The sequence below is a fragment of the Aythya ferina genome (assembly GCF_964211825.1).
Source record: "Aythya ferina genome assembly, contig: HAP1_SCAFFOLD_193, whole genome shotgun sequence".
Classification (NCBI taxonomy): Eukaryota; Metazoa; Chordata; class Aves; order Anseriformes; family Anatidae; genus Aythya; species Aythya ferina.
In genome coordinates this window covers 21,156-165,334 of record NW_028181340.1, presented here as the reverse complement: position 1 = coordinate 165,334, position 144,179 = coordinate 21,156, and the positions used below count along the sequence as shown (strand labels likewise).

The window sequence follows — 144,179 nt, the reverse complement described above, 5'->3', positions numbered from 1 at the left end:
ATAATAATGATGATACAATGGTGATAATACGAAAGTAATAATAGTATGTACAAACAAGTGATGCACAATGCAATTGCTCACCACCCGCTGACCGATGCCCAGCCTAACCCCGAGCAGTCCGGCCCCCTCCCCCCGGCTAGCCACCCCTATATATTGTTTAGCATGACGTCAGATGGTATGGAATACCCCTTTGGCTAGTTTGGGTCACCTGTCCTGGGTCTGTCCCCTCCCAGCTCTTACTGCACCCCCCAGCCTGCCCGTTGGCAGGACAGAGCAAAGGCTGAGATGTCCTTGGCTTAGTATAAGCACTGCTCTGCAACAATTAAAGCATCGGGGTGTTATCAGCACTCTTCTCATTCTAAGCCAAAACACAGCATTCCACCAGCTACTAGGAAGAAAATTAATTCTGTGCTAACAGAAACCAGGACATCTATCCACCCCTTATTCCATACCATTTATGTCATGCTCAGGTTACACTCTTTTCCATACATTCTAATTAGTCACCTATAGTAATCATGGTAGTGATAACATACAGTATAATATACTATTTAACATGGTGCAATTCAGTTCATGGGCTATTCTCACCCAGTATTAAATCTCCTTGAGGTACACACCGGACCTCTCCGTTCTTTTGCATCACCCACCAAGTATATCCAGGTCCCTGAGCGAAAACAATTCCACGAATAGGTTTGCCTTTTCCTGAGGCAGGAGTAGCCCAGACTGTTTTACCCAGCATATTTTTTACATGCACTACAGGAACTTTATCCCCATCTACAGTACGTAACAGGTTTGATTGGGCAGGTCCAGCTCGGTTGGTAGATCCCCTAGTATTGACTAACCAGGTGGCCTTTGCCAAATGCGTATCCCAGTTTTTGAACGTCCCAGCGCCCATTGCTTTCAAGGTAGTCTTTAACAGGCCATTGTATCGTTCAACTTTCCCGGAGGCTGGTGCATGATAGGGGATGTGATACACCCATTCAATACCATGTTCTTTGGCCCAAGTGTCTATAAGGTTGTTTCGGAAGTGAGTCCCATTGTCTGATTCTATTCTTTCTGGGGTGCCATGTCGCCATAGGACTTGCTTTTCAAGGCCCAGGATGGTGTTCCGGGCGGTAGCATGAGGCACAGGATATGTTTCCAGCCATCCGGTGGTTGCTTCCACCATTGTAAGTACGTGGCGCTTGCCATTGCGAGTTTGAGGGAGTGTGATGTAATCAATCTGCCAGGCCTCTCCATATTTATATTTCAGCCATCGTCCTCCATACCAAAGAGGCTTTGACCGTTTGGCTTGCTTGATTGCAGCACGTTTCACAGTCATGAATAACCTGTGCTATAGCGTCCATGGTCAAGTCCACCCCTCGATCACGAGCCCATCTGTATGTTGCATCTCTACCTTGATGGCCTGAGGTGTCATGGGCCCATCGGGCTATAAATAATTCACCTTTATGCTGCCAATCCAGGTCCACCTGAGCTACTTCAATCTTAGCAGCCTGATCCACCTGCTGGTTGTTTTGATGTTCTTCAGTAGCCCGATTCTTGGGCACATGAGCATCTACGTGGCGTACTTTCACAGCCAGGTTCTCTACCCGAGCAGCAATATCTTGCCACAATGCAGCAGCCCAGATAGGTTTGCCCCTACGCTGCCAGTTGTTTTGCTTCCATTGCTGTAACCATCCCCACAGGGCATTTGCTACCATCCATGAATCGGTGTAGAGATAGAGAACTGGCCATTTTTCTCGTTCAGCAATGTCTAAAGCCAGCTGAATGGCTTTCACTTCTGCAAACTGACTCGATTCACCTTCTCCCTCAGCAGCTTCTGCAACTCGTCGCGTAGGACTCCATACAGCAGCCTTCCATCTCCGATGCTTCCCCACAATACGACAGGACCCATCAGTGAACAGGGCATATTTCTTTTCATTCTCTGGTAACTGGTTGTACAGTGGGGCTTCTTCAGCACGACCCACCTCCTCCTCTGATGATATCCCAAAGTATTTGCCTTCTGGCCAGTCCATGATCACTTCCAAGATTCCTGGGCGACTGGGGTTTCCTATTCGAGCCCGCTGAGTAATCAGTGCAACCCACTTGCTCCATGTAGCATCAGTTGCATGATGCGTAGAGGGGACCCTTCCCTTGAACATCCAGCCTAGTACCGGTAATCGGGGTGCTAGGAGGAGCTGCGCTTCAGTACCGACCACCTCCGAAGCAGATCGAACTCCTTCATATGCTGCCAATATCTCCTTTTCAGTTGGAGTATAGCGGGCCTCAGATCCTCTGTATCCCCGACTCCAAAACCCCAGAGGCCGACCTCGAGTTTCCCCAGGTTCTTTCTGCCAGAGGCTCCAGGTGGGGCCGTTCTCCCCGGCTGCAGTGTAGAGCACATTCTTTACATCTGGTCCTGTTCGAACTGGCCCAAGGGCTACTGCATGGACTATTTCCTGCTTGATTTGTTCAAAGGCTTGTCGTTGTTCAGGGCCCCATTCAAACTCATTCTTCTTACGAGTTACTTGGTAGAGTGGGTTTACAATCAGACTGTAATTTGGGATGTGCATTCTCCAAAACCCCACAACACCTAGGAAAGTCTGTGTTTCTTTTTTGTTAGTTGGTGGAGACATAGCTGTTATTTTGTTGATCACATCCATTGGGATTTGACGACGTCCATCTTGCCATTTTATTCCTAAAAACTGGATCTCTCGTGCAGGTCCTTTGACTTTATTTTGTTTTATGGCAAAACCGGCTTTCAGAAGGATTTGGACTATTTTCTTCCCTTTCTCGAAAACTTCCTCTGCTGTGTCACCCCACACAATAATGTCATCGATGTACTGCAGGTGTTCAGGAGCTTCCCCCTGCTCTAGCGCAGACTGGATCAGCCCATGGCAAATGGTAGGGCTGTGTTTCCACCCCTGGGGCAGCCTATTCCAAGTATATTGGACTCCCCTCCAAGTGAAGGCAAATTGTGGCCTGCACTCTGCTGCTAGAGGGATGGAGAAAAATGCATTAGCGATATCAATTGTGGCGTACCACTTGGCTGCCTTCGATTCAAGTTCATACTGAAGTTCCAGCATGTCCGGCACTGCAGCACTCAGTGGTGGCGTGACTTCGTTCAGGCCGCGATAGTCCACTGTTAGTCTCCACTCGCCATTAGACTTTCGCACTGGCCATATGGGACTATTGAAAGGTGAATGAGTCTTGCTGATCACTCCTTGGCTCTCCAATTGACGAATTAGCTTATGGATGGGAATCAGGGAGTCTCGGTTGGTGCGATATTGCCGCCGGTGCACAGTTGTGGTAGCAATTTGCACTTGCTGTTCTTCGACCCTCAGCAACCCCACAACAGAGGGGTCCTCTGAGAGACCAGGCAAGGTAGATAATTGTTTAATGCCCTCTGTCTCTAAGGCAGCAATACCAAAAGCCCACCGGAACCCTTTTGGGTCCTTGCAGTATCCTCTTCTAAGATAGTCTATGCCAAGGATACATGGAGCATCCGGGCCAGTCACAATGCGGTGCTTTTCCCACTCATTCCCAGTCAGACTCACTTCAGCCTCCAATACAGTCAACTGCTGAGATCCCCCTGTCACTCCACAAATATAGATGGGCTCTGGTCCTTTATAGCTCGATGGCATTATAGTACATTGTGCACCGGTGTCTACTAAAGCCTTATACTTCTGTGCGCGTGATGTGCCAGGCCATCGAATCCACACAGTCCAATAAACTCGATTGTCCCTTTCCTCCCCCTGGCTGGAGGCAGGGCCCCCCTAATCCTGGTCAGAATCTTCCTCGTTTCTGTGTTTGAAGGACTGTCTGCTGGAAGTTGGAGCAGCAAACTTTTCGGAGAATCCCTTTTTCCTGATTGTTTTCTTTTGCAACTCACGTACCCGTGCCTCTAGGGTCGCGGTAGATTTTCCATCCCACTTTCTCATGTCCTCTCCATGGTCTCGTAAGTAAAACCACAGGGTGGCACGGGGTGAGTACCCACCATATCGTCTTCCTTGTGTGGGTGAACGCCTACCCCTGACAGCTGAGACACTGCTTTGTACAGGTGCGAAGGAGAATAATCTCTCTTCAAGTTGGTGAACCTTTTCAGAAAGTTTCTCCCAAGTGTTCTCCTTTGGTCGGTGGGCACTGGTTGGTTCAGGTGGGGAGGACAATAGATTCTCTTCAAGTTGGTGAACCTTTTCAGAAAGTTTCTCCACAGCTGAGACGCAGGCCTGTAAGGAAGAGGAGAGACTTTCTTCGTACTGCCGGAGTTGTTTAGCCGCTTCACCCACTGTGGGTTCCTCATCCTCTTTCCAGGCCATTATTGCCAATGAGCTGGCATATGATGATGGTGCACTCCGTACAAACTTCCGCCACATGGGTCGTGTACACTTGACTTCATCTGGATCTGTGGATGTTTGTTTGAGGTCTGGATCCTCATAAATCACTTCCCGTACGGCTAATTCCCTCAGGTACTGGATTCCCTTCTCCATAGTGGTCCACTTGCCTGGTAGACATAAAATATCTTCCTTGAAGGGATACCTTTCCCTCACAGCTGAGAGGAGACGCCTCCAGAGGCTGGTGGGTCGTGCTCCATCTGCAATTGCTTTGTCAATGCCGGCGTCTCGAGCAAGGGATCCCAGCCGCTTGGCTTCCCTGCCGTCTAATTCCACACAATTGGCTCCAGAGTCCCAGCACCGGAGCAGCCAGGTGACAAGCTGCTCACCTATACAGCGACCAAAATCTTTTCGCACATCTCGTAGCTCGCGCTCGTTTAGGCTTCGGGTAGTTACTGTTGCTCTTTCGGCATCCTCATCTTCCTCCTCCTGAATCCTTGACGGCCCAGCGTCGTCATCATCTTCGTCATCTCTATACTTAGTTTTGGCAGAAGCCTTACCTGGATTGGCAGAAGACTCTCTGCGTTCTAAACGACTTGAATTTCTATACCATATTTTCACCTTCTCTACAGGGGTAGCTTGCACTGCTACTGCTCGTTTCTCTGACTTTGTTACAGGTTCTGCCACAGGGGTTGGAATGCCCTCTGCAGGGTCAACTTGCACTGCTACAGCTCGTTTCTCTGACACGGCCACAGGAGCTGGAGCGGCTACAGGAGCTGGAGCAGTTGCAGGAACCGGAGCTGTAGCGGCTACAGGAGCTGGAGTTGGAGCTGGAGCAGTTGCAGGAGCTGGGACTGGAGCAGCAGTAGGAGCTGGAGCTGGAGCGGCTTCAGGAGCTGGAGCTGGAGCGGCTTCAGGAGCTGGGACTGGAGCAGTTGCAGGAACTGGGACTGGAGTAGCGGCCGGAGCTGGAACTGGAGCGACTGCAGGAACTGGGACTGGAGCAGCTGCAGGAGCTGGAGCTGGAGCGGCTTCAGGAGCTGGAGCTGGAGCAGCTGCAGGAGCTGGAGCTGGAGCAGCTTCAGGAGCTGGGACTGGAGCAGTTGCAGGAGCTGGAGCTGGAGCGGCTGCAGGAGCTGGGACTGGAGCGGCTGCAGGAGCTGGGACTGGAGCGGCTGCAGGAGCTGGGACTGGAGCGGCTGCAGGAGCTGGGACTGGAGCGGCTGCAGGAGCTGGGACTGGAGCGGCTGCAGAATCCACCGTAGGGGTCACAGTGGCCGTTGGATCTGTCACAGGGTTTGGAGTGGCCGCAGGGTCTGTCACTAAGTTGACAGCAGTATCAATGGCAGCTCGATAGGCATGAGCCAGGCCCCAGCATGTTACAATGATTTGTGTTACTTTGGAACTGCCAGAATCATTACACCTTTTTTTCAAGCATTCTGCCAGTTTTTGAGGATTTTGCCATTGTTCAGGGGTGAATTTCCAACACACTGGGGGTGCCAACTGCTCTAGATGCCTGCCCATATCCACCCATACTCCCTGCCACCCACAACTATACTGCCTCCGGGCAGATCTCCGGATGAGCTTCATAAGTAGTTGTTTAACTTTAAGCAGAATCTGAAGTGCATTCATGAGGCAGAACAACAAGACTATGGTATTCTGAGTATTCCAGAAATATTCAATATCTTGGAGAGCTATTGTGACAAGCTCAGGGGATAAGAGGGTGGTGAAGGAGGAAGGCAGAGTGACCCAGGAGGATACAGGGGTGGTGAAGGAGAAAGGGAGAGTAAGCAAGTAAGGAAAAATATCCTCCCCTTTCCCCTCCACAGATTGACTCTCTAATGGAGAAAAACAATAGGTATAATTGCTAATAGTTCCCAAGATGCTGTTTCCAAAGTACAGAGTCCACGATGTTACTGAGTATAAATACCAAGTTAGAGTCATGACCAGATATCTTATCGTCTCATAAGCCATTGCTATAACACTTAGTACCATAATGGTCTGAAACCAGGGCCCGGAGAGGAGAAACAACACTACAGAGAGCAAATACGGAAAATAATGTACTATAATACTCAATTTGGAAAACAGGCGCAGCAGAGTTGTGATTAAAGCAATCAGCATCATGACAAGTGACTATTAAGCAGGTCTAATCCTTACACCAATTTTAGTTTAACACACTCTGATCAGATCTGCCGTTATCTCAACCTTTCGGGCCCCACGTTGGGCGCCAAAAAGACTGTCGTGGTTTAACCCGACCGGCAGCTAAACACCACGCAGCCGTTCGCTCACCCTCCCCCCTCCCTCTCTGGGACGGGGGAGAGAAATGGAAAGTGAAGCCCGTGAGTTGAGATAAAGACAGTTTAATAAGACAGGAAAAAAAAAATAACAAAATAATAATAACAATAATAATAATGATGATACAATGGTGATAATACGAAAGTAATAATAGTATGTACAAACAAGTGATGCACAATGCAATTGCTCACCACCCGCTGACCGATGCCCAGCCTAACCCCGAGCAGTCCGGCCCCCTCCCCCCGGCTAGCCACCCCTATATATTGTTTAGCATGACGTCAGATGGTATGGAATACCCCTTTGGCTAGTTTGGGTCACCTGTCCTGGGTCTGTCCCCTCCCAGCTCTTACTGCACCCCCCAGCCTGCCCGTTGGCAGGACAGAGCAAAGGCTGAGATGTCCTTGGCTTAGTATAAGCACTGCTCTGCAACAATTAAAGCATCGGGGTGTTATCAGCACTCTTCTCATTCTAAGCCAAAACACAGCATTCCACCAGCTACTAGGAAGAAAATTAATTCTGTGCTAACTGAAACCAGGACACATACTGACACGAATCAGATGAACATATTTCACAAATCTAATGGGGAGTGGAGACTTACAGTCTCTATCATGGACTGCATGAAGTCACTCCACCACTGAGTGCTGCCGTGCCGGACGTACTAGAACTGGATGCATATTTCCTTCCTTTTCTGTCCTATTAAACTATCTTTATCTCAACCCATGAGTTTTACCTTATTTTCCAGTTCTCTCCCCGATCCTTCTCTCATGGAGTGAGTAAATGGCTGTGTGGTGCTTAGCTGTCTGCTGGGTTAAACCACCACAGAGTCCCATGGTCTAAGTAGCCAAATCTCTGGCTGTGGCACCAGCACTGAAATAATTTGTTGATTTACCAGATTCGATTGGCCTTTTCAAATCTATTTCCTTTGACTGGAAGGATCAATGTGTCCTTTTTTTCAGCTGGGATAGAGTTAATTTTCCTCCTAGTTGCTGGTATGGTGCTGTGCTTTGGATTTAGGATGAGAATAATGCTGATAACACACTGATGTTTTAGTTGTTGCACAGAAGTGTTTACACTAAGTAAAGAACTTTTCAGCTTCTCATACTGGCTAGTCAGTAAGCAGGCTGGGGGTGGACCAGGAGCTGGGAGGGGACAGAACCAGGCCAGCTGACCCAAAACTGGCCAAAGGTATATTCCATACCATATGGAATACACATCAGAGTCCCTTACCACTGCTCCTAGGGCTCTGTAGTCATTGTTGATACTCCTCAGGCTGATCCTGGCTATATCACTGCTGCCCACATGAAACAACAGCAACAGATAATAGTCAGTGGGCTGTATGAGGTCTGGTAGTCTCTCAGTGAGCAGGTCAGGGTGGCAAATGGGTGTCTCTGTACCTCTCAGAAGAGAGTCGCATCTTCTTTTCTTGGTTACACTAGTTGCTATGCAGGGAGCAGATTTGGCTGGCTTAGTCAGCTTCAGTGTCTCTCCTGATGTGATGAGTCTTTCATCTTTAATCCACAAAGCAATGAAGCAGTTCTGCAAGGGCACCTCAGGCTTCAGGGGAAGTCTCTTTCTCCTGCTCGTTCTTGCCATTGCAAGCTTCCATTCTTCATTATTGACCTCCCTCCCTTCTGCATGTGCTGGTGAGGGAGTTTTTGGCTGTTTGGTTGTGGGTCTACTGCAAACTGCACTTGGAACAAGCTAACTCCTTGTCAGCCTCTTTGATGTTACACCACCTCCTGCAGCTCAGCCACCTGCTGCAGGAAGTCCTCCACACACAAAACAATAAAATTAGGTAAAGAACGCTGCAGCATCCTGGCAACAGAATATCCTTGGAGTCATTATGAGGAGGTGGGATTGTGTGCTCTCATGCATATCCATGAAGCAAAGTACGTGGAAAGACTACCAGCTAAAGGAATATCAGGGTGCTTATCAAATTATTTTTCTTATTCTTTCTGTAGCAGTACAGATCCTTCATGAGTTCCACTCCTGTTATTCAGGATCATCATTCAGGATCATCAATATCTTCCCTAAACACTTGTTGTAGTTTATACTGGCTGGCAGTTAAAATCCACACAGCCATTCTCTCAGCCTCCCCCCCCCCCCCCCCCCCCCCCCCCCCACCTCTGTAAGACAGGGGAGAAAATGGGGAAAAAAACGAAAGCTTCTGGGTTGAGATAAAGACAGTTTATTAGGCCAGAAATGACAAGAATGCACAGAGCCTCAGGGCCACTCACTGTGGGGTGCTTTTGCCATTCATACCCACTAAACTAAGTTGTGTTTTTGAAGTCAAACGTTTTTGAAGTAGAGTGTGTTTTTGCAGTAGATAACTAACCTTTTGTATGCAAAGGTGGTTGTGTAGTCATAACAAAGAGAAATGCTAAGTAGATAAGTGGACAGTAGAAGGCTTCACTGTTCCAGAATAAGGTAGAAGACTGAGAAAAACAGGATGAGCAGTGTGAGAACAGTAAAAAAACAAAGATCACAAGTTCTCTAAACATACGAAAGGAGGAAAAAAAAAAAGGAAAATGGAGAAATAACAGGGTTGGTCAAAAAAAAAAAGTACATATATGCTATAGAGGAGCATTGAGTAGCTTGTGAACCTGTAGTACTCAGCCAATGAGGAAACAGGGGAGGTGATCAGGCATTGGGTAATGGGGAATAAAAGGTTATGATATGTTTACTATAATGCACTCTTAATTGGCAGGACTCCCGCCAATGCAATCGCGAATAAAATAGCTTCACAGAAGATCCTGTCTGAAGAAAATTATTGAGATTTTTCTCACAATTTGGGGGCTCGTCTGGGATCTTGTCACCTACTATTGAGTTCTTGCCACCGAAGACAGGAAGGTGCACCCCACTGATTTCAGCGGTCCCATCGGGGGTGGTGGGTTGTCTTGGTATGGCCGGCAAAGGACCGAGACTAAATCTGAAGACAGGCTCTGCAAAGCACTGGGGAGAAGGGAGGTCAGCACGAACATACCACAGACACAGGACAGACACAGCACAGACACAGTAGTGGCACAGGGATTACTGCTGATAGCCCGGACTGGGAGGCCGTGCACGGACTGAGGTAAGGCAAACTTTACCATATATTGCCTCAGGGAGACTCTTGTGTGCAGTGTGAATGAGATGCACTTTTAGTCTGAAGAGAGCGTGGAGTCCAGATGCGCGGTTCCATAGTCCCGTGAGGATTTAACTCTGTCCTGGCTGAAACCAGGACATATATCCACCCCTTATTCCATACCATTTATGTAATGTTCAGGTTGCACCTTTTCCAATACATTCCAATTAATCACCATTTTCATCTATGGTATATAGAATGTCCACTGAGTTTGCATAGTCCGTGACTGACTTTGAGCTCCATCTGTCACAGTAGTCTTTCAGGGCAGAAAAGATGTTGTGTGATGCTGGATCATCACACGTTGAAGATCATTCTCATTCAATCACATCTCTGTGCTTGTCCAATTCTATCAAAATTCATTCATTATTAACCGCGTGGCTGTTACTGTGATGCCATTAGTAGGACACTGACATATAGCAGTCATGGTTGTGATAACATACAGTATTATATAATAATTAACATAATACAATTCAACTCATGGGTGTCCTGGTTTCAGCTAGGATAGAGTTAATTTTCCTCCTAGTAGCTGGTAGGATGCTATGCTTTGGATTAGGATGAGAAGACTGCTGATAATATGCTGATGTTTTGGTTGTTGTAGAGCAGTGCTTACACTAAGCCAAGGACTTTTTCAGCTTCTCACTCTGTCCTGCCAGCAGGCAGGCTAGGGGTGCAGCAGGAACTGGGAGGGGACAGACCCAGGACAGGTGACCCAAACTGGCCAAAGGGGTATTCCATACCATGTGACGTCATGCTAAACAATGCATAGGGGTGGCTAGCCAGTGTGGGGGGGTCAGCTGCTCGGGGATAGGTTGGGCATCGGTCAGCGGATGGTGAGGAATTGAGATAAAGACAGTTTATTGAGACAGTGTTTTGGGTGTGCCTGGGATGGAGTCACCTTTCCCTGCAGCAGCCCACACAGTGCTGTGCTCTGCACTCATAGCTGGAGCAGCACTGGTATCACTCCAGTGTTGTGTCTATTGCTGCATGGTGCTGGCACAGCATCAGGACTCTTTCCAAGCCCCCAAGAGCCAGCAGGCTGGGGGTGGGTAAGTTATGGGGAGGGGACATTGCTGGGGCTTCTAACCTAAACCAACTGAAGGGATATTCCATAACACCTGATGTCACACTCAGCAATAAAAAGGGGGGCTCTTGTGGGGGAGGGGGCTGTTCCTCCTGAACAACCACTACGCGTTTTGAGGTCCTGCTTCTCAGGACGTGGCCAAACATCGCTCGTTGATGGGAAGTAGAGAATATTTTTTTTTTCCTTCTCTCTGTGCTTCCGTGCAGACTTATTGTTTCTTTTGTTTCTTTTTTTCTCCCCATTCCCTTTCCCTTAAAATAAACCATGCTCATCTCAAACCTTAAGTTCTCTGTGTTGTATTTTCTCCCCCTTCCTCTTTGAGGAGAGGGGGAGTGAGAGAGTGGTTGTGGTGGAGCTCAGCTGCCCACCCGAGTAAAACCACCACAGACAGGAAAATAATAATAACAATAATAATAATAATAATAATAGTACTACTAATAATAATGTGTACAAAACAAGTAATGCACAATGCAATTGCTCACCACCCGCTGACAAATGCCCAGCCTATCCTTGAGCAGCCGCCCCCCCCCCCGGCTAGCCACCCCTATATATTGTTTAGCATGACATCAGATGGTATGGAATACCCCTTTGGCCAGTTTGGGTCAGCAGTCCTGGGTCTGTCCCCTCACAGCTCCTGCTACACCCCTAGCCTGCCCGCTGGCAGGACAGGGCAAGAAGCTGCAAAGTCCTTGGCTTAGTATAAGCACTGCTGTGCAACAGTTAAAACATCAGCATATTATCAGCACTCTTCTCATCTTAATCCAAAATATAGCATGCTACCATCTACTAGGAGGAAAATTAACTCTGTTCTAACTGAAACCAGGACAGGCCTCCATTCTCAGCTGCTTACCACGGGAGTAGATAAGGACCTCCTGAAGCCGTGGACAAATTATTTTAAGTGGTATTTTCTTGTGGTATGAATGAGAAGTGTAAGAGGCCTCTTTGTGTGATTGTGTGATTATGCTGTGTGAGTGAGACACAGCATCACTGCGAAGCAACATCCCTAGCGCTTAGTGGCTTGTTGACTGATGTAGATTCTATTAGGCATGCTACTTTACAATCATAATTCTGCATGTGATTTTCAGTCTGTTGCTTACTTATTATAATGTCTACGGTGCTTAGAAAAATCTACAGAAAGCGTTTCATTGGTTGAAAATAAAAAGGGGAAATTGTGGGAAATTGTGCTGTTTCACATGTCCCTGAATTAGAGATAATGAAGAAATAAGCGTTAGAGACCAAAACTTGAGCAAGGTCGAGATAAATTAACTCAGCTACAATGTTAAATATGAGCTTTGCTCAGTGGCCAATTGCTGGCTGGCTTGAGATGCATCTGAGGGTCTCTAACCAATTGTATGACCGATTCGTTTGCATGGAGAGCATGGGGTTACAGGAAAAATATATGTAGTGGAGAAAAAAGGGCAATAAAGGCCTTCTGTTTGAGAGCCATCAGGTTTCCCTGTCTTTCATCCCTTCAGTTCATGTTTTGGTGTTCAGTTTTCAGTTTTCGGTTTTGGTGCTAAGATGAAGGACTTATGTAATCTAGTTTTGACCATAAAGGATCATTTCTGAGCCTTTTGACTAAAATCAAGTGTGGTATAGTACTGATTGCTCTGTGTTCCAAAGATAAAGACCTCTGAAGTTAGTACTATACAAGAAAAATTAAAAAATAATTGTTTGAAGTATATGTACACATATGAGATATCTGGTCTTTTATTTTTTCTTATGAAAACTTCAGAAATGGCTCATCAAATATTAAAGTTCAGAGTACTCACTGGAAGTGTAGGATAGAAAATTTCCTTCCATACTGTACTTGGAACAATTATTAAAATAATCACATCCATGTAGAATACGGGTATGAAGAATATCAAGTGTTCTAGGAGTTTCATAAGTGCTCATAGGCTGTTAAACAAACTGCTTAAACTGTTGTAACCCATGATTTGAGTTGCATGTTAGAAGTCCTATAGCAGGAACCACTTGAACAAGAGGATGAGCCTCACAAGAAGCAGTGCAAGTGCAGCAGTGACCCAACCTGAGATGGCTTTGGCATCCGATAACTCCACGACTGTAGTGGTTTTACATGGCAAGGTTTTGGTAGTGTGGGGCTGCAGGGGTGACTTCTGTGACAAGAATTCAGTCAGATAAGGGCCAATTTCAGACAGCTCCAAAGGGACCCACCACTGCCTAGAACCGAGCCAATAAGCGACGTTGTTTGTACCTCGAGAGCAGATTTAAGAAAAGGGAAATAAAAATGCAGCACAAAAGTGGCTGGAAGAGTGAGGAGTGAGAAACAGCCTTGCAGACACCAAGGTCAGTGAAGAAGGAGAGGGAGGAGGTGCTCCAGGCGCTGAAGCTGATGTTCCTCTGTGGCCTGTGGAGAGGATCATGTAGTGGGTTTACGTGGCAAGGTTTTGGTAGCAGGAGGCCATAGGGGTGGCTTCTGTGAGAAGACTCCAGAAGCTGCCCCGTGTTAGGTAAGAGATCAAGAATTCATCCATTTGCAGAAACTTTCAGTTTATATAAATGTAAAATATACTCCAAACTGTCACATAGACAGTTATATACATATTGAATGAAAGGATAAGAGATCAACCCCTTTATTATTTTTTAAAAAACCTCGTGAAAACTGTTTAGATGAGATGTGGAAAACTCCATTATAACTGAAGATACCCTGGGGCAGAAATGAGAATCACTTTTACAAAGACAATACTTACAGAAAGTATATCAGGCTTACTTAACTACTTCATTACTCTTATTCAATCATTGAAGAATACAAATTTGAAGAAAAAATGCAAAACAAGCCAAGCAGACTGATTCAAGATTAACTCTCAAATCCAACCCTTCTAATGTTTCACCTACAGTAGAAATTATTAGAGCTGAAAAAACATCTCATGGGCCACCTCAGAACAAAGCCTCAGTATTATTTCAGTAGTACCCAAGTAATCATTGTGGTTTAATCCAGCAGGCAGATAAGCACCGCATAGCCGTTCACTCATTCCCCCCCAACAACAGTGGAATGGGGGAGAGAATCAGGAAACAAAGCAAAAGGTTGTGAGCTGAGATAAAGACAGTTTATTAGGATGTAAAATATTAATAATAAAAGAATACACAAAACAAGTGATGCACAATGCAACTGCTCACTACCTACTTAACAATGCCATGCCTGTCCCTATGCAATGACAGGCGCCCCCAGCCAACTCCCCCCCAGTTTTATTGTTCAGCATGATGTCATATAGTATGGAATATCCCTTTGGTCAGTTTGGGTCAGCTGTCCTGGTTCTGTACCCTCCTAGCTTCTTGTGCACCCCCAGCCTTCTAGCAGAGTGATATGAGAAGCAGAGAAGTCTTTGACTTAGTGTAAGCACTGTTCTGAAACAACCAAAACATCAGCATGTTATCAGTATTATTCTCATCCTAAATCTAAAACACAGCACTATGCCAGCTACTAGGAAGAAAATTAATTCTATCCCAGCCAAAACCAGGGCAGTAATAAATAAGACTACATCAGACTTCCTCAATAAGACCACAACTCATCAAAATCAACACTTTTAGAGTACACCACTGTTTTTACTCCAATTCCTAGTTAAGATTGAACTAGTGGCCAATGATATTGTATAAACTCACTTTAGGATAGAATAAATCTTGTAGTTAAAATATAATGAGAACAAAATATACATCTTGTTGTCTGTCCACTTTCTGCTATGTTGAAGCATCTCGTTAATTGAAACATCCTGTTATCTGTCGACCTTCAGTTATGCTGCAACTTGAGCTAACTTGAGCCAACTCGGTGTACTGGGTCTGGCTGGAATGTTAACTTTCCCGGCAGCAGCCCATTCAGTGCCGTACTCTGTACTTGTAGCTGGAACAGCAGTGTTATCACACCAGTGTTGTGTCTACTGCTGAGCAGCAGTGGCACAGCATTGGGCCTTTCTCTAACCCTCCTAGGGGGTGGGCAAAAAGTGAGGAGAGAAACATCACTAGGGCAGCTGACCTAAACCAATCAAAGGGATATTCCATACCATGTGGTGTCACACTCAGCAATAAAAGGTGGAAACAGGAAGAAGAGGGGAGGGGTGGGCTCTCGTTGAGAAGACGTCGGTCCTCCTCTCGAACACCGGCTGCGTGCGTTGAGGCCTTGCTTCAAGGACGTGGTCAATCATCGCTCATTTGTGGGAAGTAGAGAGTAATTTCTTTCCTCTGCACTTCCATATAGCTTTCATTTATTTTGTTTGTTTGTTTTCCTCCCTTTTCCCCTTTCCCTTTTATTTCCCCTTAGTTAAATTGTTTAGTTCATGGTAGTCTTTATTTAATTATTATAATTATTTCCCTTTAATTAAATTATCCTTATCTCAACCCGTGAGTTGTTCTTTGCTTTACTTCTCCCCCTCCTTATCTAAAGGAGGGGGAGTGAGAGAGCGGTTGTGGGGTTTAGCTGCCCAGCACGGTAAAACCACCACAGTCCTTTTTGGCGCCCAACGTGGGGCTCGAAGGGTTGAGATAACAATAGAATTGATTAAACGCATACAACTAACACACTTGCTTGCTAGTAACCATGTTCCTTGCCCTGTTAATAATAATGGCTTTGTTCATATGTCATGCAATTCGTGTCATATTCTCCTTTCTCCTATATATCCGATCCGACAAAGTGCTACAATCTGTGTTCACTTTTTTTAATTCGTTGTGCTGCCAAGCACTGACCTTGGTTTTACTCTGGAATTCAGGCTCTGCGCTGTTATCATTTGGGTCCCATGGAAACTATCTTTCAGAGAATATTCAGAACTACACTGCCTTCCTTTTCTCATCTGGACACGAGTTTATTAATAATATCAGGAATGGTACCTTTCCCTTCTTTCACAGTGGGCTAATTACAACAGTTTGGGAGTATTTTGAAGATCCATCTGTAACCCATGTATTGCTATTTCTAATTCTGAATAACAGGTTTCATTTTCTCTCTAAGATTAGTCGATTGTTTAGAAAACTTATTTGGGAATCTGTCCCGAAACAGTCTCGTGGTGAGTGGCATGGTGTGTGGGATGATGTTAGCAGATACCTGTCACGAGTGTCTCCTCCAATAGTTTTGAACTTCACCCCTGAGCAAGTGCTAAATCCTAAAAACTTGGTAGAATGTTTGAGAGTTGTATGTCCTGATCCTGATAATGCCGGAGAACAACAGCTTGCAGCATTGTGCTGGGTCCTGGTTTATTCCTATCAAACACTGTTTAACATCATCCAGCAACTTGAAGAGAGGGAGGAAGTCTCTGAATCTGATGACCAAGTAACACATGCTGTGGCTGACCCAGAGGACCAACCAACTATGGTATCAGTCGCCCCCATAGTCAAGTCAAAACAATGGAAACGGAGGTCAGCTCGTTTAGTAAGGGAAGAAGGCTCTCCTAAGAAGGAGGGAGAAGGGGAATTGGCAGGCACCTCTAAAGCAGAGCCATCACAAAAACAGCAGGAAGACGAGACAGAAATCATAAAGGAATCAGAAATCACTCGATCCTTATCCCTGAGTGAGATGCGAGAAATACGAAAGGATTATGGTCGACGCCCAGGTGAACACATCCTCACTTGGCTGCTCCGATGCTGGGATTCTGGGGCCAGTAGCCTACAATTAGAAGGCAATGAAGCCAAGCAGCTGGGATCCCTCTCTAGAGAAAGGGTAATCGACAAAGTAATCGGGAGAGGAGCACAGGCCCTCAGCCTCTGGAGACGACTCCTGGCAGCTATCAAAGAAAGATATCCCCATAAGGAAGATATTGTATATCACATAGGCAAGTGGACCACTGTGGATAAAGGTCTCCAACATCTGCGGGAATTAGCTGTGCGGGAGATGATTTATAGTGATTTGGACAATGCCCAGACACCTCAAGACCCCGATGAAGTCCAGTGCACAACATCCATGTGGCGTAAATTTGTGCGGAGTGCACCAGCAGCACATGCCAGTACCCTGGCAGCAATTCACTGGGACGAGGGGATGGGACCAACAATGTATGATGTCTCCTGCCAACTTCAAAAATATGAAGACAATCTCTCTGCTCCGCTACAGTCCTGTGTCTCAGCTGTGGAGAAATTGTCTAAAGGACTTGACAAGCTTGTGGAGAAAGTATATTCCCCCTCATCTAGACAGAGTGATACTTCAGCCACTAAGAATCAGCATTCGCCTGCTCAAGAGAGAGAGTACCCAAGACGTACACCACGTGGCACCTTGTGGTTTTATCTGCGTGACCATGGGGAAGATATGAGGAAATGGGATGGTGTACCTACTTCAACCCTAGCTGCTCGGGTACGTGAACTGAAAGGAAATACAGCAGCAAGAAGAGGGGCTCCTAAGAGAAATGCTGCTCCAGTGTCTCTTGGGCAGTACCCCAGAGGCAGTAGAAGAGCTGATGTTATTCTTGACCACGATGAAGGGACCTCTACCTCTCATTTGCCAGAATTTGTGCATTTGCAAGAATTAAGTGGCAGACGCTCCAGCCAGGACTAGAGGGGCCCTGCCTCTGGCCAGGTAGAGGAGAGGGATAACCGGATTTATTGGACTGTGTGGATCCGATGGCCTGGAACATCAGAACCACAGGAATACAAAGCTTTAGTGGACACTGGCGCACAATGTACCATAATGCCATCAGGCTACCAAGGGACAGAACTCACCTGTATCTCTGGAGTGACAGGGGGATCCCAACAACTATCTGTACTGGAAGCTGAAGTGAGTCTAACTGGGAATGAGTGGCAAAAGCATCCCATTGTGACTGGCCCAGAGGCTCCGTGCATCCTTGGCATAGACTATCTCAAGAGAGGGTACTTCAAGGATCCAAAAGGATACCGGTGGGCTTTTGGCATAGCTGCTTTGAGCACAGAGAAAATTAGGCAGCTGTCTACCCTGCCTGGCCTTTCAGAAGACCCTTCTGTTGTAGGATTGCTGAAGGTTGAAGAACAACAGGTACCAATTGCTACCACAACAGTGCACCGACGGCAATATCGCACCAACCGAGACTCCCTGATTCCCATCCATAAGCTAATTCGTCAATTGGAGAGCCAAGGAGTGATCAGCAAGACTCATTCACCTTTCAATAGTCCCATATGGCCAGTGCGAAAGTCTAATGGCGAGTGGAGACTAACAGTGGACTATCGTGGCCTGAACGAAGTCCCGCCACCACTGAGTGCTGCAGTGCCAGACATGCTAGAACTTCAGTACGAACTAGAGTCAAAGGCAGCCAAGTGGTACGCCACAATTGATATTGCTAACGCATTTTTCTCCATCCCTTTAGCAGCAGCATGCAGGCCGCAGTTTGCTTTCACTTGGAGGGGCATCCAATACACCTGGAATCGGCTGCCCCAGGGGTGGAAACACAGCCCTACCATTTGCCATGGGCTGATCCAGTCTGCACTGGAGCAAGGGGGAGCTCCTGAGCATCTTCAGTACATTGACGACATCCTCGTGTGGGGCAACACAGCAGAAGAAGTTTTTGAGAAAGGGAAGAAAATAATCCAAATTCTCCTGAAAGCTGGTTTTGCTATTAAAAAGAGCAAGGTCAAGGGGCCTACACAGGAAATCCAGTTCTTGGGGGTAAAATGGCAGGATGGACGTCGCCATATTCCAATGGATGTGATCAATAAAATAACAGCAATGTCTCCGCCAACTAGCAAAAAGGAAACGCAAGCTTTCCTAGGCCTTGTGGGATTCTGGAGAATGCATGTGCCAGGCTATAGTCAGCTTGTGAGTCCTCTATATCGAGTGACTCGAAAGAGAAACTATTTTGAGTGGGGCCCTGAGCAACAACAGGCATTTGAACAAATCAAACAAGAAATAGCTCGTGCAGTAGCCCTTGGGCCTGTCCGTACTGGACCAGCTGTGCAAAATATACTGTACACTGCAGCTGGGGAGCATGGGCTCACCTGGAGCCTTTGGCAGAAAACCCCAGAAGAAACTCGAGGTCGACCTCTGGGCTTCTGGAGTCGGGGCTATCGAGGATCAGAAGCCAATTACACCCCAACTGAAAAGGAAATACTCACAGCATATGAGGGTGTTTGAGCTGCTTCAGAAGTTGTGGGTACAGAGGCACAGCTCCTCTTGGCACCGCGGCTACCTGTGTTACATTGGATGTTCAAAGAGAAAATTCCCACTACACACCATGCAACTGATGCTACATGGAGTAAGTGGATAGCGTTAATTACACAGCGGGCTCGAATGGGAAAACCCAATCGCCCAGGAATCCTGGAAGAGATTATGGACTGGCCGGAAGGCAGAGATTTCGGAGTGCCAACAGAAGAGGTAACCCGTGCTGAAGAGGCACCACCATACAATGAGTTGCCAGAAGACAGAAAGCAGTATGCGTTGTTTACTGACGGATCCTGCCGTGTGATAGGGAGCCATCGGAAATGGAAAGCTGCTGTGTGGAATCCCATACGACGAGTTGTGGAAGCCATGGAAGGGGAAGGTGAGTCGAGTCAGTATGCAGAAGTAAAAGCCATACAACTAGCCCTAGATATCGCCGAAAGAGAAAATTGGCCAGTATTGTATCTTTATACTGACTCATGGATGGTGGCAAATGCTCTGTGGGGGTGGCTGCAGCAATGGAAAGAGAGCAACTGGCAGCGCAGAGGTAAGCCTATCTGGGCTGCTACCCTGTGGCAAGATATTGCTGCCCGGGTAGAAAACCTGGATGTTAAAGTACGTCATGTAGATGCCCACATGCCCAAGAGTCGCACTACTGAAGAACATCAGAACAACAAAGAAGTGGATCGAGCTTCGAAAATTGAAGTGGCTCAGGTGGACCTAGACTGGGAACGTAAGGGTGAGCTGTTTGTAGCTCGATGGGCCCATGAAACATCAGGACATCTGGGGAGAGATGCCACTTACAGATGGGCTCGTGATCGAGGGGTGGACTTGACCATTGAGGCCATCACACAGGTTACCCATGAGTGTGAGACCTGTGCTGCAATCAAGAAAGCCATGAAGGTAAAATCTCCCTGGAACAGGGGGAGATGGTTAGGGTTTCAATATGGTGAGGCCTGGCAAATTGACTATATCGGACCACTCCCAAAAACTCGCCAAGGCAAACGGTACATACTCACCATGGTAGAAGCAACTACTGGGTGGCTGGAAACATACCCTGTAAACCATGCCACAGCCCGAAACACTATCTTGGGCCTGGAAAGACAAGTATTGTGGCGTCATGGTACACCAGAGAGAATTGAGTCTGACAATGGGAGTCATTTCCGAAACAATCTTGTTACCTCCTGGGCAAAGAGGCATGGTATTGAGTGGGTGTACCACATCCCTTACCACCCACAAGCCTCTGGGAAGGTTGAGAGGTACAATGGACTGTTAAAGACTATGTTACGAGCATTAGGTGCTGGGACGTGGAAACAATGGGACACAAATCTACCAGAAGCCACTTGGCTAGTTAACAATAGGGGGTCTGACAGCCGTGCTGGTCCTGCCGAAACAAAACCCCTACACACTGTGAAAGGAGCTAAGGTTCCCGTAGTGCATATAGGAAGGTGGATGGGGAAGGCAGTGTGGGTTGCTCCTGCCTCGGGAAAAGGCAAACCCACTCGTGGGATTGTCTTCGCCCAAGGACCAGGGTATACCTGGTGGGTCATGCAAAAGAATGGGGATATCAAGTGTGTGCCTCAAGGAGATTTGACATTGAGAGAAAACTAATCTATAATCTAAGTTATATGTTGTAGGAAGATGCTGTAGGATCAACGACAGGTCAACTTTGCAAGGAGCCGGGCAGTGCAACAAGGACTTGAACTAAGCTGGTGCTGGTGTCCAGATATCCAACTCCGCCTGCCTTGAGTGGCCAATTTGGCAGATGAAGACCTAATCATCAACAGTTCTTATGAACATTTTCCAAGAAAGACCTATGGAATGAAAAGACACATCTGCCTATTAATCCTGTCCTGTTAAATCCTTGTCCTGTTAAAGGACAAGGGATAATGATGAGAATGATTGTATGCTAAAGTATGGGGATCTGAGTGTGACACAAATGTTATGGAATAAGGGGTGGAGGTTGTACTGGGTCTGGCTGGAATGTTAACTTTCCCGGCAGCAGCCCATTCAGTGCCGTACTCTGTACTTGTAGCTGGAACAGCAGTGTTATCACACCAGTGTTGTGTCTACTGCTGAGCAGCAGTGGCACAGCATTGGGCCTTTCTCTAACCCTCCTAGGGGGTGGGCAAAAAAGTGAGGAGAGAAACATCACTAGGGCAGCTGACCTAAACCAATCAAAGGGATATTCCATACCATGTGGTGTCACACTCAGCAATAAAAGGTGGAAACAGGAAGAAGAGGGGAGGGGTGGGCTCTCGTTGAGAAGACGTCGGTCCTCCTCTCGAACACCGGCTGCGTGCGTTGAGGCCTTGCTTCAAGGACGTGGTCAATCATCGCTCATTTGTGGGAAGTAGAGAGTAATTTCTTTCCTCTGCACTTCCATATAGCTTTCATTTATTTTGTTTGTTTGTTTTCCTCCCTTTTCCCCTTTCCCTTTTATTTCCCCTTAGTTAAATTGTTTAGTTCATGGTAGTCTTTATTTAATTATTATAATTATTTCCCTTTAATTAAATTATCCTTATCTCAACCCGTGAGTTGTTCTTTGCTTTACTTCTCCCCCTCCTTATCTAAAGGAGGGGGAGTGAGAGAGCGGTTGTGGGGTTTAGCTGCCCAGCACGGTAAAACCACCACACTCGGTATTCCTGCGGCTTGGAAAACAACTGATTCAGCCAACTAGGCATTCTTTAGCAAAAGGTGAAAAGTACACCATGAGGAAGACCTACGATCTTCCTCCCAAAGACCACTGCCCACGTCCCGAAGACCCCTGCCCACAATTCTTGGGAGGCTTTGCGCAAGCGCAAGGACTGATAAGCTAATTAGCATACGAAGCGAGAGTAGGCGGGTTTAGGTAATGAATATGTATAGGCATTAATTGAATATTCATTGTTTTGCTGTATAAATATGAGCTGGTTTGTTACTTTGAACATGCATGTTAGGTGGAAGGATCCCCCGTGCATCCAGTGCTAACAATAAAGGATACTTCGTCACTTAGAAATTTCAGCTTCGATCTTTGAATCACCATGCAGCTACACTTATTCAACTCCTTGCACAGAAGTACCTTCATATAGACTGTGCATGAAGCTGTTTGAAGCACCATCATTAAAGAATTAAACCCCCAGGTAACCCCCCTTGCTATAGGAATTAATACATCAACAGAGCCAGGCCATTTGAACAATGGGTTTCCCACAAATACATTGTGTTTGTCCTAGAAATTTAAGAAATAGAACAATCACGCATTTAAATTATGAGAACTCAACCCCTGTAGTGGGTTTATGTGGCAAGGTTTTGGTAGCAGGGGGTCATAGGGGTAGCTTCTGTGAGAAGGATCTAGAAGCTGCCCCATGTTAGGTAAAGGCCCCACTGCTGACCAGAGCCAAGCCAAGAAGCAATGCTGTTTGCACCTCTGTGAGAGCATATTTAAGACAGGAGAAAAAAAAAGCTGTCTCACAGCAGCTGGGAGAGTGAGAGGAGTGAGGAACAGCCTTGCAGGTGCCAAGGTCAGTGAAGAAGGAGGAGGAAAGGCGCTCCAGGTGCTGGAGCAGAAGTCCCCTGTGGCCTGTGGTGAGGACCATGGTGAAGCAGGATGTCCCCCTGCAGCCCATGGAGTACCATGGTGGAGCAGGGTTCCACGCTGCAGCCTGTGGAGGAGACCATGTTGGGCAGGTGGACCTGCACCGATGGAGGCTGCCGCCTGTGGAGGACCCCCGCCAGAGCAGATTCTGGGCCAGACCTGTAGCCCGTGGAAAGTAGACCACGCAGGAACAGGTGACCTGGCAGGAGCTGCTGCCTGTGGGGGACCCAGGTTGGAACAGTTTGCTGTTCTAGAGTCTCTGTTTCTCAGCAGGAGAAACCACCACCAAAGATGTGTGCAAGCAAGCAAGGGATTGTCCTTCTGACCTACCTGCTCAATCCTTTTCAACAACAGGGGTGTTGATATTTATTAGAACCTTGGTTTCTTAACAGCACTGAGGAGAATGCTCCTGCCAGTTTTAATCCTGTAGTGATTTACGATAGAGCTGGCAGGAGGAACTGCGCAAACAGTGTTATTAACATGTACATACACACAACATTAACCACCAAGTTCCCTACTAGTACGTTCAAAACTGATACTATTTCACTATTCTCGGTCTTATTAATATAATAGCACATTAGTTCCCTAGAATACAGAATCTCCTAAGAAAAAAATAGGTATTTTATAATCATCATCAGCTGAAGTATATGATAAGCAAATACTGCTGAAGAGAAAACCAGGCCAGAATTCACAGAAGTGCAAATTCCAACTACCCAAACTGACACAGCTGAATGGAACTATTTTTCAAGTAGCAGCTAACCCAGTATTTCACAAAAAAAAAAGTTTTGGTTTTAATACCTGTTTAAATCAATCTAGAATCTTTAATTAAAAAGACAAACAAACGAAAAACACATAGCTACTTCTGGAACCAAAGGGACAGTCCTGGACAAAGAGTATGAGAGTGCATGACTATGTGAATACACATTGTTGCCATTGCCAAAAGGCTTTCACAGAATCACAGAATTTTTCTAGGTTGGAAGAGACCTCAAGGTCATCGAGTCCAACCTCAGACATGTCTCTTCACTTCCTGCTCTCAGTCAGAATAAAGTTAATTCACAGTTCAGAGGAGGAAAAAAAAAGACTGCCTTTTAAGGTTATGCCATTTAACATCATTAACATACTACAGACAAGAACTATAAACTGTTGATGTGCATATCAATATATACAGCTTATCCATTCTACTTAACAGATACAATACATTATAACAGACACTAAATAAAACGACCTTGGTTTCTTTCCAAACAGTTGGTGAATCAAATAACATAGTTTCTCAAACACTTTTTATATGTTAGAAATTTGTCAAAAATAGCACCCACAGTAGACTTGTATAAAGTTTTCTGTGCATTCCAGCGGTTACACAAGTATTAAAGTGCTTGTGAATGTCTTTTAAGAAATAAAATTGTTTAAGAAATAGAAATTGTTTAAAGTGCTTTGATGCTGCTTTACCATTCACTCTCAGTGAGGCAAATTTACATTCATTGTAAATATCTTTCTACCAAAGACTTCGAGCTGGTACTAATATTATTTAGTTTTTAGCTGAAAAATTTGAAACGTGGAAAGACTACAAAATTATTTGTCACAGGGAGGCAGTCAGAGAAAATACAATTTAACAGCAACAATCTTATGATGCAACCAGGAGTACGGATTCCAAAGCTTTCCTCAACTAAAACTATTAAACTTTTTTCCCCTCAAAGCAATCTGGAGAAAGATGAGCCAGCACAAAACTTCGGTCCTTCACAAACCACTATATCTATTAATAAATTACACAAATCCTACGTTCAACTACCTTCCTCCACTCCCCAACCCTTTCTGCAAATCTCTCACCTCCCATAACTATTGACAAGAATATACATCTCAGATGAAGCTCTAGGAAAAAAAAAAAAAAAGTTTCCGATTGTTCTGGAATTACCTAGGGCAATATGGGGCCCTGAGAAACAACAAGCCTTTGAAATTAAACAGAAGATAATTCAAGCAGTAGCCATTGGGCCAGTCCAAACAGGACCAGATGTAAAGAATGTGCTCTACACTACAGCCGGGGAGAATGGCCCCACCTGGAGCCTCTGGCAGAAAGAACCTGGGGAAACTTGAGGTCAACCCCTGGGGTTTTGGAGTCGGGGATACAGAGGATCTGAGGCCCGCTACACTCCAACTGAAAAAGAGATATTGACAGCGTATGAGGGAGTTTGATCAGCTTCAGAAGTGGTCGGTACTGAAGCGTAGCTCTGCCTGGCACCCCGACTGCTGGTACTGGGCTGGATGTTCAAAGGAAGGGTCCCCTCTACACATCATGCAACTGATGCTACATGGAGCAAGTGGGTTGCACTGATTACTCAGCGGGCTCAAATAGGAAACCCCAGTCGCCCAGGAATCTTGGAAGTGATTATGGACTGGCCAGAAGGCAAAAATTTTGGGCTAACAATGGAGGAGGAGGTGGCCCATGCTGAAGAAGCCCCACTGTACAACAAACTATCAGAAAATGAGAAGCAATATGCCCTGTTCACTGATGGGTCCTGTTGTATCATGGGAAAGCATCGGAGGTGGAAGGCTGCTGTATGGAGTCCTACATGACGAGCTGCAGAAGCTGCTGAGGGAGAAGGTGAATTGAGTCAGTTTGCAGAAGTGATAATATTCCATCTGGATTTACATATTGCTGAATGAGAAAAGTGGCCATTTCTCTATCTCTATTCTGATTCATGGATGGTAGGAAATGCCCTTTCGGGGTGGTTACAGCAATGGAAGCAGAACAACTGGCAGTGCAGGGGTAAACCCACCTGGGCTGCTGCATTGTGGCAAGATATTGCTGCCGGGTAGAGAACCTGGTTGTAAAGGTACGCCACGTAGATTCTCATGCAGCCAAGAATCAGGCTACTGAAGAACATGAAAGCAACCAGCAGGTCGATCAGGCTGCTAAGATTGAAGTGGCTCAGGTGGACTTGGACTGGCAACATAAGAGTGAATTATTTATAGCTCACTGGGCGCATGACATCTCAGGCCATCAAGGCAGGGATGCCAAATACAGGTGGGCTTGTGATCAAGAGGTGGACCTGACCATGGACACTATAGCATAGGTTATCCATGACTGTGAAACAGGTGCTGTAATCAAATGAAACCAAGCGGTTAATGCCCCTCTGTTATGGAGCGCAATGGCTGAAATATAAATATGGGGAGGCCTGGCAGATTGATTCCATCACACTCCCTCAAACCCGCATCAGCAAGTGCCACGTACTTACCATGGTGGAAGCAACCACCGGGTGTCTGGAAACATATCCTGTGCCCCATGCCACCACCCAGAACACTATCCTGGGCCTTGAAAAGCAAGTCTCATGGAGACATGGCACCCCAGAAAGAATTGAGTCAGACAATGGGACTCATTTCCAAAACAACCTTATGGACACTTGGGCCAAAGAACATGGTATTGAGTGGGTGTATCACATCTCCTATCATGCACCAGCCTCCGGGAATATCGAGCAGTACAATGGACTGTTAAAGACTATACGGAAGGCAATGGTGTGGTGGTTCCACTCGAGTGGGCAGCCGAGCTCCACCACAACCGCTCTCTCACTCCCCCTCTTCAAAGAGTAATGGGGAGAAAATACGATGAAAAGGGCTCAAAGGTTGAGATAAGGACAAGGAGATAACAGAGAAATTATTGTGATGGGCAAAACAGATTCGGCATAGGGAGACAGTGAGATTTACAAGCCAGTCAGTCTCACCTCTGTTATAAATGAAGTCTGAATGCAAACTGAATTTTGTAATATTTATAAAACAAATATTTCTAAAAGGTATAAAAGCTATAAAAGGTATAAAAGGCAAGTAAACAGCGCTGGGTGTGTGGGGAGTCTATGCTCCACCAACACACACACAAGAACATGAACATTATAAATATATGTATAAAGAACATTGCTTTACATAATAACCCGAGTATGCCTACACATACATACAATCAGGATAGGTAACAAACAATCCTTTAAATTCCATAACTTAACAGTCTCTATTTTCCATTCCTTTTGAACAATATGTCTTGCTTTAAGTTGTCAAGCAACTCGGTCTTCAGCCCTTATGTATCCCGTTCTTCCCAGATTGAAGAAAAACATATCCATCTCCTTTTCAAGGCCAATAGGCCTGGGTCAAAAGGCACGTTCAGGTCAACAGGGGGCGTAACAGCAAAAGCCTTCGATGGCTGTAGCAGCAGAGGGGCCCATGGCGTAGCAGTCGGATCAGTAAAGGAGCCCACAGCTCCCTCACTATCTGGCAAACCACACGTTTCTGACTGTGGTCCCACATGGCTCTTTAAGGCCTCAGAGACTGCTCGCCAGGTGCCGAGCAATCCCACTGCAACCTTGTCGTTTCTAGTTGCAGAGTCCCACACCTTGACCTTAGTTTAGTCCCATATTTCAGACTCATAAACTGTCCAATTGTTAATAAGGAGAATAAGCTGTAAGGTTACTAGGACAGTCTTTGTTCCTAAGGACGTATGATTCCCCATAATGCGCAACTGCTTACCAGTGAGAGGCAGTTGTGTGCACAGGTCCGCTTCTCTCAGCTCGAGCTTCTCTCCAGCTCCAGTTTGCCTATTTCCAGCGACTTTCTGTACAAGCTTCTCTGAGCGGTTTGCTGAGTTTGGCCGAACCTATCTTCATGAGGCAAAGTGCTTGTTCCCATCCTGGTCTCCATTCTGACAGCCTGTTCCTCTTCACTTCTTTTTCCTGCTTCTTTATTGATGTAACTTCATCGTGCTGCCTTCTTTTTTTTTTTTCTTCTGCTTTCTTGAGGGTAGGCTCCCCTCTTATACCCTTCTCTCCACAACAGTTCTTTTCAAAACAACTTTTCATTGGTCAAACAACTTTGAATGTAACAACAACAGCAAACACCCAGAAACTTCCATGCCTTAATGGCTGGAGAACAAGAGAACCAGCTGGAGAACAAGAAACCCGAGACTGCATGGAGTCTCCTGAATCACCTTTCTTTGTTCCCTCTAAACTCTTTTATATTCCTGATGGCCTCGCCGTTAAGAGTCTAATGTTATCTCAACCACAGGGCTTTCCAACCCCCATGGCCACATTCCCAAATCTCCTCATTCTTTATTAATATCAACCATTTTCTCGACATGAATTACCACTCCATATATAACACCTCTGTCCCTGGAAAGGTATTGGAGCAGCTTGTTCTGGATGCCGTCTACAAGCAATTGGAAGAGAAGAAAGTTATGAGGAGTAGTCAGCATGGATTCACCAAGGGGAAGTCGTGCTCAACCAACCTTGTTGCCTTCTATGATGGCATCACCAGCTGGGTAGATGGGGGGAGAGCAGTGGATGTCATCTACCTTGACTTTAGCAAGGCTTTCGATACTGTCTCCCATGACATCCTGATAGCAAAGCTGAGAAAGTGTGGGATAGATGAGTGGACGGCAAGGTGGGTTGAGAACTGGCTGACTGGTCGAGCTCAGAGGGTGGTGATCAGAGGAGCAGAGTCTGGCTGGAGGCCTGTGACTAGTGGTGATCCCCAGGGGTCGCTGCTTGGTCTGGTCTTGTTCAACATCTTCATTGACGACCTTGATGAGGGAATAGTGTCTGCCCTCAGCAAGTACAATGATGACACAAAGCTGGGAGGAGTGGCTGACACGCCAGAAGGCTGTGCTGCCATTCAGCGAGACCTGGACCAGCTGGAGAGATTGTGGTGGTTTTACCGTGCTGGGCAGCTAAACCCCACAACTGCTCTCTCACTCCCCCTCCTTTAGATGAGGAGGGGGAGAAGTAAAGCAAAGAACAACTCACGGGTTGAGATAAGGATAATTTAATTAAAGGGAAATAATTATAATAATTAAATAAAGACTACCATGAACTAAACAATTTAACTAAGGGGAAGTAAAAGGGAAAAGGGGAAAAAGGGAGGAAAACAAACAAACAAAATAAATGAAAGCTATATGGAAGTGCAGAGGAAAGAAATTACTCTCTACTTCCCACAAATGAGCGATGATTGACCACGTCCTTGAAGCAAGGCCTCAACGCACGCAGCCGGTGTTCGAGAGGAGGACCGACGTCTTCTCAACGAGAGCCCACCCCTCCCCTCTTCTTCCTGTTTCCACCTTTTATTGCTGAGTGTGACACCACATGGTATGGAATATCCCTTTGATTGGTTTAGGTCAGCTGCCCTAGTGATGTTTCTCTCCTCACTTTTTGCCCACCCCCTAGGAGGGTTAGAGAAAGGCCCAATGCTGTGCCACTGCTGCTCAGCAGTAGACACAACACTGGTGTGATAACACTGCTGTTCCAGCTACAAGTACAGAGTACGGCACTGAATGGGCTGCTGCTGGGAAAGTTAACATTCCAGCCAGACCCAGTACAGAGATGGGCAGGAAGAAACCAAATGAGATTTAATAAGAGCAAGTGTAGAGTCCTGCACCCGAGAAGGAACAACCACATGTATCAGTACAGGCTGGGGGATGACCTGCTGGATGGGAGCTCTGAGAAGAAGGACCTGGGGGTCCTGGTGGACAACAGGTTGACCATGAGCCAGCAGTGTGCGTTTGTGGCCAAAAGGGCTAATGGGATCCTGGCGCGCATTAAAAGGAGTGTGGCCAGCAGGTCAAGGGAGGTGATTCTCCCCCTCTACTCTGCCTGGTCAGGCCTCACCTGGAGTACTGTGTCCAGTTTTGGGCTCCCCGGTACAAGAAAGACAGGGATCTCCTGGAAAGAGTCCATCGGAGGGCCACAAAGATGATACAGGGCCTGGAGCATCTTCCTTATGAGGAAAGGCTGAGAGACCTGGGTCTGTTCAGCCTGGAGAAGAGAAGACTGAGAGAGGATCTCCTCAGTGTATATAAATATCTGAGGGGTGGGGACAGAAGGATGTAGCCAACTGTTGGGAATTGGCATACAGGACATGTGCCCATGGAACAATTGTTCAATTTGAGCTTGCTTTAAGCAACCAGGGGTAGGCCTTAGAAATCTCAGGGCCTGCTGTAGCTGAGCAAACCAAGCTGCCAGAGTAACTGTGAGAAGCTCCCATGGCAATGACTCCCACATCGCCCAATTAAGGAACTCAGAAAATATTGTTACCAGCAGCTGGCCTCAAGGACTAGGTCTACGTGACCGCTAATCACAAAGGGGGTTGTTTTCCTGACTGCTAATCAAAAGGGGGGTTCTTTTCTTGCAGGTGGGGTTGTTTTCTTATAGTTGTTTGTCTGAGTGCTCTTGACCAATAATCTTGTGTAAAACACTGTCCACCCCTGTAAAGTTCACTATAAAAGTTAGGCTATTCGGGCAATAAAATGGAGCAGCATGATCTGACTCAACTGGTGTCTGTCGTGCTTTCGGCCGTGCTTCGCAACAGCCAACCTCTTCTCAGTGGTTTGTGGGGATAGGACAAGGGGCAATGGCTGCAAGTTAGAACACAGGAAGTTCCGCAGCAACATGCGAAAGAACTTCTTCACGGTGAGGGTGACGGAGCATTGGAACAGGCTGCCCAGGGAGGTTGTGGAGTCTCCTTCTCTGGAGATATTCAAGGCCTGTCTGGACGCCTACCTGGGCAGCCTGCCCTGAGGAACCTGCTTTGGTGGGGGGGTTGGACCCGATGATCTTTCGAGGACCCTTCCAACCCCTACAGTTCTGTGATTCTGTGATTCTGTGATTTATTGCTTATTGCTAACAAGCTAGAGAAGTGAGAAACAAAGGAAAGAAACCTAAAGCACCTTCCCCCCCCATCCACCCTCTTCCACCTCCTCCCCCCGAGCGGCGCAGGGGAACAGGAGAATGGGGGTTATGGTCAGTCTATAGAGCTTCTTCTCCTCCGCTCCTTCTCGGTCACTCTCGTCCCCTGTGCTGCAGGGTCCCACCCACAGGATGCAGTCCTTGATGAACTGAATCGGCGTGGGCTTCCCACAGGCAGCAGCTCCTCCAGAACTGCTCCAGATATGGGTCCGTACCACGGGGTCCATCCCTCAGGAGAAAACTGCTCCAACCTGGCTCCCCTACGGGCAGCAGCTCCTGCCAGGTCACCTGCTCCTGCGTGGTCTCCTCTCCACAGGCTACGGGTCCAGACTGGAATCTGCTCCGGCAGGGGTCTTCCACAGGCGGCAGCCTCCGTCGGTGCAGGTCCACCGTGGTCTCCTCCACGGGCTGCAGTATGGAACCCTGCTCTACCATGGTACTCCATGGGCTGCAGGGGACAGCCTGCTTCACCATGGTCCTCACCACAGGCCGCAGAGGACTTCTGCTCTGGCGCCTGGAGCACCTCTCCCCCTCCTTCTTCACTAACCTTGGCACCTGCACTTCCTCACTCCTCTCACTCTCCCAGCTGCTGTATAGCGCAGCGTTTTTTTCCCCTGTCTTAAATATGCTCTCACAGAGGTGCAAAACAACATCGCTTATTGGCTCGGCTCTGGTCAGCAGTGGGGCCCTTCCCAAACATGGGACAGCTTCTAGATCCATCCCACAGAAGCCATCCCTATGGCCCCCTGCTACCAAAACCTTGCCACGTAAACCCACTACAAATGGGTGCTGAGACATTCAAATATTGGGATACACATTTGGCAAAGGCCACCTGGTTAGTCAATACTAGGGGATCTGCCAACTGAGTTGGACCTGCCCAATCAAACCTGTTACGTACTCTAGAAGGGGACTAAGTCCCTGTAGTGTATGTAAGAAACATGCTGGGGAAGACAGCCTGGGCTATTTCTGCCTCAGGCAAAGGCAAACCCATTCGTGGGATTGCTTTTGCTCAGGGACCTGGATGCACTTCCAAAAGAAATGGGAGGTCCGATGTGTACCTCAAGGGGATTTAATATTGGCTGAGAATAGGAGAATAGCCCAGGAGTTGAATTATATAAAATTAATTATTATCAAATACTGTATGTCATCACTACCGTGATTGCTGTATGTCAATGTCCTATTAGTGGTATCACTGTAACAGCCACGCAGATAACGATGAATGAGTTTTGATAGAATTGGACAAGCACAGTGGTATGACGGATTGTCAGAAGTTGAAGCCTGTTCTGGTTCCAACATCACACACCATCTTTTCTGTCCTAAACAACTGCTGGGACAGATGGAGCTCGAAGTCAGTCACAGAGTACAGAAACTCAGTGGACATTTTATATACATATATATGAAAAGTGGTGATTAATTGGAATGCATTAGGAAGTGTGGAACCTAAGCATGACATATATGGTATGGAATAAATGGTGGATATATGCCCTCGTTTCAGCTAGGACAGAGTTAATTTTCCTCCTAGTAGCTGGTAGGATGCTATGCTTTGGATTAGGATGAGAATAGTGTTGATACCACGCTGATGTTTTAATTGTTGCAGAACAGTGCTTACGCTAAGCCAAGCGCTTTTCAGCTTCTCACTCTGTCTTGCTAGTGGGCAGGCTAGGGGTGCAGGTGGATCTGGGAGAGAGAGGGGACAGACCCAGGACAGCTGACCCAAACTGGCCAAAGGGGTATTCCATACTATCTGACATCATGCTGAACAATTAATTTAGTTTGGATGGCCGGGGTGGGACCAGAAACTCTGTGGAAAACTACAACTCCCAGCAGACAGCGCATGGCCAGGAAGGAGGCTGAGGGATGGAGCTTTTTGTAAGATGATGATGGTACTAGCTTTCACTCTGTTCTGAGTGGCGTGTGTGGTAGGCAAGCACGCACTCACACACCCTTCGCCATCTCTACATTGTAGCTCTTGCTGTAGGCTGAGGCCACGGAGTTATGTTGAGAGGAAAGCTCAGGTCTCTGTGTCTTGATGCCAGACGGTTACTGGCAGGCGCGAGCAGAGCTATGTCGCTCGGGTTAGCCCCCAGCCGCCACTCCCTTCCCTTCGGTAGGAGGAGACTGAGTCTGCTTTGGGCGGGAGCTGCTCGACTCTTCCTTGCTCGGCAGTGGCTGCGGCTTAGGTCTCCATGTCGGACAATCAGAGTTGGAATTCCTCAGGCTCTGAAGGGGACCCCGAGACTGAACTTGGGCTGCCTGTTGAGCTCTGCGGGGTGCTCAGCAAGGTAAGGCGCTTCTCCCATTCACCGCAGCCTATGTCTAGCGGCCTCTTGGCTCCCCTCTCTACATCGGGTTCCCGCCCTCCCATCCCCCATTAGAGGTCAGCTGGATGAGGGTTGTCAGCCCCATCCACTTCTCTCCTGCTGCTCTGAAGGATCAGGCCGGGGCTCCCATCTCCACCAACGAAGAGGCCTGGTGGGTACTCGAGCACGGGCGCTCCGGCGGGAGGTGCTTTCACGGTCGAGGCAGCTGCCACCTGACCGCGGGGAGCCTGCCGTAGAGCCACTTCGGTGCCAACCGCCCACGCCCCCTCCCTCTCCCTCAGGTGGGGGTATCGGCATGTATTTGTCCCCGCTGGGCCGGGGGGCTCACTTACCTTCTCCCCGCCTTTGCCCAGGGTCTGGCGTCCTTACCCACCCCTGAAAGGTGGCGTGATGAAGCCCTTCCTAGTGCAGAGCCGTGGGAGCGGCTTCAGCCCCCTTCTTACTACTGCCTGTTGTGTTTTCTGTAGATCATGATCCGTGAGGGCACGGCTAGGGGTGTGCAGGGAGGGTGTCTCCTCCGTTCATCAGGTTCCTAGCCGGGTACGGGGAGCTGCTGGGGCCAGGGTTCCTAGCTTCGCTCCCAGGGAGCCCCTGAAAGATGGTGGTGTGTGCGCACGTCGCTTCCCAGAAGTCGATATGGGAGTGGCACAGCTTTTAGTCCAAGTACCAAAACAGTGCGAAAAAACACCCCTGCAACAAGCGGTATGGGAAGTGGGGAGGAGAGGAAGGAGAACAGCACTAAAGTTTGTTTCCTTTTTTTTTTTTTTTTTAAATAACATTTATTTTGTTCGTTTATTACTGGAAATAAGGGGACTTGAAAAGTATGCATTGGGTAATACTGGGAAATTATATTTATAGGACAATTTTAAAGTTGTATATTTGATTACAATTGCTCATTATATTTATAATGAGCATTATATTTTATAATCATTATATTTGATTCTGTTTGAAAGCAGAAATACTTTACAGAAACTATCTTCAGAATAATATTACAATATCTCTAGAATTAAAGCACTATATTTTTGAATTTCTTTCTTGTCCTATGTGATAAGGCCAGACATCAGACAGTGTAGAATGCACAGGTCATGGGATACTGAGATCATAAACTGGCCCTGGATGCTAAGAAAACAGTCATAATGAGGCCAATTTTCTGCTTTTTGTGAGGGACTCTGTGAACTCCTCTTACCAGTCTGAAAATGTTTCTAAGCCTGGAGATAGGAATGGTTAGGAGCAAAGGAGGGCCTTGGCTCTTATCTGTGAGATCTTGTCATCTAGTGGATGGGGGAGGGAGAAGATGACACAGACATGAGATGGTACAGCAGTTAAAATGTGATGTTTTGATTTAGTAGTGTAGTTTGATTTTGTTCTTTGTGAAGCTTTCCTTTGATTAGATGATTCTAATAATTAGAAAATGTGCAATGTAATTGATTTTTATGTTGGTGAAATAAGTACTTTAAGAGTGGGTGCTGTTTCTTACTGGAGTAGCAGGTGAAACCATGTCTTCTTATGAAATTCTGTAGCATGGATATGTGCAAACTTCATATTTTTCTAGTTGATTATGCTGAGCATGGCTGATGCTGCCTTTGCTCTAAGAATACAGGGGATGTAATCTGAATAGTCAAATATGGTAGAACTTGTTGCAATGAATGTACGTGATGGATAACTTTACATTTTGCTAGTTGATGCCTCAATAATACGATGATTAAAATTCAATGGTAGCATACCAAACTTGTACTAAGCAAATAGTTTTAAAAACTTACTGTGTTTAATAATACTGTAAATCATTAAAAATAGGCTGCAGTTCTCTGTATGCTTAGTAATGTTTCAGCTCTTTCGTCCTTTCAGTAAAGAGATTTGAAGGAAATGGAGTAATTTGGTAAGAGGTGTATTAGAAGTACATTTTACTGGTTTCTAAATGTTTCAAAACTTTATACTTTTCACCACTATATTTCCTACTCACAATTTTAAGGTGGATACAAACAATGAACTTTGACATGGAAATGTCTGTCTTGATGCACAAGAATCCAGATGCTTTAATCAATGGTCTTTTGTCTGCTAAAACCTTTTTTTCTACCCAGTATACTTTAATGAGCCTTTAAATTTGTGTCATGTTGTGGTTTAACAGGGCAGGCAGCTAAGCACCACACAGATGTTCACCCACTCCCTCCACAGTGGGATAGGGGAAAGAATTGGGAAAAAAGGTAAAACTCGTGGGTTGAAATAAAGACAGTTTAATAGGACAGAAAAGGAAGGGAAAATAATAATGACAATAAAAATATACAAAGCAAGTGATGCACAATACAATTGCTTGCCAATCCCCAAGCAGCAGCAGCCCTGATGTCTGTGTCCCTGTCCCCCTGCCAACTCCCCATGTTTTTTATTTATTTTTTTTTTCCTAGGAAGAAAATTAACTCTATCCCAGCTGAAACCAGGACAGTATCTACCACTTATTCCATAACATTTACATCACGCTCAGGTCCTACACTTTCCAATACATCCCAATTAATCAACATTACCTTTCCTGTCTTCTGATATATACACACAGATATAATTCCCTTAGTCTATGGGCCATCCTTCTAAAATGTATGAGTTTTAGTCCATGACTTTGGGCTCCGTGTGTCATAACAATCCTTTGGGGATTGTCCCTTCAGACACCTGCTGTGTTGTAGTCTTATTCACAGAGACTGCAAGGTGTACCTGCTGTGGCACAAACTTCTCCATGACCACAGATTCTTTGAGGTGTACTTGCTCTGGAGTGGGCTTATCGGTGCCCACAGATGCTTTGGGGGGAGTATGTTGTAGTTTAACCCGTCCGGAAGCTAAATGCCACACAGCCGTTCTCTCACCCTCCCCCCTTCCTCTCTGGGATGGGGGAGAGAATCAGGAAAATGAAGCCTGTGAGTTGAGATAAAGATGGTTTATTAGAACAGAAAAGAAAAATAATAATGATAATAGTACTACTAATAATAACGTGTACAAAACAAGTGATGCACAATGCAATTGCTCACCACCCGCTGACCGATGCCCAGCCTATCCCCAAGCAGCCGGCCCCCCCACCCTGGCTACCCACCCCTATGCATTGTTTAGCATGACATCAGATGATATGGAATACCCCTTTGGCCAGTTTGGGTCAGCTGTCCTGTGTCTGTCCCCTCCCAGCTCCTGCTGCACTCCCAGCCTGCCCACTGGCAGGACAGAGCAAGAAACTGAAAAGTCCTTGGCTTGGTGTAAGCACTGCTTTGCAACAATTAAAACATCAGCATGTCATAGCCCTACCAGCTACTAGGAGGAAAATTAACTCTATCCTAGCTGAAACCAGGACATCTATCCACCCCTTATTCCATACCATTTATGTCAAGCTCAGGTTATACCCTTTCCAATACATTCCAATTAATCATCATTTTCATCAGTGGTACATAGAATGTCCACTGAGTTTGCATAGTCCGTGACTGACCTCGGGATCATCTGTCACAGCAGTCTTTCAGGGCAGAAGAGATGGTGTGTGGTGCTGGATCATCACACGTTGAAGCCTGTTCTCGTTCTATCACATCTCTGTGCTTGTCCAATTCTATCAAAACTCATTCATCATTATCTGTGTGGCTGTTACAGTGATACTATTAATAGAACATTGACATATAGCAATCATGATAGTGCTGACATACAGTATTAGATAATAATTAACATAATACAATTCAACTCATGGGCTATTCTCACCCAGTATTAAATCCCCTTGAGGTACACACCGGACCTCTCCATTCTTTTGCATTACCCACCAAGTGCATCCAGGTCCCTGAGCAAAAGCAATCCCACAAATAGGTTTGCCTTTTCCTGAGGCAGGAGTAGCCCACACTGTCTTCCCCAGCATGTTTCTTACATGCACTACAGGAACTTTATCCCTTTCTACAGTAGGTAACAGGATTGATTGGGCAGGTGCGGCTCAGTTGGCAGATCCCCTAGTATTGACTAACCAGGTGGCCTTTGCCAAATGTGTATCCCAATTTTTGAATGTCCCAGCACCCATTGCATTTGGTGTAGTCTTTAACAGTCCGTTGTATCGTTCAACTTTCCCGGAGTCTGGTGCATGATAGGGGATGTGATACACCCACTCAATACCATGTTCTTTGGCCCAAGTGTCCATAAGGTTGTTTTGGAAATGAGTCCCATTGTCTGACTCAATTCTTTCTGGGGTGCCATGTCTCCATGAGACTTGCTTTTCAAGGCCCAGGATAGTGTTCTGGGTGGTGGCATGGGGCACAGGATATGTTTCCAGACACCCGGTGGTTGCTTCCACCATGGTAAGTACGTGGCACTTGCTGATGCGGGTTTGAGGGAGTGTGATGGAATCAATCTGCCAGGCCTCTCCATATTTATATTTCAGCCATCGTCCTCCATACCAAAGAGGCTTTAACCACTGGGCTTCCTTGATTACAGCACATGTTTCACAGTCATGAATACCCTATGCTATAGTGTCCATGCTCAGGTCCACCCCTCCATCACGAGCTCATTTGTATGAAGTGATAAGCAACACAACAGTGAACACAGACACTAATGTGCTATATAACTCAATTTAGAAAACAGGCACAGCAGACTTGAGTTCAGAAAAATCATCATTTTGATTAGTAAATATTAAACTGATGTAATGCTTATGAGAATCTTGTTTTAACACACTCTAGTCAGATCTGTCGTTATCTCAACCCTTAGTGCCCCATGTGGTTTAAGGACTGTTGTGGTTTAACCCAGCCAGCAACTAAACACCACGCAGCTATTCACTCACCCTCCCCCCTCCCTCTCTGGGATGGGGGACAGAAAGGAGAAAACTGAAGCATGTGGGTTGAGATAGAAACAGTTTATTAGGACAGAAAATAAAATAATAATAATAATAATATGTACAAAACAAGTGATGCACAATACAATTGCTCACCACCCACTGACAGATGCCCAGCCTATCCTCGAGCAGCTGGCCCCCCAGTCCCGGCTAGCCACCCCTATATATTGTTTAGCATGATTTCGGATGGTTTGGAATACCCCTTTGGCCAGTTTGGGTCATGTTGAAGAATTTTTGAAACAGCAAGGAGGCCATGACTTGCTGCAGCTGAGCAAACCAAGCTACCAGGATGACTACGAGGAGTTGCCATGACGATGTTCCCTTATTGCCCAACTGAAACGCTATCCGCCCCTGCTAAATTTGCTATAAGAGTCAGGCTATTCGGGTAATAGAGAGAGCATGATCTAACCATATTGGTGTATGTCATGACTTCGGCCGTCCTTCCTGCAACAAATGGCGCCTGAACACTGTGAAACGCAGAGAGACGCGGAGGGATGCGGAACACTGATGAGATGAGACGTGGGACATCGGAGATTGAGCCAGAGTTCAAAACTTCTACAGGAGATCAGAGGCATCAGTGAAGACGGGAGACAAGTTGGCACACAGTAGAGGGGTGGGGATCGCGACCCTGCAGCTCGTCCAGGGTAACCATGGAGGAGGAAGCAGCTATCCAGCTTCTCTAGTATTCTCTCTAAGAGAGGTGTATCTTGCAATGTAAAGAAGATAAAGGACTTGGTGCATTGGGCCCAGAAGGAGGGTTTTCTGAAGGAAATCCCTCTAATGTTTAGCCCAGAAGAGTGGCGGGAGGTAGGAGATTGCTTATGGGGTAAAGCCATCTCAAGTGGAAAGCTGGATAAAGAAGAAAGTGGGACGTGGGGGACAGTGATTAATGCGCTGTGTGGTATGAAAGCCGAGCAGCAGGTGGTGATGGCGATGGCGCAAGCTCTCGCAGTACCGCCTGGGACCGACAGAATGCCTGGTGCAAAACCTAAGACCTCAGGAATGTGGCCGGTACAATTCTTATCGTCGGCTCCCACACCCACCCCAGTTCGGGGTATGACCTCTTCAATAAAGGAATCAGCAGCAGAAATAACTATGGGACTGTTGGAGCAGAGTGCTGATGGGGAGTGGGGGTTGCCCTCCCCACCCCCCGCACCGGAAAATCTTGACAAAGCTGCGCTGCCAGCATCCGCGCTGCTGCCAGGCAGCAATAAATTCACTTAGGATGCTTTGCCAATGAGAGGTGCAGCAGCAGCTTCTGAGAATCGACCTTCAGTGGAGGATCTGTTCCAAGAATTATTAGAAAAGTTGGAGTACTTAAAAATTATGGATTCGGAGGAGCGTCCTCTCTCGTCTGCCCCCCTGGAGCCGCGTCCCTCATTATCCGTGGCTACAACAACATCACCACCAATGAGGGACAGGTGATCCGGTGTGATACGCGATGCCATCATAGAAGGACAGTGGAACACTGCATCTTTAGCCTGTCCTATTATTGTCGACCCTGCTCAAGGCACCAGGTCGTAGCAGCCACATGATTGGAAGCTTTTACAATGAGCTCAAAAATGGTTACCGACTACAGTTTGCAATCTGAGGCAGCTCGACAGATAGTTCAGTGGATTTTCCAGGCAGACCTAATGTGTCCACTTTGCCAAAACTTGGCGCGCTTATTGTTAACTCCTTCGCAATTGTTATTTTTTGAAAGGGAATGGTTGCAGTTTCCACAGGGGGAAGCGGGTCGACTGCGGCATCCGGGGGACCCTCTGTATGGGGTTACTGCAGAGATGTTAACAGGGACGGGTCCTTATCTCAATACCCAGATTCAGTTGCAGTTCCTTGTGATTATTCACCAAACAGCTGCACAGCTCGCACTGAGGGCTCTTCTTAGTCTCCCAGGGGTAAAGAAAGCACCTCCATTCGCATCAGTACAACAGGCCGCTGAGGAACCATATGCTAAATTTATCGATCGGTTGTGGGCAGCAATTGCTGATCATCCTGATCTAACAGTGGAGTCTAAAAGCAGTATGTTTAAAATGCTTGTGTTTGATAATGCAAACCCAAACACTCAAAACATCTTAGTTACACTGCTGAGAACCACACTGGTAGAGGATACGTTGGAAAGGGTAGAGAGAGCTGATCAGTCCAGGCAAGCAGCTGTGGTGACACAGGCTGTAAAGGACTGCCAGAGATTTGCTTTTATGGTACCCTCCATTAACAAACAGGCCCTGGCAAAGCGCTATGAATGGCTAGTGCTTCCACAGGGTATGAAGAATTCCTCTACATTATGTCAATTATATGTGGCCTGGGCATTAGAACCAATTCGGACGGCATGGTGTGATGTAATTATTTACCATTATATGGATGACATTCTGTTTTGTAGGCCAGAATGCTTCCAGGATTGAGATTTAAAGTTTATTCAGAATACGCTGGAAGCAAAAGGGTTGAAGATAGCCCCAAAGAAAGTTCAACGGAAACTGCCATGGCTATACTTAGGATGGAAAATATCAGACTCTACCATTCGTCCACAGAAAGCTGATATATCTACGGTGTTACATAATTTGACAGATGTACAAACATTCCTGGGTAATATTCAGTGGGTTCAGCACATTGTAGGGATTACTAATGACGACTTAGCTATATTATTACCTTTATTGTGAGGAAGAAGTGCAGAGCAGGAGGTTAAATTAACCAATGAGCAACGGCAGGCTCCTTCACAAATAGTTTCTAAGGTTGCAGCTGGCGCTGCTTGCAGACATATAACAGAAGTTGCACTCTCCTTACTAGTTAGCAATCGTGTCTCATCCATTTGCGGTGCTTGGTCAGTGGCAAAAAGAAAAGGGGGAGAGTAAGGGGAGACAAAGACAGAAACAGTATCAGGAAGATGCCACTGACGTTAACAGCACTGGTAATAGGAATAGCATAAGTGAAACAGGAGATAGCAAGAGCAGAATGATAGGACAGGATTTTTGAGTCCTAGAGTGGATTTTCCTGCCGATTCAGCCAAAAACGAGTGTTCAAACATCGGCGGAAGCTATCACGGAGTTAGTACGTAAGGGTTGCTCTCGGAGTATTGAGATCAGCGGGCAGGAACCAAGAGACATTAGTCTGCCGATGGCTCGGAATCATTTGGAATGGTGTTTACAGCAGTCCATACTGCTACAAGAAGCTGTGTTAGGTTACCCACGATTGGTACATTCCCGAACTCCAAAGGGGCCTCTCTAGCACGTTATAAGATCATATAAATGGCAGGTAGTACCACGACTCTCATCCCGACCAGTGGTGGGCTGTACTGTGTACACTGATGCAGGTGCAGCAAGTGGGAAGTTGCTGATGGTGATTCTAATACTGCCATCAGGGCTTGCGCTCATGACAAAGTTCGAGCCGCGACGAAATCTGTGGGTGACATGGGCTAATCAGACTGGTATATCAGAATTTTGTCTGTCCGTGGCATCGTCCACGGATCCATTCAGGACTTGCCTCATAGGTATATTTGTGTATGACCCTTCTGAGTTTGGCCAGTATGCTACCAACAATTGCTGCAGTGCCTCATCTGTAGCTGCGTGTTCAGCGAAATTGATAAATTCGCTTAATGTCTCGTTGCCCTGGGATCCACAAGAGTTACAGTTACTTGGGTCTCAGAGGATCTGGAACACATCACAGAACTGGACTCAAACATGTTTTGTGTTCGGAAATTTACAGCAAAAACTGAATCATTTCAAAAAACACAATCTAATAGGGTGGGGTGGACAAATGTGACTTCAGAAGGCCCATACAGGTACAGAAATACAAATAACACCTGTGGTTGCAATGACACTGCTAGGCAGGGTTTGGGGGCCTATGGCGCGGAGACAAGGGGTAACAACTATAGCATTTGGAATAATTGTACAGCTATGGCACTACCTCCTGATGTTTTTCTTATTTGCAGGGATAGGGTCTGGCAAGGTATAATGCAAATGCTATCGGAGGTCCACGTTACTTAGGTAAACTTACTATATTTGCTCCTAGCTTGTCACAGTTGCGTAAGATCACTAGACATAAACGGGCATCGCTCACACCAGATTGCAATGATAATGTGGAGTTGCTTGGGGTTGCGGCTAGAGCGGCATTAGCACTTTTCATGCCAGGAGCAGCAGCTGCGGACGCGCTTAATAATTTAGAAAAATTGACATGCTGGGCCGAGAAGCAAGCTAATGCCACGACAGAAATACTTGAGATGTTACTAGATCAAAATAATCTGTGACATGCACTTTTACAGAATCGAGATGCTATTGACTTTTTGCTTTTGGCTCAAGGACATGGGTGTGAGGACTTTGAGGGTATGTGCTATATGAACCTTTCTGAACACAGTGAGTCAATTCACAAATCCATTACTTTCTTGAAGGAGCACATGGGAAAGATTCAACACAATATTAGTCCTTTCGATCAATGGCTCACTGACTTGTTTGGGACGATGCCTGGATGGTTACAGGGATTAATCAAAGAGGGATTAAGGCTTCTGTTTATTGTGGTGTTAATTATCACTGCATGTTGTATTGTGATAAATGTGGTTAAAAAGTTACTTGCAAAACTGTTACATCAGGCTTGGTTTGCTCAAAAAGAAAAAGGGGGAATGGTTGAGGAATTTTTGAAACAGCAAGGAGGCCATGACTTGCTGCAGCTGAGCAAACCAAGCTACCAGGACGACTATGAGGAGTTGCCATAATGATGTTCCCTTATCGCCCTGTTGAGGAATTAAAAATATTGTTGCAAGCAGCTGGCACTTCCTTCAAGGACGGGATCTACGTGACTGCTAACCACAAGGGGGTTGTTTTCTTGCAGGTGGGATTGTTTTCTTGTTGTTGTTTGTCTGAGTGCTTTTGACCAATAATCTTTTGTGAGACGCTATCTGCCCCTGCTAGATTGCTATAAGAATCAGTCTATTCGTGTAATAAGGAGAGCATGATCTAACCGTATTGGTTTATGTCATGACTTCGGCTGTTCTTTTGACGACACAGCTATACTATTTTTTTCTTTCTTGTATTGAAAAAAATATTGGCATCTCAAAAACAATAAAAAATATGTCAGAGCTTCAGGGGTAGTTTTGTACTGCTGAATTAAGTGAACACAATGTTTGTCTTCACTAGGTTTGTATATACTATAGTGTATAACACTGTTGTATTGCAAGCTGCAATTATCTTCATAGCAGTACAAAGCATTGTTTTGTTAATAACTGTGAATCAGTGATGCTTAGATAGATAACAGCCTCATACTTATGTCACATTTATGGTAGTGACGTTACTGTCTGAGAGAGAACTAAAGAAAGGTGATTATTATTTTCTGTGGGCCTGTATTGGTTGTCTAATCATAGAATCACAGAATTGTTTAGGGCGTGTTATAAATTCGCTCAGTCCCAAAGTAGGATTAAATAAAAAATAGGATTTATTAAAGGAATAGAGGTAAGCAAACAGCGCTGGGTGCACCGGGAGTCTCCGCTCCACCAGGACGCACACCAGCCACATCAAGTAGCTGATTTTTATACTCCTAGGCTGATACATATTCGTTACTACTTCTAAAAAAAATAGGTTATTATAATTAGCTTCCGGGGTCCAGTCCCTCCTACTGGAGCATGTACATCAGTCTCCAGTGGTCCCTCTGGGGGTCTCTTTCATGCTGAAGGCTCGTAGTCTTCCTCCAAGTTTTTTTCTTGTCCTTCCCCTTTGTACTCCTTGGCAGCATGTCAAGCTTACACAGCGCCCCCTGCAAGTTTTGTCTCCTAGCCGCCCTTCAGCTTCTTTTTTTTCTCTCCTTAATCTCTTGGCCACCTGGCCAGATATCAGAGGCTTGCATAGTATCCCATAACAGTCACTAGTTGTTATCAGTTGCTCTGAAACCCCCAGACATCAAAGACTTCATACAAACACAAATAGCTTTCTTATTGACACTTCACCAGTAATTAAAACATTCCTCACCAGCCATTCACAGGGACAGTCACACCTATAGCAGTGTTATAGCACTTGCAGGGCAAGCAGGTGATCAGGCCCAGTCAGCATGGGTTTATGAAAGGCAGATCCTGCTTGACGAACCTGATCTCCTTCCATGACAAAGTGACGCGCTGGGTGGACGAGGGAAAGGCTGTGGATGTGGTCTACCTTGACTTCAGCAAGGCTTTTGACACCGTCTCCCACAGCATTCTCCTCAAGAAACTGGCTGCTCTTGGCTTGGACTGGTGCACGCTTCTTTGGGTTAGAAACTGGCTGGATAGCCGGGCCCAAAGAGTCGTGGTGAATGGAGCCAAGTCCAGTTGGAGGCCAGTCACTAGTGGCGTCCCCCAGGGCTCGGTGCTGGGGCCAGTCTTCTTTAATATCTTCATCAATGATCTGGACGAGGGCATTGAGTGCACCCTCAGTAAGTTCGCAGATGACACCAAGTTAGGTGCATGTGTCGATCTGCTTGAGAGTAGGAAAGCTCTGCAGGAGGATCTGGATAGGCTGGACCAATGGGCTGAGGTCAACTGCATGAAGTTCAACAAGGCCAAGTGCCGGTTCCTGCACCTGGGGCGTAATAACCCCAAGCAGAGCTACAGGCTGGGAGAGGAATGGTTGGAGAGCTGCCAGGCAGAGAAGGACCTGGGAGTGATGGTGGATAGTCGGCTGAATATGAGCTAGCAGTGTGTGTTCAGGTGGCCAAGAAGGCCAACAGCATCCTGGCTTGTATCAGGAACAGTGTGACCAGCAGGGCTAGGGAGGTGATTGTCCCCCTGTACTCGGCTCTGGTGAGGCCGCACCTCGAGTACTGTGTTCAGTTTTGGGCCCCTCGCTACAAGAAGGACATGGAGGTGCTTGAGCGGGTCCAGAGAAGGGCGACGAAGCTGGTGAGGGGCCTGGAGAACAAGTCCTACGAGGAGCGGCTGAGGGAGCTGGGCTTGTTCAGCCTGGAGAAGAGGAGGCTCAGGGGCGACCTTATCGCTCTTTATAGGTACCTCAAGGGAGGCTGTAGTGAGGTGGGGGTTGGTCTGTTCTCCCACGTGCCTTGTGACAGGACGAGGGGGAATGGGCTTAAGTTGAGCCAGGGGAGTTTTAGGTTAGATGTTAGGAAGAACTTCTTTACTGAAAGGGTTGTGAGGCATTGGAACAGGCTGCCCAGGGAAGTGGTGGAGTCACCATCCCTGGAAGTCTTCAAAAGACGTTTAGATGTAGAGCTTAGGGATATGGTTTAGTGGGGACTGCTAGCGTTAGGTCAGAGGTTGGACTCGATGATCTTGAGGTCTCTTCCAACCTAGAAATTCTGTGATTCTGTGATTCTGTTAAGTCAATCTCGAAGAAGACAAAAAAAAAGGCTGTAACTGTTAGAAATAGGAGTTCAGAATAACAAAAGCAAACAGGTTCATAGATTTGAGGAATATTTTCTGACACAAATTCCTTTGCAAGGTACAAGAACTATATACATTAACCATTCTGTTATTCTTAGACTTGTGGTTATACAAGGGTATGTAAGACAAAAGGTCACATTCATCATACCATGCGGCCCTAGCACTGTTCCATACTGACACGAATCAGATGAACATATATAACAGGTGGAAGGGACCTCTGGAGGTCATTTGGTAAAACCCCCCTGCTCAAGCAGGGACACCTAGAGCAGGTTGCCCAGGACGATGTCCAGGTGGCTTTTGAAGGAGCGAGACTCCACAACCTCTCTGGGCAACCTATTCCAGTGCTTTGCCACCCACACGGTAAAGAAGTGCTTCCTGATGTTTAGACAGAACCTCTTGTGTTCCAGTTTGTGCCCATTGCTTCTTGTCCTGGCACTGGGCACCACTGAAAAGAGCCTGTCTCTGTCTTCATTGCACCTTCCCCTCAGGTTTTTGTAGACATTTATTAAGATCCTCCCTGAGCCTACTCTCTTCTGGGCTGAACAGTCTCAACTCTCTCAGACTCTCCTCATAGGAGAGGCGCTCCAGTCCCTTGTTAATCCTGGTGGCCCTTTGTTGGACTCTTTCTAGTATGTCCATGTCCCTCTTGTACTGGGGGCCCCAGAACTGGACACAGCACTCCAGGTGCAGCCTCACCAATTCTGAGTAGAGCAGAAGGATCACTTCCCTCGACCTGCTGGCAATACTTTGCCTAATGCAGCCAAGAATACTGTTAGCCTTCTTGGCAGCAAGGGCACATTGCTGACTCATGTTCAACTTGGTGCCCACCAGGACCCCCAGGTCCTTTTCCACAGAGCTGCTTTTCAGCTGGCTGGACCCAGCATGTACCAGGTGTACTGGGTCTGGCTGGGATGTTAACTTTCCCTGCAGCAGCCCATACAGTGCTGTGCTCTGCACTTATAGCTAGAAAAGCACTGGTATCACACCAGTGTTGTGTCTGCTGCTGAGCAGTGCTGGCACAGCATCAGGACTCTCTCTAACCCTCCTAGGGGGTGGGCAAAAAAGTGAGAAAGGAACTTCACCAGGGCAGCTGACCTAAACCAACCAAAGGGATATTCTATACCATATGATGTCACACTTAGAAATAAAAGGTGGAAAAAGGAAGAAGAGGGGAGGGGTGGACTCTCGTTGCGAAAATGTCTGTCCTTCTGAACAACAGCTACGTGCATTGAGGCCCTGCTTCAAGGATGTGGTCAAGCATCGCTCATTTGGGGGAAGTATGAGATTTTTGTCAGCTTACCTTTCCAGCCTGTCAGGGTCCCTCTGGATGGCTGTGCAGTCCTCTGGTGAGTCAGCCACTCCCCCCAGTTTCATGTCATCCATGGATTTATTGAGGGTGCACTTTGCCCCATCATCCAGATCGTTAATGAAGATGTTAAACAAGACTGGACCCAGTATTGACCCCTGGGGTACTCTCCTAGTTCCTGGTATTCAACTAGACTTAGCACCACTGATCACTACCCTCTGTGTCGGTGCCTTGAGACAGTTTTTGATCCACCTCACTATCTTCTCATCCAGCCCATACATCAACAGCTTCTCTATGAGGATCTTATGGGAGACAGTGTCAAAGACCTTCCTGAAGTCCAACAAGACAATATCCACTGCTCCCCCCTCATCCAACAGGCTGGTGATTTCATTGTAGAAGCTTATCAGGTTGGTCAGGCATGATATCCCCTCAGTGAATCCATGCTGACTGCTCCTGGTGATTTTCTTGTCCTTCATGGGCCTGGAAATGGTCGCGAGGTGTTCTGTTAAAGGGTAAGGAAGTTTGGCAGGACCTAAACCCCCTTGCGTTCCAGCTTGTCCTCAGATATCAGAGGGGCTGGGGGTGGCTGGTGTTAGGTTCTGAGTGATGCCCAATTCAGCATTAAAGTCTGGTCTCATTCAATTTATATTATTTCCATGATCACAGATGCACAAATAGCGCAATACACCTTCAGTTGATTAATGACTAATCACTAGATTAATGACTGGTGTAGTTTATTGAAGAAACAGGAGTACAGGTTCTTTTGGATTGCCAGTGATAAATACACTGTCTGCAAAGCACGTGCAAATACCAAGAATATGACTAACACAACCAACTACAAAAAAGTTAACTTATGAAACAACTATATAGAGAATGTTAGGTTTCCCAGGGAAGCACTCAGTATAATCGAGGGTTTGAATCTCACCGAACAGGCATCCCTATGGGAGATTCAGTGTGTACCAAGGTTCAACCTTCATTCCCCAAGGTCAGCAATGTCCTCCCGACTTGTCTGCAATGGTATCTTCCTTAAACTTTTTCCTCTCCTGATCCATTACTATTTTCTAATTTTTAGGTGGAGCTGGAGTGACCCTAGTCATACGTATCTTCATTATGATTGATATAAAATTTTCTGGCTTTTGCTTTAAAGGTATAGGCTCAGAGAAATTCAGAGCGCATGCTCAGTGAGGGGTGGTCGCACCTTGGAGGCGGGTAGCCTTTGGGATGAAGGTATATTTTGGCTTTATAATGCGATTATAATGAGAAAAGTTTACTCAGAGGACATGATTTTATTATCAGTTCTGCTCAGAGCTGGCCATGCAATCTGTCAGTTCCATAGTACCATCAAGTTCTCCATCCGTGCAGCGATATCACAGAGTGTGGCTGCGGTGTCTTCACTCTGCTCCACCCTCTGTGCTATTTCTCTCAGAGTCAGCACACCAAGCTTCCCTGGTGTTGCCAAAATCTAAGGTTGCAGGTTGAGTTGCTGAGGGAACTATCATGGAACAGATTCCTTGCATATCTGCCGCAACTCACCCTGGAAGTTTCCTCAACGCTGAACCTTCTCTTAAGATGTTGACATACCTTTAGTCTCAATGAGTCACCTCCAGCAATTATTCCACACCAGGATTAGCTGCTCCATCACCTTCCTAGGGATCGAGGTGAGTCTGATGGGCCTGTAGATCCCTGTGTCTTCCTTCTTGCCCTAGGAGGGACATTTGCTTTCCTCCAGTCTTTGAGCACTTCTCTCAGTTTCCATGATCAAGCAAAACATATAGAAAGTTTCCTTGCAATCACATTTGCCAGCTCCCTCAGCACTTGTGGGTACATCCTATCAGGGTCCATGGACTTGCAAATGTCCAGTTTGCTTAAGTATTCTGTGACCTGGTCCTCTTCTACTTGCTCTAGCCATTCAGCCTGGTCTCTCGAACCTGGTATTCCTGAAGGGTTTTGTTCCATGGTGCCTTCAAATCATGTATGCATGCTGCTTCAGGCTGCTGGGGCTTGGAAGCAGGGGAGGGAAGCAGCCTAAGTTCTCCTTTTATTTGCTCTTGGTAAAATGCATATTAGAGAACTTGACTTTCACGTTCAGTGAATTCTAAACCAGGTCCTAGAGTGTTCTGTCTTTAAAAATAAATAAATAAACATTTAAAAAATAGGGAAACATCTGACACATATGCCATTTAGTGTGCAACTAATAAACTTGTTAAGAATAATTGGCTAGAAAACAAAGACAAGAGTATTCTAATGTGAACTGTCTGTGAACTATCCTCATTATAATAGTAAAAAACACGTCCCTAGGCTGAGAGACCCCTTCTCCTCTGAGGATGCACAAAATGATTCTGTCATGTCAGCAGTATGCTAACTATGTAACCAATTAGAAGTTAGAGGACTGTACTAACATGTAAATGTAGTGATAAGAGATTGTATAAAGTGTGGTGCGAAAAATCTTTAGGTGTGCCAGCTTACCAGGAAACCACATGCTACCCAGATTGTGCAATTCTGAAATAACCAATATCTCAACCTAGTGTGCAAATTGGTGTATTGCACAACAGATAATGAATCTGAACTTGTTACAGGCAACAATATCTGTTGGAGGGACAGCACACCAGGGCACAGGCAATCCTGGAATGCACTAATGATGACTTCTTTCTCCAAGTGACAGAGGAGCCAACGAGGAGAGGTCCTGTGCTGGCCCTCATTCTCACCAACAAGGAGGGGCTGGTGGGGAATGTGAAGCTCAAGGGCAGTGCTGGCTGCAGTAACCATGAAATGGTGCAGTTTGTGATCCTGAGAGCACCGAGGAGGGAGAATAGCAAGCTCACTACCCTGGACTTCAGGAGAGCAGACTTTGGCCTCCTCAGGGATCTGCTTGTGTCCCAGTTTCGTCTAGGATAGAGTTAATTTTCCTCCTAGTAGCTTGTAGGGTGCTATGTTTTGGATTAGGATGAGAAGATAACTTCCTGGAAGCTATCCAGGAAGCTACCCTGAACTGGTGGAAGGGGATGGGGAGCAGAATGTGGCCCTCACTATCCCTGAGGAAATGGTTGGCGACCTGCTACGGCACTTGGATGTGCACAAGTTGATGGGGCCGGATGGGATCCACCTGAGGATACTGAGAAAACTGGCGGAGGAGCTGGCCAAGCCGCTTACCATCATTTATCAACAGTCCTGGCTATCGGGGCAGGTCCCAGTCGACTGATGGCTAGCAAACGTGATGCCCATCTACAAGAAGGGCCGGAGGGTAGACCCAGGAAACTATAGGCCTGTCAGTTTGATCTCAGTGCCAGGGAAGCTCATGGAGCAGATTATCTTGAGTGTCATCACGCGGCACTTGCAGGGCAACCAGATGATCAGGCCCAGTCAGCATGGCTTTATGAAAGGCAGGTCCTGCTTGACGAACCTGATCTCCTTCCATGACAAAGTGATGCGCTTGTTGGATGAGGGAAAGGCTGTGGATGTGGTCTACCTTGACTTCAGCAAGGCTTTTGACACCGCTTCCCACAGCATTCTCCTCAAGAAACTGCTCATGGCTTGGACTGGCGTACACTTCGTTGGATTAAAAACTGGCTGGATAGCCGGGCCCACTAGTGGCATTCCCCAGGGCTCGGTACTGGGGCCAGTCCTCTTTAATAACTTTATCGATGATCTGGATGAGGGGATCAAGTGCACCCTCAGTAAGTTGTTGTTGTTGTTATTATTATTATTTTCCTTTCTTTTCTGTCCTAATAAACTGTCTTTATCTCAACCCACAGGCTTTCATTTCTTTCTGATTCTCTCCCCAGTCTGAGAGAGGGAGGGGGGAGGGTGAGCCAGCAGCTGTGTGGTGCTTAGCTGCTGGCCAGGTTAAACCACAACAGCTTGGTAGAGTCTCAAGGGGCAAAGCCCTGGAGGGCCCATGCAGCAAGGCCAAGTGCAAGGTCCTGCACCTGGGCCAGGGCAATCCCAAGCACAAATAGAAGCTGGGTGGAGAATGGATTGAGACTAGCTCTGAGGAGAAGGACTTGGGGATGTTGGTTGATAAGAAGCTCAACATGAGCCAGCAACGTGTGCTTGCAGCCCAGAAAGCCAACCATATCGGGCTGCATCAAAAGAAGCATGACCATCAGATCGAGGGAGGTGATTTTCCCCCTCTGCTCTCATGAAACCCTACCTGGAGTACTGTATCAGCTCTGGGATCCCCAACACAAGAAGGTCATGGACCTCTTAATTGTTCAGGACACTGGTAGGGAGGGTCCCTTGGGAGCCAGGGCTGATGGGCAGCAGGGTCCAGGAAGGCTGGATGTTCCTCAAGAAGGAAGTTTTAAAGGCACAGGAGCAGGTTGTCCCCATGTACTGTAAGATGAGCCAGCAGGGAAGAAGACCCATGTGACTGAACAGGGAACTTTTGCTGAGTGTCTGGGAGAAAAAGAGTGTCTGGTGGAAGAAGGGACAGGCAACCTGGGGAGAGTACAAGGAAGTTGCCAGCACATGCAGAGAAAAAAATCAGGAAGGCTAAAGCCCAGTATGAGCTCAACCTGGCCACTATGGTTAAGGATTACAAAAAATGTTTTTATAAATATATTAACAGCAAGAGGAGGGCCAAGGAGAAGCTCCATCCTTTGCTGGACTCAGGGGGGAACATGACTATTGAGGATAAGGAAAAGCAGAAGAACCACCCCCCCTCCAGTTCAGGTGGAAGAAGTTAGAGACCTGCTGCTCCACCTGGACTGTCACAAGTCCTTGGGGCCAGAGGGGATCCACCCGAGGGTGCTGAGGGAGCTGGCGGATGTGATTGCTGGGCCACTTTCCATCATCTATCATCCATCATCTGTCTTCCTTCAGAGGGGGGAGATTGTTGGGTGTAAATTGGAACAACAGAGTACCATCTATGTCCTTTTGCAGTTTAGACATTTTAATACTACCCACAGTAATCGTCATGATTTCATTATTGAGTGCACCCTCAGTAAGTTTGCAGACAATACCAGGTTTGGGGGAAAGGTCAATCTGCCAGAGGGTAGGAAGGTCCTGCAGAGGGACCTGGACAGGTTGGATCAATGGGCAGAGGCCAATGGGATGAGGTTCAACATGGCTAAGTGCTGGGTCCTGCACTTTGGTCACAACAACCCCATGCAATGCTACAGGCTTGGGGCAGAGTGGCTTGAAAGCTGTGCAGAGGAAAAGGCTCTGGGGGGTGCCGATTGATGCTCGCTTGAACATGAGCCAGCAGCGTGCCCAGGTGGCCAAGAAGGCCAATGGCATCCTGGCTTGTATCAGGAATAGTGTAGCCAGCAGGACCAGGGCAGTGATCGTTCCCCTGTACTCTGCTGTGGTGAGGCCGCACCTTGAGTACTGTGTTCATTTTTGGGTCCCTCACTACAAAAAGGACATCAAGGCCTTGGAGCGTGTCCAGAGAAGGGTTACAAAGCTGGTGAAGGGCCTGGAACAAAAGTCTTATGAGGAGCGTCTGAGGGAAATGGGGTTGTTTAGTCTGGAGGAGGTCTAGGGGAGACCTTATTGCTCTGTACAATAAGTAGTCAGGCATTGGAAGGGGTTGCCCATGGAAGTGGTGGTGTCACTATCCCTGGGGGTGTTCAAGGCGAGGTTGGACGTGGTGCTTAGGGACATGGTTTAGTGGGTGACATTGGTAGTAGGGTGATGGTTGGACCAGATGATCTTGGAGGTCTTTTCCAACCTTAATGATTCTATGAAGCTGTCTGTTCTATTAGAGTGAGTCCAGATGAGGGCCATGAGGTTGGAACACCTCTCCTATGAAGACAGGCTGAAGGAGTTGGGGTTGTTCAGCCTAGAGGAGAGAAGGTTTTGGGGAGACCTTATAGCAGTCTTCCAGCACCTAAAGGGGGTGTACAAAAAAGCAAGAGAGGGACTCTTTATCAGAGAGGTAATGATAGGACGAGGTGTAATGGCTTTCAACTTGAAGAGTGTAGATTTAGATTAGATATAAGGAAAAAGTTCTTTACTATGAGGGTGGTGAGACACTGGAACAAGTTGTCCAGAGAAGCTGTTAATGCCCCATCCCTGGCAGTTTTCAAGGCCAGGTTTGATGGGGCTTTGAGCAACTTGGTCTAGTGGGAGGTATCCCTACCCATGGCAGGGAGGTTGGAACTAGATGATCTTTAAGGTGTCTTCCAACACAAACCATTCTATGATTCCATGATTATAAGTGTGGAATCAGGAATACCTCAGTCTTTTAGGATCAGTTTTGGCAAGGCTTTCTAACTGGAATGACCATGTAATTGCTTTTAACTCCTCCCAAAGTGCTTCAGAGACAGAGAGAGATATGAAGAATACTTTCACAGCATGAAAAACTTTGATAGCTAATTCCTCTGTATGTCTTTTTGTGAGGTTTCTGGAAGAAACTTTGTTGTGGTTTAACCCCAGTAAAAAGCTAAGCACCACATAGCTGCCCCCCCCCCCCCCCCCCCACACACACACACACACCAGCAGAGGATGGAAGGAAGAGAATTTTAAGTGCAAAAGATAGAAATGGGTTGAGATAGCTTGAGTGAAGCAAAGTAAAGTGAAGCAAAGTAAGCAAAGTAAAAGAAGGAATTCATTCACTACTTCCTATCAGAAGGCAGATGTTCAGCCATTTCCAGGAAAGCAGGGCTCCATCACACGTAATGGTTTCTTGGGAAGACAAAGTCATTACTCCAAACATCCCTCCTTCCTTCTTCTTTCCCCCCATCTTTTATTGATGAGCATGATGTCATATGGTATGGAATATCCCTTTGGTCCGCTTGGGACTTAACATTGCAATGAACTCCTCACCTCACCCCTGCTCCAGCCTGGGCTTGTCCATTGGTCACAGTCCCTTAGAGGTGTACTAGTTCTGGCCTGGCCTTATTCATGAACCACATTCTACCTTCTGTGTTGTGGACATATCCACAACCACTTCAGTGTGTACCTGCTCTGACATGACCTTTTCCATCAGCCCCAGTCCCTTCAGGAGTTCCTTTCCAACACCTGCTGTGTCATGGACATAGCTATGAGCACTTTGAGGTATTCCCACAAGGCCTTATCCATGATCACTGCAAGATGTGACTGCTGTGGCACGCTTCTCCACAACCTCTCTGGGACACTTGTGCCAGTGCTCAGTCAACCACACAGTAAAAATGTGCTTTCTGATGTTCAGATGGAGCCTCTTGTGTTCTGGGTTGTGCCCATTGACTCTTGTCCTGGCTCTGGGCACCACTGAGAAGAGCCTGGCTCCATCTTCTTTGTGGAAATCCTTTGAAGATAATTCTCACTCAGCATTGTGGAATCTTGCCTGACCCAAAGGATTAGACTTGTTTTTAGGTTTTCTTTTGCAGAGTGTTGAATGTGTGATTCACAGTGCTTTAGCTGTCTGCAAGATGAACATATCACATACTGTGGTGGTTTTTCCTCGCTGGGCAGCTGAACTCCACCACAACCACTCTCTCACTTCCTCTCCTCCTCAGAAGAGGGGGGAGAGGAAAGTATGCCTGAAAGAAAAAAAAAAAAAGAAAGAAAAAAGGCTTATGGGTTGAGATTATGGGTTGAGATAAAGATAATTTAATTAAAGGGAAAAGAAAGAGAAAAACAAAACAACACAACCAAAAAAAAAACAACAAAACAAAACAAAAAAACACAAGCAAAGGCCACGCGGAAGCACAGAAAGAGAAAAACTATTCTCTACTTCCCATCAATGACTGATGTTCAGCCACATCCCTGACGCAGGGCCTCAATACGCATAGTAGTTGTTTGGGAGGACAGACATCTTCATAACAAGAGTCCCTCCTTCTCCATCCCGTTTCCCAGTTTCCCACTGTAGTGGTTTTACCTGGGCGGCAGCTAAGCACCACTCAGCCATTCACTCACCCTCTCACTGTGGTGGTTTTACTCAGGAGGGCAGCTGAGCTCCACCACAGCTGCTGTCTCCCTCCCTCCCTCAAAGTAAAAGGGGGAGAAAAATACAATGAAAAGGGTTCAAGGGTTGAGATAAGGGCAGGGAAATCACTCAGCAATTATCATCACGGGCAGAACAGACTCAGAGTAGGGAGACAGTAAGATTTATTGCTTGTTACTAACAATCTAGAGAAGTGAGAAACAGAGGCAAGATCCTGGCAGATAACTGACAGAGATAGATAACTGGCAGAGAAGATAACTGACAGACTAGAACAGTGAGGAACTAAAATCAAACTCAAAACTTCCTCCTCCCCATCCACCCATCCTCTACATCCTGCCCTGAGCAGCGTAGGGGAATAGGGGCTGTGGTCAGTCCATAGAACTTCATCTCTGCCACTCCTTCACGGTCACCCTCTTCCCCTACTCCAATGTGGGGTCCCTCCCATAGGATGCAGTCCTTCACAAACTGATCCTGCGTGGGCTTGCCAGAGGCAGCAGCTCTTCAAGAACTGCTCCAGATATGGGTCCATACCACAGGGTCCATCCATAAGGAGAAAGCTGCTCCAATCAGGGTCCCCCACTGGCAGCAGCTCCTGCCAGGTCACCTGCTCCTGTTGCGTGGTCCCCTCTCAATGGGCTACAGGTCCGGCCCAGAATCTGTTCCTGTGGGTGTTCTTCGCAAGACACAGCCTCCTTCAGGGCAGATCCACCTGCTCCACCGTGGTCTCCTCCACGGGCTGCAGCGTGGAAACCTGCTCCACTCCGGTACACCATGGGCTGCAGGGGGACAACCTGCTTCACCATGGTCCTCTCCACAGACTGCAGGGGAACTTCTGCTTCAGTGCCTGGAGCACCTCCTCCCCTTCCTTCTTTACTGACCTTGGTGTCTGCAAGGCTGCTTCTCACTCCTCATTCTCCCAGCTGCTGTTTTTCAGTTTTATTTTTATTTTTTTCTCTTAAATCTGCTCTCACAGAGGCACAAACAACATCACTTATTAGTTCGGCTCTTGCCAGTGGCTGGCCCCTTATCTAACATGGGGTAACTTCTGGATTCTTTTCACAGAAGCTACCTGCAGCCCCCTGCTACCAAAGCCTTGCCACATAAACCCACTACATACACCCCCCCCCCCCCCCCCCCCGTGGGATGGATGAAAGAACTGAAAAATAAAATAAAATGAAAGCTTGTGGGTTGAGATAAGAGACAGTTTATTAGGACAGAAAAGAAAGGAAAATAATTAAATAATTATAATACTACTACTAATAATAATGTGTACTAAACAAGTGACGCACGATGAAATTGCTCACCACCCGCTGACCAATGCCCAGCCTATCCCCAAGCAGCCGGCCCCCCTGCCCTGGCCAGCCCCCCCATATTAATTGTTCAGCATGATGTCATATGGTATGGAATACCCCTTTGGCCAGTTTGGGTCAGCTGTCCTGGGTCTGTCCCCTCCCAGCTCCTGCTGCACCCCTAGCCTGCCCGCTTGCAGGACAGTGTGAGAAGCTGGAAAGTCCTTGGCTTAGTGTCAGCACTGCTCTGCAACAATTAAAACATCAGTGTGATATCAACACTCTTCTCATCCTAATCCAAAACACAGAACCATACCTGCTACTAGGAGGAAAATTAACTTTATCCTAGCTGAAACCGGGACAACCACCTTCTGTTGCTGAGCGTGATGTCATATGGTATGGAATATCCCCTTGGCTTGTTTAGGTCAGCTGCCCTGGTGATGTCCCCTCCCTACCTCTTGCCCACCCCCAGCCTGATGGCTTTTGGGGGCACGGTTTGAAGGGAGCCCTGTTGCTGTGCCAGTCTATTGCGTTTTATTTATTTCTCATCAATAAACAAAACATGGGTATTGTTATAAGTTAGACCACACAATTTACTGGTCTATTGAAATTATTTTATTAATCAAATAAGCAGACACAAGCAAAACAGCGCTGGGCGGCTGGGGAGTCTCCGCTCCACCATGGCACGCAGCTTCCCCTTTCCAATGTCGCTGTTTTATAGCATTGAAGTTCCGGCTTGTCGAGACTTGTTGAGACCTGTCGAGACCTGTCGACTTGTCGACTTGTCGAGACCTGTCCTGAGACTGCGCAGTCTGTTGTTGGGGGTCGTTATTCTTCCTCCGGTGATCATGCGTTGTGCTTGTGTTCAGGTGGGGGCAAAACAGGATGTCTTGCGGTGGGTGGGTGGTATCTTACAAAATCTTTGTTTTAACAAGGATGTTCACCCAACCCCCCTTCCCCATTTGTCCCCATGTTACAATGCCGTGAGTTGTGAAACCTTATCTCCTCAGTAGATTCTTTAAAGTCTCAAGGACAATGAACAAACCCCTACTAATTTATCACAGGTATATTACCAATGCTGTTCCAACTACAAGTGCAGAGCACAGCACTGTATGGGCTCCTGCAGGGAAAGTTACACATACCAGTACCGGTACACAGACCAGTTCTTATATTTCCAAAGATATTATTAAAATATTATAAATTAGTTTTTGTGGCCCTTCAGATTGCGTAATTTTTCTTAACCTTAAAGCTTGTTAACGTCCTGCAGTAACTTCTACATTTAATATTTATTGTATGTAGCAGAAAATTAAAAAATATATTCAGGTATACTTTTGTTATGTTTCTTTAAGAATTGTTTTCAATATAAAGGTAAACAGTTGTGCTTTGTGTTGGAGGTTTCTAAGGGACTAACTTTGAACTGGCGGTGTCATGGCACAGAGGAGATTAGATTTTTTGTTTTGTTTTGTTTTCCCCTTATACTTTTCTTACCATCTTCATCATAATGCTAGTAAAAGGTTTTTAGTATTATATCTGAAGTATGTGAACTGAAAGTTAGATGCATTCAAGTGGTTATATGGGGAAGGATTGAATGTACCTCCCAATTATCTGACATTCTTGTAGATGGTTGTCCTGGTTTCAGTTAGAACAGAATTAATTTTCTTCCTAGTAGCTGGTGGAATGCTGTGTTTTGGATGAGGATGAGAAGAGTGCTGATAACACCCCGATGTTTTAATTGTTGCAGAGCAGTGCTTATACCAAGCCAAGGACATCTCAGCCTTTTGCTCTGTCCTGCCAACAGGCAGGCTGGGGGTGCAGTAAGAGCTGGGAGGGGACAGACCCAGGACAGGTGACCCAAACTAGCCAAAGGGGTATTCCATACCATCTGACGTCATGCTAAACAATATATAGGGGTGGCTAGCCGGGGGGAGGGGGCCGGACTGCTCGGGGTTAGGCTGGGCATCAGTCAGCGGGTGGTGAGCAATTGTATTGTGCATCACTTGTTTGTACATATTATTATTATTTTCCTATTATCACCATTGTATCATTATTATTATTATTGTTATTATTATTTTTGTTATTATTATTTTCCTGTCTTATTAAACTGTCTTTATCTCAACTCACGGGCTTCACTTTCCATTTCTCTCCCCCGTCCCAGAGAGGGAGGGGGGAGGGTGAGTGAACGGCTGCGTGGTGTTTAGCTGCCGGCCGGGTTAAACCACGACAATGGTAAAAGTAGTTGGAGGCAGAGGGTGCCACAGCTTCCTTTAGTTCCGTGTCTTCCTTGTTGCTTTGCTATGGTTTGATTTTATGGTTCTATCTTGGTACTTTTTGCTATGATGTATGCATTCCTTCCATGTAAAATCAATTCTAATAGCAGTTAACCTTAATCACTTTCTTGCTTTGAAATTAAAAATAATAATTATTATTATTGTATTGGTGTACTTTCCTAGCTGTGTGAACTAGTTGCTAAAGGATTAACTTGGAAGTGTGAAGTTTTTGTCAATGTTTGCGTGGAACTTTTTCATGATAATTTTGTTTAATAAGAATGTATTAAACAGTTTGGTTTTGTATTTGAAAAGTCTGGCATTTTTCATTATGAAACTGTATGTTACTTCATTATTTGAGACCACTACAGAACATGAAATTTACAATCTAGGTTGAATTCAAGGCAATATAGAAGAATTTTTTCTATAATGACAGTATTTTAGAGTGTCAAAATATTCTGGAAAAAAAAAAAAAAAGAGTTGATCATTTTGCTAATTCTAGCTCTTCTTTCACTCTTTTCTTTCACAGCCACATGACTTTGATGAATGCAGATTTGATATCAGCGTAAATGGTAGTGTTTGGTACCTCCGAGCTCAGGACCCAGGCCACAGACAACAGTGGGTAGATGCAATAGAACAACACAAGGTATGTTTTTTTTTTCTGATTTCCTTTCACACTCATTAGATTTGGTGGTTGTAGAGAGTTGTAAGCTTCACTGTACAGTCATTAAATACTCAAAGTATATATGACAGATAAAAGTTGTGAGATTGAAGCACTGTGATAAATATGTTCTAAAGGAATTAATTTGCTTATCCTTCATTGCTAAAATTGTAGAGAACTGGGAGCTAAAAACTGTAAACCTTTCTTGAGTTCTCTAGCATGAAAAAGAAAAGGCTTGCATTAGTGGCTTTGTGTAATGGCTTTATCCATCCTTTCTCACTGACTGTTGATATTAAACTTGTTAGTCTTTGATTCCATTCTCCTAGGTTATTGTTCTGTTTTTAGAACAAGAATCATCATTTAGAAGAACAAAATCATCATTTAGGAGTTGGACTAAAATCATCATTTAGAGGTTGGACTAAAATCATCATTTAGAGGTTGGACTCGATGATCTTGAGGTCTCTTCCAACCTAGAAATTCTGTGATTCTGTGATCTGTTCCATTATTTGGCTGCTTTTACTGCATCTGATTACTGGCTCGTCTCCTTGTCTTCTAAGATTGATTAGTATTTTGGCTCAGTTTTCTTGATCTATGCTTTATCTCTTCCAATTGATACCAGTAGATAGTTAACTCTGTTATGTGTAAAAAAGATAAAAAATATGTACTTTGAGGAAAGGTCAAGATGACCCAGGCCTTGGAGATGTCTAAAGGATGATTAACTGAGATACTGCTAACCAGGAAGATCATTACATTGACATTCTTGAGGGAAACATCCTGACTATGCCTTTGAATATGTCACCAATCAACTTAATGTGAATAGTTAGTTGTATTGGGTTTATGTGGTAAGGTTTTGGTAGCGGGGGGCTGCAGGGGTGGTCTCTGTGAGAAGAATCCAGAAGCTGCCCCATGTTAGATAAGGGCCTTGCTGCTGGCTAGAGCCGAGACAATAAGTGATGTTGTTTGTGCCTCTGTGAGAGCAGATCTAAGAAAGGGAAAAAATTGCTGCACATCAGCAGCTGGGAGAGTGAGGAGTGAGGAACAGCCTTGCAGACACCAAGGTCAGTGAAGAAGGAGGGGGAGGAGGTGCTCCAGGCGCCGGAGCAGAAGTTCCCCTGCAGCCTGTGGAGAGGACCATGGTGAAGCAGGTTGTCCCCCTACAGACTAATTCTTGTGGTTACTTGAAGGGATGAAAGATATGGACTCCTGATGGCTCTTGAACAGGAGACATTTATTGCTATTTTTCTCCACTACATATACTTGCCCCATATGCTGTCCACATGCCTGAATCGGTCATACAATTGGTTAGAGACCCTCAGACACATGTCTCAAGCCAGCCAGCAATTGGACACTGCACAAAGCTCATATTTAACACTGCAGCCAAGTTATTTATCTTGACCTTGCTCAAGTTTTTGTTTCTACCACTTACTTCCTCATTATATCTAGTTCAGGGACGTGTGAAACAGCGCAAGGCTACTTGCGAATTCCTTCCCCTCAGTTACTTGTAGCTTCCAGTCTTTGTAACAGATGCTTGCTGCTAGAGCATTTGTGATGATAAGGTGAATCATACAATCATAGAACAGCTTTGGTTAGAAGGGACCTTAAAGAACATCTAGTTCCAAACCCCCCTGCCATAGGCAGGGACACCACCCACTAGCTCAGGTTGCTCAGGGCCTCATCTAACCTGATCTTGAACACCTCCAGGGATGAGGCATCCACTACTTCTCTGGAAAACCTGTTCCAGTTCGCCACCCTCCAAGAGAAGAATTTCTTCCTGACATCTAATCTAACATCTCCCCTCTTTTAGTTTAAAACCATTCCTGTCACTGTCTAACTGAGCAAAAAGTTGCTCTCCGTCTTTTTTATAAGCCCCCCTTAAGTACTGAAAATCTGCAATAAGGTCACAGAATTGTTATAAATGAAGTCTCAACTCAATCTGAATTTAATAATCTTTATAAAAGAATATTTATAAAAGGTTTAAAAGGCAAGTAAACAGTGCTGGGTGTGCGGGGAGTCTACACTCCACTAACACGCACACACGAACATCAAACATTCTAAATATACAGAACATTGCTTTTACATGCTAAACCCAAGTATGCCTATACAATCAGAAAAGGTAACAAACAATCCTTTAAGTTCCATGACTTACTAAACTCGAGTACGCCTATACATTTGTAGAATCAGAAAAGGTAAACAATCCTTTAAGTTCCATGACTTAACAGTCTCCGTTTTCCATTCCTTTTCAACAAGGCTCCCCTCTTATACCCTTCTCCCCACAGCAGTCCTTTTCAAAAACAACTTTTCATTTGTCAAACAACTTTGAATGTAACAACAACAGCAAACACCCAGAAACTTCCATGCCTTAATGGCTGGAGAACAAGCAACCCAAGACTGCATGGAGTCTCCTGAATCACCCTTCTTTGTTCCCTCTAAACTCTTTTACATTCCTGATGGCCTCATCGTTAAGAGTCTGATGTTGTCATCAACCACGGGGCTTTCCAACCCCCATGGCCACACTCCCACATCTCCCCCTTCTTTATTAATATCAACCATTTTCTCAACACGAATTACCACTCCATATATAACAGAATCATAGAATATCCAAATTGGAAGGGACCCACAAGGATCATCATGTCAAACTCCTGGCACCACACAGGTCTATCAAAAAAAAAAATCAGATCAAGTGTCTGAGAGCATTGTCCAAATGCTTCTGGAAATGCAGGCTCGTTGCAGTGACCACTTCCCTGGGGAGCCTGTTCCAGTGCATGACCACCCTCTCAGTGAAGAACCTTTTCCTGATATCCAGTCTGAACCTCCCCTGTCGCATTTTCAAGCCGTTCCCTCATGTCCTATTGCTGGTAACCAAAGAGAAGAGATTAGTCCCTGCCTCTCTGCTCCCCCTTGTGAGGAAGTTGTAGATTGCAATGTGGTCTCCCTTCAGTCTTCAGGCTGAACAGACCAAGTGACTTCAGCCACTTCTCATATGTCTTCCCCTCTAGACCCTTTACCATCTTTGTTGCTCCCCATTGGACACTCTCTAACAGTTTAATATCTTTCTCGGCACACAGTACTCAAGGTGAGGCTGCACCAGCACAGAGCAGAGCAGGATAATCACTTCGGTTGGCTGGCTAGCAGTGCCGTTCTTAATGCACCTCAGGATACAGTTGGCCCTCCTTGCCATGACGGCACACTGCTGGATCATGTTGTAGTGGTTTTCCATGGCAAGGTTTTGGTAGCGGGGTGGACCATAGGGGTGGCTTCTGTGAGAATAATCCAGAAGCTGCCCCATGATAGATAAGGGGCCTTCTGCTGCCCAGAGCCGAGCCAATAAGTGATGTTGTTTACACCTCTGTGAGAGCAGATTTAAGAAAGGGAGAAAAATGCTGCACAACAACAGCTGGGAGAGCAAGGAGTGAGAAACAGCCTTCCAGACACCAAGGTCAGTGAAGAAGGAGGGGGAGGAGGTGTTCCAGGCACTGGAACTTAAGTTCCCCTGCGGCCTCTGGAGAAGACCATGGTGTGGTGGTTTTACTTGGGTGGGCAGCCAAGCTCCACCACAGCCACTCTCTCACTCCCACTTCTCAAAGGGGAAGGGGGAGAAAATGTGACACAAAGGGCTCAAGGTTTGAGATAAGGATGATTTAATTAAAGGGAAAAGGAAGAGGGGAAAAAAATAAAGTTTGTCTTTTTGAAGGCCTCGTGGAAGTACAGAGAGAAAAGCAATTCCTCTCTATTTCCCATCAAACAGTGATGTTCGGCCATGTCCTGGGAAGCAGGGCCTCAATACACGTAGCGGTTGTTTGGGAGGACAGATGTTTCCATGAAGAGAGCACACCCTTCCTTCCCCTTTCCTACCTTTTATTGCTGAGCATGACATCTTTGATTGGTTTAGGTCAACTTCCCTGGTGATGACCCCTCACCGACTCTTGCCCACATCCAGTCTTCTGGAGTCCTGATGCTGTGCCAGTATTGTGCAGCAACAGACAAAACACTGGGGTGATACCAATGCTGTTCCACCTACAAGTGCAGAGCACAGCACTCTATGCGCTACTGCAGGGAAAGTTAACTCCATCCCAGCCAAACCCAGCACACGTGGTGGAGCACGTTGTCCTCCTGCAGCCCATGGTGTAACATGGCAGAGCAGATTTCCATGCTTCAGCCCATGGAGAAGACCACCGTGGGGCAGGTTGACCTGCACTGAAGGAGGCTGCAGCCTGTGGTGGACCCCTGCTGGAGGAGATTCCAGGCTGGACCTGTAGCCCGTGGAGAGGGGACCCCACAGGAGCAGTTGACCTGGCAGGAGCTGCTGCCCATGGGGGACCCCAGTTGGAGCAGTGTGCTCCTGATGGATGGACCCTGTGGTCGGACCCATATTTGGAGCAGTTCTTGAACAGCTGCTGCCTGTGGGAAGCCCACGCAGGATCAATTTGGGAACGACTGCATCCCGTGGGAGGGACCCCACATTGGAACAGTAGAAGAGAGTGATTGAAAAGGAGCGGTGGAGATGAAGTGCTATACAATGAGTGCAACCCCATTCCCTGTTCCCCTGCGCTGCTCAGGGGGAGGAGGTGGAAGAGGGTAGATGGGGGGAAGGTGTTTTTGGTTTCTTTCCTTTGTTTCTCACTTGTCTACCTTGTTAGTGAGAAAAATCTCAGTTTTCTTCAGACGGGATCTTCTGTGAAGCTATTTAATTCACAACTGCAATGTCAGACATCCTGCCAATTAGGAGCACATTTTAGTAAACATATCATAACCTTTTATTCCCTACTAACCGACACCTGATCACCTCCCCTGTTTCCTCATTGGCTGAGTACTACAGGTTCACAAGCTACTTGACGCTCCTCTATACCATATATGTACAATTTTTTTGATCCACCTTTTAATTACTCCTGTTTCCTTTTTTTTTTCCCTCCTTTCACATGTTTAGAGAACTTGTGATCTTTGTTTTTTTTTTTTTTTTTTTTTTTTCTGTTGTCACACTGCTCATCCTGTTTTTCTCAGTCTTCTGCCTTATTCTGGAACAGTGAAGCCTCCTACTGTCCACTTATCTACTTAGCATTTCTCTTTGTTATGACTACACAACTACCTTTGAATACAGAAGGTTAGTTTTCTACTGCAAAAACACACTCTATTTCCAAAAGATGTTAGACTGCAAAAACACAACTTATTTTCTCACAGTAATAGGCAATAAATTTTACTAATCTCCCTATGCCGAGTCTGTTTTGCCCATGACAATAATTGTTGAGTTATCTCTCTGTCCTTATTTCAACCCTTGAGCCCTTTTCATCATATTTTCCTTAGCTGATGTCATTGCAGGAACTCTCTCAATTATTTTTCAATGGTCTTGTGAATCTGGAGAGGTCTCAGTTGACTAGAAGCTGGCAAATGTACCAATTTTCAAGAAGGGAAGAAAGAAGATCCTGACAATTACAGGACTGTCAGTCTCCCTTCAGTGCCTGGTAAAATTATGAAGAAGATTATTCTGGGAGTTACTGAAAAACACCTGAAGGACAACGCAGTCATTGGTCAGAGACAACATGGGTTCACAAGGCAAAAGTCATGTTTAACAAACTTTATTTCCTTCTATGACAAGATCACCCAGATAGCTGACCAAAGAAAGCTAGTCGATGTAATCTTTCTGGATTTCAGTAAAGCTTTTGATACTGTCTCTCACAGTATCCTTCTGGACAAAATGACCAGAATGCAGTTAGATAAAAGCATGATAAGATGGGTGAACAATTGGCTGGTGGGTTGGGCCCAGAGAGCCCAATGGGGTTACATCAGGCTGGCAACCCGTCACTGGTAGGGTTCCCCAGGTCACTCCGGAGCCTACTCTTCTGTAGGCTAAACAGCCCCAGCTCTGTCAGCCTTTCTTCATAGGAGAGGTGCTCCAGCCCCTTGATCATCTTTGTAGCCCTCCACTGGACCCGTTCTAACAGGTCCACATCTTTCTTGTGCTGGGGGCCCCAGACTTCAATGCAGTACTCCAAGTGGGGCCTTACAAGGGCAGAGTAGAGGGGGACAACCACCTCCCTTGACCCTGCAGCCGCTCCAGCTCCTGCAGCTGTTCCAGTTCCAGATCCTGCAGCTGCTCCAGCTCCTGCAGCCACTCCAGTTGCAGCTCCTGCAGCTGCTCCATCTCCTGTAACTGGGTCAAATAAACGAGCTGTAGCAGTGCAAATTGCCCCTGTAGACAAGTGAAAAAATGGTATAGAGATTCAGGTCGTTTAGAACGCAGAGGCTTCTGCTAGGCCTAAGTATAGAGAAGACGATGCTGGGCCATCAGGGATTCAGGAGGAGGAAGATGAGCATGTTGAAAAAGCAACAGTAATCACCCGAAAACCCGAAACCTATACCAACGTGAGCTATGAGATGTGCGAAAAGATTTTGTTCGCTTCATAGGTGAGCAGCTTGTCACCTGCCTGCTCCGATGCTGGGACTCTGGAGCCAATTGTGTGGAATTAGAGGGCAGGGAAGCCAGGCGACTGGGATCCCTTGTTAGAGACGCAGGCATTGACAAACCAATTGGAGATGGAGCACAATTTCACAGCCTCTGGAGGAGTCTCCTCTCAGCTGTGAGGGAAAGGTATCCCTTCAAGGAAGAACATGTAAGTCTACCAGGCAAGTGGACCACTATGGAGAAGGGAATCCAGTACCTGAGGGAATTAGCCGTACGGGAAGTGATTTATGAGGACCCAGACCATGGACAAACATCCACAGATCCAGATGAAGTCAGGTGTACGCGACCCATGTGGCGGAAGTTTGTATGGAGTGCACCATCATCGCGTGCCAGCTCATTGGCAATAATGGCCTGGAAAGAGGATGAGGAACCCACAGTGGATGAAGTGGCTAAACAACTCCGGCAGTACGAAGAAAGTCTCTCTTCTTCCTTACAGGCCTGCGTCTCAGCTGTGGAGAAACTTTCTGAAGAGTTCCACCAACTTAAAGAGAATTTATCTTGATCCCCACCTGAACCAACCAGTGTCCATCAACTAAAAGAGAATACTTTGGAGAAACTTTCTGAAAAGTTCCACCAACTTGAAGAGAGATTATTCTCCTCCGCACCTGTACAAACCAGTGTCTCAGCTATCAGGGGTAAGCGTTCGTCCGCACAAGGAAGACGATATGGTAGGTACTCACCCCATGCCACCCTGTGGTTTTACCTACGAGACCATGGAGAGGACATGAGAAAATGGGATGGAAAATCTACTGCGACCCTAGAGGCACAGGTACGTGAGTTGCAAAAGAAAACAATCAGGAAGAAGGGGTTATTTGAGAAGCTTGCTGCTCCAACTTCCAGCAGGCAGTCCTTCAAACACAGAAACAAAGAAGATTCTGACCAGGACTAGAGGGGCCCTGCCTCCAGCCAGGGGGAGGAAAGGGACAATCGAGTTTATTGGACTCTGTGGATTCGATGGCCTGGCACGTCAGACGCACAAAAGTATAAGGCTTCAGTAGACACCGGTGCACAATGTACTCTAATGCCATCAAGCTATAAAGGGCCAGAACCCATCTGTATTTATGGGGTGATGGGGGGATCCCAGCAGTTAATTGTATTGGAGGCTGAAGTGAGTCTAACTGGGAATGAGTGGCAAAAGAACCGTACTGTGACTGGCTCAGATGCTCCGTGCATCCTTGTCATAGACTACCTCAAGAAAGGGTACTTCAAGGATCCGAAAAGAAGAGCATATTTCAAGGACCCAAAAGGATTTCGGTGGGCTTTTGGCATAGCTGCCTTAGAGACAGAGGACATTAAACACTTGTCTACCTTGATTGGTCTCTCAGAGGACCCCTCTGTTGTGGGGTTGTTGTGGGTTGAAGAACAGCAAGTGCCGATCGCTACCACAACTCAGCACCGGCAGCAATATTGCACCAACAGAGACTCCCTGATTCCCATCCATAAGCTAATTCGTCAATTGGAGAGCCAAGGAGTGATCAGCAAGACTCATTCACCTTTCAATAGTCCCATATGGCCAGTGCGAAAGTCTAATGGCGAGTGGAGACTAACAGTGGACTATCGTGGCCTGAACGAAGTCACGCCACCACTGAGTGCTGCAGTGCCAGACATGCTGGAACTCCAGTACGAACTGGAATCAAAGGCAGCCAAGTGATACACCACAGCTGATATCGCTAATGCATTTTTCTCCATCCCTCTAGCAGCAGAGTGCAGGCCACAGTTTGCTTTCACTTGGAGGGGAGTCCAATATACTTGGAATCAGCTGCCCCATGGGTGGAAACACAGCCCTACCATTTGCCATGGACTGATCCAGTCTGCTCTGGAGCAGGGGGAAGCTCCTGAACAAATGCAGTATATCGATGACATCATCGTTTGGGATGACACAGCAGAGGAAGTTTTCGAGAAAGGGAAGAAAATAGTCCAAATCCTTCAGAAGGCCGTTTTTACCATAAAACAAAATAAAGTCAAAGGACCTGCACGAGAGATCCAGTTTTTAGGAATAAAATGGCAGGATAGACGCGTCAAATCCCAATGGATGTGATCAACAAAATAACAGCTATGTCTCCACCAACTAGCAAAAAAGAATCACAAACTTTCCTAGGTGTTGTGGGGTTTTGGAGAACGCATATTCCAAATTACAGTGTGATTGTAAACCTGCTTTACCAAGTAACCCGTAAGAAGAATGAATTTGAATGGGGCCCTGAGTAACGACAAGCCTTTGAACAAATCAAGCAGGAAATAGTCCATGCAGTAGCCCTTGGGCCAGTTCGAACAGGACCAGATGTAAAGAATGTGCTCTACACCGCAGCCTGTTGTGGTATAACCCCGCTGGCAGGCAGCTAAATACCTCACAGCCGTTCGCTCACCCTCCCCCCTCCCGCTCTGGGATGGGGGAGAGAAATGGGAAAGTGAAGCCTGTGAGTTGAGATAAAGACAGTTTATTAAGACAGAGAAAATAATAACAATAGTACTATTGCTTTTTTCGTCAGGGAGCCAATCTGTGGAGGGGAAAGGGGAAGATATTTTTTCCTACTTGTTCACTCTCTCTTTCTCCTTTACCGCCCTCTTATCCTCCGAGCTTGTTACGATAGTTCTCGAAGATGTTGAATATCCTTGGGATACTCAGACCAGCATGTTCTTGTTGTTATGTCTGCTGAATGCACTTCAAGTTTTGTTTAAGGTTAAACAACTACTTAGGAATGCCATCCAGAGATCTGTCCTGAGGCAGGATAGTTGTGAATGGCAGGGAGTGTGGGAGGATATGGGCAGGTTTCTAGAGCAGTGGGTACCTCCAGTGCTTTGGAAATTCACCTCTGAACAACTGCAAAATCCTAAAAACCTGGTAGAATGCTTGAAAAAGGGGTGTCATCACTCTGGCAATTCCAAAGAGACACAAACGACTACAACTTGCTGGAAATTGGCCTATGCTTACTGGGCCACAATCAATACCACTCCAACCCCTGTGTTGGACCCTGCATCCATTACAACCCCTGTGACAGGCCCTGCAGTCATTCCAACCTGTGTGACAGGCCCCAAGGCTGGGCCAGGGAAACAGACTGTACCAATGTCAGTTGCATCCATAACCAAGATGAAACAGTGGATGACAAGGTCAGGTCTCTTAGAAAGCAGAGGAACTCCTACTCAGACTGGGGAGAAAGAAGACGAGGCAGGCTACTCTGAAGTGGCTGGGCCATTAGAGGAACAGGAATATGAAGAAGAAGGTATCATAAAAGCATCAGCAACTACCCGAGGCCTATCCTAGTGTGAGCTACAATAGTTTTTGCAAAAAGATTTCAGTTGTCATCCAGGTGAGCACCTTGTCACCTGACTGCTCTGGTGCTGGGATAGCAGGTCCAATAGCCTGGAATTACTGGGCAGGGAAGCCAGACAGCTGGGATCCTTTGCTAGGGAAGGGGACATTGACAAAGCAGATGGAAAAGGTGCACAAATCTTTACCCTCTGGAGGCATATCTGTATCTGAGACTAGGTGTTATATCTAAACATTTGAAGTGTTAAGTTAATTCATCACTTTAGCATTCTGTTTTTGTTAGACTCATTCTTGGTCCACAGGCTAATATGAAAATTATAGAATTGAGTAGTGCTAGTCTTTGTGAACCAATTCTTGTTTTCCTTTAACTTTTAAAAAATGTTAGTACATCTATTGTGTATTGGGTATATTGGGTATTTGACTGAAGATCTTAAAAATGTTTCCTAATGTATGAACTTTTTTCTCCTTGTTATGCAGAACATATATATAGTTTGCTTATATAGTTATTCTTTCAGAACTTTCATTGATACTTGCTAGTATGTTAATCTTTTGGAAAAAAAAAAAAAAAGAAATTGCTATCTGACAGAATTACTGCTTGGTTAGTTTGTGCTTAATCTTTACTTTGCCAATTTGATGTATGATTGGAAATGGGAGTAAGGCTATCCTGCAAGATGGCAGGATTCTGTGTGCATAAAGAGCTTCTAAACCAGACCAGGCTTCATTTCTAAACAAATTTTGACATAAACAGAAGAACTATTTCTATGAAACTTCTACCCTGGCCAACTTCAGTAATCTGAAGTTATGTCAGGAACATGACAAAAAGATGAATGTCCTAAGTAGTCCCTTATTTCATATAACCATTTTTGTTCAATTCTAATGGGTGCAGTGAGCCTTTCTTGGTATTTGGGGAGTTTTGAGGGAAGTGGGTGTTAAGATTGATAAAAACAAAGGCTATAGCAAAAAGAAAATGGGAAGAATATGGAATAGGATTTGAAAGCCAAGTAAAATGTGTTAGATTTTAAGATATAAAAGATATATGGGGTTTAATATATAAAATAAGCACTGTGTTTGTGTCGTGGTTTAACCCGGCTGGCAGCTAAATACCACGCAGCCGTTCGCTCACCCTCCCCCCTCCCTCTCTGGGACGGGGGAGAGAAATGGAAAGTGAAGCCCGTGAGTTGAGATAAAGACAGTTTAATAAGACAGGAAAATAATAATAACAAAATAATAATAACAATAGTAACAATAATGTTACAATGGTGATAATAGGAAAGTAATAATAATATGTACAAACAAGTGATGCACAATGCAATTGCTCACCACCCGCTGACCGATGCCCAGCCTAACCCCGAGCAGTCCGGCCCCCTCCCCCCGGCTAGCCACCCCTATATATTGTTTAGCATGACGTCAGATGGTATGGAATACCCCTTTGGCTAGTTTGGGTCACCTGTCCTGGGTCTGTCCCCTCCCAGCTCTTACTGCACCCCCAGCCTGCCTGTTGGCAGGACAGAGCAAAAGGCTGAGATGTCCTTGGCTTGGTATAAGCACTGCTCTGCAACAATTAAAACATCGGGGTGTTATCAGCACTCTTTTCATCCTCATCCAAAACACAGCATTCCACCAGCTACTAGGAAGAAAATTAATTCTGTTCTAACTGAAACCAGGACAGTTTGAAATAAAACTCACTCCTCATCCCCACACACACACACCTTTTCTAAATTACTGTTGTAAAATGGCAATTTAAACTGAATAATATGTTTTCCTTTAGGTATAGGGTCAATTTTTCTTAAATTCTCTGTCAGACATAATATGGACTTTCCCATCTTTGACAATTCCAACTTTCTTCATCCTCCAGTGCTTGCTACCTACTGCATACTCTGGGGCATGTCAAGCAATTAATAGGGATTTCTATTCTGATGACTAGGTAAATGTCTGAGGAGTGAGTAAAGGAAAAAAAATCTGTTCCTGTGTGTGGCAATGACAAGGTAACTGTTAACTAAAGTAGATAAATGACAGATTTAAAAATTTTTGTGTTTTTTTTTTTTTTTCTTTCCCCAGAAGCATTTGCTTTGATAGTTTATCTGCTTATTGATAAACATGCTGATCCCTATGCATATCAATGGATTTGGTCTGTGTTGCTGTAAAGCTTTTTGTAGTCTATTTCTTCCTGATGGGTATATGACTGCATAAATAATAATGTCGTCTTCACCTGAATTGAAGGAGGCCACTGTACTTTATATTCTAGGGTTTTCTGATGTAAAAATGTTTCTTCTGAATGAGCAAAATGTAGGCTTCTCAACTCCAAGCCTGAAACTGGCTCAGACTTGCAACATTTATCATTGTAGGGGGAGAAATATATCTAAATTTCTTTACCTGTTTTTGCAGTTGCAAAGAAAGGTCATGTTAAAACCATTTTTAGCTTTTTTTGCTTTCTAAATAGCCTCCTGCACTGAGCTTGGGAAGGCTGTAGTCAGGGCAATCATTATCCATCTGCTGTGACCTGGACTGGGAAAACCCTGTCTCTGCTTTCCTGCTGACTAACCACTTCGCTTTTGAAACCTTAAATTTCCATTGTTAGAGCCTGTAGAACAATTGATAAAGCAGACCTGCAGACACATGTTAATTGTATTTTTAACTTCAGTCTACAGAAATGCATCCTGAAGTACCCTACTTGTTGTGGCTGCATTCTTCTTACTATCTGTAGCCATCCCTAGGTAGTTCACCCTTGGCTCACATTAGCAGTGCCCTTTCTTTCTTCAAGTATATATTGAAATGTTTGCAGTGAGTTTAAAAATCACCCTTGGAACATGGGTGTTCAACAGACCTCTTCTGCTTAGTCTCCACAAAGTCCAGCTTTTCCAGTACCTTCCAGCTCTTCTGCTGTGTTTTTGTTTTTATTTACTTGTTTTCTATTACACTCTTGTTTTTATAAGATACTGTGTTGTGATCTCTTAAATGTTTTAGTAGGATTTTTTTTTCACAAATACTGCAGAGAATGTGATTAGAGTTATAGTGAGAGAGGGAGTTAGGAGAATCTTATCAAGTAGAGAGAGAGTGCTGACCATTAAACTAGTGGATGCTACTTAGTGTCTTTGCTATCTATTGTGCATTGTGCAAACTAATTAAAGCAAGAAGCCTTGGGCCCTTTACCAAGGTCAGTCTCTTGATAAGAATGTGACCCTATCTTAAAGAAACTGGCAGAAACTGCGGATGGACAAGAGCCAAGGAGCAACTGAGTCTGCACAAAGACAAGAGGTCAACTAGTGGTGACAAGGAAGAGTCATCAGTCTTCATCCCCACGACCCCCAATGACCACCACCAGAATACACTGCGCAAGTGCAGATGGGAGGAGTTTATGGAAATGACTTTGGAACTAATTTTAATACGAAGCAGGGATGCGTTATGAATATGTATAGGCATATTGTGAGACTTGCAACTTGCCGAGGCGATCTGCTCTGGGGCAGACGCATTCTGCAGCTGAGCGGAGGATCGGGACAGGCAGGGCTTTTCTTCCAGTATCGAGGCCGCTCGAGGCAGCCAAGGGAGCCGCAAGGACCCAGCAGCCCTCACAAGGGAGGCTGACGAGGTGTAGGCGGAGCTAGCAATGCCCCTCTACCCTGATGTTCAAAAGCAGATGGGCAAACAGGGTGTGGTGTGACAGAAGGGCGGGGCGCGGCAGTTTGCGCAGCAGTGCATGCGGGCAGGGCACGCTCAGGCAGGGAAGAGCGTTCCCCCCCTCCCATAAGAACAACTCATCTAATGGCTATCTACCACTAGCTAGGCCACAATGGTCTACATTAGGCAGAGAGCTCTCTCTAGAAAGTCTGTAACCACACAGACTGCCCACTCCAAAATGCGGCAGTTCAGGTCTCCAGATGCAGGGAGTATCTGAGCCTGTTGCTGCCATCTGAGGGAGGCAGAGATACTCTGTGTGTGAGGTGCGAGCAAGTGGATGAACTGGTCCAGCCTGGTGGCAGAGCTCAAGGAGGAGGTGGAGAGGTTGAGGGCCATCAGGGAGTGTGAGCGGGAGATAGACTGTTTGAGCAACTCCCTGCAAGGCCTGAAGGAGAGGTACCGGGGTGAGACACCCCAAATGGGGCTGGACCCCCTGCCCTGTCGCTCTCGGGCAGAGGGAGGGGACCTAGGAGATGAGGAGGAATGGACACAGGTCCCTGCTCGACCTCACAGACAACGCCCCCCCCAGCCAGCCCTTACACAACAGATTTGAGGCCCTGGAGCTTGAGAGACCAGTGGGTAAGGATGAGGTGAAAAGTCTACTCGTGGAGGATGCCTAGGGTGAGGAAGTTGACTCCACGTCTCAAGACTGCCTCCACCAAGAAAGAAAGAAGGGTAATCGTTGTAGGCGACTCCCTTCTCAGGGGAACAGAGAGCCCTATTTTTTGGCCTGACCCTACCTGTGGGGAAGTCTGCTGCTTCCCTGGGGTCAGGGTCAGGGATGTTGCCAGAAAGCTTCCCAACCTGGTTTGCCCCTCTGATTACTATCAGATAGTCCAGGCTGGCAGTGATGATATTGAAGAGAGAAGCCTGAAGGCTATCAAACAGGACTTTAGGGGACTGTGACGATTAGTGGATGGAGCGGGAGTACAGGTGGTGTTTTCATCTATCCCTACGGTGGCAGGGAGGGGTACAGAGAGGACACGGAAAGCCCACCTGATAAACACATGGCTCAGAGGCTGGTGCCAACACAGAAAGTTTGTTTTTTTTTTTTGACCATGGGGCGCTTTACTTGGCACCCGGCCTAATGGCTGCAGATGGGTCCCACCTATCTCTAAGGGGAAAATGGATCCTAGACCAGGAGCTGGCGGGGCTCATTGAGAGGGCTTTAAACTAGGTAAGAAGGTTGATGGGGCTGAAATAAGGTTTGTTGGAGGTGTGCTGGGGGAGCAATGGCAAGGCAATGAAGAAGAGAAGGCAATGGCCAATGAATGAGAAGGCAATGGCCCAACTGAAGTGCATCTACACTAATGCACGCAGCATGGGTAACAAACGGTAGGAGCTGGAAGACATCATGTGGCAGGCTACGACTTGGTTGCCATCATGGAAATGTGTTAGGACCACTCTCATGACTGGAGTGCTGCAACGTCTGGCTATAGGCTCTTCAGAAGGGACAGGCAGTACGGAAGGGGTGGTGGTGTGGCTCTATATCAGAGAGAGTTTTGATGTCATGGAACTTGAGTCTGGGAATGATAAGGTTGAGTCCCTATGGGTTAGGATCAGTGGGAAGGCCAACAAGGCAAGCATCCTGGCGGGGGTCTGTTATAGACTGCCGAACCAGGATGAGGAGATGGATGAGAAGTTCTACAGGCAGCTGGCAGAAGTTGTGAAATCGTCAGCGCTTGTTCTCGTGGGGGACTTCAACTTCCCAGACATATCCTGGAAGCACAACACAGCCCAGAGAAAGCAGTCTAGGAGGTTTCTGGAGAGCGTGGAAGATAGCTTCCTGACGCAGCTGGTTAGTGAGCCTACCAGGGGTGGTGCCCCGCTAGACCTTCTCTTCACAAACAGAGAAGGACTGGTGGGAGATGTGGTGGTCAGGAGCGGTCTTGGGCAGAGTAACCACAAAATGGTAGAGTTCTCCATTCTTGGCGAAGTCAGGAAGGGGACCAGTAAAACCGCTGTATTGGACTTCCGGAGGGCTGACTTTGAGCTGTTCAGGACACTGGTTGGCAGAGTCCCTTGGGAGGTGGTTCTGAAGGGCAGAGGAGTCCAGGAAGGCTGGGCACTCTTCAAGAAGGAAATCTTAATGGCGCAGAAGCGGTCTGTCCCCACGTGCCCAAAGATGAGCCGGCGTGGAAGAAGACTGGCCTGGCTGAACAGAGAGTTGTGGCTTGAGCTTAGGAGAAAAAAGAGGGTTTATGACCTTTGGAAAAGAGGGCGGGCCACTCAGGAGTACTATAAGGATGTTGTAAGTCTGTGCAGGGACAAAATTAAAAAAGCCAAATTTCATCTGGAGCTCAATCTGGCTACTGCCATTGAAGATAACAAAAAATGTTTTTAAAAATGCATCAACACAAAAAGGAGGACTACGGAGAATCTCCATCCTTTACTGGATGTGGGGGAAACTAAGTGACAAGAGATGAGGAAAAGGCTGAGGTGCTTAATGCCTTCTTTGCCTCAGTCTTCATCAGCAAGACCAGTTGTTCTTTGCATACCCAGTCCCCTGAGCTGGTGGAAGGGGATGGGGAGCAGAATGTGACCTTCATAATCCACGAGGAAATGGTTGGCAACCTGCTACAGCACTTGGATGTACACAATTTGATGGGGCTGGATGGGATCCACCCGAGGATACTGAGAAAACTGGCGGAGGAGCTGGCCAAGCCACTTTCCATCATTTATCGGCAGTCCTGGCTGTCAGGGGAGGTCCAGGCGACTGACGGCTAGCAAAAGTGACGCCCATCTACAAGAAGGGCCAGAGGGTAGACCTGGGGGAACTATAGGCCTGTTAGTTTGACCTCAGTGCCAGGGAAGCTCATGGAGCAGATTATCTTGAGTGTCATCACTCAGCACTTGCAGGGCAACCAGGCGATCAGGCCGAGTCAGCGTGGGTTAATGAAAGGCAGGTCCTGCTTGAAGAACCTGATCTCCTTCTATGACAAAGTGACGCACTTAGTGGATGAGGGAAAGGCTGTGGATGTGGTCTACCTTGACTTCAGCAAGGCTTTTGACACCGTTTCCCACAGCATTCTCCTCAAGAAACTAGCTGCTTATGGCTTGGACTGGCGTACACTTTGTTGGGTTAAAAATTGGCTGGATAGCCAGTGATTGGAAAGCTGCCTTGCGGAGAAGGACCTGGGAGTATTGGTTGATAGTCGGCTGAATATGAGCCAGCAGTGTGCTCAGGTGGCCAAGAAGGCCAACAGCATCCTGGCTTGCATAAGAAGCAGCGTGGCCAGCAGGTCTAGGGAAGTGATCGTCCCCCTGTACCCTGCTCTAGTGAGGCCACACCTCGAGTACTGTGTTCAGTTTTGGGCCCCTCGCTACAAGAAGGACATCGAGGTGCTTGAGCGGGTCCAGAGAAGGGCGACGAAGCTGGTGAGAGGCCTGGAGAACAAGTCCTACGAGGAGCGGTTGAGGGAGCTGGGCTTGTTCAGCCTGGAGAAGAGGAGGCTCAGGGGCGACCTTATCGCTCTCTATAGGTACCTCAAGGGAGGCTGTAGCGAGGTGGGGGTTGGTCTGTTCTCCCATGTGCCTTGTGACAGGACGAGGGGGAATGGGCTTAAGTTGAGCCAGGGGAGTTTTAGGTTAGATGTTAGGAAGAACTTCTTCACTGAAAGGGTTGTTAGGCATTGGAACAGGCTGCCCAGGGAAGTGGTGGAGTCACCATCCCTGGAAGTCTTCAAAAGACGTTTAGATGTAGAGCTTAGGGATATGGTTTAGTGGGGATTGTTAGCGTTAGGTCAGAGGTTGGACTCGATGATCTTGAGGTCTCTTCCAACCTAGAAATTCTGTGATTCTGTGAAATAAAATTAGATCAATACTTATTTATCAGAAGAAATGTAAAATAAATGTTTCTTTAAAACTGATGCAGAGACAGCAGGCACATGCATACAGCTTAAGATAAACAGTGAAACCATGCATTATGTAAATCCCTACCATTCTACTACCATTTTGTGTGGTTAGTTTTTTTTTTGGTGTTTATTGTTGATGTTTTTGTTTGTTTGTTTTAGACTGAATCTGGCTATGGATCAGAGTCAAGTTTACGACGTCATGGCTCCGTGGTGTCTCTTGTTTCTGGAGCAAGTGGATACTCTGCAACATCTACTTCTTCGTTCAAGGTTAGTAAATAACATTTTCTTAGCATTGGTGTGAAAATAAGACGCTTATGCAACTGGAAAGAAGATAAGCTATGTGAAGACTCATTCACACAATTAAAGGAAAAAGTACTAAATCTTTGGTTTACTATAAGCAATAATTCAGCATGTGAGGATGAATAGATCATATAGGAAGCTTTCATGTGCCTCTGTGCACTTATCCCTTTCAGACTACAGTGTCATCTTCTAATAACGAGAAAATCAGACTTGTGAGAGGATTTACTAACCTTTCTTAGTGTACTCCTGAGAATATCAGGGCTTCTAAATGAAAAGGAATGTTGAGCCTGTGACCTAAAACATTTGATTAATCCTGATTGACAAATTATGGCTTTCCTTGTTTCATGCATATAAATATTTAACATTTGAACTTGGGTGGGTTGTACTTCTGGGAGAGCACAAAAGGACCAACACAAAAAAGGGGAGTAAAGATTAGAACCAAGATCTTAAACTAGCACTGACTATTTTCAGGCAAATAGGCACAAACCTGTTAGTATGCAAGATCGCATTTTTAATAAGCTTTTGTTGAATTCTTTAAAGTAGCACATACAGTCAAGAAGAAAAACTGAGACCAGCGGACAAAATGAGTAAGGAATACTTATATATGGTTTCCTATAACCATATTCTTCTAATATTAACATTACTTCATAGCTACTGATATCTGAAATGTCCTTAGTGTACCTGAAAAATTTCTTCTTCATACCTGAAGAAATCATTTATTTTTTTATTTAGGCATTGAACTGTTGTTGAGTATGTAAAAGCATTTGAGGCTTTTTTCTCTTGCATTTTCAGAAGGGACATAGCTTACGTGAGAAGCTTGCTGAAATGGAAACCTTTAGAGACATCTTGTGTAGACAAGTCGATACTTTACAGAAATACTTTCATGCTTGTGCAGATGCAGTTTCTAAAGATGAACTCCAGAGAGATAAAGGTAAAACTGTAATTGAAAACTCCTAACTTAATAGAATCTAAATTTTTACACAGTAAGCAATCGCCCTTGAAATAGTTACTATAGCATTTGATGCCATATAAAGGAAATATGTATCTTAAGCATAGTATAGTGATTAATCATAGATATTTCTGCATAAACAGTGTTAACTATTGTCACTTCGGAAATTGGATTCCCATAAAAATCTGGTTAACTTTGGCAGCTACAGGTTAGTATCAACCTTACTAGAATAAATGGTCTTTTAAGAACTTGATGTTATAGAACAGTAATCATTTACTCCCATAAGATGAAGTCAAATTAGTTTACTGCTGGAAAACAAACAAACAGAAGTTTAATGACTTGATTTATTATAGGAAAAAAAAATAAAAAAAGTTGCTAAATCAGTGTATTGGGTTTATGTGGCAAGGATTTGTTAGGGGGGGCCTGCAGGGGTGGCCTCTGTGAGGAGTCCAGAAGCTGCCCCATGTTAGATAAGGGCCAGTTTCAGCCGGCTCCAAAGGGACCCACTGCTGCCCAGAACTGAGCCAATAAGTGATGTTGGTTGCACTTCTCTGAGAGCAGATTTTAAAAAGGGAAAAAGCTGCTGCACAACAGCAGCTGGGAGAGCGAGGAGTGAGAAACAGCCTTGCAGAAACCAAGGTCAGTGAAGAAGGAGGGGGGGGGAGGAGGTACTCTAGGCTCCGGAGCAGATGTTCCCCTGCAGCCTGTGGAGAGGACCATGGTGAAGCAGGCCGTCTCCCTGCAAGGCATGGTGTACCATGGTGGAGCAGATTTCCACACTGCAGCTTGTGGAGGAAACCACAGTGAAGCAGGTGGATCTGACCCGAAGGAGGCTGCAGCCTATGGAGAGCCCCCGCCAGAGCAGACTCCAGGCCAGACCTGTAGCCCGTGGAGAGGAGACCATGCAGGAGCAGGTGACCTGGCAGGAACTGCTGCCCATGGGGGACCCATGTTGGAACAGTGTGCTCCTGACAGATGGACCCCCATGGTACAGATCCATGTTGGAGCAGTTCTTGAACAGCTGCTGCCTGTGGGAAGCCCATGCAGGATCAGTTTGGGAAGAACTGCATCCCATGGGAGGGACCCCATGTTGGAGCAGGGGCAGTGGGTGACAGTGAAGGACCAGAGTAGATGAAGCATTATGGACTGACTGCAACCACCATTCCGTGTTCCCCTGTGCCGCTCGGGAAGAGGAGGTGGAAGAGGGTGGATGGGTGGAATGTGGTTTTAGTTTTGTTTGTTTGTTTTTGTTTCTTTTTTTTGTTGTTGTTGTTGTTTTGTTTTTTAGTTTCTCACTGCTCTAGCTTGTTAGTAATAGTTAACAAATTACATTAATCTCCCTATGCCGAGTCTGTTTTGCCTGTGACGATAATTGTTGAGTGATCTCCCTGTCCTTAGCTCAACCCTTGAACCCTTTTCATCATATTGTCTCCCCCTTTCCCTTTGACGAGGGGGAGTGAGAGAGTGGTTGTGGTGGAGCTCAGCTGCCCAGCTGAGTAAAGTCACCACAGCCATGAAGATGACCTTAAATCTTTCTTGCTTAATAAAGAATTGGAAAAAAATTCTCACTCCCATAACATAATCTCTCTCTCTCTCAAATTTAGTGGTGGAAGATGATGAAGATGATTTCCCTACGATACGTTCTGATGGGGATTTTTTACATAGCAGTAACAGCAGTAAGGAAAAATGTAGGTGTGTCTAAACTTCTTCAATGAAAATTCATGTGTGATATAAAATTCATGTCTGATATAAGACTGATATTTATGCTCTTTTCTAAGCAGAAAACTACAAGAATATTTATTTAAATGTGTGACAGGAAGCTCTCATTCATGCTCAGATTATCATACGTTGATTGCTTTTCACGATTCTCTGAGTTGTACTTAATTTAATTCACACAAATATTTAATGCAAACTTGTCAAGATGGAATTTCCTATTCTGTTTCCAAAGCTGTTTCCACTACAAACTTCTGTTGAAATGGCTGTATCATATTGCGAACTGAAATTTGTGATAGGTAATTGTATTTTTTTCTTGCACGTGTTATCTGTTTTAGGAGTATGGTGGAACACAATGCTTTTCCAGTTAGGTGTGCCCCAGTATTGTTTTTTCCAAGTTCTATGGCTACTTAATGGTTAAGTCAACATTATGTTGCTGATTTTCACTTATCATAATTTTAGCGCTTTTTTTTTTTTTTAAACCATTTTTTTCAATGGTACGATGATTTTTATTCTTACCTTAAATGATCTGGTTATAGTCATTGTACTTGCTGCATCCATGCAGTAAATATAAAGAACTCGTGCAAGTCCTGCTATTTGAGAAATCTTGATGCTTTTTCTATATGCATTTAAAATCTATTTGCATTCTTTGTAGACTGGTTCACAAAACTTGGAAGTTGTACTGGCCTCCAGTTTCAAATCTGATGGAATCTCAAAAAGAAGTACTTACAAAAAGTGTTTTATTAAATGTAAATACTTCAATTAAGGACCAGAAAATATATGGGAAAAATAATCCTTTTCTGTGTCTCCCATTTTCTTATAATGGCCTCTAGTCCCCATATCTGGCATCTTTCCTTGCTGTATTTAATTGTTCTTTCTAGATGTTATAAATTCCAAGTCAATTTAGCTTTATAAGGTTTATTTATGGGGTCAATAAAAGGCAAGTAAACAGCGCTGGGTGCGCGGGGAGTCTGGGCTCCTCCAACACACACACACATTACATCAGGCGGCTGATTTTTATACTCCTAGGCTAATACATATTCATTGATACTTCTAGAAAAGTCAGGGTTATTATAATTAGTTCCCGGAATCCGAACCCTCCCACTGGCACATGCATATCAGTCTCCGGTGGTCCCTCTGTGGGTCTCTCGTGCTGAAGGCTTGTAGTCTTCCTCCCAGGCTTTGTCCTTGTCCTTCTCTTTTGTCCATCTTGGCCAGATGTCAGAGACTTGTGCAGCGTCCCATGCAAGTTTTGTCTTTAGTTGTCCTTCAGCTTCCCCTTTCTCTTTAATCTCTTGGCTGGATATCAGAGACTCAAGGTTTACCCTTCAAGCCCTCTATTGACATGAATTGCTGGAACATTCCTTACAATTCCTCATCTTCTTTTTAATATTCTCAATTAGTATCTCTTCTTCAACTTTTGCCAGTAACAACTGGATTTCATCAGTCGGTTCTTGGGGGGTCCATTTCTTAAGCATCATTATTGACACATCACCTTTCTTCTCTACCGAAGTTATCACAAATTGGGTACTATTTATTATTCGGAATATCAATAATGTAAAGCAAGGTATCATACAAGGTATAAACAATAACATCATTACACCACATAAAAGTAAAAATAACATCCTTTTAACCCATGGTCCACTGGGCAGCCATGAAAACAAATCCCAATCCATACCCTTCCAAGTTTCCACATGGGCTAATTTCCTAATTTCCTTTGTTGTCTGTTTAACCACTTTTCCATTATCATCAATTTGTAAACAACAATTAGAAATATTCAGTTTTCCACACACTCCCCCTTCTTCTGCTAGTAAATAGTCTAAGACCATTCTATGTTGAAAGATAGCATTCCTCATCTGGATGGACTGATCAGCCAAAAGATCCAAAGCCGTCACTGTTTGATTGGTTACAATTTTGAGGACAGCTTGCAACCTAATTATTCAATTCAAATTATAAATAGGTTCTTGGGCCCCCGATACTACCTCATTCGGGTTCCAGGTAACTGGTCCATAATACTGTATGATTCCTTCAGGAGGCCATTCATTATCTCCACATTTTTGGGCACTACTCCCTGTTGCAGGAAGAACGGCTGAAAACACGACAGACACCAGTATGGTCAGATCATGCTCTCTCTTTATTACCTGAATAGCTTGACTTTTATAGCAAACTTAACAGGGGCGGATAGTGTCTTGCACAAGATTACTGGTTGAAAGCACTCAGACAAACAACAAATGCAAGAAAACAACCCCACCTGCAAGAAAACAACCCCCTTGTGATTAGCAGTCACGTAGACCTTGCCCTTGAAGCCAGCTGCTGGCAACAATATTTTTCTAAATTCCTCAATCGGGCGATGTGGGAACACTGTCATGGGAACTTCTCATAGTCATCCTGGTAGCTTGGTTTGCTCAGCTGCAGCAAGCCATGGGATCTTTGCTGTTTCAAAAATCCCTCAACAAATGACCATATAATTTTATTCCTAAATGATTTCCTTGTATTTGTTACAATAAAAGAACAAGGGTCTTATGTACCCCCACATAGCATATTCCCGACCAGTTTTCGGGTAGCCTCTTGTAGGCATGTTTGCCACACATCCAATAATATCCCTTTAGGGCCCACTTCCCTTTTAGAAAAGGACCATCCCATCCTTCTTTATTCTTTGGAGCGTGAAAATACAGTGTTCTTATCACTGAGTGGTCCTGTTATAATGTCTGCCCCATTTGTACTCGTATATGCATACCTCCAAGCTCCCGCATTGGATTCCCATTTACAATTACAATCAAGTTTTCCTTGGCGACCTGTCATATTATGAGCTGACCAGAAATGCTTAAAGAACACTCGTCTCCCATTCTCATCTTGCCACCTCCAGCGGTAGACCCTTACCACATGCTGCTCCCTAGTGGTATTATTACGCTGACAGCTCAAGATCTGACCGTCAAATTGCCCCCCCCCCGCTTGTGCTCTTGCCACGGTTTCACATCCAGATCCAAAAAATTCCCTATATGAGCATTTCATCCAAGTCCCGTTTCTCAGCTGGACTTTTATGGCATTCCATTTCCCACTACATGCTGTACAGTTTATAGGTCCACATTCAGGAACAGTACAATCATATCTGGGAGACAGAGTCCAATTACAAATGCTTTTTCCTACCGCTACCGTTCTTGTTCTGTTTAAACAGTATATACCCCGATCCAATGAATGCAATTGCCATGGGCCTCCTTCCTCTTTCCAAAATTGTGTCCCATTATGAACTTCACTCAAATTACTAACCCACCACTTGGGTTCGACCAGGCCAGCTACCCAGGGCCAACTTTCAGTTCCCCTCGGTCCTCCACAAACCCAGCAGTTACTAAGGTTAAAGGCCTTGGCCACTTCCTCCCCCAAAATGAAAAAATTATTCCTCCATTCTTGCTCATGGCTCAATTGCCCCTGTAAAAATACCAGGAAGTATAGCATTTCTTATCCTTCTGTGCTGTCCAATCTTGAGGGTGTGGGAAATGCCTTCAATTAAGGGGTTGGGCCCACTTTCAGGGTCAATTTGGGCTTGTGTTACCGTTCAGCCTTTCGGGGTGATCCAGCTCCTGGAAAATTAATCACAATTTTGTATGGGTTTAAAAACAGGTTCTTATGTTATTTTCTCGGGACAACCTGACCTTAGTGCGGGAGAAGTCTGGTCGAGGCCCTCTTACTCGGTGGTCAATACCCATAGGGGTTGCCTCCCTCGGTAGACCATACACACCACAGTGTATGGTCTTGCCTTCTCCCTTTCCTCCCTTCAGGCTTGTCCCCTTTATCTGGTGCCCTTGATTCATGTAGAGCCTCGTTGCCAGAATATTAGTCCCTCTTTAGCCTTAGTTTCAGTTCCCCAGGAGTGGACTCAACCCTCCAAGTAGGGTATTATTATAACCCTCCAATAGAGTATTGCCAAAACTGTTATGAGGAAGGAAGAGGAAAGGCAATGGGAAGGAGCTTTCAGCATTCTTCCAGAATGAATCATAGAAGTAGATATTTCAATGATATAAAGTGCTTGCTCTGATAAGGATTAATTGTACTGCTGATGTCAGAGATTAAGTAGTTTAACAGCAGCTACTGCTTTTAAAGAAAATAAAAGATGTATTTATAAATACATTAGCAACAAAAAGAGGACTAAGGAAAGTCTCCGTCCTTTATTGCATGTTGGGGGAAACATAGTGACAATAAATGAGGAAAAGGCTGAGGTACTTAATGCCTTCTTTGTCTCAGTCTTTAGCAGCAAGACCAGTTGTTCTCCAGGTATCCAGGCACCTGAGCTCATAGATAGGGACAGGGAGCAGAATGAAGCCATCATAATCTACAAGAAAATGGTTAGCAACCTGCTAAACCACTTAGATGTATGCAAGTCTATGGGGCCAGATGGGATCCAGACGAGGATACTGAGGGAGTTGGCAGAAGTGTCAAGCCACTTTCCACCATTTATCAGCAGTCCTGGTGTAATATATGGCTCAGTCTTCAAAATAGGACTATAATCAAAGTTTACAATTTATTAAAGGAATAGAGGTAAGCAAACAGCGCTGGGTGTGCCATCAGTCTCTGGTGGTCCCTCTGGGGGTCTCTCATGCTGAAGGCTCATAGTCTTCCTCCCTCTTGTCCTTCTCCTTTGTCCAACTTGGCTGTATGTCAGAGACTTGTGCAGCGTCCCCTGCAAGCTTTGTCTTTTAGTTGTTCTTCAGCTCTTCCCGTCTCCTTAATCTCCTGGCCAGATATCAGAGACTTGCATAGTGTCCCATGCAATAGTCATAATAGTTAGCAGTTATTCTGAACCCCCTCAGATATCAGAAACTTCAAGGAAAAGCCTACAAATACATTTCCCTTCAAGCTCTCTATTGACACGAATTGCTAAAACATTCCTTTGCAAGATACAGGAACTATATACATTAACCACTCTGTTTTTCTTAGACTTGTGGTTATACAAGGGTATGTAAGACAGAAGGTCACATTCATCATACCATGCGGCCATAGCATTATTCCATACTGACACAAATCAGATGAACATATCTCACACTGGCTATCAGGGGAAGTCCCAGTCAACTGGCAACTAGCAAGTGTGATGCCCATCTACAAGAAGGGCTGGAAGGAGGATTCAGGGATCTACAGGCCTGTCAGTCTGACTTTGGTGCTGGGGAAGCTCATGGAGCAGATTATCTTGAGTACCATCATGCAGCAGTTACAGGGCAACCAGGTAATCAGGCCCAGTCAGCATGGGTTTATCAAAGGCAGGTCCTGCTTGACTAACCTGATGTCCTTCTACGACAAGGTGACTTTCAGTGAATGAGGGAAAAGCTGTGGATGTGTTCTACCTAGACTTCAGTAAGGCTTTTGACACTATTTCCCACAGCATTCTCCTCAAGAAACTGGCTGCTCGTGGCTTGGATTGGTGTACACTTTGTTAGGTTAAAAGCTGGCTGGGTGGCCCGGCTCAAAAAGTTGTGAATGGAGATAATCCAGTTGGAGGTTGGTCACTAGTGGTGTCCCCCAGGGCTCAGTACTGGGGCCAGTTCTCTTCTGTATCTTTTTCAATGATCTAGACAAGGAGATCAAGTGCACCCTCAGTAAGTTTGCAGGCGACACCAAGTTAGGCACAAGCATTGATCTGCTTGAGCATAGGTAGGCTCTGCAGAGGGATCTAGATAGGCTGTACCGATGGGCTGAAGCCAACTGTATGAGGCTGAACAAGGCTAAGTGCCGGGTCCTGCACTTAGGGCACAACAACCCCATGCAATGCTACACACTGGGGGAAGAGTGGCTGGAAAGCTGCCAGGTAGAAAGGGACCTGGGGGTATTGGTCGATAGCTGGCTGAAAATGAGCCAACAGTGTGTGAGACCACAGCTTGAATACTGTGTTCAGTTTTGGGCCCCTCACTACAAGAAGGATATTGAGGTGCTGGACCATGTCCAAAGAAGGACAACAGGTGAAGGGTCTAGAGAACAAGTCTTATGAGGAGCGGCTGAGGGAGCTGGGGGAGACCTTATTGTACTCTAACAATTACCTTAAAGGAGCCTATAGGGAGGTGGGGATCGGTCTCTTCTCCCAAGCACCAAGCACTAAGACTAGAGGGAATGGCCTCAGGTTGCTCTAGGGGAGGTTTAGGTTGGATAATAGGAAAAAATTATTCGCTGAAAGGGTTATTCGGCATTGGAATAAGCTGCCCAGGGAAGTGGTTGAGTCACCATCCTTGGAGGTCTTCAAAAAATGTGTAGATGTAGTGCTTAGTGACATTGTTTAGTGGTGGACTTGGCAATGCTAGGTTAAAGGTTGGACTGGATGATCTTAGAGGTCTTTTCCAACCTAAATTGTTCTATGATTCTATATAACTGAAATTTTAAATAAATCTTTTGTGCATCTTGTCAGCAAAGATAAGCAAGCTTGCAACATTCCCTTATAAGCAAGTTTAACAGTTCCACTAATCCCATTTTTATATAAAAATCTACATGTTTGAAGACTAAATCATTAGAACAAATTTCAAAAAAATGAAAATGCTTTTTTTTTTAAAAAAAAAAAAAAAAAGTTGAGTATTTAATTTCACTGAATGATTCAATTTGAAAGAGCAGTCTTTGTCAAACAGTTCTTGGTGGATGAGGTAGGAGCTTCAGCTTAATTTACTTTTAGGACATTTCTTTGTATCTACATTCTTCTGGTGTATCTGCTATATATACACATTCAATATGTGAAATGTCATTAGGGAAGTTTGTATTTTTAGTACATCTGGTCATCTTAAAACACTTAAATGAAAAGTGACTTCCTTCATTTTCTTCATTCCTCATGCCTCCTCATTCTTCATCTTCCTTATAAGCCCCCTTTAGGTATTGAAAGGTTGCAATAAGGTCCCCCAGGAGCCTTCTCTTCTTCAGGCTGAACAACCTCAACTCACTCAGTGTGTCTTCATAGGAGAGGTGTTCCAGACCTCTGAGCATCCTCGTGACCCTCCTCTGGACCTGCTCTAACAGGTCCATGTCCTTTTTGTGTTGGGGGCCCCAGAGCTGGATGCAGTACTCCAGGTGGGGTCTCATGAGATTGGAGTAGAGGTGGGAGAATCACCTCCCTAGACCTGCTAGCTATACTTTTGATGCAGTCCAGGTTATAATTGGCTTTCTGGGCTACAAGTGCACACTGCCAGCTTATATTCAGTTTTTCATCCACTAATACCCCCATAGCCTTCTCTTTATGGCTGTCCTTGATCTGCTCATTGTCCAGCTTGTATTCAGGTTTGGGATTCCCCCAGCCCAGGTGCAGAACCTTGAATTTGGCCTTTTTGAACCTCGTGAGGTTTGCATTGGCTCACCTCTCAAGCCTGTCACAGTCCCCCTGGATGGCATTCTTTCTATATTCCTCTTGTAAAAAGTTCTGTACCAAGTCTTTAGGAACTTCTCTGCTAAGAGATTGCTATATATTACAGGTACCTGTACATGAACTCATTGTAGGTCAAGGTCAGTACACAAAATAATTTATGCAACCCTTTGCTTTTTGTAGAACTACTTTCTGTCTAAATGCCCTTAGTAGGTGATTGCTGCGAAGCTTGACTAGAATAAATAAATAAAACTAGAATCTATGTCCTAAAGTGGAATCATATGTCTTAAGTCATGCAGAGAAGTAGGTATCTCATGGTTGAGACAGCCATGCCCATGTATTGGGCAGAAACATTGATTTATCAGGTTTCAGGGTCCCTTCCTGATTTTTTTTATGCAGTCTTGGGAACTCTAGAACTATCTGTAGCTGAGAAATGGTTGTCTGTCTATTCTAAACATGGGACTGTTGTGCAGTCACTGATCGAGGAAATGGGAAGCATGAGTTCAACCTCTTATTTAGTCTACTGTGATAAGGAGTGTTGAGCCTGACACATGGAAACAAACTTTACAACTCGAGGAGAGTTATAAAGCAGGTATGTTTATTGCAGCGCTGGGTGCAAGGAGGATCACTCCTCCTAACTTGCCCAACAAAGGTTATTACCAGGGTGCTTATATTGATGGGATATACACATATTCATTTCACTGAAGAATCATTAACATAGGTTCCTATAGGTTCCTTTAGCATGTGCGCTAGAGTTCTCTGGGTGGTCATCCAGTGTACTCTGTTGGTCTTTTGATGAAGGCCAGAAGTCTTCCTTGCTGTTAAACTTTTGGCCCTTCCTCTCATTTACAGACTTCAGCAGGCCAAGCCAGTTTCTATTATCTGTGTGTATGGAGTCTTTTCTTCCCTTATCTTGCGGATATAAAGTCTTTTCTTCACTTATCTTTTAGGGTCTTTGTGTTGATATTCCCTACCTCAGGTAAGTACCCTACCTATTCCTGTCCTTGTGATTGATTTACAGTATAAATCTGTGTTACCTAAAACTTGCAAAATCAGCATTGAGTGACTTCTCTAGATCTGCTATAGTTCTACAGTTAATCCTTTAGCATCTATTTCTTACTTCAAGCCTACTGTTCAAACTTCTAGTGCTCAAACCACTAGATTTAAGATTTTTTTTAAGGGGACCATTTTCATATTGTCTTTTAAAATTTCCATTCTGCATCTTCCTTGGGTAGGAGGAGAAAGTTAGCATGACTGTAGAGATTTGTGTACTGCACTGAAGATGATGTTTTGAATCGGGAGTTTTTTTCTTTTCTGTGCTTCTTAGGATTTTCAAGTGAAGAGTCAGAGTACTATGGAGGCATTTAAATTTACTGCTTGCTTTCCAATTAGAAAATCTGATAACTGAGGCAATGAGCATTTATATAAAGAACCAAAGGAGGCACTGGCTAATGCATATTTATGTATTGGGATCTTATATTCTAAGAATGTAGAATCTTGATCAGGAAGTAATCAGATCCATCTTCTCAGGAAAATGAGTGGATTTGGGCTTAAATGATGTAAGAGTAAGATGAATGGATGAAACTTACTTAACAAACCTCTTTGAAGTTGGAAGGTATTTCTGTACTGGAACTGTAAAGATGGAAATGATCCAGCGCTCGGAGGAGAGAAAACTGATACACAGTGGGATTTGTGGTGGATTTTTGTGCTTTGAATGGAGGAGGAATATTCACCAACATATTGCTGAAATAATTAGGTTGTTCTTAGCAAGAAACTAGTCATATTGATACTACTGCTATCCATAGAAGATTAATAACAGTAGGCATCAATAAATGGGTCATGCACCCACCCAATTCTTTTTCATTTATAATTAGCATACTGCCATAAGATGTAAAAGTGACTTGCGGAAAACAGACTCCACAACCTGTAAAGTTGCAAAGTAGGTATATTTATTCAGCACTGGGCAGCACGGGGGGTAGTCCCACCACAGTCATGCGCACCCACCACAGTAGTTCATCTTGTATTTATACAGAAGGGGTTTCACAGGTAAGGGATCGCCTATACATATTCATAACCTTTCCCCGAAAGGGTGGTCTTTATTACAGTGAGTTCTGGGAAATCATTTCCATTGTCTCAGTCCTGTCCTGATTAGTTCACAATACCTATAGAAATCCCTTATCTTCTGGAGCCCTCCTGTCTCAGTCCTGATTAGTTTACAGTACCTATAGAAATCCCTTTAGCACCAATTTCTTACTTCAATCCCCCCTTTTCTATCTACTTTAGGAAATTCTTTTCCCTCTTCCCTACTAACTTATTTTTATCCCCTGGTCCCTGAAAAAAATACTCTCCATTTTCTACTTTCTGCCTCAAACTGTGTTTTTTCCATTTTTCATAGTCCTGTGTGGCATCTTGCAGTCCTGTGAGCGTCACAATTGTAGCCACAATCCTCCAGCTGGTTTTGACGTCCATCCTGACATGAGAGCTTTCTTAACTCAAGAATGGTGAATCCAGGCAGGTTGGTCTTTAATTTTGATTGCAGTAAAAGTTGTCAGGAGTACCTGGAATGGTCCTTCCCATCGTGGCTCTAGGGTCTTTTCTGCAAGAGACTTTATATACACATAATCCTCAGGTTGTATATCATGCACTGGACTATCCAAACCCCTACTTCAAGTCCCAGCCACGTGTTTCTCAATTTTACTGAGTTGTTTGCCCAATGCCACCATATAAGAGGTCATGATTTCATCCCCAACCTGTGTGGACATCGCTTTCTGTATTCTATAAGGTCGTCCATACAAGATCTCAAAAGGGCTTAGTCCTTCCTTTGCTCTTGGCTTAGTTCATATGTGCAAGAGAGCCAAGGGAAGGGACTGAGGCCAGGTCAAGCTAGTCTCTTGCCCCAACCTCACAATCTGCTGTTTAATTAAGTGTTTCATTTTTTTTACTTGGCCACTAGACTGAGGGCAATATGGAGTATGAAGTTGCCAGTCTATGCCCAAATCGCAACTGATTTCCTGTACCATTTTTGAGATAAAGTGTGGTCCTCGATCAGAAGACATGGTTGCTGGAACCCCAAAATGCGGTATTATCTCTTGTAATAATATCTTAACTACCTCCCGAGCCTTGGCTGTCCTGGTGGGAAATGCCTCTGGCCAACCTGAAAAGGTATCAGTTAATACTAATAAACATCGATACCCCCATTTTCTTGGAAGTTCTGTAAAATCAATCATTGTTGCCCAGGCCCATTGCCCTTCCCAATTTGGCCCATTTCCGGTTTGGGGGTGCTCTTGGGATTAGTCTGGAGACAAAGATCACACCGCCGAGTCACTTGTCTCACAGTGGTGTATAAACTTCTAGCTACAATGTCTCTAGTCAGGTGCTTATACATGTATAGGGACTCTGCCCCCCATGCCTCTTCCTATGTTCTTCCCTTATCAGGGGTCATGTTAAATAGGAGGAAATAATCAGTTTCCCTTGTGGAGTGTGAGCCCACCCTTCTTTATTATATGATCCTGTGATAAGCTTTTGATCTTCCTTAGTGTATTCTGGATTATCTTCTAGAGAGATTCGCCCGTCAGGGATCAAAGCCCCTTCTGTTTTTACCTTTACCTTTGCTACCTGTTTTGCCTCTCTGTCTGCCAGCTCATTTCCTCTTTCCAACTCTGAGTTCACTTTCTGTTGTGCCTTAATGTGCATAATCATCACTTTCTAAGGGAGCTGGACTGCCTCCAATAGTTTCAGGATGTCCTCTGCATGCCTGATATTTTTCCTTGTGAGTTCAATAATCCTCTCTCTTTCCAGATTGCTCCATGTGCATGTATGACCCCAAAAGCATATCTTGAATTGGTATAGATATTCACAACTTTGCCTCGGGCCAATTCCAAGGTGCGGGTCAGTGCAATTATTTCTGCCTTTTGTGCCAAGGTGTTTATGGGCAAAGGTCCCGACTCTATCACTTCCCAGCTAGTGGTGATGACATATCTAGCATGCCTTTTACTGCTTAGGACATAGCTGCTTCCGTCAGTGAACCTGTTTTCTGTATTCTCCATAGGGCTGTCTCTCAGGTCTGAATGACTCGAATATGCTGCCTTGATGGTTTCCAGACTGTCATGATGCACTGGTTCTCCTAGGTTTCTGCTGAGGAAAGAGGTTGGATTGACAATGTTAGTGACTACTATCTCCACATCATCCTGTTCTACCATTATAACCTGGTATCTCAAGAACTTTTGTGGGGAAAGCCAGTGTCCACCTTTTGCTTCCAATACTGCAGATACTGTATGGGACACCAACACAGTCATTTTCTGGCCCAGGGTGAATTTTTGAGCTTCCTGGATGTTTAGCACTACAGCCGCAACTGCTCGCAAACATCCAGATCAACCTTTTGCAGTTGCATCCAGCTGCTTGGAAAATTAGGAAACTGCTTGTTGATACAGGCCGAGATCTTGTGCCAGTATTCCCAGGGCAATCCCCTTCTTCTCATGGGAAAAAAGGAAAAACGGCTTACTCACATCTGGAAGTCCTAGGGCTGGGGCCGACATCAAGGCATTTTTTAGCATCTCGAAGGCTTGTGTGGTTTCCTTATCCCATTCGAGGTGTTTCTGTTCGGTGTTTGTTAGTGCATATAGAGATTTAACAAGCAACCCATAGTTATAGATCCATAGTCGGCACTACCCAGTCATTCCCAGGAATGTTCGTAACTCCTTTATTGTTTGCGGTCTCAGAGTTTGGCATATTGCTTCTTTCCAGGCCTGTCCTAAAGTCCTTTGTCCTGCACTGATTTCATAGCCCAGATAAATCACTTCACACTGCATCACTTGAGCCTTCATTTTGAATACCCGGTATCCCTGGTCCCAAAAAGTTCAACAGACTCACCGTCCAAGTCATACAATCATCCTTTGTCTTGCTGGCAATCAGGATATGGTCCACATATTGTAACTGCTTCCCTTCCCCAGGCAGGGCTCCCCAGGATTCAAGATCCTTTGCAAGTTGAGTACCTGTCCTGGTTTCAGTTAGAACAGAATTAATTTTCTTCCTAGTAGCTGGTGGAATGCTGTGTTTTGGCTTAGGATGAGAAGAGTGCTGATAACACCCCGATGTTTTAATTGTTGCAGAGCAGTGCTTATACCAAGCCAAGGACATCTCAGCCTTTCGCTCTGTCCTGCCAACAGGCAGGCTGGGGGTGCAGTAAGAGCTGGGAGGGGACAGACCCAGGACAGGTGACCCGAACTAGCCAAAGGGGTATTCCATACCATCTGACGTCATGCTAAACAATATATAGGGGTGGCTAGCCGGGGGGAGGGGGCCGGACTGCTCAGGGTTAAGCTGGGCATCGGTCAGCGGGTGGTGAGCAATTGCATTGTGCATCACTTGTTTGTACATATTATTAGTAGTAGTACTATTATCATCATTGTATTATTATTATTATTATTATTATTTTCCTGTCTTATTAAACTGTCTTTATCTCAACTCACGGGCTTCACTTTCCATTTCTCTCCCCCGTCCCAGAGAGGGAGGGGGGAGGGTGAGCGAACGGCTGCGTGGTGTTTAGCTGCCAGCCGGGTTAAAACACTTAGCTGCCAGCCGGGCCCTGGTTTCAGACCATTATGGTACTGTGTGTTGTATCAGTGGCTTATGAGATGATGAAATATCTGGCCATGACTCTAACCTGGTATTTGTACTCAGTAACATCTTCGATTCTATACTTTGGAAACTGTATTTTGGAAACTATTAGCAATTATATCTGTTGCCTTTTTTCATTAGGGAGTCAATCTGTGGAGGGGAAAGGGGAAGATAATTTTTCTTACTTGATCACTCTCCCTTTCTCCTTCACCACCCCTGTACCCCCCTTGATCACTCTCCCTTCCTCCTTCACCACCCTCTTATCCTCCGAGTTTATTACAATAGCTCTCCAAGATATTGAATATCCTTGGGATACTCAGACCAGCATAGTCCTGTTGTTCTGCCTCCTGAATGCGCTTCAGGTTCTGCTTAAAGTTAAACAACTACTTAGGAAGCTCATCCGGAGATCTGCCCGGAGGCAGTATAGTTGTGGGTGGCAGGGAGTATGGGAGGATATGGGCAGGCATCTAGACCAGTTGGCACCCCCAGTGTTTTGGAAATTCACCCCTGAACAAGTGCAAAATCCTCAAAAACTGGCAGAATGCTTGAATAAAAGGTGTCGCGATTCGGGAAGTTCCAAAGTAACACAAATCATTGTAACATGCTGGGGCCTGGCTCATGCCTATCGAGCTGCCATGGATACTGCTATCAACTTAGTGACAGACCCTGCGGCCACTCCAAGTCCTGTGACAGATCCAACGGCCACTGTGACCCCTACGGTGGACTCTGCAGCCGCTCCAGTCCCAGCTTCTGCAGATGCTCCAATCCCAGCTCCTGCAGCCACTCCAGTCCCAGTTCCTGCAGCCGCTCCAGTCCCAGTTCCTGAAGCCGCTCCAGTCCCAGTTCCTGCAGCCGCTCCAGTCCCAGCTCCTGAAGCTGCTCCAGTCCCAGTTCCTGCAGCCGCTCCAGCTCTGGTTCCTGCAGCTGCTCCAGTCCCAGCTCCTGCAGCTGCTCCAGTCCCAGCTCCTGCAGCCGCTCCAGCTCCGGTTCCTGCAGCTGCTCCAGTCCCAGTTACTGCAGCCGCTCCAGTTCCAGCTCCTGCAGCCGCACCAGTTCCAGCTCCTGCAGCTGCTCCAGCTCCGGTTCCTGCAGCTGCTCCAGTTCAAACTCCTGCAGCCGCACCAGTTCCAGCTCCTGCAGCTGCTCCAGCTCCGGTTCCTGAAGCTGCTTCAGCTCCTGCAGCCGCTCCAGCTCCTGTAGCTGGGTCAGAGAAACGAGCTGTAGCAGTGCAAGTTGACCCTGCAGAGGGTATTCCAACCTCTGTGGCAGACCCTATAACAAGGTCAGAGAAACGAGCTGTAGCAGTTCAAGTTGACCCTGCGGAGGGTATTCCAACCTCTGTGGCAGACCCTGTAACAAGATCAGAGAAACGAGCAGTAGCAGTGCAAGCTGCCCCTGTAGAGAAGGTGAAAAAATGGTATAGAGATTCAGGTCGTTTAGAACGCAGAGAATCTTCTGCCAAATCTAGGTATAGAGACAACGGAGACGACGACGGAGACGACGACGACGCTGGGCCATCAAGGGTTCAGGAGGAGGAAGATGAGGATGCCGAAAAATCAACAGTAACTACCCGAAGCCTAAACGAGCGTGAGTTACGAGATGTGCGAAAAGATTTTGGTCGCTGTATAGGTGAGCAGCTTGTCACCTGGCTGCTCCGATGCTGGGACACTGGAGCTAATTGTGTGGAATTAGACGGCAGGGAAGCCAAGCGACTGGGATCCCTTGCTAGAGATGCAGGCATTGACAAAGCAATTGCAGATGGAGCACTATCTCACAGCCTCTGGAGGCGTCTCCTCTCAGCTGTGAGGGAAAGGTATCCCTTCAAGGAAGAACTTTTATGTCTACCAGGCAAGTGGACCACTATGGAGAAGGGAATCCAGTATCTGAGGGAATTAGCCGTACGGGAAGTGATTTATGAGGATCCAGACCTCAGACAAACATCCAAAGATCCAGATGAAGTCAGGTGTACACGACCCATGTGGCGGAAGTTTGTACGGAGTGCACCATCATCATATGCCAGCTCATTGGCAATAATGGCCTGGAAAGAGGATGAGGAACCCACAGTGGATGAAGTGGCTAAACAACTCCGGCAGTACGAAGAAAGTCTCTCCTCTTCCTTACAGGCCTGCGTCTCAGCTGTGGAGAAACTTTCTGAAGAGTTCCACCAACTTAAAGAGAATCTATCTTCATCCCCACCTGAACCAACCAGTGTCCACCGACCAAAAGAGAACACTTGGGAGAAACTTTCTGAAAAGGTTCACCAACTTGAAGAGAGATTATTCTCCTCCGCACCTGTACAGAGCAGTGTCTCTGCTATCAGGGGTAGTCGTTCATCCACACAAGGAAGACGATATGGTGGGTACTCACCCCGTGCTACCCTGTGGTTTTACTTACGAGACCATGGAGAGGACATGAGAAAATGGGATGGAAAATCTACCGCGACCCTAGAGGCACAGGTACGTGAGTTGCAAAAGAAAACAATCAGGAAGAAGGGATTCTCTGAAAAGTTTGCTGCTCCAACTTCCAGCAGGCAGTCCTTCAAACACAGAAACGAAGAAGATTCCGACCAGGATTAGGGGGGCCCTGCCTCCAGCCAGGGGGAGGAAAGGGATAATCGAGTTTATTGGACTGTGTGGATTCGATGGCCTGGCACATCAGACGCACAGAAGTATAAGGCTTTAGTAGACACCGGTGCACAATGTACTATAATGCCATCGAGATATAAAGGACCAGAGCCCATCTATATTTGTGGAGTGACAGGGGGATCTCAGCAGTTGACTGTATTGGAGGCTGAAGTGAGTCTGACTGGGAATGAGTGGGAAAAGCACCGCATTGTGACTGGCCCGGATGCTCCATGTATCCTTGGCATAGACTATCTCAGAAGAGGATATTGCAAGGACCCAAAAGGGTTCCGGTGGGCTTTTGGTATAGCTGCCTTAGAGACAGAGGGCATTAAACAATTCTCTACCTTGCCTGGTCTCTCAGAGGACCCCTCTGTTGTGGGGTTGCTGAGGGTCGAAGAACAGCAAGTGCCAATCGCTACCACAACTGTGCACCGGCGGCAATATCGCACTAACCGGGACTCCCTGATTCCCATCCATAAGCTAATTCGTCAATTGGAGAGCCAAGGAGTGATCAGCAAGACTCATTCACCTTTCAATAGTCCCATATGGCCAGTGCAAAAGTCTAATGGCGAGTGGAGACTAACAGTGGACTATCGTGGCCTGAACGAAGTCCCGCCACCACTGAGTGCTGCAGTGCCAGACATGCTGGAACTTCAGTACGAACTTGAATCGAAGGCAGCCAAGTGGTACGCCACAATTGATATCGCTAATGCATTTTTCTCCATCCCTCTAGCAGCAGAGTGCAGGCCACAGTTTGCTTTCACTTGGAGGGGAGTCCAATATACTTGGAATCGACTGCCCCAGGGGTGGAAACACAGCCCTACCATTTGCCATGGGCTGATCCAGTCTGCACTGGAGCAGGGGGAAGCTCCTGAACACCTGCAGTACATCGATGACATTATTGTGTGGGGTGACACAGCAGAGGAAGTTTTCGAGAAAGGGAAGAAAATAGTCCAAATCCTTCTGAAAGCCGGTTTTGCCATAAAACAAAATAAAGTCAAAGGACCTGCACGAGAGATCCAGTTTTTAGGAATAAAATGGCAAGATGGACGTCGTCAAATCCCAATGGATGTGATCAACAAAATAACAGCTATGTCTCCACCAACTAACAAAAAAGAAACACAGACTTTCCTAGGTGTTGTGGGGTTTTGGAGAATGCACATCCCAAATTACAGTCTGATTGTAAACCCGCTCTACCAAGTAACCCGTAAGAAGAATGAGTTTGAATGGGGCCCTGAACAACGACAAGCGTTTGAACAAATTAAGCAGGAAATAGTCCATGCAGTAGCCCTTGGGCCAGTTCGAACAGGACCAGATGTAAAGAATGTGCTCTACACTGCAGCCGGGGAGAACGGCCCCACCTGGAGCCTCTGGCAGAAAGAACCTGGGGAAACTCGAGGTCGGCCCCTGGGGTTTTGGAGTCGGGGATACAGAGGATCTGAGGCCCGCTATACTCCAACTGAAAAGGAGATATTGGCAGCATATGAAGGAGTTCGATCTGCTTCGGAGGTGGTCGGTACTGAAGCGCAGCTCCTCCTAGCACCCCGATTGCCGGTACTAGGCTGGATGTTCAAGGGAAGGGTCTCTTCTACGCATCATGCAACTGATGCTACATGGAGCAAGTGGGTTGCACTGATTACTCAGCGGGCTCGAATAGGAAACCCCAGTCGCCCAGGAATCTTGGAAGTGATTATGGACTGGCCAGAAGGTAAATACTTTGGGATATCATCAGAGGAGGAGGTGGGTCGTGCTGAAGAAGCCCCACTGTACAACCAGTTACCAGAGAATGAAAAGAAATATGCCCTGTTCACTGATGGGTCCTGTCGTATTGTGGGGAAGCATCGAAGATGGAAGGCTGCTGTATGGAGTCCTACACGACGAGTTGCAGAAGCTGCTGAGGGAGAAGGTGAATCGAGTCAGTTTGCAGAAGTGAAGGCCATTCAGCTGGCTTTAGACATTGCTGAACGAGAAAAATGGCCAGTTCTCTATCTCTACACCGATTCATGGATGGTAGCAAATGCCCTGTGGGGATGGTTACAGCAATGGAAGCAAAACAACTGGCAGCGTAGGGGCAAACCCATCTGGGCTGCTGCATTGTGGCAAGACATTGCTGCTCGGGTAGAGAACCTGGCTGTGAAAGTACGACACGTAGATGCTCATGTGCCCAAGAATCGGGCTACTGAAGAACATCAAAACAACCGGCAGGTGGATCAGGCTGCTAAGATTGAAGTAGCTCAGGTGGACCTGGATTGGCAGCATAAAGGTGAATTATTTATAGCCCGATGGGCCCATGACACCTCAGGCCATCAAGGTAGAGATGCAACATACAGATGGGCTCGTGATCGAGGGGTGGACCTGACTATGGACGCTATAGCACAGGTTATTCATGACTGTGAAACGTGCTGCAATCAAGCAAGCCAAACGGTCAAAGCCTCTTTGGTATGGAGGACGATGGCTGAAATATAAATATGGAGAGGCCTGGCAGATTGATTACATCACACTCCCTCAAACTCGCAATGGCAAGCGCCACGTACTTACAATGGTGGAAGCAACCACCGGATGGCTGGAAACATATCCTGTGCCTCATGCCACCGCCCGGAACACTATCCTGGGCCTTGAAAAGCAAGTCCTATGGCGACATGGTACCCCAGAAAGAATAGAGTCAGACAATGGAACTCATTTCCGAAACAACCTTATAGACACTTGGGCCAAAGAACATGGTATTGAGTGAGTGTATCACATCCCCTATCATGCACCAGCCTCCGGGAAAGTTGAACGATACAACGGACTGTTAAAGACTACATTGAAAGCAATGGGCGCTGGGACATTCAAAAACTGGGATACGCATTTGGCAAAGGCCACCTGGTTAGTCAATACTAGGGGATCTGCCAACCGAGCTGGACCTGCCCAATCAAACCTGTTACGTACTGTAGATGGGGATAAAGTTCCTGTAGTGCATGTAAAAAATATGCTCGGTAAAACAGTCTGGGCTACTCCTGCCTCAGGAAAAGGCAAACCCATTCGTGGAATTGTTTTTGCTCAGGGACCTGGATACACTTGGTGGGTGATGCAAAAGAACGGAGAGGTCCGGTGTGTACCTCAAGGAGATTTAATACTGGGTGAGAATAGCCCATGAACTGAATTGTACCATGTTAATTGCTATATAATACTGTATGTTACCACTACCATGACTACTATAGGTGACTAATTAGAATGTATGGAAAAGAGTGTTACCTGAGCATGACATAAATGGTATGGAATAAGGGGTGGATAGATGTCCTGGTTTCAGTTAGAACAGAATTAATTTTCTTCCTAGTAGCTGGTGGAATGCTGTGTTTTGGCTTAGGATGAGAAGAGTGCTGATAACACCCTGATGTTTTAATTGCTGCAGAGCAGTGCTTATACCAAGCCAAGGACACCTCAGACTTTTGCTCTGTCCTGCCAACAGGCAGGCTGGGGGTGCAGTAAGAGCTGGGAGGGGACAGACCCAGGACAGGTGACCCAAACTAGCCAAAGGGGTATTCCATACCATCTGACGTCATGCTAAACAATATATAGGGGTGGCTAGCCGGGGGGAGGGGGCCGGACTGCTCGGGCATCGGTCAGCGGGTGGTGAGCAATTGCATTGTGCATCACTTGTTTGTACATATTATTAGTAGTAGTACTATTATCATCATTGTATTATTATTATTATTATTATTATTATTTTCCTGTCTTATTAAACTGTCTTTATCTCAACTCACGGGCTTCACTTTCCATTTCTCTCCCCCGTCCCAGAGAGGGAGGGGGGAGGGTGAGCGAACGGCTGCGTGGTGTTTAGCTGCCAGCCGGGTTAAACCACGACAGTACCAAATATGGTAGGGCTGTTTTTGAACCCCTGTGGTAATACTGTCCAAGTGAGCTGGGTTTTACGCCCACTTTTAGGATTTTCCCATTCAAATGCAAATATTTTCTGGCTGGCTTTATGGAGAGGGAAGCAAAAGAAGGCATCCTTCATGTCTAAAGCAGTAAACCAGGTTAGATCAGGTGTCAATACAGTCAGCAAACTGTATGGATTTGCCACTACTGGGTAAATGTCTTCAGTTATTTTATTTATAATCTTGGACTACACGGTATGACCCATCAGGTTTATGGACAGGTAATATGGGAGTGTTAAAATTGGACTCACATTCCTTTAGTAACCCCAGTAGTAAAAATTTTTCTATTAACAGTCGAATTCCTTCCCTATCTTCCTTCCTCAGGGAATAACTGTTAGATTCTTATCAGCTGTTGTCCTTCCTTAAGTTTGACCTCGACAGATGGAGCATTTTTTGCTTTCCCTGGTACATCGGTGGCCCATACCCCAGGACATACCTGGTTTATAATTTCTTTGCTGATTCTTCCTTCCATAGGAGCACTTGCTAAGGACAAACTCATTATTTGGATATACCACTGATCATTTACCTCAAGAGTAATCTCTCCTTTTTCAAATTTAATTGTTGCACCCAATTGTTCTAATAAATCTCTCCCCAATAGTGCTTTCAGGGAGTTGGGCATGTACAGAAAGCTGTGGATGCCCCATTGTTTTCCCAATTTATATCTCAAAGGTTCACAAAAATATACCTTCTCACTTTGGCCAGTTGCCCCTTTTACCACGTTATAATAATTTCTCAGGGGCATCAAGGCTTGGTTTAAGACTGAATACATTGCCCCTGTATCAACCAAAAATTCTACCTCCTCTTGCTTCTTCTCTAGCTTCATTATAACCGGTGGATTCCCCAGGTCCCCGTCAGTCTTCCTTCACATAGGCCACTGTTCTTCCTTTCTGGTTGTTTCATCCTTTCCCTTTGCCTTTCCGTTTTTCTGGCCATTCATTTTTCCAGTGGCCATATCTTTTGCATATCGCACACTGGTCCCTGCCTAATCAAAACAGTCCTTGTCTAGGTTTCCTCTCTTCATCCTCTCTAACAACCGCCGCCACCCTTCATTGTCCTTGTCTATAATTCTCTTCTCTATTACTGAACATTCTCCATGCCTCATCTAGCAATACTTCTAGGTTTCTGCTTTCTGTGGGACACAGCCTCTGAAGCTTGCACCTAATATCACTTGTAGACTGTCCCCAAAACAAAGAGACTAACTATTGTATTCCTACCTCTGACCCAGGATCCAGCGGTGTGTTCGGTGCATCACATCCCTTAGTCGATCTAAGAATTTGGATGGTGACTTGGAGGGACCTTGTTTGATTGCATATAGTGCTGACCAATTTATGGTTTTGGGAATGGCTCTCTCCATTCCTTTTGAAATCCACTCCGATATGCCTGTAACCTCTCCATATCTGCAGATCTATTTGCATTCGATTTTGGATCCTGAAGAGGAAAATATTCCTTAACATCCCCTCCAGTAGTTGCATATTAATTCTCAGCCAAATCTCCTGCAGTTTTTAAAGTTAGTTGCTTCTCCATCTCAGTCATGTAGTCTAATAATAACTGCACATCACTCCAATCAGGATTATGCGGTTTTATAATAAACTGAAAATGTTTGGCTACACTTACCAAATCATTTCTGTAATCCTTAGCAAACCTTCTCCATGCTTCTAAATTGGTGGTGGAAAATGGTACCTTAATTAGCATCGTCCCACCATCTGACCCTACCGCCTCCAGGAGAGGTGATCGTAAGACTGCTAGAGCTGTTTTTTTCCTGGTACAGGAGGATACAGGGCTATCCAGGGGAGTGGAGGTTCTATCTGAGTCCGCATCCTGTTCCTGTGATCGAGAGGGAGGCTTAAGCAAATCAGTTAGATCTTATTCTGATGCCTGGCAGGCTTTATTTATTTTAGTACATCTTTGTCCAACGCTACATGCTGAGCAGCACCGCTTCAAATTACCTTTAAGTTCTTTATTATTTTCTCGCTCAAGGGCGAGTAACATAGGGTCCTGTGGTGGCACCATTCCACAGTCCCTTTGCCACTCCAGATGATTTTGGAGGGTGAAAAACATATCTGCGTACGACACTTCATCCCATTTTCCTTCTCTCCTCAAAAACAACATTAATTGCAGGATACTGTTGTTATAAATGAGGTCTCAACTCAATCTGAATTTTGTAATATTTATAAAACAAATATTTCTAAAAGGTATAAAAGCTATAAAAGTTATAAAAGGCAAGTAAACAGCGCTGGGTGCACGGGGAGTCTACGCTCCACCAACACACACAAAAGAACATCAAACATTCTAAATATACAGAACATTGCTTTACATACTAAACTCGAGTACACCTAAACATATGTACAATCAGAAAAGGTAACAAACAATCCTTTAAGTTCAATGACTTTACAGTCTCCATTTTCCACTCCTTTTCTTGATTACATACAAGTCTCCATTTTCCATTCCTTTTGAACAATATGCCTCGCTTTAAGTTGTCAAGCAACTCGGTCTTCAGCCCTTATGTATCCCGTTCTTCCCAGATCGAAGAAAAGCATATCCATCTCCTTTTCAAGGCCAATAGGCCTGGGTCAAAAGGCACGTTCAGGTCAACAGGGGGCGTAACAGCAAAAGCCTTCGATGGCTGTAGCAGCAGAGGGGCCCATGGCGTAGCAGTCGGATCAGTAAAGGAGCCCACAACTCCCTCACTATCTGGCAAACCACACGTTTCTGACTGTGGTCCCACATGGCTCTTTAAGGCCTCAGAGACTGCTCGCCAGGTGCCGAGCAATCCCACTGCAACCTTGTCGTTTCTAGTTGCAGAGTCCCACACCTTGACCTTAGTTTAGTCCCATATTTCAGACTCATAAACTGTCCAATTGTTAATAAGGAGAATAAGCTGTAAGGTTACTAGGACAGTCTTTGTTCCTAAGGACGTATGATTCCCCATAATGCGCAACTGCTTACCAGTGAGAGGCAGTTGTGTGCACAGGTCCGCTTCTCTCAGCTCGAGCTTCTCTCCAGCTCCAGTTTGCCTATTTCCAGCGACTTTCTGTACAAGCTTCTCTGAGCGGTTTGCTGAGTTTGGCCGAACCTATCTTCATGAGGCAATCAAAGTGCTTGTTCCCATCCTGGTCTCCATTCTGACAGCCTGTTCCTCCTCACTTCTTTTTCCTGCTTCTTTATTGATGTAACTTCATCGTGTTGCCTTTTTTATCTTGAGGGTAGGCTCCCCTCTTATACCCTTCTCTCCACAGCAGTTCTTTTCAAAACAACTTTTCATTGGTCAAACAACTTTGAATGTAACAACAACAGCAAACACCCAGAAACTTCCATGCCTTAACGACTGGAGAACAAGAGACCAGCTGGAGAACAAGAAACCGGCTGGAGAACAAGAAACCAGCTGGAGAACAAGAAATCCCAGACTGCATGGAGTCTCCTGAATCACCCTTCTTTGTTCCCTCTAAACTCTTTTATATTCCTGATGGCCTCGTCGTTAAGAGTCTAATGTTATCTCAACCACGGGGCTTTCCAACCCCCATGGCCACATTCCCAAATCTCCCCCTTCTTTATTAATATCAACCATTTTCTCGACACGAATTACCACTCCATATATAACACTGTTATAATGTTATAATCAATCGATCCATAGAGTGGCCATTTAGCTCCATTCTCAAGCTTATATAGTGGCTTCCATTGATTGCCATACTTAATGAGAGTTCTGTTACTTTCTGTGTTCAGAGTTCCAACAATATCCTTCCAGTGTGCCAATATGCAACCAACAGGGCTTTTCTTTAAAACACCTTTGTTCTGAACATTACCCATTCCTTTTTATTTATTTATTTATTTTCCTTTTTACAATCCTCCTAAATAAATTTGCTCTCCCCCCATTTTACCAAATTCCCAGGACTCAAGCCCAAACTACCAAAGAAGTGAGTCTCTCCGTTCTACCACTTTGATGATCAGTCAGGCCCCCCCTCCGATGACCAAACACCAATATATCAAAACTTCTAAACTGTTACTTAGATAACACTCCTGCCTTCCTCTTTGTCATGCTCAAAATGTTTAAGAACAAAATAGGATTACAAGATACACCACCGGGCCCATATATTGGGCACCACCAATCAACAACCGAATAAAACTGCACTTCCTTTTTGATCTGTCACGCTGAAGGGTTAATGACTTCTTCATCCTTTTGTGTTAAAGTGTAAAATTTAATCTTCAATTTGTCGCATTGGCTCTGAATGCTCAAGTTTAATTTCAAAATCAAATCCCTTCCTAGTAAATTGTACTCTGCTTCAGGGAGCAAAAGTAAATCATTAAGACAAATTTTCTCCTCTGTTTCTGCTTCCACATCTTTCAAGACGGGTAACTTAAAAGGCTCTCCTTTTGCCCCTACTACTGACATATAAGTCTTCCCTTCTTCTATTCCTTTTGGAAGTTTTTGAATAATGGATTTTTCAGCCCCTGTGTCCACTAAAAATAAAACTTCCTCTTTATGGGGACCAATTAATAGTTTTATCAAGGGCTCCGTTGATGTTGAAGTTGTTATATATGGAGTGGTAATTCGTGTCAGAAAAATGGTTGATATTAATAAAGAAGGGGGAGATGTGGGAGTGTGGCGATGGGGGTTGGAAAGCCTCGTGGTTGGTGATAACATCACTCTTAACGATGAGGTCATCACGTGTTGAGGGATTTCTTGAAACAGCAAAAATCCCATGGCTTGCTGTAGCTGAGCAAACCAAGCTACCAGGGCAACTATGAGAAGTTCCCATGACAGTGTTCCCACATCGCCCAATTGAGGAATTCAGGAAAATATTGTTACCAGTAGCTGGCCTCAAGGACAAGGTCTATGTGACTGCTAATCACAAGGGGGTTGTTTTCTTGCAGGTGGGGTTGTTTTCTTGTAGCTGTTTGGCTGAGTGCTTTTGACCAATAATCTTGTGTGAAACACTGTCCACCCCTGTTAAGTTCTCTATAAAAGTTAGGCTATTCGGGCAATAAAATGGAGCATGATCTGACTCTACTGGTGTCTGTCGTGCTTTCGGCTGTGCTTCCTGCAACATATGGCGCCCGAACAGGCTGAGACCCGAACAGGCTGAGGCCGGGACATCGGAGTGGCGCCGGGACATCGGAGCGGCGCCGGGACAGAGATCCGAGGCACACGGCAAGCCGACCACCGCACAGAGAGAAGCATTGAAACACCCTACTAACTGACCTGGGCAACGGCCTCGGGGTGAGAAAAGGAATCGCGGAGAGACGCGGAAAAAGGAATCGCGGTGAGACGCGGAATCGCGGAGAGACGCGGAAAAAGGAATCGCGGAGAGACGCGGGATCGCGGTGAGACGCGGAATCGTGGAGAGACGCGGAAAAGGGAATCGCGGAGAGACGCGGAATCACGGAGAGACGCGGAAAAGGGAATCGCGGTGAGACGCGGAATCGCGGGGAGACGCAGGAAATTTTAAGTAATCGCATGAAATTTAAGTAATCGCAGTGCGATACGGGCCATCCGAGATCGAGTTGCTACGGGAGACCAGAGGCGTCAGTGGACAATGGCGGCCGACCCTCACCGTGTGGCGAGTCGGCACAGAGCAGAGGGGCGGAGATCAGGACCCTGCAGCCTGTCTGACGTAACCATGGAGACAGCGGCAGCAGCGGCTGTGCTGCTTCTCTCTGGCATTCTTTTTATAAGAAGTTATCTTGCAATGCAAAAAAAGACTATTCGTCCCCAGATCGGTGTTATAACTATGTTTCTGGATAACATTCCATGGAGTTGCCACATTCTACAGACTATTAATGACGATTTAGCTCTATTGCAGGGCAGGAGAGCAGAGACGCAGATTACACCGCCAAATGACCACCGTCAGTCAGGCTTGTTCACAAACAGCTTCTAGGGTTGCAGCTGGCACGGCCTGCAGCCGTATAGCAGACGTTACACTCTCTTTCCTAACTAGTAATCATGTGTCTCACCCATTTGTGGTGAATGGTCAGTGGCAAAAAGAAAAGGGGGAGAGTAAGGGGCGACAAAGACAGAAACGGTACCAGGAGGATGCCACTGACACTAACAGCATGGGTAATAGGAGCAGTATAAGTGACACAGGTGCAGGGCGGCGGTGGGTGCTGCCGCGCTGCGGGGCACTCTGCCTGCTGCTCGCCCTCGCCGGCCTGTGCACTGCTGCCGACAGTGCTAGAGCAAAATGTGAAGACTGCTTAGATGGCAGTGATGAGAGTGCTTGTGTGAAGAAGACGTGTGCTGAATCTGACTTTGTGTGCAACAGTGGTCAGTGTGTCCCAAATAGATGGCAGTGTGATGGGGATCCGGACTGTGAAAATGGGTCTGATGAGAGTGCTGAGCTGTGTCATATGAGAACATGCCGGGTAAATGAAATCAGCTGTGGTCCTCAGTCAACCCAGTGTATCCCAGTGTCCTGGAAATGTGATGGTGAAAAGGACTGCAACAGTGGAGAAGATGAAGAGAATTGTGGCATTGTGACTTGTAGTGCAGCAGAATTCACATGCAGTAGTGGGCAATGTATTTCCAAAAGCTTTGTCTGCAATGTTCAAGATGACTGCAGTGATGGTAGTGATGAGCTGGAGTGTGCACCTCCTACCTGTGGTGTTCATGAGTTTCAGTGCAAGAGTTCTACCTGCATCCCTATCAGCTGGGTGTGTGTTGATGATGCTGACTGCTCCGACCACTCGGATGAATCTTTGGAGCAGTGTGGCCGCCAGCCTGCACCTCCAGTGAAGTGTTCTACGAGTGAGGTGCAGTGCGGCTCAGGTGAATGTATCCACAAGAAGTGGCGATGTGATGGAGATCCTGATTGCAAGGATGGAAGTGATGAAATTAACTGCCCTTCTCGGACCTGCAGGCCAGACCAGTTCAGATGTGAAGATGGGAACTGTGTCCATGGGAGTAGGCAGTGCAGTGGTGTGAGAGACTGTCTGTATGGCACTGATGAAGCAAACTGTAACAATGTTATTCAGTGCTCTGGACCTGGCAAATTCAAGTGCAGAAGTGGAGAATGCATAGATATCAATAAAGTGTGTAACCAGCAGAGACACTGCAAGGACTGGGGTGATGAGCCCTTGGAGGAATGCATCATAAATGAATGTGACTGTCCAGCTGGGTTTGAGTTTATAGACAAGAGAAACTGTGGAGACATTGATGAATGTCAAAACCTTGGTATCTGTAGTCAAATGTGTATCAACCTGAAAGGTGGCTACAAAAGTGAACGTAGCTGTGGATATCAGATGATTCCTGCTACAGGAACCTGGAAAAGGCCATACTGGTACAAAGACACAAATAACACCTGTGATTGCAATGACGCTGCTAAGCAGGGTTTAGGGGTTTATAGCATGGAGACAAGGGGTAACAACTACAGTGTTTGGAACAATTGTACAGCTTTGGCCTTACCTCCTGATGTGCTTCTGATTTGTGGGGATGGGGCCTGGCAAGGTATCCCTGCAAATGCTATCAGATGTCCATGTTACATAGATAAACTCATTGCATTTGCTCCTAGCTTGTTACAGTTGCGTGAGATCACCAGACATGACAATGGACATTGCTTGCATTGGATTGCAATGATAATGTTGAATTGTGTGGGGTTGCAGCTAGAGCGGCATTAGCAATTTCAGTGCCTGGAGTGGCATCTGCGGCCACACGTAACAACTTAGAAAAATTGGTATGCTGGGCCGAGAGGCAAGCCTATGCCACGACAGAGATACTTGAGGAGATGTTACCAGATCAAAATAGTCTGCGACATCTGCTTTTACAGGATCAAGCTGCTATTGACATCTTGCTTTTGGCTCAAAGGAATGGGTGTGAGGACTTTAAGGGAATGTACTGTTTAAACCTTTCTGATCATAATGAGTCAATTCACAAATCCATTACTTTCCTGAAAGAGCACATGAGAAAGATTCAATATGGTATCAATCCTTTCAATCAATGGTTCACTGACTTGTTTGAAACAAAGTGTAGATGGTTGCTGGGTTTAATCACAAGGGGATTAAGGATTTGGTTTATGGTGGTGGTAATCATCGTTGTGTGTTGTAAGTATACCTAAAGAGTTACTTGTAAAACTGCTGTGTCGGTCTTGGTTTGCTCAAAAGAAGAAGGGGGAATTGTTGAGGGATTTCTTGAAACAGCAAAAATCCCATGGCTTGCTGTAGCTGAGCAAACCAAGCTACCAGGGCAACTATGAGAAGTTCCCATGACAGTGTTCCCACATCGCCCAATTGAGGAATTCAGGAAAATATTGTTACCAGTAGCTGGCCTCAAGGACAAGGTCTATGTGACTGCTAATCACAAGGGGGTTGTTTTCTTGCAGGTGGGGTTGTTTTCTTGTAGCTGTTTGGCTGAGTGCTTTTGACCAATAATCTTGTGTGAAACACTGTCCACCCCTGTTAAGTTCTCTATAAAAGTTAGGCTATTCGGGCAATAAAATGGAGCATGATCTGACTCTACTGGTGTCTGTCATGCTTTCGGCCGTGCTTCCTGCAACAATCAGGAATGTAAAGAGTTTAGAGGAAACAAAGAAGGGTGATTGAGGCGATGCCCTGCCATCTAGGGTTGCTTGTTTTCCCCTCTGTTAAGGCACGGAAGTTGCTGGGGAGGTTGCTGGTTAGAACTGTTAACATTTATTGTTTAATGTTATATGTTATAAGTTAGACCACACAATTTACTGGTCTATTGAAATTATTTTATTAATCAAGTAAGCAGACACAAGCAAAACAGCGCTGGGCGGCTGGGGAGTCTCCGCTCCACCATGGCACGCAACTTCCCCTTTCCAGTGTCGCTGTTTTATAGCATTGAAGTTCCGGCTTGTCGAGACTTGTCGAGACCTGTCGAGACCTGTCGACTTGTCAACTTGTCGAGACCTGTCCTGAGATTGCGCAGTCTGTTGTTGGGGGTCGTTATTCTTCCTCCTGTGATCATGCGTTGTGCTTGTGTTCAGGTGGGGGCAAAACAGGATGTCTTGCTTTGTCCCCATGTTACAATGCCGTGAGTTGTGAAACCTTATTTCCTCAGTAGATTCTTTAAATTCTCAAGGACAATGAACAAACCCCTACTAATTTATCACAATTCCTCCTTTTTCTTTTTCTAACATATTTTGTTCATTGAATTTTTGCAATATCTGCTTGCTGAGCATCAAAGTTTCTGCGTTGTCCTCCTCCTGCTCAAGAGATTCATACTTAGCACGCACAAGCATAAGATGAGCAGCTTCTAATCGACTTTTCACAATTGCGATTACTTGATTGAATATACATGGTCCAAAAGTCAGTGTTAATATAAGTAACAACAAGGGGGCCCTGCTATGGTTGATAGCAGGGTAGTAAGCCAAGGTGAGTAATTAAACCAGGATTCTGACGAGTCTCCAATTCTGACGAGTAATTATTAAACCAATAACAATTACTCTGACGAGTAATAATTAAACCAATTCTGACGAGTCTCATTTTCCCTTTTGCGTTTTTCTAATCCTTCCGGCAATTTAGTCATTGTATCCCTTACCACCCCAGTATGATCTTTACCAGATGGTATTCAGCCACTGTGTGATGGGTATACATATACTCTTCATTGTGGTATAGAATCCTTGTGACCACCTGAACACAAAAATCATGAGATGTGTTAAACAATTTTAAAGATAGGCAAGGAGTGACTCCCAACAATGAACATACCCACCTAGTGTTATTTGCAGGAATTAACCATTTGTGTGTTTGGTACATTTTTTTTTTTCAGTGGCATGGCACAGATCATTTTTATCTCTTGGAACTGTGCCGATACATCTACCTTTTCCCATAACTTGGGTCAAAGTTATCCCGATTTCCTGACCCCAACTGCACTTGGAAGAATTTGAATATGGGGGCTTAACACTTACACATAGCCAGCACCCTTCAGTTATCTCCTCAGGTACAACCCCTTTCTTTTTTCACAATGCTTGGAAGCAGTGTGGGAAAGGATAACTGTCAACTTATTAGAAAACACTGTAGTAGGTTGGGCAGTCCCAGGTATCTTTACAGTCTGGACAACCAAACCTTCCCCTATTAACTCTTTATTAGGCCCGACTACCTTGGAAGTCTCGGGTTTTTCCTTCTTTATTAGTATGAGTCCTCCCCTATCTGTTCCGTGTTCGTAAAATCTGACATTTTTCCTAGTACCCAGCTAGTATCATCCAAGTTTGTTATATTTATATATAGAACCTTGCATATTTCTTTATTTCCGTGGAAGGTTCCTGTATACCCTATACCATGCCCTCACCACCTGTAACAAGGATCCAATTGTTGGTTACAACCTTGCAGCCCATATCCTACTTGTAAGAATTTATCCCGACCAGCCCCGAGTGTCCAGTCTGTAGCAATGGTTTCACACCCCCGGTATGCACAATAATACACGTTCAGGCATTTACAGTACCCCTTTCCCGGGTTAGAACTTGGGCAGAAATAAAATCCCATATATTCCCAGCATCGGGGCCTCGAGATCAGCTGACATAGTGTAGAAGTAAAGCTTAGCCCCCCCGATGTTATCTGGGTTGCAATAACCTGTTGATCTTCGAATCGACTTAAAGTCCATTTAAAAGGTTGTTGGGGGTGGTGTTGAGTCGCTATGCAGGATGAAATCACTGCGAGAACCCCCAAATACCGATAGGAATGGCTGAGGCCCATTTCTTTCCCCACTTATTGACTCCTCTGCCTCACTCGTCAGTTGGGTTGCAGCCAACTACGAGGTTTTAGTTCTTCTCGGCAGCAGTAGTGTTCTTCAGGGGAGAGCCTCTACCTTAACCCACGGTACCTATCAAGTTTGTCGCAATGTGAGCTCCAGGTCTTTGTTTCCTGGAGCGATCTCCCACTTCTCGTCACAGATGGGTCCTTTAACATGGCTGGCATGTGTCCATCCTTTCTCCGCAGTCCGGACGGCTGTTTCTGTAGTAAGCAAAATAACATAGGGGCCTTCCCCATCGTGGTGTTAAAAAAAAAAAGTCTCTTTCCAAGTCTTAATTAGAATTGAGGGTGATCAAGTGGCAATTCCAAATCATAGGGCATACCATATAGCATTTCAAAAGGAGAAATTCCTACATCAGTTCTGGACTGCATCCATATGTTTAACAGTGCAAGGGGTAAGCATTTTACCCAAGAAGCCTTAGTTTCCAGCATAAGTTTTGTTAGTTGTTTCTTAATTTCACCATTCATTCGCTCTACCTTCCCAGAAGAGGAGGGGTGCCAGGGGCTGTGAAAATCCCACTCAATCTCTAAGGCCTGCTTTAATCCTTGCAGTAAAGCTTTACACCCATTCAGTCACGTGGTCAATTAGGACAAACAAGTAACTCAGTAAAGTCTACCTGTATACTTTGGAAAGGTCAAAGCCCTGGCTCCCGTCCCCCTCTAGAAAGGTTACAGAAGACCTTTTTATTTACCCTTTGACATACAGTACATCCTCTGCATGTGTGCTTCCCTAAAGTATATATTTCTACACAGACATGCTTTCTTAGAACAACATCACACATTGCTTGCACCTCCCAATTACTCTTCTGATGTAAAACAGTTAATATTTGCCTCATTATCACTTTATTCAGCATTTCTCTTCCATCAGGGAGTATCGATTTTCCTTAAAATGATCCACATATTTGTAACATTAATACCTTCTTGGGAGGTTGTAATTGCTCCAAAATCTTTTTTTTTTTTAGAATTTACCCAAATAGATAGGTGGCCCTGTAAACCCCTGAGGTAAAATTGTCCACCTATATTGTTGCTTCCGCCCCCATTTCAGGGTCTTTCCAGTCAGAGGTGAATATACATGTATGTTTGCTCTCAGGGCCTGAGAGCACTCCATTCATAACACTGTTATTCCAGTCTATCAATTTACTATTTGAATGCCCAATTTAATCATCAAATCCCTTCCCAACAAGTTAGTATCTGCCTTGGATACATACAACAATTGCCCAGTGATCATTTTATCCCCTGGTCTCAGCTTAGTATTCCCCAAAAGTGGCACTGTTATCCCAGTACCTTCTACCCCCATCACATTTAGGGTTTCATTAGTTAATTTAATCCCTGATGCTTTACAAGTCAGTAATGACTTAACTGCCCCAGTGTATTGGGTTTGATGGCAGGGTTCGGGGGGTGTGAGGGGTGTGGGAGTGGGAAACTGCAGTGGCAGCCCCCATGAGAAAAACCCAGAAACCTCCCCGTGGTAGATAAGGGGCAATTTGATCTGGCCCCAAAGGGGCCCACTGCTGCCCAGAGCCAAGCCACGAGCAATACAGTCCGTGCCTCTGTGAGAGCACATCCACGAAAACAAACAAACAAAGAAACAAACAAAAACCTGCTGCTCAACAGCAGTTGGGAGAGGGAGAAACCTCCCCGCAGACACCAAAGTCAGTGCAGAAGGAGGGGGAGGAGGCGCTCCAGGTGCTGGAACCGAAGCCCCCCTGCGGCTGCTGGAGAGGCGCCTGGTGGAGCAGACTGTTCCCCCCTCCCCGATGCTTGGGAAACTGAACAAACAGCACAGCAAATATGCAAATACACCAAAACTTCTAGACTGTTACTTAGATAATGCCTACATCACCTTTCCCTGCTCATTCAATTTCAAACAGCTCTGTTAAATACTACATACCACACCTTTTAACACCTTCAGCAACCCTTTTAACACTTCCTTTATCTTTCTCCAGCCCGTACTTTTCTAATACCAGCACCAAAGGCTCAGTCAGAGTCCAACTTAATTCCATACCTTTTCCCTCCCAGATACTGAAACAACATATCAATCAATATACCATATTTCATCCAATTTTCCTTCTTTCCACAAAAACAACATTGACTGTAATATGGTGTTTTAATTAATAGTTCCATTTAGGGGCCACTCCGCTCCATCCTCTAGTTTATAAAGTGGCCACCATTGATTACAATATTTGATAAGAGTTCTTTTACTTTCTGTACCCTCTCACCCCACTATATCCCTCCAATATGTTAGTATACATCCTAGAGGGCTTTTCCTCGGGATTTCTTTGCTTTGAACTTTTCCTATTGTAATCTACAGTGGTTAATATTCCACTGTTTTCCTAGAAGCTCTTTACTAGTCAATCCCAATCCCTCCAAAATCCACAATATATAGATACACAAGTAAAATCAGACCACTGTAAATTAACTGCCTGTTGATAATTATACTGAGGACATTTAAACCTGATGAGCCGATAATATGCCTGGGCAAATTTCTTTCCCTTAGACATACACCTCAATGGCAGTTCTTATATTTACATATTTACATATTAACATATGAATAAAAGAATACTTTAACAAAAAAGCCCGGGCTTTTATATATACAATATACAATGTACAGTTATTATTCCAGTTAGAATTATTCCTCAGCAGCTGCAAACATTATGCCAGTTGCCCTTAAAGCTCGCTTACCCTCCTTCTGTCCTTTTCTTAAAATCTCGGACAACCCCGGAGTTAATGGGGATGGCCACATATCCTGTTCCTGGCTGGGGTCCCCCCTTTGCTATTTCTCGTAGGGGATATAATCCCTCCCTTAAAGCAGATTTCTGATTTCTTGCCCTGCTTCTGGTTACTGGCCCCTGTGTTTCATGATCCGATTCCAATTCTCCTGGATTAGCTAATTCGGGGACGGGAGCCGTTGGTGCGGGCGGTGGAATATAGGGCAGGGGCAGTGTCGGGACTTTTAAGTCCTATCTCTTTTTATCCCGCCCTCCTTTTTATTTTAGAGGATATAGATGCGTCCTTGTATCTGAATTTATCCAGAGGTGTGCATACTTACTTTCTTCCAGACTAAAGGGTTCCTTTGAGTTTACATAAATATTTAGACCTGACAAACCCAATCTTCAAAAGACCCAAATACAGGTCAGTAAAGGTGGTCTCCTCTAATCTGTTTACCACCCCAAACTTCAACACAATAACGTATCATTTTTACTTTATTCCTTCCCCGCCTAAAAGGGGAATCCTGCCAATTTTTAATCATTAATCCTGGGGTAACCTAACATCAGACGTTACCCCACCCATGGGACCAGAAGGCTTACTCTTCTTCTGTTCCATCTTCCGGAACACCTTCACACACACACACATGGATCGCTTCCCCCTTTTCGTGGCCCAGTCCCTCGCGGGATGTGGGAACCGCACTACCGAGGGGTCCACACTCGCTTCGTCCGCAATTGGACGTCTCGTTTGTTGTGTTCCGGGATACCCAGCCCCAACCGAACGGATCACCGGCCTATACTTACCCACCCCGTGGGTCTTTGTTCGGGCTTCGTGCACAAAGGTTGCCTGGGGTTTACCGGTTTTATTTGCCTGTGTCTAATTTTGGGTTCGTCGGTGAAGGATTTGAATGAAAGTAGTCCTAGCAAAGGCCGCTGAAATCAGCGGGGCGCCCCCTCCGAAGGTCTTTCAATCAGATTGCCTTCATCCGAGTCACGGCACCAAATTGTTATAAGTTAGACCACACAATTTACTGGTCTATTGAAATTATTTTATTAATCAAGTAAGCAGACACAAGCAAAACAGCGCTGGGCGGCTGGGGAGTCTCCGCTCCACCACGGCACGCAACTTCCCCTTTCCAGTGTCGCTGTTTTATAGCATTGAAGTTCCGGCTTGTCGAGACTTGTCGAGACCTGTCGAGACCTGTCGACTTGTCAACTTGTCGAGACCTGTCCTGAGATTGCGCAGTCTGTTGTTGGGGGTCGTTATTCTTCCTCCTGTGATCATGCGTTGTGCTTGTGTTCAGGTGGGGGCAAAACAGGATGTCTTGCTTTGTCCCCATGTTACAATGCCGTGAGTTGTGAAACCTTATCTCCTCAGTAGATTCTTTAAATTCTCAAGGACAATGAACAAACCCCTACTAATTTATCACATTATATGATAATAATATTATTAGTGTGGTTTCAAGGGTTAACAAAATGCAGGAAAAGCAATCATGTTTTGTTGCTTTCGGGAACCTTGTGGAGGGCAGAGCACGTGCAGAAGAAGAGGGAGACAGTCGAAACCGCTCCTGCAGTCTGGAACAAAAGGTTGCTAATGGTGATGGAGAAACCCTGAGCCTTTCACCCACAACGACCACCACAAAGAGAATTATAATATGAAGCGGGGATAGGATATCCATATGTATAGGCGTACTCGGGTTTCTTGTAAATATGTAACAGCAATGTCCTCTATATATTTGGAAAGTTCAACGGTTGGGTGTGTGTGTTGGTAGAGCATAGACTCCCCGCGCACCCAGCGCTGTTTACTTGCCTTTTATAAATATTCTTTTATGTTACTAAATTCAGAGGGAGTTGAGACTTCATTTATAACAAAGCCCTCAGAAGATATAGCCCCTGACACTCCTATTCTTCTTTGAATATTTTCTCATCTTGTTCCCGTTTACGACAGTTCCTCTGAACATGTCCCTTCTTGTTGCAATAGTAACAGGCGGGAATTGTCTATTTCCCTCGACAAGGCTGACCCCTAGGGGTTTTCTCTATTCTTTTTTGTTCTCCTCTCTCCGGACAAGGTCTTTTTCTGACTTTCTTTTACTACTGCTACAAAGATCTTGGCTTTTGCTTTTTGTTTTTCCTCATCTCTCCTAATATATACTTTCTGTGCTTCCCTAAGTAATTCTTCTAATCCTCTCTCTTGCCAGTCTTCTAGCTTTTCTAATTTTCTTCTTATGTCCCCCCAGGATTTAGCTACAAACTGTGTTCTAAGGAGTGCGGTTCCAACCACTGTATTCGGGTCAATTCCTGAATACATTTGTAGGCTTTTCCTTAATCTCTCCAACCATTCTGTTGGAGATTCATCTTTCCCTTGTTGTTCATTAAATGCTTTATTAATGTTTTGTCCTCGGGGAACCGCTTCCCTTATTCCCTGTATGATTAATGTTCTCAAATCCCTCATATTCTGTCTTCCTTGGGGTTGTTGATGATCCCAGTGGGGATCCACATTTGGCCATTTTTGGTCTCCTGGGGGTCCTGCTTGATTCCGTCTTTCCCAAATCCTCATTCCAGCTTGCCTAATCATTCCCTTTTCCTCAGCAGTAAATAAGATTCTTAAAATGGACTGCATTTCTTCCCAGGTATAAGTATTGGGGCCTAGGAATTGGTCCAGGTTTTCAGCTACTCCGAGGGGGTCATTTAATAGGGTCCCCATTTCTTTCTTGAAATTCCTTACATCTGTGGTATTTAATGGGACTGCCACAAACCCGATGCCTCCCTGATAGCCTCTGAGGGGTACCTCTCTTAAGGGATATAGAGAAGCTCTCTCAGATATGGCAGTCCTACTTCTCATACATGCAGATGGAGGTCGGTCTAATTCCAGTGCTGTTGGTGGTGGAGGCAGGGGCAACGGTGGTACTGGGGGAGATACCACAGCCACTGGAGTGGGAGCCACCGGGGGTGGATTGTTAGGATATGGAGGTGGTAGGTTATCCAATAGCTCCCATTTATCATCTTTTTCTTTTTCCTGTTTTTCTTATTCTTCTTCAAATTTCTCGTCTGCTTTTAGTGTAAATATTGAGGCTGGAAAAGGACGTGAAGTCCTGATCCATAATCCTGCATAATCACTTTCCTCCTGGCTAAAAGGTTCCTTTGAATTAACATGTATATTTAAGGCCTGGCAAATCCAGTCCTCAAAGGATTCAAAAACAGGCCAAAAGACATGTGGTCTTAAAAGCTCCTTTGGCCATTCTGTCATACAATACTGGACCATTTTTTACTGGACCATTAGTTTACATTACCTATAGAAATCCCTTTAGCACCCTTTTCTTACTTCAAAATTGGCATTAAATGGAAAAGATAAAGGAACTTCAGTTTTCTACTTTTGAAAATAATCTTCCATTTAATTGGAAAACAAATTTGATCAAACATGATGTTTGAGACATTTGGGAAGTGTTACAAACAGCAGTTTAGGAACAAGAAGGAAAAACTGATCTAACAGACTAGAGGTGTAGGAGAGAAAGGCTGAAGAGCTATTGAAGGATAAAATGTGGTACGAAAAATCCATTACTGTGAAAGGAAAGAGAAAATTTAGAAATAAAGGAAAATACTTAAAAGTCAGGATAATTAAAAAGGAACCATTTGATTCAAGATGCTGAAATTGAAGTTAAAGTAGGAGAAAAATCATACTGCTCCTTTTTTTCAGTTGGCTACGTTCAGCTTGATCACCAAGCTAGAACAGTTGCAATAAGAACACTTTTCCAATTAGACTTTAACTTGAACCTGTAGATCTCCTGATGCAACGTTTCAGTTTGAAATAATCAATCTTATAGTTTACATTAAAAAAACAAACAAACATGTAAATAAAGGAATAGGAAAGATGTTTGGGTTCTTTAAATAGAAAGTCTTCTTAAAAATACTTCTAATGTGCTGAAGCTCAACTGTTGCTGAGACAGGGCTTGAGGTAGCTTTCTGACATGTTCTGGGAAGACAAATGTCTCCTGTGATTAGGAGTGAATCAAAGTACTTCCATCCACAATAAGGAATCTCTTGAGTGGTCCTTTTTTTAAAGAAATAAGCTTTGCACCTTTTTGCAACAAGTTCATTTTTGTCCAGGATTATAATGGCTGAAAGGAACAATAGGCACAGGCTTCAAAACTGCAAGCTGTGTACACATCACTGCTACTTTGAGAATAAACATTAAAGAAAGAATGTATGATGACCAAAACTGTATGGCAGACCAAACTGTTTCAGGAAATTAGTCTGTTGCTGAATCCCCCTTATGATCTACTATAGAGATTTCTGAAATTATTTTATACTGTTGCAGCTAGTGGTAGTTTCTTCAGCCTGTCTATCATGTGTGCTTAAGGAAAATAAATAAATAAATCACATCTATAAGCAGCATAGCTGTGCTGGTAAGCCTGCACATGAACATGGTCTACACCACTAGGAGAAATTACTGGTATAAGCTTCATTTTTTTTAGTAGCGAAGTGTGTTATGGGTAAATCTTTTGTCTAATTTTTATTATTCTCAGTGAATCCACTGCATCACCACTTTATCAGCTTGTACTACTTTCAGTTTCAGTCTCTTCTGTGTTCTCTCTGCAGCTATTAGGGGGAGGAAGAGCTCTTCTGCTCATTATTGTTTCTGAAACATATTTTTCTTTCTCTTTATTTTTTGCTCCAACCCCCACTATCTCTATCTTTTAAGGAATATTCTTGACTAACATGAAACAAAAAATAAGTTGTATTCTACCATAGCATATATGTTTGTTGAGGTATTTGAAGGAGTATGTGGTCAGTAATCATTTGTTTGAAAAATAGTTTGATTGCTTGTGAAAGGAGGGCATATAAAACCTCTGAAGACTTAAACCATGCCTTAATACCGTAGGACTCTTGCTTTCTGTTCCCTAGGTGTAGATACTGTGTCATTAGAGAACAGCAATTGCATTTCTCTCCCCTATAAGAACTGAGCTGCTTGAAAGCTCTATTTCACCTTTGCAGACAGATATTGGATAAACTTACACAAATATTTATTTGGACTTCTTAAACCATAAGTGGCAGATTGACAAACTGACAGACTCTATTAAAAACAAAAACAAACAAAAACCCTTGGTGATAAGTCATTTTCTTGCTCCATGGCATAGCAGGAGTTACTTTAACATGCTGGCCTCAGTCAGCTTCAACATGGGTGTTACTTCTGCTTCCTAATATTTTATGACATTAATATGTACTGTTTGAGTTGTTATTCTGTAATCATACATACAAGTTTGACATATAATAGGTACTTTTTTGTCACACATTTTAAGTGACTTTTTAAAATAGCCTTAGCAACACATGGCTTGGTTGACTTCATGAAGTAGTTATTTGAACTGCAAAACCCACAGTACTTGGATAATTCAACACATTTGATACTTTGATAAATACTTTTTAATTTGAGGTCTTAAAATTACATGCTTAAACAGCCTTGAATTTTGAGTTTAATTGCATTTTGAAATTGTTCTTTTCTTAGTACTGTATTAGCACTTCAAGCTGTCAAACTGCTATTGTTATGAAGTATTACCACTCGTGTTTTGCATACTTATACAGCATCACAGCAGACTTGAAATACAGTATAGGAAGCTGAAGGAATGTATTCCTCCTTTTGAATCTCTTTCCTTATTCTATGGATAGCTGAAAACTATTAGCGCTTTTGAATTTTATTTTTAAATTTACTTCCTAGCCAGTATATTTTCTTCAAATAGTTGTAATGTAAAGCATACGTGTAAAATGCTCGTTTGAGTTAAAGGCAGCTATCAGTGAATGATTTGTGGTTTTTTAGTGTTTCCCCATGTGACACCCAAAGGAATTAATGGCATAGACTTTAAAGGAGAAGCTCTAACTTTCAAGGCAACTACTGCTGGAATCCTTGCTACACTCTCTCATTGTATTGAACTCATGGTAAAACGTGAAGAAAGCTGGCAAAAAAGACTAGATAAGGTAAGATCATTTTCCTTTTACTTGTGTTGAAAAAATGTCTTTAACTTGTATTGTGGTTTAACCTGGCAGACAGAATGCCTGGCACCACACAGGCATTCATTGTGTCTGATGTGGGGCAGCCCCTGACCTTCTCCCATGGAGGCCCTCCTGCAACCGCCCCACTACCAACACCTTGCCACCTATGTACACCCTGCAAAAGAACTTAAAGACAGCAGGTATTTAGACCTCTAGTAACATTATTTCTTCCACTTTAGTTGTGGGGCTTCTTTTGGCTTTTCACCTTGTTTCTCTAGTGGCTAAACATTTCTTTGTAAAAGTCTCTTCTGTAAGTAGGGCCTGAGCAAAGAACATGGTTCTGTCATCTGATAAATAGATGTAGGCATAGAAGGGCCTAAAGATGCATGGATAGATTTGTCTGCTGAACTTCAAGCAAATCTATTTGAAAATTATAACTGTCCTAAAATATTTTGAATGTTAAAGTTCAGCAGAATTTGTTAAATACAGAGGTGATTAGAGTTTGAATATAGTGTTATAATGAAGTGTGCCTTTCTCTATAAACCATATTGTAAATAAATGAAAGGTTTTTAAATTACATTCTAAAGGTTGAAAGCTTCATGAGCTTTATTGGTCTTACTAATTGAAATTAATGTGCAAACTTATTTTCTAAACATTTACTTTAAGATTAATGTGTTTGTTAGGTATTTTATTTTGTTCACCCATGACAACTGTAAATTAAATGTCTCATTAAATTTTCCATAATCTTAATAATGCCAGTAACTCTTCTGCTCTGCAATCAAGCAATTTCACAATTTCTGCATTAATAAATGCTGTTTACAAGAGAAGCTGGCAGATTTGGAATGCAGAGTTGTCTTTTTTGACACATCTGAATTATCAATAATTTGCAGATTAAAGTAAAGAAAAAGTGGTGTTTTTTTTTTAGGGGGTGGATTTTTTTGGCATTTTTGTGGGTTTTGTTTTTTCATTCCAGTGAAACTTCTATGCTTTCTCTCAATGACTTATAAATAAGTCATGCTTTATGTATTTTCAGGGCTCTCCAGTTACTTTCAAAATAGGTAAACTTGCAAAATTTCATGAAACATTTTTATTGATAATCACCAGTTTTTGATAGTTTCAGGAAGAGAAAAAACTACATTCACAGATAAAGGCTGTTTTCATGTAAATGTTGCTTTTTTCTAAGAATTTTTTGGAAAACTATGCTACCTTGTTTTTTCAACACATCAAAACTGTTGCTTTACTTTTCAAATTTTACTTTAGAAACTGTAAAATAAATGTTTCAGAGTGAATGCTACCACGAAATTCCCAGTTGGTAAACTCAGCCTTTCAGTCTTTGACAGTTTTCCACTGAATCTTTAAAGTTCAATTTAGGTTGCTAAATGATCACAGAATATCCTGAGTTGGAAGGGACCCATAAGGATTGTCGAGTCCACACAGGTCTACCCAAATATTCAGACCATATGACTAAGAGTACAGTCCAAATGCGTCTTGAACTCCAACATGCTTGCTGCCATGACTATGTCCCTGGGGAGCCTGTTCCAGTGCACAACAACCCTCTCAGTGAAGAACCTCTTCCTGATGTTCAGTCAGAAGCTCCCCTGTTGCAGCTTGACACGATTCCCACGGGTCCTATCACTGGTCACTAAAGAGAATAGATCAGCACCTGCCCCTCTGCTACCCATCGCAAGGAAGCTGTAGACTGCAATAAGGTCTCCTCTCAGCCTCCTCTTTTCCAGGCTGAACAGGCCAAGTGACCTCAGCTGCTCCTCATACCTCTTCCCCTCTAGACCCTTCACCATCTTTGTAGCCTTCCTCTGGACACTCCAATAGTTTCACATCCTTTTTGTACTGTGGTGCCCAGAACTGCACACAGTACTCGAGGTGAGGCTGCACCAGCACAGAGTAGAGCAGGACAATTACTTCCCTCGACCGACTAGCAATGCCGTGCTTGATGCACCCCGGGATACAGTTGGCCCTCCTGGCTGCCAGGGCACACTGCTGGCTCATATTCAACTTGCTATCAACCACAACCCCCAGATCCCTCTCTGTGGGGCTGCTCTCCAGCATCTCGTCGCCCAGCCTGTACATATAGCCAGGGTTGCCCCGTCCCAGATGCAGGACCCGGCATTTCCTCTTGTTAAACTTCATGCAGTTGGTGATTGCCCAGCTTTCCAATCTGTCCAGATCTCTCTGCCAAGGCCTTTCCACCCTCAACAGAGTCTACAATTCCTCCAAGTTTAGTGTCATCATCAAATTTGTTCAAACACCTTCTAGTCCTACATCCAAATCATTTATAAAAGCATTGAAGAGGACTGGCCATAAAATGGAGCCTTGAGGCTTGACAGAGTGACCGTCCACCAGCCTAATGTGGCCCCATTTACCACAACCCTTTGAGCCCTGTCCATCAGCCAATTGCTCACCTATCGGATGATATTTTTGTCTAGCTGTGTGCTGGACATTTTGTCCAGTAGAATCCTATGGGAAACTGTGTCAAAAGCTTTACTGAAATACAAACAGATCACATCAGCTACTTTCCCTTAATCGATTAGATGGGTGATCTTATCATAAATGGAAATGAAGTTAGTCAAACAGGATAAACCACTCATGAAGCCATGTTGCCTGTGAATAATGACTGCATTGTCCCCCAGGTGTGCTTCAGTAACTCCAGGATAATCTTCTCCATAATTTTACCAAGCACTGATGTGAGACTGACAGGCCTGGAATTGCCAGGGCTTTCTTGATTGTAGCACGTTTCACATTCACGGATAACCTGTGCTATAGTGTTTATGGTCAGGTCCACCCCTCGATCACGAGCATATCTGTATGCTGCATCTCTACCTTGATGGCCTGAGGTGTCATGGGCCCATTGGGCTATAAATAATTCACCTTTATGGCTGCCAATCCAGGTCCACCTGAGCCACTTCAATCTTAGCAGCCTGATCCACCTGCTGGTTGTTTTGATGTTCTTCAGCAGCCTGATTCTTGGGCATATGAGCATCTACGTGGCGTACGTTTACAACCAGGTTCTCCACCCGAACAGCAATATCTTGCCACAATGCAGCAGCCCAGATGGGTTTACCCCTGCGCTGCCAGTTGCTCTTCTTCCATTGGTGTAACCACCCCCACAGGGCATTTGTTACCATCCATGAATCAGTATACAGATAGAGAACTGGCCACTTTTCTCGTTCAGCAATATCTAAAGCCAGCTGAATGGCCTTCACTTCTGCAAACTGACTCGATTCACCTTCTTCCTCAGCAGCTTCTGCAACTCCTCGTGTAGGACTCCATACAGCAGCCTTGCATCTCCGATGCTTCCCCACAATACGACAGGACCCATCAGTGAACAGGGCGTTTTTCTTCTCATTTTCTGGTAGCTTGTTGTACAGTGGGGCTTCTTCAGCACGGACCATCTCCTCCTCTGATGACATCCCAAAGTATTTGCCTTCTGGCCAGTCCATAATCACTTCCAAGATTCCTGGGCGACTAGGTTTTCCTATTCGAGCCCGCTGAGTAATCAGTGCAACCCACTTGCTCCACGTAGCATCAGTTGCATGATGTGTAAAGGGGGACCCTTCCTTTGAACATCCAGCCCAGTACCAGCAGTCGGGGTGCCAGGAGGAGCTGCGCTTCAGTACCGACCAACTCCGAAGCAGATCAAACTCCCTCATACATTGTCAATATCTCTTTTTCGTTTGGACTGTAGCAGGCCTCAGATCCTCTGTACCCCTGACTCCAAAACCCGAAGGGTAGAACTCGAGTTTCCCTAGGCTCTTTCTGCCAGAGGCTCCAGGTGGGGCCATTCTCCCTGGCTGCGCAGTAGAGCACATTCTTTACATATTGTCCTGCTTGGACTGGCCCAAGGGCTACTGCATGAACCATCTCCCATTTAATACGTTCAAAGGCTTGTCATTGCTCAGGGCCCCATTTGAAATCATTGTTCTTACCTGATAGAGCGGGCTTACAATCAGACTGTAATTTGGAATGTGCATTCTCCAAAACCCCACGACACCTAGGAAAGTTTGCATTTCTTTTTTGTTATTTGGTGGAGACATAGCTGTTATTTTGTTGATCACATCCATTGGTATTTGACGACGTCCATCTTGCCATTTTATTCCTAAAAACTGGATCTCTCGTGCAGGTCCTTTGACTTTATTTTGTTTTATGGCAAAACCGGCCTTCAGAAGGATTTGGACTGTTTTCTTCCCTTTCTCAAAAACATCAGCTGCTGTGTCACCCACCTCATACGATGATGTCATTAATGTACTGCAGGTGTTCAGGAGCTTCCCCCTGTGAAATATGTTCATTTGATTCGTGTCAATATGGAACAGCGCTAGGGCCTCATAATGAAATGTGACCTTCTGTCTTACATACCCTTGTATAAATAACCACAAGTCCAAGAGAAACAGAGTGGTTAGTGTATATAGCTCTTGCATCTTGCAAAAGAATGGTCTAGCAGTTCATGTCGATAGAGGGTTTGAAGGGTAAACCTTGAGACTCGGGTCTGGGAGATAAGAGAATAGGGGGGAGTTTTTTGAGATAACTGTTGACTATTGCACGAGACACAACTTTCTGACATCTGGCCCAGAGACTACTAAATAAGGAGAGGGGGGAAGCTGAAGAACAACCAAAGGACAAAGCCTGGGAGGAAGACTACGAGCCTCTACGAGCGACCCCCAGAGGGCCCACCAGAGACTGATACGCATGCATCCGTGGGATGGTTCAGGTCCCGGGAAACTAATTATACTAACCCTGCCTTTTCCAAAAGTGGTGATGAATATGTATTAGCCTAGGAGCATAAAAACCAGCCGCCTGATATAATTGGTGTGCGTCTTAGTGGAGCAGAGACTCCCGGCGCACCCAGCGCTGTTTGCTTACCTCTATTCGTTTAATAAATTGTAAACTTTGATTGTAACCCTATTTGGGACTCAGTCATTTATTACACCCCTGTTCCAGCGCAGACTGGATCAGTCCATGGCAAATGGTAGGGCTGTGTTTCCCCCCCAGGACAGCCAATTCCAGGTGTATTGGACACCCCTCCAAGAAAAAGCAAACTGTAGCCTGCACTCTCCTGCTAGAGGGATGGAGAAAAATGCATTAGTGATACTGACTGTGGCGTACCACTTGGCTGCTTTTGACTCCAGTTTGTACTGGAGTTCTAGCATGTCTGGCACTGTATCACTCAGTGGTGGTGTGACTTCGTTCAGGCCACGATAGTCCACTGTTAGCCTCCACTCGCCGTTAGAATTTCGCACTGGCCATATGGGACTACTGAAAGGTGAATGAGTCTTGCTGATCACTCCTTGGCTCTCCAGTTGACGAATTAGCTTATGGATGGGAATTGGGGGAGTCTTGCCGCCAGTGCACAGTTGTGCACAGTTGTGGTAGCGATTGGCACCTACTGTTCTTTGACCCTCAGCAACCCCACAACAGAAGGGTCCTCCGAGATACCAGGCAAGGTAGACAACTGTTTAATGTCCTCTGTCTCTAAGGCAGCTATGCCAAAAGCCCACCGGAACCCTTTTGCGTCCTTGAAATATCCTCTCCTGAGGCAGTCTATGCCAAGGATGCATGGAGTATCTGGGCCAGTCATAATACAGTGCTTTTGCCACTCATTCCCAGTTAAACTCACTTCAGCCTCCAATACAGTCAATTGCTGGGATCCCCCCGTCACCCCATAAATACAGACAGGTTCTGGCACCAGTGTCTACTAAAGCCTTATACTTTTGTGCGCCTGACGTGCCAGGCCATCGAATCCACGTGGTCCAATAAACTCGATTGTCCCTTTCCTCCCCCTGGCTGGAGGCTGGGCCCCTCTAATCCTGGTCAGAATCTTCATTTCTGCATCTGGAGGACTGCCTGCTGGAAGTTGGAGCAGCAAGCTTCTCAAAGAACCCCTTTTTCCCGATTGTTTTTCCTTGCAACTCACATACCCGTGCCTCTAGGGTCGAGGTAGATTTTCCATCCCATTTTCCTATGTCCTCTCCATGGTCACGTAGGTAAAAACACAGGGTACCACGGGGTGTGTACCCACTGTATCGTCTTCCTTGCACGGATGGACGCTTACGCCTGATAGGTGAGACACTGGTTTGTACAGGTGGGGAGGAAAATAAATTCTCTTTAAGTTGGTAGAACTCTTCAGAAAGTTTCTCCACAGCTGAGACACAGGCCTGTAAGGAAGAAGAGAGACGAGGAGAGACTTTCTTCGTACTGCTGGAGTTGTTTAGTCAATTCATCCACTGTGGGTTCCTCATGTTCTTTCCAGGCCGATATTGCCAATGAGCTGGCATATGATGATGGTGCACTCCATACAAACTTCCGCCACATGGGTCGTGTACACTTGACTTCATCTGGATCTGTGGATATTTGTTTCGTTGTCTAGGTCCCTATAAATCACCTTCCGTACAGCTAATTCCCTCAGGTACTGGATTCCCTTCTCCATAGTGGTCCACTTGCCTGGTAGACATACAAGTTCTTCCTTGAAGGGATACCTTGAAGATGCACTGTGCTCTCAGCCTTACAACAAATCTAGTTTAAATATTGTAATTTAAAATGACTCAGTGACACCAGTACTCCATATGTTGATATTGGTGCTGTAGCTGAACTGGTGTTTAACAATAATAATTTGTTTTAGTGAAGCAAAATGAGTGAGATGTTACGTACCAGTTTCAATACTTTAGCACTTCTCAAATACTGAAGCAGCAGCTTCCCTTAAACTGCTAACTTAGCAATTAACATGAGCCAAACCCATCATGAAAATTTAAAAAATCATTCTAAATTCTTACTAAAATCATAGAATCATTAAGGTTGGAAAAGGCCTCCAAGATCATCTGGTCCAACCGTCCCCCTACCACCAAAATTACCCATTAAACCATATGTCCCTAAGTACCACATCTACACTTTCCTTAAACGCTCCCAAGGGACGGTGACTCCACCACCTCCCTGGGCAACCCGTTTCAATGCCTAACCACTCTTTCTAAGAAGAAATTTCTCCTACTTTCCAACCTGTACTTGTAGAAGCCCTTCCTGTTGTCCTTGACATCCCTGGCCAGATTCAATTCCATTTGGACTTTAGCTGTTCTAACTTCATTCCTGGGTGCTCGGACAATGTCTCTGTATTCCTCCCAGGTTACCCGCCCTTGCTTCCACTCTCTGCATGCCTCCCTTTTGTGTTTGAGTTTTGCCAGGAGCCCCTTGTTCATCCATACAGGCCTCCCGGCATTTTTTCCTGACTTCCTCTTTATTGAGATGCACAGCTTGGAAGAGGTGACCCTTGAATATTAACTATTTTTCTTGAGCCCCTCTTCCCTCCAGGGCCTTATCCCACAGGACTCTTCCAAGCACCTCTTTGAAGAGGCCACAGTCTGCTCTCCTGAAGTCCAGGGCTGTGAGCTTGCTTTTTACCCTGCTCCCTCCCCTCAGGATCCTGAACTACACCATCTCAAGGTCACTGCAGCCAAGGTTGCCCTTGACCTTTGTATTCCAAACAAGACCCTCCTTGGTGGTGAGAATGAGGTCCAGCAGAGCCCCGCTCCTTGATGGTTGCTCTATCACTTGGAGGAGGAAGTTATCATCAACACATTCCAGGAACCTCCTGGATTGCTTATGCCCTGCTGCGTTGTCCCTCTAACAGATATCGGGGTTGTTGAAGTCCCCCGTGAGGACCAGGGCCTGTGAATGTGAAGCTGCTTCTATTTGTCTGTGGAGGGCCTCATCCGCTTGCTCTTCCTGGTCAGGTGGTCTATAGCAGACACCCACTACAATGTCACCCTTACCTGTCCTCTCTTTTAATCTTTACCCATAAACTCTCACTTGGCTCATCATCCATCCCCAGGCAGAGCTCTGTGCACTCCAGCTGGTCATTGGCATAGAGGGCGACACCCCCTCCTCCTCTCAACAGCCTGTCCTTCCTAAAGCGCCTGCATCCTTATATTGCAATACTCCAGTCATGGAAGCCATTCTACCAAATCTCCACGATCCCAATAAGATCGCAGCCCTGCAACCATACACACGTCTCTAACTCATCTTGTTTATTCCCCATACTGCATGCGTTAGTGTCCAGACACTTTGGAGGGGCACCCCAGCATGTTGGGTTCCTAGAAAGCATTTGGGGGATTTTGCTATAATGTTGCCTGGTAGGCATTACCTTGTTAACCTGCAAGCGCTGGAGGTGACCCTGCTTAATTCCCATTTAATTGATTTTGTGATCCCTCCCTGTCACATCACCCAATGCCCTTTTCTCAGCAACCCTGTCAGTCACTCTTTCAGTGTATTGCTTGTTACCCTCTCCTTCCCCCGTCACTCCTAGTTTAAAGCCCTCCTTATGAGGTCAGCGATCCTATTGGTAAAAATAGATGCCCTGCATCCATATGGCAAATAGGATGCCCCGCTTAGAGAGGTGCAATCCATCTATCCAAAGCAGATGATTGTCAGACAGGGTCCCATGGTCTTAGAACCCAGAACCCTGTCACTGACACCAGCTCCACAGCCAATTATTGACCTGTCTTATCAGTGCTCCTCTTCTCACATCTTTTCCACTCACCATCAGGATTGAGGAGACCACCACCTAGGCCCCCATGCCCTTGACTACTTCCCCCAGAGTTCTGTAGTCCCTTTTGATACTGTCCAGGTTTCCCCTTGCAGTATCATTTGCACCCACGTGGAGTAAGAGCAGGGGGCAGTAGTCAGAGGGCCAGACCAGCTTCGGCAGTGACTCCACAACATCCCAGATCCAAGCCCATGGCAGGTAGCAAACTTCCCTAGTCAGTAAATCAGGCTGACACTTTCTCCTCTTCACTACCATCTGAATAGGAGAAAGGGGACTCGGCTGTCTATATTTGTTTTATGTGAATCCTATATGTAGGTGCTGTTGAAGGCAGTGCCTTGTCTGTGGCAATCTGTGTGACTGGCTGTGTCCGTGTTCTGTGTGTGTCTGTGTGTCTCTGGGATACGTGCTCAGCTTTGCTACTGGTTGAACCTACAAACACAGAAGCGGCAGCCATGTCCCTCAGCTCGGGTAGAGATCCTGGGTTCCCAGGCTGGGCAGATAGGAGTCTTGGACTGGAAGAGGAAGCCACACTCTTAACAACCATTAATATTAAGGGATCACCATATTACTTTGAATGAAATCCAGGAAATTAAAAATCCTTAAGCCAGTCAGGCTCCAAATCTCACAGTTGAGATGCCAGTTTCCAGATGTGTTCTCTTATTACCACTACTTCCCTATTTATACAAGTTATATAATTATTATGAGAAATCCTGTCACACTTAAGGTCACAATAAGTTTCCCTTGAGAAAAATAGAAATAGGAACTATACACCTTTTATTTCCTCTATTTCTTTACAGCAAGGTTCTTATGAAAATGCTCACCAACATTGTGGGACCTGGTCCTTACAGTTCACACACACACAAAATCTAATTGCTGCCTTACTAAATAGATGATGAATCCACTAAGCGTGATTTAATAGCAGAAAACTGATGTCTTTTTTTCTGAAACTTAATTCAATGATGACAACTGATGGCATTTCTTAGAATTTTCAGAGCTGCATCCCTAAAAACCTCCTACTTAAATGCTGTGTTGTATTTGTTCATTAGTCCACTCTGCTGAAACCCAATAGCAACAGTAATAATCATAATATCAACCACATCCATCTGCGCTTGCCCTGTATTACTGATCATTATCCTTGATCATTTACTGGAGATCTAATAATTGCTGAGGTTTTAGTGGTACAAATAAATAAATATGCACCAATACCAGATAGCAAAAGAAACAAACAAAAAACAAACCAAGCCAAAAAAAAAACAACAAACCACCCAAACAAACCAACCAACCAACACAACCAGCCTCACCCTTCTAAACTGTGCCATCATATACATGAAAGTAGCAAAATTCAACCTTTGCTTATCACAAATATTAGCAGACCAAATATCTAAAGAGTGAATTTCTTTCCCTGTTGAAAAAAAAAAAAAAAAAAGAGCTTACTATCAAAAGCAACAAAAAACCACACACCACCACTGATGGACTACAAATTCTATCCTTGAAAATCTGGCTTACAGTCAGAAAGTCCTCAAAAAGCATCTTTGGATAGTCATACCTAAGGATTAAATGTCAATTATTTTTGCTTAGACTAGAATCATGGAGGTTTATAATCCATAATATTTTCTTCCTCGGTAACATTACGCTTTTTATCAACTACAATAAGACTCCAGTATAGAGTTTTATGAATGCCTAGGCTAAATCTTTATCACAAAAGCTAGATTTAACACTTAAAAATATATATAATCACCTTCAAGGATGAAAAAAATCTGTCCTTTATCACAAGCTTGGAACAAAGATATAGCAATAGCAATGCTGCAGGCCAATCCACAGTTAAACAAATACGCTTCATTTTCATAGGTATAGAGCATACAACGCCTTCTGAAATCCATGGCAGGTGTCTAGAATCGTGAATTTAGGCTTTATATATAAAAGTTAGAGCTGCAGACAAGAGCGTACCAAATTTGAGAACACAGAATCTCGTGTTCCAGGCACAGAATAGGCATTGCTAGTTGGTCGAGGGAAGGAATTGTCCTGCTCTACTCTGCACTGGTGCGGCCTCACCTCGAGTACTGTGTGCAGTTCTGGGCACCACAGTACAAAAAGGACGTAAAACTATTCGAGAGTGTCCAGAGGAGGGCTACAAAGATGGTGAAGGGCCTAGAGGGGAAGACGTACGAGGAGCGGCTGAGGTCACTTGGCCTGTTCAGCCTGGAGAAAAGGAGGTTGCTGGGGGACCTCATCGTGGTCTACAGCTTCCTCGCGAGGGGGAGTGGAGGGGCAGGCACGAACCTATTCTCCTTAATCACCAGTGATAGGACCCGTGGGAATGGTGTCAAGCTGAGGCAAGGGAGGTTTAAGCTAGCCATCAGGAAGAGGTTCTTCACTGAGAGGGTGGTCGCACACTGGAACAGGCTCCCCAGGGAAGTAGTTATTGCAGGAAGAATGGCCGAAAGCACGACAGACACCAGTATGGTCAGATCATGCTCCATTTATTACCCCAAATAGCCTGACTTTTATAGTGAACTTAACAGGGGCGGATAGTGTCTCACACAAGATTATTGGTCAAAAGCACTCAGACAAACAACTGCATGAAAACAACCCCACCTGCAAGAAAACAACCCCCTTGTGATTAGCAGTCACGTAGACCTTGCCCTTGAAGCCAGCTGCTGGCAACAATATTTCTCTAAATTCCTCAATTGGGCGATGTGGGAACACTGTCATGGGAACTCCTCATAGTCGTCCTGGTAGCTTGGTTTGCTCAGCTGCAGCAAGCCATGGGATCTTTGCTGTTTCAAAAATCCCTCAACAAGTAGACACTGCACCAAGCCTGTCTGAATTTAAGAAGCGATTGGACTGTGCACTTTGTCACATGGTCTAAACTTTTGGGTAGACCTGTGCGGTGCCAGGCGTTGGACTTAATGATCCTTATGGGTCCCTTCCAACTCGGGATTTTCTATGATTCTATAATATATCACTGACATCAAGTGGTGCAAATCAGAATTACAATACAATGTCACCAGAGTAGGGCATCCAAATGCAGAATGTCTAATGGCCATCTCTGTTGAAAAATCACAAAATTTAAAGAACAATCTAGAAACAAATCTAGAAAATGACAAAACTTGTAGCATCTCTATGTTAAATTATGATCTTACACTGTTATACTGAGTCTGTCTGGGATGGAGGTAACTTTCCCTGCAACAGCCCATACATATAGTGTTGTGCTCTGTACTTGTAGCTAGAACAACATTGGTATTGCACCAATGTTTTGTCTATTGCTGAGCAATGCAGCCTTAGCATCAAGGCTCTCTCTCCAACTCTGCCCATCCCCCGCCCAAGCCAGTAGGCTGGGGGTGGTCAAGAAGTGGGGAGGGAACAGAGAATCATAAAATCATTAAGGTTGGAAAAGACCTCTGAGATCATCTGGTCCAACCGTCCCCCTACCACCAATATTGCCCACTAAACCATGTCCCTAAGTACCGCATCTACACTTGAACACCCCCGGGGATGATGACTCCACCACCTCCCTGGGCAACCTCTTCCAATGCCTGACTACTCTTTCTGAGAATAAATTTTCCCTCATATCCAACCTGAACTTCCTCTGGCGCAACTTGAGGCCATTCCCTCTTGTCATATGACCAGTTATCTGTGAGAAGAGGCTGACCCCCAGCTCCCCACAACTTCCTTTCAGTTAGCTAGAGAGAGCAATAAGGTCTCCCCTGAGCCTCCTTTTCTCCAGACTAAACAAGCCCAGTTCCCTCAGCCGCTCCTCATAGGACTTGTGTTCCAGGCCCTTCACCAGCTTCGTAGCCCTTCTCTGGACATGCTCCGGGGCCTCGGTGTCTTTCTTGTAGTGAGGGGCTCAAATCTGAATACAGTACTCAAGGTGCGACCTCACCAGAGCTGAGTACAGGAGTGTGAGAAACAAAGTTGTGTTTTTGCAGTGGAAAATTCCACTAACCTTGCATATTCAAAAGTGATTGTGCAGGCATGACAGTTGCATAGCAGTGGGGAGTATGTTAAGAAGCTAAGGGGAAGGTCCCACTGTCCCAAAATAAGGAGGATAGCTAAGAAAACAGGAAAAGGAATATGAAATCAGTAAAAACAAAAATAGCTTCACAGAAGACCCTGTCTGAAAAAAATATTGAGATATTTCTCACAATTTGGGGGCTTGTCTGGGATCTTGTCACTTACCAAAGAGTTGTTGCCACCACAGATAGGAAGGTGCACCCCACTGATTTCAGTGGTCCTGTCAGGATGGCTGACAAGGAACTGAGACTGTTAAACTAAAGACAGGCTCTGTGAAGCACTGGGGAAAAGGGAGGCATAACACAGGCACAGCACAGGCACAGGCATAATTGCTGATGACCTGGATACGGTAATTCTGTGCATGGACCAAGGTAAGACAAGCTTTACTGTATTGCCTTGAGGGGGTTGGGGAGACTCCCGTGTGTGGTGGGACTACCCCCCGTGCTGCCCAGTGCTGAATAAATGGATGGATGCCCAGTGCTGAATAAATGGGGGATGTCAGTCTTGAGTATGTTATTCACTGGAGAAGAATGTTTAAGAGGGGAATGAATCGGCAGGCAGCTATGCAAGAATGGGAAAGAACTAACTTCCCTCGGACTGGGAGTAATTCTGGTAGAGCAGAAATATCTGCTTATCCAACTGGGATAATAATAACCCACAACACAGAAATCATACGAGAGACTTGAGGTCAGAATGAGAACGTACTTGGGGATGAATCCTGAGGACCTGGTATCCCAAGGCCTCTTGAAAGTTCATTTTGTGATTAAAGCCTGGCCAGATACACAGGAAAAGCTCCAGAAGGTGGGAGGATGGAGTTAACAGTCACTGGAGGCCCTCCTGCGGGAGGCCCTGAAGGTGTACATCAGGAGGGGATATGAGAAGGTGTACTGGGTCTGGCTGGAATGTTAACTTTCCCTGCAGCAGCCCATACAGTGCTGTGCTCTGCACTTGTAGCTGGAACGCCAGTGCTATCACACCAATGTTGGGGTCCCAAAGCCTATCATTGCCATTGAAGATAGAGGCAAAGAAGGCTTTAATGCCTTTAATGCATTTAATTGTCTCTGCTTTGCCCATGTCCTTGTTCGTGAGGTGACCTTCCCCTTCAAGTAGTGGACCTATGTTTTCTCTGGTCCTCCTTTTTCTATTCACATATTTAAAAAAAACCTTTTCATTGTCTCCCACAGACCCGGCAAGCTTCAACTCTAATTGGGCTTTGGCCACACAAATTTTCTCCCTGCAAAGGCAAACAGTGTCCCTGTAGTCCTTCCATGTTGCCTGACCCTGCTTCCAGCAGCCATACACTTTCTTTTTATGCCCAAGCTCCAGAAGACCCGTGGTCAGCCAAGCCAGCTGTCTGCCCCGCCTGCCTGACTTCCAATATTTTGGAATTGCCTGATCCTGTGCTTTTAGGAGGCAGTGCTTAAAGACTAACCAGCACTGATGGACACCAATGCCTTCAAAAGCAGTTTCCCAGGGGATCTTGCTAACTAGTTCCCTGAGCAGCCTGAAGTCTGCTCTCCCCATATCCAGGGCTGAAGTTGTGGTGGCAGTTTTCTTCCTGTCACCAAAACTTTTAAACTCAACTGCTTCATGGTCACCATGACCAAGACGGTCGCCAATTGACACATCCCCCACAAGACCCTCTCTGTTCTCCAGCAACAGATCTAGGAGGGCACCTTTCTTAGTTGGATCCCTTAGCACCTGTACTAAGAAGTTATTATCGAGGTGCTTTAGGAACCTCCTGGACCTGCTTATGTCGGCTGTGTGATATTCCCAGTTAACGTCTGGCAAGTTGAAGTTCCCCATAAGGACAAAGGCAGCTGATCTTTAGGTATCGCTTAGTTCCTCAAAGAATAATTAATCGGTGTCATCATCCTGGCTGGGTGGTCTGTAATAGACTCCCATGATGACATCCCCTTCATTTGTTTGTCCCTTAATCCTTACCCAAATACTCTCAACTTTGCCATTGCCAACTGCAGTCTCCACACAGTCCAGCCCCTCCTTTACATACAGCACCACCCCACCGCTTCACCTGCCCTGCCTATCCCTACTGAGGAGCCTGTAACCATCTGTTGTGACATACCAGTCACAGGACTCATCCCACCAGGTTTCACTTATGCCAATGATATTGTAGCTCTGGGACTGGGCCAATATTTCTAGCTCATCCAGTTCATTTCTCATACTGTGTGTGTTGGTGTAGAAGCACTTCAAATGTGCCTCATTGTACACAGCACCTTGTGGAGCAGACCAAAAGACCCCACCAGCACACAGTCCCTCTGATTCTGGCATGCCATCTCTTAGCTTATCACCGGCTTTAGAGTTTTATCCCTTTCCCCCTTCAACTCTAGTTTAAAGCCACATCTATCAGCCCTGCCAACTCCTAAGCAAAAATCCTTTTCCCCCCTGTGAGAGAGGCACATCCCATTTGGTTCCAGCAGGCCTGGTGTTGCATAGACCTTCCCATAATCAAGAAACCCAAAGTTCTTCTGGTTGCACCAGCCTTGAAGACACATGTTAATAAGACGAGTCTTCTTGTCAACATTGATCCCTCCTATCAGAAAGACAGAGGCAAACACAGCCCGTGCCCCTGATCCTTTAACCAGTCGCCCCAAAGCCCTAAAGTCCCTTTTGATTGTTCTCGAACTTCTCGTTGCTACCTCGTCATTACCAGCCTGAAAAAACAGTAGCGGGTAGTAGTCGGTAGTAGACACCGGTGCACAATGTACTATAATGCCATCGAACTATAAAGGACCAGAGCCCATCTATATTTGTGGAGTGACAGGGGGATCTCTGCAGTTGACTGTATTGGAGGCTGAAGTGAGTCTGACTGGGAATGAGTAGGAAAAGCACCGCATTGTGACTGGCCCGGATGCTCCATGTATCCTTGGCATAGACTATCTCAGAAGAGGATATTGCAAGGACCCAAAAGGGTTCCGGTGGGCTTTTGGTATAGCTGCGTTAGAGACAGAAGGCATTAAACAATTCTCTACCTTGCCTGGTCTCTCAGAGGACCCCTCTGTTGTGGGGTTGCTGAGGGTCGAAGAACAGCAAGTGCCAATCGCTACCACAACTGTGCACCGGCGGCAATATCGCACTAACCGAGACTCCCTGATTCCCATCCATAAGCTAATTCGTCAATTGGAGAGCCAAGGAGTGATCAGCAAGACTCATTCACCTTTCAATAGTCCCATATGGCCAGTGCGAAAGTCTAATGGCGAGTGGAGACTAACAGTGGACTATCGTGGCCTGAACGAAGTCCCGCCACCACTGAGTGCTGCAGTGCCGGACATGCTGGAACTTCAGTACAAACTTGAATCGAAGGCAGCCAAGTGGTACACCACAATTGATATCGCTAATGCATTTTTCTCCATCCCTCTAGCAGCAGAGTGCAGGACACAATTTGCCTTCACTTGGAGGGGAGTCCAATATACTTGGAATCGGCTGCCCCAGGGGTGGAAACACAGCCCTACCGTTTGCCATGGGCTGATCCAGTCTGCGCTAGAACAGGGGGGAAGCTCCTGAACACGTGCAGTACATCGATGACATTATTGTGTGGGGTGACACAGCAGAGGAAGTTTTCGAGAAAGGGAAGAAAATAGTCCAAATCCTTCTGAAAGCCGGTTTTGCCATAAAACAAAATAAAGTCAAAGGACCTGCATGAGAGATCCAGTTTTTAGGAATAAAATGGCAAGATGGACGTCATCAAATCCCAATGGATGTGATCAACAAAATAACAGCTATGTCTCCACCAACTAACAAAAAAGAAACACAGACTTTCCTAGGTGTTGTGGGGTTTTGGAGAATGCACATCCCAAATTACAGTCTGATTGTAAACCCGCTCTACCAAGTAACCCGTAAGAAGAATGAGTTTGAATGGGGCCCTGAACAACGACAAGCGTTTGAACAAATTAAGCAGGAAATAGTCCATGCAGTAGCCCTTGGGCCAGTTCGAACAGGACCAGATGTAAAGAATGTGCTCTACACTGCAGCCGGGGAGAACGGCCCCACCTGGAGCCTCTGGCAGAAAGAACCTGGGGAAACTCGAGGTCGGCCCCTGGGGTTTTGGAGTCGGGGATACAGAGGATCTGAGGCCCGCTATACTCCAACTGAAAAGGAGATATTGGCAGCATATGAAGGAGTTCGATCTGCTTCGGAGGTGGTCGGTACTGAAGCGCAGCTCCTCCTAGCACCCCGATTGCCGGTACTAGGCTGGATGTTCAAGGGAAGGGTCTCTTCTACGCATCATGCAACTGATGCTACATGGAGCAAGTGGGTTGCACTGATTACTCAGCGGGCTCGAATAGGAAACCCCAGTCGCCCAGGAATATTGGAAGTGATTATGGACTGGCCAGAAGGCAAATACTTTGGGATATCATCAGAGGAGGAGGTGGGTCGTGCTGAAGAAGCCCCACTGTACAACCAGTTACCAGAGAATGAAAAGAAATATGCCCTGTTCACTGATGGGTCCTGTCGTATTGTGGGGAAGCATCGGAGATGGAAGGCTGCTGTATGGAGTCCTACACGACGAGTTGCAGAAGCTGCTGAGGGAGAAGGTGAATCGAGTCAGTTTGCAGAAGTGAAGGCCATTCAGCTGGCTTTAGACATTGCTGAATGAGAAAAATGGCCAGTTCTCTATCTCTACACCGATTCATGGATGATAGCAAATGCCCTGTGGGGATGGTTACAGCAATGGAAGCAAAACAACTGGCAGCGTAGGGGCAAACCCATCTGGGCTGCTGCATTGTGGCAAGACATTGCTGCTCGGGTAGAGAACCTGGCTGTGAAAGTACGACACGTAGATGCTCATGTGCCCAAGAATCGGGCTACTGAAGAACATCAAAACAACCGGCAGGTGGATCAGGCTGCTAAGATTGAAGTAGCTCAGGTGGACCTGGATTGGCAGCATAAAGGTGAATTATTTATAGCCCGATGGGCCCATGACACCTCAGGCCATCAAGGTAGAGATGCAACATACAGATGGGCTCGTGATCGAGGGGTGGACCTGACTATGGACGCTATAGCACAGGTTATTCATGACTGTGAAACATGTGCTGCAATCAAGCAAGCCAAACGGTCAAAGCCTCTTTGGTATGGAGGACGATGGCTGAAATATAAATATGGAGAGGCCTGGCAGATTGATTACATCACACTCCCTCAAACTCGCAATGGCAAGCGCCACGTACTTACAATGGTGGAAGCAACCACCGGATGGCTGGAAACATATCCTGTGCCTCATGCCACCGCCCGGAACACTATCCTGGGCCTTGAAAAGCAAGTCCTATGGCGACATGGTACCCCAGAAAGAATAGAGTCAGACAATGGAACTCATTTCCGAAACAACCTTATAGACACTTGGGCCAAAGAACATGGTATTGAGTGAGTGTATCACATCCCCTATCATGCACCAGCCTCCGGGAAAGTTGAACGATACAACGGACTGTTAAAGACTACATTGAAAGCAATGGGCGCTGGGACATTCAAAAATTGGGATACGCATTTGGAAAAGGCCACCTGGTTAGTCAATACTAGGGGATCTGCCAACCGAGCTGGACCTGCCCAATCAAACCTGTTACGTACTGTAGATGGGGATAAAGTTCCTGTAGTGCATGTAAAAAATATGCTCGGTAAAACAGTCTGGGCTACTCCTGCCTCAGGAAAAGGCAAACCCATTCGTGGAATTGTTTTCGCTCAGGGACCTGGATACACTTGGTGGGTGATGCAAAAGAACGGAGAGGTCCGGTGTGTACCTCAAGGAGATTTAATACTGGGTGAGAATAGCCCATGAACTGAATTGTACCATGTTAATTACTATATAATACTGTATGTTATCACTACTATGACTACTGTAGGTGACTAATTAGAATGTATGGAAAAGAGTTTAACCTGAGCATGACATAAACGGTATGGAATAAGGGGTGGATAGATGTCCTGGTTTCAGTTAGAACAGAATTAATTTTCTTCCTAGTAGCTGGTGGAATGCTGTGTTTTGGCTTAGGATGAGAAGAATGCTGATAACACCCCGATGTTTTAATTGTTGCAGAGCAGTGCTTATACCAAGCCAAAGACATCTCAGCCTTTTGCTCTGTCCTGCCAACAGGCAGGCTGGGGGTGCAGTAAGAGCTGGGAGGGGACAGACCCAGGACAGGTGACCCAAACTAGCCAAAGGGGTATTCCATACCATCTGACGTCATGCTAAACAATATATAGGGGTGGCTAGCCGGGGGGAGGGGGCCGGACTGCTCGGGGTTAGGCTGGGCATCGGTCAGCGGGTGGTGAGCAATTGCATTGTGCATCACTTGTTTGTACATATTATTATTATTTTCCTATTATCGCCATTGTATTATTATTATTATTATTGTTTTTATTATTTTGTTATTATTATTTTCCTGTCTTATTAAACTGTCTTTATCTCAACTCACGGGCTTCACTTTCCATTTCTCTCCCCCGTCCCAGAGAGGGAGGGGGGAGGGTGAGCGAACGGCTGCGTGGTATTTAGCTGCCAGCCGGGTTAAACCACGACACTCAAATTCCGAAGCATTATCCCAAATCAGTTTTCGAATTTCAGTGGGCAAAATTCCTCCTTCTCCCTCTCTAATGATAGCTGCTGCTACAGATTGTATCCATAACTGCACTTGGATGCAGCTCAAGGCAAGGGAGGTATTGCCTTGGGTTTTTCCAAGGGCATTTACAATTAATTGATGATCATTTTCCTCAGTTTGTTCCCAATGTGGTAAAACATCAGATATAAGCCATTGATTTGCTCCTAAAGCCAATAAGGATGATTTTATTGGTCGTTGCAGTTTCCTTAGGACCTCTGTAGTAGCCGTTATTCTACTCATTAGGACCTCAGCATCAATGCTATTTAATATACCTAATATTCCCAATAACCCAGTTGCATCCCGTGGCATGTGCCAAGATTGTTTCAGAGAACGTCCGTGTAACCGTGCTCACCAGCTGGTGTAAGCAGTTCTCAAAAAGAATCGTTCCAACTCCATTCATCTTTTGAAAATATTTTGTTTCCATGTAGAACTAAAGTAGAGAGATTTAGATCCTTTTTGTTCTGAGGTGTTCCAGTGATTATGCTATACTGTGACAATACATGGTTAGATGCCATGGTGAAACACCTCAGCTCCATGCACAACCACAGTAGCGAAGTTTCCTTTAAAGTTTGTAATTGCATCAAGGTCAGGGTAAAGCATATCATTATTAATCCAAACTGTTGATTTGTCATCCTCCAGCTGTCCATACACAGTTCACTCAGGATTCCTGTGAACACAAAAGAAAATAAAATATGCTCGGTTGTATTCAACCGGCAGGGTTAGAAAGAGGGCGAAATAGCAAGCTTTGACTTCCCATGCATAGAGATATTCGGGAGTAATTAGCACCATTGCTATTGTTAGATGCACAGATGGCTTTCACTATCTCTGCCATGTTTGGAACTGCGGCAGTCAAAGGTGTAGTGTTAGCATTCAACTGTCTGTAATCCACCGTAAAAGGCCATTGCCTGATTGGTTTCTTTACCGGCCACACTGGTGAATTGTAAGGTGAATGAGTCCTTTTAATAATGCCTCTTTCTTCCAATTCTGTTACCACCCCGTCAATTCCCATAAGTGCTATTGCCGAACATTAATGATTTTAGCGGGGGATAAGGGTATGGATGTTTGTAACAGGCTCAGTTTTACTGTGTCTGAATCCCTTTGATATGTCGTGAAACTCCACACAGTTCCATCAGGGAGTTTCCACATATGACCATGCAGTATGTCGAATCCTGAAATATTAGTATATGCAGCACCAACTAATACTTCTACCCTGGTTAATTTTTGTTCCTCTGGCAACCAGAGTGAAATTTTTGCAGTGGGCCATTGTTTTTCCACACCGTCGATTCCCGTGAATTTAACCCTGCATCGAGCAGGTGTTATGCCCAGGGTTTGTGTTGTCTCATGTGTAATTACTGACATTTGGGTCCCGGTGTCAATAAGAAAATTTACCAATATTTTTGGGGTTCAACAGGAATGGCAATGATAGGGTCAGAGTGTTCATTAGAGAGCCATTGAATTGCTAATACCCACCGAGCAGGGTGGCTCACTGCCCTCCCCGGGGATAGGAGTTTTTGTGCTGAGCTTCTGCCTCCTCAATTGGGCTCGGTGCAGAAGTTGCAGTTTCCTTATGGGTTGGGGGTTTTCCAGTAAGGCAATTTTCCCCAGCTGGAATATTTTTCTTACACAGAAGTTGGACTAATGTACGGAGGTCCTCCATAGAGGCACCACACAAGAATGGTCGGGGTACACCCAAACCTAGGGCCTTACACCACAACTCACCCCGGTCCCTATTAGGTTTGAACCTCTCTTTGAATTTGGGGTATCTGGGATTTTGAGTGTGGATTTGGCGGACTTGCCAAGAGGTTTCCCCAGCGCGATAGCATCTAAGGTTGGAAGCCTAGGGAACGCTCAGGTAATGCAGCTACGCCTGACCTTGAAAGCCTCTTCAATGCTGTACATTTTCTTTAAATTATGAATGTTAGTTTTATTTTCCTAGTTACTTCAGGCAATTGCACTACAACTGGTGTGATACCACTGCTGTTCCAGCTACAAGTACAGAGCACAGCACTGTACAAAGAATAATCATCAACCATTGTCCTGGTTTCAGTTAGGACAGAATTAATTTTCCTTCTAGTAGCTGGTAGGGTGCTATGTTTTGGATTAGGATGGGAAGAGTTCTGATAACATGCCGATGTTTTAATTGTTGCAGAGCAGTGCTTACACTAAGCCAAGGACTTTTCAGCTCCTTGCTCTGTCCTGCCAGCGAGCAGGCCAGGCATGCAGCAGGAGCTGGGAGGGGACAGACCCAGGACAGCTGACCCAAACTAGCCAAAGGGGTATTCCATACCATCTGACATCATGGTAAACAATATATAGGGGTGGCTAGCCGGGATGGGGGGGACTGGCTGCTTGGGGATAGGCTGGACATTGGTCAGCGGGTGTTGAGCAACTACATTGTGCATCACTTGTTTTGTACACATTATTAGTAGTAGCACTATTATCATTATTAGTATTATTATTTTCCTTTTGTTTCTGTCGTAATAAAATGTCTTTATCTCAACCCGCAAGGTTTCACTTTTTTTCGATTCTCTCCCCCATCCCACTGCAGGGGGGGAGGGTGAGCAAAGGGCTGAGTGGTGCTTCGCTGCCAGCCCTGTTAAACCACAACAGTCAAGGAGATTTATATAAACTGTCAGTCAGATACCAAGTCTGACCCTCAACAAACCATGAATAGTTATGTTTAAACTAGGTACCAGTTTTTGCTTGCTGATCTGGTTTCTTCCACATGACCTTAAAAAAGCTATCCTCAAGACAAGTAGCTTTCCAAGCTTTGTATTATATACGCGTTTATATGGGCACACGTCATGCATTCATGCAAATAAAATCTGCAGGTTTGTAATCTTTCCTTAGGAAAAAAAACCCTATACTGGTTATTCCATTTATTGGCTGGCATATTTACTATTATCAGCCAGTTCATTCTTGCTGCATTACATGGTTGTGTAATTTTGCAGGACATGGAGAAGAGGAGAAGAATAGAAGAAGCATACAAAAATGCTTTGACAGAACTAAAGAAAAAGTCACACTTTGGAGGGCTGGACTATGAGGTAGAAATTCTGCTTGGATAATTTAAAAAATGCTAAGGCGTTTAATGACTGGTTTATTTCTCAAAAGTGGTGTGTGTGTGTTTTTGTGTGTGTGTTTGTAAATCAAGGTGTTAGGTGTTCATACCACTTTTATTTTTCTACCTTGGAAATGGAAACTGGATGAAGAATCTCAGTCCTTAACTTCTTGAGAATAGAAGTCTGTATTTACCCCAGATTTTCTTGTTCTGCTTTTGTCTAGAGCATTTTTCTTACAGATATTTCTAATTACTTGTGATTTTTTTGTTGTTGTTGTTGCTCTATCCATATGCAATAGTTTTGTATGTTTGCTTTTTAATGGGTTAGCTGTATAGTATGTAATACAAATATGAAAACCCTGACTACGGAGGTAGTCCTAGAATCTGAAGTTTAACTTAAATTGATTTTTAACTTGTCACTGCCACTTTAAATGTGTTCATAAATTCAATCATTTTAAGTCCTGCTTCAGCTGACAAATTGCATATTTCAGCAGCTTCCTCCTCAGGTATTTAGTAAAATTCTAAGATATATTCTTCTTCAGAAGGTAGTTTAAGCTAATGCATCTATATTGTAGTTTCTGTAATTTGCAAGAACTTGACCCTCTCATGTAGATTAATCAAGCACTTGTTTCTGTTTACAAATCATAGCCTGAGAAATAGTAGTAATGCGTTGAGATATTTAAAAGATAGTTGTGCTTAGGTTCTCTGCTATGACATAGGCATGCAATGTAAAAGAAGAAGATGGATAGGAAGTTGGACTTTGTCTACCTGATTATGAACCCAGCTGCTTCTCCCAGATATCCCTGTTGTAGTTTTATGAAATTTGCTAGACTGGTTTGTTTTACAATACAATAAAAGCAGCAAACCTAGTCTTCTTAAATTACCATTTTTTGTATTTAGACTTAAGTTTTTAATACTTGACTCAGCTCTACCTGCTGTTTAGTGCTAAACTGTTCTTTCCAAGAATTCTTAAGAGATTCCCAGGATTTTATCTTGTATCGTTATGTTTTGAGTACATATCTGAAATTTACCCTAAGACACTGGAATGAATACTCAGAAGAAGTCTAACTGCACAACTATGATAATATGCTTACTTTTCTGACACACTTTAAACACTTTTAAGAGGAGATATGTTAATAAAAGCTTAAATCTGATGTCAAAGTGTATTGCCACTTCCTCAATCCTCAGTTTCCTGTTTGTTTTTACTTGTTTATATAACTACCACTAAATTGTAGTTAGAGGGAATAACTTCCTTTAACAAGTAGGGTTTTCAGTTGAATTGTAATCTAAGAATATTGGTGAAAATATTTGAGGTCTGTGGAGGAATTTCCTTCTCTCAGTTATATGCATAATATATACATATATATTTCCAATATTAAACTTAGCTGGAGCTCTTGTCTCCAAAAATTTAAACTAGTTTTGTTTCTTATGCTCTAGGAGGGTCCTAATAGTCTGATTAATGAAGAAGAATTCTTTGATGCTGTTGAAGCTGCTCTCAATAGACAGGATAAAATGGAAGAATGGGTATCGATGCTTGAAAAATGTTAATGATGGGCACTTCATAGAAGACTTTTGTGACTTAAACTCAATCCTGGGGTGCATCTCCTGAAACTCTAGATATTTTATACTGACACTTATAATTGGAATTTAGTTCTTAATTTTTGTATGGTTGAATACTGTTGCTTAACACTAATTTTGAGAATGTGACTTCACAGTTCACATAGAAAAGGACAGTATAAGTGTTAACCTAATGGAATATCTCTGGTTTCTAATTCTTAAATAAGTATATTAGGGTCCTGTATAAAACTTATCTTTGTATTTGTGAGAAAATGTAATTATCACATACGTAACTAATGCCCTGTGCAAGTAAGAATATCAAACACTGCAGCTATTTCTCGAATCCTAATTACTGCCCTGAAGTTTCTTTTGGTGATAGCGGTATGTGAAATAGGAAAGATATAGTTCTACTGATGTTTCTTTTTTATTTTAAAAAAATGTGTAGGCTCTAGCTACTTCTCTAACTCATTTCTTGAATACACTTCTGTGGCAAGGATGAAAAAAAGATGAAAAAAAGATAAAATGCATGGGATTAAATATACAGTATATGGGAACATATAGTAGTGTATAAAATGAGAGGGAATAACAAAGTGGTACATCCTTTGTCTTAAGCATTTAGGCTTGTGAATACAGTGACTTGGTTAAGAATTATAAGACTTACCAGTAGACATACAGTATGCAACAGAATTTACCTATGGTGGGGTCTCTTAATGGCAAGTAAAAGTTTTGAGTGATTGTTACTACTACATTGATGCAACATCCTTAATGCTGTTGATCAATTTTCCTTAACCCAGAAACATACCTTGAAGTATAGATGAATGGGTAATTCAGTCTCCAGGCCCATTCGCTTAACTGAGAAGTCCAGCAGGACACCAACTTAATGCCTGTCAGGGACAGCGTTAGTTCTTGTTTTAATGTGGTAGCCACTATATAGATTGAGGATGACTCACTGCTTAATAGTCTACCCAGTAATATCTGACTACCAATAATTAAACCTATCTTGTTGCAGTCTCAAAGTGAAAAGGTCAGATTACACTGGCCAATATCCTTACCTTCTGGAGATGCATATTCTGCTGTGGAGGCTCATCGATTTGTTCCAAAGGTAATATATTTTCCATGGTCACCTCAGACTAATGGGATGACATGATATTTTCTATATAATTTGTATGGGTAGCTGAGACTGATTTTCTGTAGATATTTCTAGTAACTTTTAATGGTTTACTCATTTTCAACTGAAGTAGCTAGAATTGGAGAAGGACTCTTCTGTCTTGGCTCAAAAAAATACTTATCTGAGCATCTATTTACAATACTCTTGATTTGTATCAAGATTGTCAGAGATATTAAAGCGAAAAAAAACAGTTTGCTAACCGCTCAGTGGTTTTTAAGATTCCTTCACCAAAATTCATTGAATTGAATAAAACACAATAAAATCCAGTCTCTTGCATCATGCTCAGTTGACTTTTTTTTACTCTTACTGGAAACACTATGCTCCTCAGAGGGCTATGCTGGGACTATAATACGTAATAGTTGCATGAAATCAGTATTCACTGCTATCTTGATGCTTATGGTGCTTTTGTTTTCATTTTCTTCCATATCTTGTGCTTGCAAGTTGGTCTGGAATGATCTGTTGCATCTTTGGTTAGATTACCTGCGATTTTTTTATTATTATTATTTTTTGTCTTTGCTAGTACTTCAGTAGCTCTTCTTCCGTGTCTTCCATTGATCTAGTCAGTGCCTCTGATGTTCACAGATTCAGCACCCAGGTACTGTATTAGCATAGAATCGTAGAATGGCACAGGTTGGAAGGGACCTCAAAGATCATCTAGTTTCAACCTCCCTGCCATAGGCAGGAACGCCACCCACTAGACAGGTTGTTCAGGGCCTCATCTAACCTGGTCTTGAGCACTTCCAGGGACGGGGCATCCACAACCTCTCTGGGCAACCTGTTCCAGTGCCTCCTTCACCACCCTCTGAGTGAAGAATTTCCTTCTAGCATCTAATCGAAATCTCCCCTCTTTTAGTTTAAAACCATTCCCCCTCGTCCTGTCATTATCTGTTTGAGCAGAGTTGCTCTCCATCTTTTTTATAAGTCCCCTGTAAGTACTGAAAAGCCACAATGAGATCACCCCAGAGCCTTCAATGCTGTAGGCTGAAGAGCCCCAGCTCTCTCAGCCTTTCTTCATAGGAGAGGTGCTCTAGCCCTCTGATCAACTTTGTGGCCCTCCTCTGGACCCATTCTAACAGGTCCACATCCTTCCTGTGCTGGGGGCTCCAGGCCTGGACGCAGTACTCCAAGTGGGTCCTCGCAAGGGCAGAGTAGAGTGGAACAATCACCTCCCTTGACCTTCTGGCCATGCCTCTGTTGATGCAGCCCAGTTGGCCTTCTGGGCAGCAAGCATGCACTGCTGGCTCGTGTCAAGCTTTTTGTCCACCAGAACCCTCAAGTTCTTCTCTGAAGGGCTGCTCGCAATGAGTTCTTCTCCCAGTCTGTACTCATGCCTGGGATTGCTCCAACCCAGATGCAGCACCTTGCACTTGGACGTGTTGAACCTCATTAGGTTCACGTGGGCCCACTTCTCAAGCTTGTCCAGGTCCCTTTGGATGGCATCCCTTCCTTCTATTGTATCAACCGCACCACTCAGCTTGGTGTCATCTGCAAACTTGCTGAGGGTGCACTCGATCCCACCGTCTATGTCATTGATGAAGGTATTAAACGGTACCGGTCCCAGGACAGACCCCTGAGGGACAACACTCATCACCAGCTTCCACCTGGACATAGAGCCATTGACCACCACTCTCTGGGTGCAGCCTTCAAGCCAATTCTTTATCCACTGAATGGACCACCCATCAAATCCATCTCTCTCCAATTTAGGGATCGGGATGTCATGAGGGACCGTGTCAAAGGCCTTACAGAAGTCCAGGTAGATGACATCGGTCGGTCTTCCCTTGTCAACTGATGCAGTCACTCCGTTCTAGAAAGCCACCAGATTGGTCAGGCACGATTTACCCTTGGTGAAGCCATGCTGGTTGTCTCGGATCACCTTGTCTTGCATGTGCCTTGACATTGCTTCCAGGAGGATCTGTTCCATGACCTTGCCAGGCATAGAGGTGAAGCTCATCGGTCTGTAGTTCCCCAGGTTCTCCTTTCTGCCCTTTTTCAAAATGAGAGAATTATAGAATGGCTTGGATTGGAAGGGATCTCAAATATCATCTAGTTCCAACCCTCCTGCCTTGGGTGGGGGTGCTAGCTACTAGAGCATGTTGCCCAGGGCCTCATCCAACCTGGTCTTGAACACCTCCAGG

The 144,179-nt window shown here is 45.2% G+C and overlaps 1 protein-coding gene across 6 annotated transcripts; it reads left to right on the top strand.

The window, feature by feature from the left end:
- The first annotated feature begins 32,287 nt into the window (after positions 1 to 32,287).
- Positions 32,288 to 141,937, top strand: LOC311428922 (ceramide transfer protein-like). 6 transcript variants are annotated; one of them, XM_084540134.1, is made up of 8 exons: positions 32,288 to 32,428; positions 57,893 to 58,009; positions 75,435 to 75,542; positions 76,368 to 76,506; positions 78,129 to 78,212; positions 116,928 to 117,085; positions 139,213 to 139,305; positions 140,757 to 141,937. In XM_084540134.1, exons 1-8 carry the CDS (start codon positions 32,333 to 32,335, stop codon positions 140,865 to 140,867), a joined length of 906 nt encoding a protein of 301 aa, XP_084396260.1. In that variant the 5' UTR covers positions 32,288 to 32,332; the 3' UTR covers positions 140,868 to 141,937. The 6 variants fall into 6 exon arrangements, with proteins under 6 accessions (XP_084396260.1, XP_084396261.1, XP_084396263.1 ...); XM_084540135.1 differs by lacking the exon at positions 78,129 to 78,212; XM_084540137.1 differs by lacking the exons at positions 139,213 to 139,305; positions 140,757 to 141,937 and adding an exon at positions 132,670 to 132,806.
- The last annotated feature ends 2,242 nt before the right edge of the window (positions 141,938 to 144,179 follow it).

Excerpts from the sequence above, each read along its gene's own strand:
- LOC311428922 (XM_084540134.1), top strand. The coding sequence starts at position 32,333 with ATGTCGGACAATCAGAGTTGGAATTCCTCAGGCTCTGAAGGGGACCCC. Across the intron at positions 32,429-57,892 it reads TCTGCGGGGTGCTCAGCAAG|CCACATGACTTTGATGAATG; the intron begins GTAAGGCGCTTC and ends TTTCTTTCACAG. Across the intron at positions 139,306-140,756 it reads TTGGAGGGCTGGACTATGAG|GAGGGTCCTAATAGTCTGAT; the intron begins GTAGAAATTCTG and ends CTTATGCTCTAG.